Below are 144,179 nucleotides of genomic sequence, written 5' to 3' on the forward strand. Positions count from 1 at the left end.
TGTTGATGGAGGACATGCAGAGCTTTTTAAGTCCTACGCATCGCCACAGCCCTTCGGGGTCCACCATCAGAGAACGACTTGACCGACAGGTAGCAGACTACCTGGCCTTAACCGCAGATATCGACACTCTGAGGAGCGATGAACCCCTTGACAACTGGGTGTGCCGGCTTGATCTGTGGCCTGAGCTATCCCAATTTACGCTCAAACTTCTGGCCTGTCCCGCTTCAAGTGTCCTGTCAGAACGGACCTTCAGTGCAGCAAGAGGTATTGTCACTGAGAAGAGGAGTTGCCTTGGTCAAAAAAGTCTGGATTACCTCACCTTTCTTAAGATGAATGAGGGATAGATCCTGAAGGGACTGACGCTGGGCGATACATTTGACTGAACAAGGCCTGATCAGATGACCTGCCTTGGGCTAAAAATGGTCCACACGCTGCTGTATTTGAACTCTGAATGCCGGATGACTCGCGTGACTTATCCACCACCAACTAGGGTTCAAGCCGCAATGTTTTAGGGCACTTTCTGCCTGGCAAAACAAACAGAAATTTTTCTGGCAGCGGCTGCGACAATACCAAATTTTCCAGCCAGGTGTACATGCCTAATTTTTCTGGACTCTGCTGCTGCACTTGTTATGGTGCTGCAATTTTTATGGCGCTGCTACAGCTGCGACAATACCAAATTTTCCAGCCAGGTGTACATGCCTAATTTTTCTGGCCTCTGCTGCCGCACTTTTTCTGACTGCTGCTACAATACCCAATTTTTCATCCATGTGTACATGCCTAATTTTTCTGGCCTCTGCTGCTGCACTTGTTATGGTGCTGCAATTTTTCTGGCCGCTGCTACAGAAGCGGCTGCAACAATACCACATTTTTCATCCATGTATACATGCCTAATTTTTCTGGCCTCTGCTGCTGCACTTGTTATGGTGCTGCAATTTTTCTGTCCGCTGCTACAGAAGCGGCTGCAACAATACCAAATTTTTCAGGCATGTGTACATGCCTAATTTTTCTGGTACTCTCTGCTGACATCTCTGTCCATTTTAGCAATATTTAGGGGAGGAGTAACTAATTTAGGCTTCTTTAACACTGCAGTTAAGTCCTGGCAGTGCAGTGGCCATTGGAACATGAGGGAATAGCGGGAGAAAAATTAGTGCATGTGCCGTCTTTTTCTCCCAATATAAACATGGGCCCGCGACGGACCCCATCATCGGGACGTAGCACAACGGACGTTTTTGGACGGAGCACGATGGCAATAGCCTTACTGCATTTACAATGTGTTATATGAGCTGACAGAAAATAAACAACAGCATATAGGATCACAGAAAGGAAAATGTGACAAAAGCAACTTCGGTCTCAGCAGTAACCTGTTGAATATGATGATGACAAATTGCCAAACCATAAATGGAAATTGCATTTAGGAAGAAGCTCTGTGAATAGGGCAATGCTAGTATTTACACAAAGGGCAGTAGCCTATAACTTAATGGGTGGTAAGATATACAAGGGTAGTCTTTCCTTTATTTGTTGAACATGCAAGGCTGGACATGCTGGAGAATATGAAAAGGTTCAAGATGCATGCACTCAGTCTTGGGTCTCTGTAGTGCATAAGGAAACATTTTTGTGAAATTTTGTGCCAGGTTGTCACATGGCAAGTAATTATTTTAAATTAATAGCAACTATAGTCAAATACTGAAAATAGTCTTATTACCTATATATTAGAATTCCCTTTAAAATATGTTTTCCACAGTAATACCAGCTATCTGCTTGCCTTGTACACTGCATAGTCTATAGGGGGTATATATATATATATATATATATATATATATATATATATATTTGGGTAGAAGAAAACAGGCATGGTCGCACATCTACAATCTTGTATAATGATCTGATTGCTTCTCAGCATACTATCAAAAACTAACAGGCTGTTAGTATACATTTTTGATCAAAAAGTACAAGCCCACTCGCCACTTCAAGGCCACCTATTTAGAGTGGGTCCCTAACGTCCCTAGCATAAAATGGCGTAGCACTGGGCGGCGACCACCACCGCCGCGACACCAGTGCCCACGGGGGGAACGACCCACTGGTGTCGCGGCGGTGGTGGTCGACGCCCAGTGCTACGCCATTTTATGCTAGGGACGTTAGGGACCCACTCTAAATAGGTGGCCTTGACGTGGCGAGTGGGCTTTGTACTTTTTGATCAAAACGTATATGCTAACAACCTGTTAGTTTTTGAAATTATGCTGAGAAGCAATCGGATCATTGTGCAAGATTGTAGATGTGCACCATGTCTGTTTTCTACTTGAGTACACATTGTGTTTTCTATTCCCTCTTTTTTTTTTTTTGAACATGTTGTCTGCACTCTTCCCCACCCCCTCAGCCCAACCCTATATAAGTAGTAGTTAGCTACACATGGACCTTTTCTTTCCTGGCAGCTTCCCAGTTTGACTGGGAGAGCATGGTAAGTGTGCTATAACATCCTGTTCACACTGGTGTGGTGCTGTGCGGCGTCCGTTGCTGCTGTGGCGCCGTGTCTGCGGGGAGGTGCGACCCATGGACTGGCTTGAGTGGCGTTGGGGCCGCTCTGCCAATGGGTCGTTCCCCCTGTGGGCACTGGTGTCGCGGCGGTGGTGGTCGCCGCCCAGTGCTACGCCATTTTATGCTAGGGACGTTACGGACCCACTCTAATTAGGTGGCCTTGACGTGGCGAGTGGGCTTTGTACTTTTTGATCAAAATGTATATACTAACAACCTGTTAGTTTTTGAAATTATGTTGAGAAGCAATTGGAACATTGTGCAAGATTGTAGATGTGCACCATGTCTGTTTTCTACTTGAGTACACATTGTGTTTTCTATCCCCTCTTTTTTTTTTTTTTTGAACATGTTGTCTGCACTCTTCCCCACCCCCTCAGCCCAACCCTATATAAGTAGTAGTTAGCTACACATGGGCCTTTTCTTTCCTGGCATCCTCCCAGTTTGACTGGGAGAGCATGATAAGTGTGCTATAACTAGAGATGAGCGAACTTACAGTAAATTCGATTTGTCACAAACTTCACTGCTCGGCAGTTGATGACTTTTCCTGCATAAATTAGTTCAGCTTTCCGGTGCTCCGGTGGGCTGGAAAAGGTGGATACAGTCCTAGGAGACTCTTTGCTAGGAATGTATCCACCTTTTCCAGCCCACCGGAGCACCTGAAGGCTGAACTAATTTACGCAGGAAAAGTCATCAACTGCCGAGCCGAAAAGTTTGTGACAAATCGAATTTACTGTAAGTTCGCTCATCTCTAGCTATAACATCCTGTTCACACTGGTGTGGTGCTGTGCGGTGTCCGTTGCTGCCGTGGTGCCGTGTCTGCGGGTAGGTGCGACCCATGGACTGGTTTGAGTGGCGTTGGGGCCGCTCTGCCAGTGAGTCGTTCCCCCTGTGGGCACTGGTGTCACGGCGGACTATTAGTCCTTTGGATAAGCTAATGGTCCGCAGCATCTGTCAATCACTGCCATACTACATAGAGACTGTATTGCTAAGACTGTTGCTGTTAATTGAATGTACCGCAAGTACCTCAGTAAAGTTTATACAACTTCAAGTTCATCCCTATTGTGGACCTTCATTCATTTAAGCACGCACCTATCGTTTCACCTTAGCGTATTAACCCTGACCCTGGCGTCACGAGTGACAGGGGTTAAATTAACCCCTCATATACCAAAGCAACACCTCAATTACACAACACCCCCAAGGCCCTACCACAAAGCCTTTTTGGCGTCACGAACAGGATTCGGGTGTGTGCCTACTACAGTTGCCACTAGTGAAAGTGTACTCCCCCCAAGTAACCAACTTTATTCATGTGCTGTGAACCGTGTGGTTGTGTACGGGAGCGGTGTCCGTGGTGCGCCATACAAGGGGGCCATGAGAAAAGTAAGGGGGGGAGGCAGAAATGTATCTGCAACTAAGATGTGTAAACTGCGCAATGAATTCATGCTGCGATCCTCTGGTCCGGTCAGCCCAGGCGGAGCTAAACTGTTGCCGGAAAAGCGCGCAAAGAAGGCCCACGCTGCGCCACAACCCGCCCCTGGGCGTGGCTGCCAAGTTGCTGTATCACAGCCGAAAGGGAACTTGGAGATACAGGAGTCGTCTCTGGAGGGACCGGAAGTCGGGGCTGCACCTATGACGTCCTTCCTGCCTGCCGCCATTTTGGGGAAGCCCACTATAAAGGATGCCACGCACAGAAACCTCTTCAGTCTGCACAGAGAGCCGGAGAGTACAGACATGGCGGAGAGCAGCATTCCACGTGGTGAAGATGGCAAAATGGCGCCGGAACAGTGGAAAGTTGTGGCAGTCGGGCTGAGATCCCATCAGAGGAGTCTGCGGTGAGTACCCCGCCAGAGGCGGCCTATTCTTCCTCCTCCATCCCTGAAGCTAAAATACCTCTATCTACTTTGCCAAGTGCACGACCGTGCTCACCAGATTTGCCCCAGTGGATCTTTGGGGAAGAGCCGGGACTCATCAAGTATATGCACGCGGTTCTACAACCTAAACCTGGGAAGCCACTCCCACCAATTCCAGCCACACAAAGGGAAAGGGCCCATCAAGAAGCCGAGCTGGTTGAATTGATGGAAAGATTAAAGGCCTGACACAGAGAACTGTATGCCCCTAAGCATGTGCATTTGCCTCCTGAAGAAAGAATTCGCTACCAGAAGAATACAAAAGACATGGAAGCTTTGTTCATCCGCAAATGGGACCATCCCTGAGAAGGGGAGGAGCCTCTAGAACGACGAAGAGCAACTGTGGCCAAGTTAGACAAGTTCAGAGGTTATGGGACACTCCTAGATTGCCACACAGGGCAAACCATCCTCGTAAACCGGCGAGCAGTACAGAGGCCATATCTTCATAAAAAGTTCTACTCCTTGGAGGTGGGTGAAATTGTGGAGTACACCCCCGTCCAGAGCCTGCGTGGAGAAGGGCTGCAGCGATCACAAGACCAAAAGCTTCAACACAGCTTCCCTTCAAATACTTTCCGTCTACAGATTGGGAATCGGATCCCTTCAACCTGAGGCCGAAATGGTCTGCTCCTGATGCCTCCACCAACGTATTCAAGGAGGAGGAGCCTCTACAGCATCAATCATCTTCTGTGTACAGTAAAGTGCCAAGTCCTGCTCAAGTTCAAGAAAGTAAGCCCAAATTGCGGGCACCAAAGACCGTACCTAGACCCTCTCGGAGCAATGAGAGTTTGCTTCCTGCACAAGTACCAACGTATGTACCAAGGCCCTCTTCTGACATGAAGAGTTTGCCTGCTTCCAGGGTACCGACGAAAGTGTTTTGCCCCACTCCTAATTTGGAGATGGTGCTCAAGCCCTATTGCCCCACTTACATTCCGGCTAGTAAGCCTATAGCCTCTTTGAATCCCACCATTAACCGCTCCACCCTCACCAGTGTGGTGTGGCAGAGCTATGTTAATTCCCTACCTGCCCCTGATGTTGAGAGATATAGGGGAACCAAGAGAGGCACAAGAAGAGGGAGGAAGAACATCCTATAAAGAGACTCTAAAGTAATGTTTTGTTGTTTCTCTTGTTAACCACTCTACAGAAAAGTTCAAGACATGTGCCTAGCAGGACTGTGCTAAGATTGTTCCAGTTTTAAGTTCAGCAACGTAACCATCAAGCTTTGTGCCTGACCCTCAGGTCAAGAGACTCCTAGCCAGTAGGAGATTCGTAAGTTTTGTGCCCGGCTGATTGTGGTAAAGCCGTGTTTCTCATAGACTCCTAGTGTAGGTGGACTGCAGATCCTTACACGTCCGTTCTATGTACATAATCCTTTATTTATGTGACTCTCTGCTAAATGTTGCACTTATCAGGTGTATGCGCCTGAACCTTGTTGGAGTGTTGATAAATGTATAATGAAAATGTATATAATTCCCGTACACAAGAAAAATAGCTTCATGTCTGTGTAACTAAAAAAGTAAGTAAAGGTTGTACACAGAAAATTGCCCGCTATATGCACACGTACACCAAACACAAAAATGTAAATACTACTAGTACACATGTACATACAAAGGTAAAAAATGCTCAAAGGTGTTTTAGTAGTTGCTCAATCGGTGACTCTCTTGGCTCCTCCGAGAGTGACATTGTTTCTAGTCGCTAATCGCTAGCACCTGTCTCAAAGGACTACACAGGATAAACTACACTTAAGGTACCAAGATTCACATTCAGTACCTGTACACATAGAACCTTTGATAACCCACTTCAATGCTCTACCTATAACTTTTCAGTACTCTAGACTAATCACTTAATTGTACTACTTCAATCTATTTCAGTACATACACAAAAACAAAATGTATCTCACATTCAAGCAAACACTTAAGAATTGTAGCCTATTTATATCCCAATTCCTTCCACTGTTAGGTACACTCATATTTCTCTTCTCTGTATTGCGTGTGTGAGATGCTCTACCTGGCCAGTAGGTGCTCTTGCAAGTATAGAATTAAACAAGTAATTCTAAAGGTAACCTAGGTAGGTTATTTAGTAGTGCTCTAGGGGTAAGTAACGTGTAGCCGATAGACCCTAACAGCCAAACATACTGTGACCTAGCTTCCGGCTAGCCAGTATAACTTTCGTGTACTAACAGGTAACTCATTGTTGGCAAAAAAGAAAAAATGTGTGAGACAATAAAAAATGTTTAGTCAGCTTGAAGCTAAATGTATAGAGAGCTTTACTAATGTCTAGTTAGCCTCGTAAAATGTGTAGAGAGCTAAAACAAAATGTCTTAGGAGCTAGCAACTAAATGTCAGATAGCTGCCTAATTGTTTAGTAAGCTTAGACTGTATAGTAAGCTTAATTAAAATGTCTAAGAAGCTAGAAACTAAAGGTCTAGATAGCTTCATAATTGTCCAAATAGCTTCATAAATGTCCAGGAAGCCTTTATAATTGTCTAGTAGAATTACTAGTCTACAAATGTTTCAAATGCCTAGAAAAAATATCTAGTAGGTTTAAAAGTACCTAATGTGTATAAAAGTTTTGTCAGGATATAGATTCTGTCTAGTTAGCAATCCTGTTCTACCTGCCCTAGTTCCTCTGCCTTAGGGGACAGGCGTCGGGGTCGACTTGTTTTAAGTAAGGGGGTTTGTGGTGTCCCGGTACCTGATTGCATCTGTTACCTTGTGGTGAGGTCCCCAAAGTCAGAGTCCCTGGGTACCAGTGGGGTCCTCATCAATAGTTAGCCCATTGTCACCCCTGTAATAGTTAAAATTATTCAAATTCAATGTGTAAATATGTAAATAAAGTGTACTTACCTTGTTGTAGTGTCGCAGGACCTGCGGGTCACGTGATGGTTCAAGGACCTTTGGAGGAAGTCAGGTGATCGCCCACCATGCATTGTAACGGTGAGTGACAGCTGACATGGACCAATCCAAAGCGGCCCTGCCCATATAAGGGAGCGGCGGCCATTCATATCTCTCTTTCCTCGTGGGCTGCTGATAGAGGAGGATCTGCGCAGCTGTCGTCAGCAGTGACTAGGCCCAAGCCTTGCGGCAACGACCATCTTACAAAATTGTGAGTTACCTCAATACCTGTTAAGTCTGCAAGATCACCGGACCTAAACAGACCCCTAAATCCGGACGGATCTCTGCATCAATCCTAATTCTATCAGTCCTTTGGATAAGCTAATGGTCTGCAGCATCTGTCTATCATTGCCGTACTACATAGAGACTGCGTTGCTAAGACTATTGCTGTTAATTGGATGTACCGCAAGTACCTCAGTAAAGTTTATACAAGTTCATCCCTATTGTGGACCTTCATTCATTTAAGCACGCACCTATCATTTCTGGGCAGGGTGACGATAGGCCGAAGATTCACCTCAGCGTATTAACCCTCACCCTGGCGTCACCAGTGGCAGGGGTTAAATTAACCCCTCATATACCGAAGCAACACCCCAATTACACTACACCCCCAAGGCCCTACCACATATATATATATATATATATATATATATATATATATAGATAGATAGATAGATAGATAGATAGATAGATATATCACTATTTAGCTAAGCCTTACTAGTTCAAAATAACAATGTCAAACAGCACTGAAGACTAAAATCCCAAGCAAGGTGGTAAAGGCAGTAGATATTAATTTTTATGACATTTTGGATTTGTGAAAGCTGGCCACTGTAAAACATGGCCACTGTAATGGGTGGCATTAACGGTTGTCACCCAGCATCTGTCACCCATTGCCCAAAGGACAAAAAGAAGACAAGAAGTGCTAAATTAATTACATACTGTATCTTACACAAAATGACTACTTGTGTTCTTTTAACATGTTCGCTTTGGGTGTTTGCTGATGATTTAAGAGAACCCCAAGACTTTTAATGGTGCAGGAATTCCATGTAATTTAAATAGCTTGAACAAAAAGCTTTATGCATCACATTAAAGATAAATAAATAAGAGATATTGTTAAATAATGCATGGCTTTATATTACAGTACAATAATTTATGTTGCACTATTGTGCAGCTAATTCTATTTTTTGTTGCTTTCTTACATAAATAGCAACATATGTTATGTTATTCTATTTACAGTAAGATCACAGCCACAAATAGTGAAAATTGATTTATAAAATTGAATCTATTTTTTGTTTTTGACACTGATTGATTCTCTATAGATATCTCCATGAGTACTACAGAATAACTTTTGTAATGCCTAAGTAATTACTTGACACTCATGACAAAAATTGTATTTATTCATACCAAATATCAAGTTTCCCAGTAAGAATAAATGAATGCTACTTCCTTTCCAATCAAAATGATATATAGATTGTTTTAAAAAAAATGACTTTAGAGAGAGAAAATGCCTCACAAAGGAACCATTAGCCATCTGCTGCAATATAGCCATTTGCCAAAGAAATATACCATATGCTATATCCTGGAAATGCTTAGGTTCTCCAGCTTGCTTTCCTTTTAATTTGAGATGATAGTGTAGAGTGAATAAGTCCTGTAAACTTTGTACAGAATTCAATTACTTTTATGAATTGTAGTAAGATATGATTTTAGTGCATTTTACAAATTAACAGTCAATATACCTTATTTTTAACTGAGACCTAACAACTTTCTTAAAGTGTACCTGTCATTTATAAAAATAAAAAAAACAAAAAAATAAAAATTTTACATGTCATAGGGACATATCAAAAGTTTGGATTGGTTGGATCTAAATATTCAGACCCCCACTGATTACTAGAGCAAGCTGGAAAAGAACCACACTCTTTGTCTACGTGACCCACATTCCCTGAACCACATTCCCACATTCAGGATTGGTGTAACTAAAGTTGTCTAACCCATCATGCCACAGAAAAGGCTAGAAATAGCTATGGTGTTTTATCATTATTTGCCTCTAGCCCCTTGAGAAAGCTGGGTTACCAGTGAAACGTCGGGGTGGAGATACCTTGATTTTTAATTCTCTCTTCTGTGTTCAGCATAACATCACTTTCAAACACAACATTAAGATGGATGGTCTATTATAGAGAGGGCAAAGCAAGAGTTAAGTCAGAGGCAGAGTGAGCGGGGCTATTACTCTTAAAAAATATTTAGTTTGCATAGGACCAGTGAGCATCAAATGTTTCTGGTACAACTTGTGTTTATTTCATCAGCAGATGAGTCTGCTCAGCTTGTACACTTAAACTGGAGAAATAGAAAGGATACTTAAATAGGTAATGCTGAATTATGGAATTTATGTGTTGCATTCTGTATAAAGGGATTTTTCCCATCTTGTAAAGTTGTTGCCTATATATAAATGATAGGGGGATAACTATCTGACCCCAGGGGTTCAAGCACTGGGGCCCCCTGCAATCTCAAGAATAGGTACCAGAGTCTTCTGTAAGAATGGACAGCTGGATGAACGTTGCAGCTTCATTCATTCTTCCATAGGGAATGAATGATGCAGTTATGTACTTGTGCATTTGACCACTCCATTCTACTGGGAGAGTCGGGTCTACATTCTCAAGATCCCAGGGGGGGCCACAGCAATCTTATCCCCCACCCGATCAGATAGTTATCCCCTATCTTGCAGATACCACAAGAGAAAGAATTGTCTGGTGACTTTAGAAAAAAATTACGTAATTCCACCAAGAACAAAGGTACCTGAAGATTAACAAACAACTTAATAGTATTCTTTAACTTTTCACCTTTGTTGCATCCTCTCCGGCTGTCAATTAATGGTTTTATTGACTGTTTACATCCATGGACTATAAATATGTCCAGAAAAACTGAGAATTTGTTACAGTATGTCAGTTTTGTCAATGCTCTGTTGGTTAAAACAGACACAACAAAGGCTTACTTGACCTGGAGTGAGAGCTTTTACCTAACTGATACAGTATGTTATCTCTGAAAGAACAATACTAAAGTAACCCAAGGGATGCGACTAGAGAAGAGCAAATTTTTGAAAAATGTTGGTTCAATCCGAATTTATTTGTGGGGAATCACTAATAAAAACGTCTATTTCCGGGCTACAGAGAGCCTCAATAGGGGTGCAGAACACTTTGTCTTGTCGTAACTGGCATAGGGAGTGTGCTGTGTTAGTGAAATAATACTGTTATTCAGTATGACTTGCAGATATCAGGCGTTGTTATTAGAATCATGGCCATACAGTGGCTCAATGACAGAGCCTGGTAATTGGAATGAACAAACTTTAAATCCTCTTTTGAGGACCCATTAGAAGGCAAGTCTGATGCCAGCAGCCGCAGTAATTCCAGCTCCAATAATGTATAATCGCTGCAGTGTAAACTATGGAAAAGATCCTAGTTGTATCTTAAAATCAAGCTGGCGGTATGCCACGAGGCCAGCTACTGCCTGTCCCAGGCCCTGCCTTTACCTCCCCCCCCCCTCAAGCTTATGACTGAGTGTCCCGGGTGCCCGAAGTGTTTACAGCTTCCCGTAGACTTGCATTGAGGGGGCGGGGCGTGATGTCACACAGGGGCGGAGTGGTGATGTCACGATCTTCCGTCCCCGTGGTCAGGAGCCAGACCCTCCAGCACTTCTGGAGCAGTAAAAGGTGGGTGCAGCATGATATATTGGGGGGACTCCCGCGATCAGACATCTTATCCCCTATTCTTTGGATAGGAAATAAGATGTCTAGGGGGTAGAGTGACCCTTTAAAGACACAGCCTGTAGTTGGTGGCAGCACAAGGAGAACATATAGTGCCTGAATGACAACGCGTGGAGGTGGCGGAAGCATGAGGAGACCATCTAGTGGCTGAATGACACAGCGTTGAGGTGACGGAAGCATGAGGAGACCATATAGTGGCTGAATGGCACAGCGTGGAGGTGGCGGCAGCATGAGGAGAACATATAGTGGATCAATGACAAAGGCTGGAGGTGGTGGAAGCATGAGGAGACCATATAGTGGCTGAATGAGACAGCCTGGAGTTGGTGGCAGCATGAGGAGACCATGTAGTGGCTGAATGACACAGCCCAGAGTGGGTGGCAGCATGAGGAGACTTATAGCACCTGAATGACACATTGTGGAGGTGGCAGCAGCATACGTCCATCAGGTTCAACCAGCGAATTGAAGGGTAGGGGTGTGGTGGGATATTGGGGGAAGGGATGGGATTTTATATTTCTGCATAAGCATTAATGTTATTTTGTTCCAGGAATGTATCTAACCCTGTTTTAAATGTATTAACCTTTCCTGCTGTGACTAGTTCCTGAGGTAGACTGTTCCATAAATTCACAGTTCTTATGGTAAAGAAGGTGCGTCGCCCCTTGAGACTAAACCTTTTTTTCTCCAAACGGAGGGAGTGCCCCCTTGACCTTTGAGGGGGCTTAACCTGGAACAGTTTTTCTCCATATTTTTTGTATGGGCCATTTATATACTTATATACATTTATCATATCCCCCCTTAAACGTCTCTTCTCAAGACTAAACAATTGTAACTCCTTTAATCGCTCCTCATAGCTAAGATGTTCCATGCCCAATATTAGTTTAGTCGTGCATCTCTGCACCCTTTCCAGCAACACAGTGGGGGATATTTATCAAAGTTGTCTATGTCCCGTATCAATATAGACCAAACTACAGAGGGTTAGTCTGGTCTATTGTGCACCTAATTTATCAAATGGCGCACAGCTCTTGATAAATTCTGTGCACAGACTGCATGATCTATGCTTTAGTCTATATTTAAACATGCTCCAACATGGTCTGACATTTCGGCGTACTTTCAGCCTATGCGACTTGTCACTGAAAAGTCGCTTTTAATAAATTCAGCACCAATGCATTTTTCAATGCATTTCAGTCTAAAATAGACTAGCATGCATCATGTTCTAAAAATCCTCTAGAGCAAAAGTCGCAGAAAAGTCGGACATATTTAGACTGCGACTTTCTGTGCGACAAATTTAGACAAGAAAAACCAGTCTAAATCCTTTGATAAATCTCCCCCAGTGTCTCTTTTATGGACTGGTGACCAAAATTGAACAGCATATTCCAGGTGAGGCCGTACCAATGCTTTATAAAGGGGGAGTATTATGTCCCTGTCCCTCGAGTCCATGCCTCTTTTGATACATGACAATATCCTGATGGCCTTGGATGCAGCAGCCTGACATTGCATGCTATTCTGTAGTCTATGATCTACAAGTACACCCAGATCCTTCTCTACTAGTGACTCTGCCAGTTTAATCCCCCCTAAGACATACGACACATGCAGGTTATTAGTACCCAGATGCATAACTTTACATTTATCCACATTGAACCTCATTTGCCAAGTGGATGCCCAGACACTTAGTCTATCCAAGTCATCTTGTAACTTATGCACATCCTCTATACACTGTACCGTGCTACAAAGCTTGGTGTCTTCTGCAAAGAGAGAAAAAGAGCTGTTAATGCCATCCTCTATATCATTGATAAATAAATTAAACAACAGCGGTCCCAGTACTGAACCTTGGGGTACACCACTAATAACCGGGGACCAATCAGAGTACGAATCATTGACCACCACTCTCTGGGTGCGATGCATGAGCCAGTGTTCAATCCAGTTACAAACTAAAGTTTCCAAGCCCAAAGACCTTAACTTACCTGTCAGATGACTATGAAGGACAGTATCAAACGCTTTAGCAAAATCCAGAAACACTATGGGGGAGATTTATCAAGAACTGTGCAGAGGAAGAGTGGTGTAGTTGCCCATGGCAACCAATCAGATCGCTTCTTTCATTTTTAAAGAGACCTGTGAAGAATGAAAGCAGCTATCTGATTGGTTGCTATGGGCAACTGCACCACTCTTCCTCTACACAGGTTTTGATAAATTTCCCCCCACTATATCCACAGCCATTCCTCTGTCAAGGCTTCTACTCACCTCATAAAAGCAAATTAGATTGGTTTGACAACTTCTATCCTTAGTAAACCCATGCTGGCTATCACTTATAATACTATTATCCTCTATGTATTCCTGTATGTTGTCCCTTATAAGTCCTTCAAAAATTTACCCACAATGCACGTTAAACTTACCGGTCTATAGTTTCCTGGGGAAGACCTAGAGCCCTTCTTGAAGATTGTTACCACATTCGCCTTGCGCCAGTCCCTTGGCACAATACCAGACACCAGAGAATCTCTAAATATCATGAACAGGGGTACAGATATTACTGAACTTACCTCTCTAAGAACTCTTGGGTGTAATCCATCTGGTCCTGGAGATTTGCTTACATTTTCTTTATTTAACTTACCTTGTACCATCTCTACATTAAGCCAGTTCAGTACATTACATGATGTGTTACCAGCATTGACCTGGGCAATTTCAGCTCCTCCTTCTTCCCTAGTAGATACAGAACTAAAGAAACCATTCAGAAGCTCCGCCTTCTCTTGATCGCCCGTGACAACCTCCCCATTATTATTATTAAGGGGTCCTACATGCTCTGTCCTTGTTTTATTTGCATTTATATATCTAAAAAAAATATTTAGGATTAGTTTTGCTTTCTTTGGCCACCTGTCTCTCATTTAGAATTTTTGCAGTTTTTAGTACATTTTTACAGATTTTATTAAGCTCTTTGTACTGTTTAAATGTTATAGCTGACCCCCTCCGATTTTTTATTTTTTGAAGGCAATTTTTTTTGTTGTTTATTGCTCTTTTAACGTCATTTGCCAGCCAAATAGGATTTAGTTTCAATCGTTTATATTTGTTTCCCTTTGGTATATATTTAGCTGTATAGTTATTTAGAGTTGATTTAAAAATTTCCCATTTACCTTCAGTATCAGTATTTGAGAACACCTCCCCCGAGTCTATGTCCTGTAGTGCAGCTTTCAGCCCAGGGAAATTTGGCTTTTCAAAGTTATATGTTTTTGCCTTCCCCGTCTGTCTTTGTTTTCTACATTTTAAATCAAAACGATCTTAAGTTGTTAACTATTTGTGGGAAAGGATCTTTTTTTAATTTACAATAGGTATGTTTGTCCCCTAACTGTCTAAGGGCTTCTGCATTATACTCAGTAATTTTCCAGAGTACTACACCCCCACCCTTATCGGCTTTAGTAACAACCATATCCTCCCTTTTAATTAAATTATCTAGGGCTATTTTCTCTCTATCTGAGATGTTGCTCCGAGCCTTCGGGTAGATGAGTGCTTTAACTTTTTTTACAACTGATTTGTGGAAAACATCCAGTGGGCTCCATGGTGTGACAGGAGGGTTGAACAGTGACGGATTACCCCCCCCCCCCCCCCCCGAGAATGCCTTACTAGTATAGTATCATCTATTCTATCAGGATCATGTTCAACGGTATCAGCAAGAAACATGACCAACTCACGTTCCTCTTCAGTAAATTAATTGGGCATACAAAACCCAAGTGGCCCAATTTTACAGCTAGTGTCGCCTTCAAGTAATATCTCATTTTTATTATCACTTTTTACTGCAGTAAAGAATTTTTTTAGGTTCACTTTACGAACACCTTTAAATAAGTCCTCTTGGAACTGGACAAAGTCAAACTCTTCTGTGAGACCAAAGTTTAATCCTTTGTTTAATACTGAGATAGTATCTTCATCAAACTCTTCATCTGTGAGATTCACTACTATGTTCTCAGGGGTTACTTGCGCCAGGTCACATTCTTGAGTTTTGGCATGTGTTTTCTCAGAGTTCTTCGATATTCTTCTCCCTCTTCGGGTTCTGGGTCTAAAGGGACTATAGAAGCCTTTTGCTTGATATTCACTGTGTCTCCAGTAGACTCCACAGATCCACTGCTGTCTGTATCAGTTGTCATAAAGTCAGGACTTTTGATTTTATTCTTACTTAAATTTGATTTATTCGAGAAAGTTTTAGAGACTTTTCGGTTGGTAACATTTCTTTTGTTCCATGTGAAGACTTGATGATTTTCAAAGTCTCTTTTGTCTCTAATAAATTTATTCAGCTTCACAATTTAAATTTTTTCTTGTAGCAGACAATTTTTTTTTTCTAAATTCTGCAGGAAAGCTGTAAATTGTTGTTCGAAGAGTCTTGTTCTCAATTCACATTTTGTTTTACATAGGTCTGCTGTCATTATTTCATATTCAGCTTTATTTCTCTCCAATACTAACTTCTGGATTCCCAGAGAATGCAGTTCATCCCATGATTTTATGAATTTGGGATCATCTGTATATTGTGAGGGAACTTTGTATACACGCAGTCCTCTTGGAACACGTAAGTTGGTAACATAAGCTTCCAAAGAGTTAATGGTCCAAAAGAGCCTAGTCTCTTTTTCAGATAGGGACTGAACTTTGAACTCAAGTGACTTTGTGCTTAACAATGAAATTTCATCCAAAACGCAAGAATGTGACCTGGCGCAAGTAGCCCCTGAGAACATAGTAGACGAGGAGTTTGATGAAGATATTATTTCAGTATTAACCCCTTCACGACGAGCGACGTACATGTACGGCACCGCAAAGTGTCACTTGCCGCGCGCCAAAGTACATGTACGTCGCGGGGTTCCGGGAACGTCGCGTCACCGGTAGCGGTGATTGGGTCGGGATGACTGCTGTTTTCTAACAGCAGGCATCCCGGCACAGCGCCGTGGGGGGTCCTGAGAACCCCCCATGACTGTGATGGGCGCAAATCGCAGGTCAATTCAGACCTGCGATCTGCGCGATTCCGGGTCATACGGGTCACTGGTTACCCGGTGACCCGGAAAATAAGAGGGATCGGGGGTCTCCGAGACACCCTCGATCCCCCTGAAGGGATAGGAGTTTGGTGCCACCCCTCCTATCCCTGCTATTGGTCGGCCGGAGTGACCGACCGATAGCAGACCGGGGGAGGGGGGGGGGGTTAAAGTTCGGTTCCCCCGCTTTGCCCACCTATCGGTGTCCGGGCAAAACGGGGGAACTGTCCAGGGACCGGTGCCGAAGGTCCCTTACCTGGATCCCCGGTCCTGGAGCGCGATCCTCCATGCGGGGATCCCCCACGTGCAGCGGCGGCAGCAATTCATCCGGGTTTTGCCAGGTGAGTTGTTGCCTAGCAACATCAGGAGGGCCACAGTTTACAGTGGTCTCTAAACCTTGGCCCTCCAAATGTTGCAAAACTAAAACTCTCAGCATGCCCAGACAGCAGTTTGCTGTCTGGGCATGCTGCAAGTTGTTGTTTTGCAACATCTGGAGGGCCACAGTTTAGAGACCACTGGACAGTGATTTACAACCTGAACCCCTCTAAATCTTGCAAAACTACAACTCCAAGCATTCAGGAACAGCATAAGGCTGTCTTGGCATGCTGGGAGTTGTACTTGCGTGCCTCCAGCCGTTGCATAACTACATCTCCCAGCATGCCCTTCCGCAATCAGTACATGCTGGGAGTTGTAGTTTTGCAACAGCTGGAGGCACACTGGTTGGAAAATACTGAGTTAGGTCATAGAACCTAACTCAAGGTTTTCCAACCAGTGTGCCTCCAGCTGTTGCAAAACTACAACTCCCAGCATGCATGGTCTGTCAGTGCATGCTGGGAGTTGTAGTTTTGACCCCCCTCCCATGTGAATGTACAGGCTACATTCACCCTGGCGGCAGATTACAGTGAGTTCCCCGCTTCAAGTTTGAGCTGCGGCAAAAAAAACACTACATATACACACGTACACTGCCCCCCCTCTACCACCCCCCTTCCCCAATAAAAATGAAAAACTTATTGCATGGCAGTGTTTCTAAGATGGAGCCTCCAGCTGTTGCAAAACAAATACTCCCAGCATTTCTGGACAGCAATTGACTGTCCAAGCATGCTGGGAGTTTTACAACAGCTGGAGGCACCCTGTTTGGGAATCACTGGCATAAAATACCCCTATGTCCACCCCTATGCAAGTCCCTAATTCAGGCCTCAAATGCGCATGGCGCTCTCACTTTGGAGCCCTGTCATATTTCAAGGCAACAGTGTAGGGTCACATTTGGGTATCGCCGTACTCGGGAGAAATTGCCTAACAAATTTTGGGGGGCTTTTTCTCCTTTTACCCCTTATGAAAAGGAACAATTGGGGTCTATACCAGCATGTTAGTGTAAAAAAAAAACATTTTTACACTAACATGCTGGTGTTGCCCTATACTTTTCATTTTCACAAGAGGTAAATGGGAAAAACGCCCCCCAAAATTTGTAACACAATTTCTCCCGAGTACGGAGATACCCCATATGTGGGCACAAAGTGCTCTGGGGGCACACAACAAGGCCCAGAAGGGAGAGTGAGCCATGTACATTTGAGGTGATTTGCACAGGGGTGGCTGATTGTTATAGCGGTTCTGACAAACGCAAAAAAAAACACACCGACATGTGACCCCATTTTGGAAACTACACCCCTCACGGAATGTAATAAGGGGTGCAGTGAGAATTTACACCCCATAGGTGTCTGACGCATCTTTGGAACAAGGGTCCGTGAAAATGAAAAATTTTGCACAGCCCACTGTTCCAAAGATCTGTCAGACACCAGTGGGGGGGTAAATGCTCACTGTACCCCATATTACATTCTGTGAGGGGTCTAGTTTCCAAAACCATATTGTGATCCATAGGTACAGGTCCTCCACTCCAAAGTAGGTGCACAACTGCACTTGGGGTTGAGCACCTTGTATCACCTTAGATCACGTCAATGTAATTGTTTGTTTAAAGTCAGTCATGTTTAACGCATCCACATACACATTTATCTGGTGTCAGGATGCCATTGTGGTACTTGTGACTGTTTGCAGGCATCCTCCATTGTGTGTAATTTTTGCTGGGGATATCGCCCTTAGCAACGGTGTACAAGTGCAGGACCTCCGCCACAGCAAAGGTGCACAACTGCACTTGGGGTTGAGTTCCCTACTATAACCATGTTCATGCAAATATAAGCCGATATGTTGTCTTTGCTTAAGGCTTATACTAATACACCCTTTTATCTTGCTGGGTAGCATTAGGGTTTCACCTGTGAGGCCTGCTATAAATGAACCAACCAGGGGTGGGGCTTGTAGCTTGTCTACCCCCTCCCATTGTATGTGTGCCTAGTCCACACTGGAGGTGACTGAGGAGCAATCTGCAGCTCGGACCTATGGCTGCCGCATTTTGGTTCCTGGTTTTATTTATCTGGCCAGGTAGGTTAGCAGATAGGTCCCGCACCATCTGAGAAACCTTGGCATGGTGTGCGGGCTCAAGTGTGTCCTTCATATAAGGATATACTGGCTAATGTCTCAGTTTTACATCAGTTTTGAGGGTTATCTAATGTCATTGTTTACATTAACCACAGTAGTGAAACCATATTGGTACAGGTCCTCCACTCCAAAGTAGGTGCACAACTGCACTTGGGGTTGAGCACCTTGTATCACCTTAGATCACGTCAATGTAATTGTTATTTTTTTTTTTTTTTTGCTGTCCTGGCACCATAGGGGCTTCCTAAATGTGACATGCCCCCCGAGCAAAATTTGCTCTCAAAAAGCCAAATATGACGCCTTCTCTTCTGAGCATTGTAGTTCGCCCGCAGTGCACTTCAGGTCCACTTATGGGGTACCTCCATACTCAGAAGAGATGGGGTTACAAATTTTGGGGGTCTTTTCTGCTATTAACCCTTTAAAAATGTGAAATTTGGGGAAAAACCAACATTTTAGTGATTTTTTTTTTCTTTTACATATGCAAAAGTCGTGAAACACCTGTGGGGTATTAAGGCTCACTTTTGTTCCTTGTTATGTTCCTCAAGGGGTCTAGTTTCCAAAATGGTATGCCATGTGTTTTTTTTTCTTTTTTTGCTGTTCTGGCACCATAGAGGCTTCCTAAATGCGACATGCCCCCCAAAAACCATTTCAGAAAAACCTACTCTCCAAAATCCCCTTGTCGCTCCTTCGCTTCTGAGCCCTCTACTGCGCCCGCCGAACACTTTAGATAGACATATGAGGTATGTGCTTACTCGAGAGAACTTGGGTTACACATGCAAGTATACATTTTCTCCTTTTACCCCTTGTAAAAATTCAAAAATTGGGTCTACAAGAACATGCGAATGTAAAAAATTAAGATTTAGAATTTTCTCCTTCACTTTGCTGCTTTTCCTGTGAAACACCTAAAGGGTTAAAACACTTACTGAATGTCATTTTGAATACTCTGGGGGAAGCAGTTTTTATAATGGGGTCATTTATGGGGTATTTCTAATATGAAGACCCTTCAAATCCACTTCAAACCTGAACTGGTCCCTGAAAAATTGTGAGCTTGAAAATTTTGTGAAAAATTGGAAAATTGCTGCTGAACTATGAAGCCCTCTGGTGTCTTCCAAAAGTAAAAACTCGTAAATTTTATGATCCAATCATAAAGTAGACATATTGTATATGTGAATTAAAAAAAATGTATTTGGAATATCCATTTTCCTTACAAGCAGAGAGCTTCAAAGTTAGAAAAATGCTAAATTTTACATTTTTTCTGAAAATTTGGGGATTTTTTCACCAAAAAAGGATGCAAGTTACCACAAATATTTACCACTATGTTAAAGTAGAATATGTCACGAAAAAACAGTCACAGAATGATAAGTAAAAGCATTCCAGAGTTATTAATGTTTAAAGTCACAGTGGTCAGATTTGCAAAAAAGGGCTTCGTCCTAGAGGTGAAAATGGGCTCCGTCCTTAAAGGGTTAATCTACTATATCTGTTTTAGCTTGCACTTTGTATTTTCTGGTTTTAGCCATGTTTTGGCATGCTCTTAGTAGATTTTAAGCTATGTTTGTTTAGTCGGATTTAGTATTTGTATATCCTCTCTGTTGTATGTCTGTTCACACTTTGTATTCTCTTGTATCCGTTCATGTGAAGTTCTGTGTTTTATATTTCTGTTTTCCTACTGGGCCAGCATCCTCATCACACTGCCGCTGGTCAGTAGTCTATTTGGATTATTACTAATGGCTATTCCTATAGTGGAATGGAGTGTCCAGTTTGTGTGTCCACTGTGAACATTGTCCTATGTTAGGCATCCCTGTTTCTGCTCCATGGAACAATCCTGTCTACTGGAGGTTTTCTGAGAGATTGCGATTCCTGTCTTGTTCAGTGTGTACTGTGTTCTATAATTATTTCCTGTGTATCTAGATATCCCTGTTACCTGTCCATGGGGAATCCGGGGGAATTGAGATTTAGTACAAGATATCTCCGTGCTCCAAGGTGGACTCTGGGAGATTGCGCTCTAGTATCAAGACATTCCTGTTTCTACTGGAGGTTATCTGGGGGATTGCAATAATTCCTGTTTAGCTATAGATCCCTGTTTCTGGTCCAGTGGGATTTCGCGTCTATTGGAAGTTCTGGGGGATTATGCTATATTCCTGTCTGTTCCTATAGTTTATAGTGTTGCTTCCGAATATTCGCAATTTGAATTTTAATCGTGAATATCGCATATTTGCGATTTCACGAATATTGCAAATATAGCACTATATATTCGCAATTACGAATATTCGCTTTTTTTCCCCAGTACACATCACAGTGATCACTCATCATCCCTCTCTGCTCTTTGCATATGCGCATATTCGCGAATATTGAGCCCACCCTTCTTGAATGGTATAGGGAACTAATGGGCTAGTGTATTAACTCTGTGATTTTTTGCCAATTGGCCGATTGCGGTCTATGGGGATCTCATGGTATGTAAAATTGTAAGATAAGCAGGAGGGACTCAGCAGTACAGTGTATGGGAGACCTGTGCGGTGGTTCGAGTCCCGGGGTGGGACGCAGTGTTGTGGTTTAACATTTTTACTCGTGATTAACAAATGTAGGTCAATTGGTAATTAAGAAAACCTTTGAACCGTGGGAACTTGGTCAATTGGCAATTAACTGAGTGTTTGAACTGTGGGAACTAGGTTAATGGGGTACCAAATATTGGTATTGTGGTTAATTGAAACTGGATGTAATGTGTAAGGCTGGGTATGAATGAATGAATGAATGAATGGAAGCTTAAGGAACATAGGGGGAGATTCATCAAAACCAGTGTAGAGGAAGAGTGGTGCAGTTGCCGATAGCAACCAATCAGATTGCTTCTTTCATTTTTAGCAAGGCCTTTGAAAAAAGAAAGAAGCAATCTGATTGGTTGCTATAGGCAACTTGGCAACCTTTACTCTAAACAGGTATTGATAAATATCCCATTTAGAGGGAGATTTATCAAAACCTGTTGCGAGGAAAAGTTTCTGAGTTGCCCATAGCAACCAATCATATTGCTTCCTTCATTTTTCAGAGGCCTTTTCAAAAATGAATCTGATAAGTTGCTATGGGCAGCTCAGAAACTTTTCCTCTGGGCAGGTTTTGATAAATCTCCCCATAGTGGGATATTTATCAAAACCTGTGCAAAGGAAAAGTTGTCCAGTTGCCCATAGCAACCAATCAGATCGCTTCCTTCATTTTGCAGAGGCCTTGTGAAAAATGAAATAAGCGATCTGATTCGTTGCTATGGGTAACTCAGCAGCTTTTCCAGGAAAGTAAAGTTTAACCACAACACTGTAACACTCCGTCCCACCCCAGGTCTCCCATACAATGTACTGCCGAGACCCTCCTGCTTATCTTACAGTTTTACATACCGTGAGATTCCCATAGACCACAATGGGCCTACTGGTTTCAACAGGCAAAAAATCACAGAGTTAATGCACTAGCCCATTAGTTCCCTATAAAGAAGGGAGGGCTCCATAATCCCGAATATGTGCATATGCCCTGCGATTTTCGCATATGTGCATACATTTTCGCATAAAAAACGAATATGCAAATTTCGCGACTATATGACGAATATTTGTCCACATATTCGCGAAATATTGTAAATTTGAATATGGCCTATGCCGCTCATCACTAATAGTCTGTTGACTTATCTGTTTTCCTGTCTGGTGTTTTGAACTCTATTTGTTGTTTAGTTCTTTATTCAGATCTTTTGAGTCCTCTGTTTATGACCACTGATCTATTGAATCCTCTGTTCATGGCCACTGAGCCCCCTGTTCATGTCCACTGATATATGTTGTCCTCTGTTCACAACCGCTGATTTGTGTCCTCTGTACTACTCTCTGATCTGTGCTGTCTGAACTTATGTACTATAGAGTTGTTTGTTCCTGTTAGTTTTCTGGTTGGTTACTGAATATTTATTAGTTTGTGTTTTTATTAGGCCCCAGCACTTTATTTCAGGGAGGGACCGGCGCCCATTTGTCGATTCACCGTTTAGGGTGGATGGGCAAGTAGGCAGGGAGAGATGATCAGTTTAGGGCTCACTCTCCCTGTCCCCCGGTCGGTCCCTGACAACCGGACTTTAGATTGGACAGGTGGCAAATTAGGGGAGGAACTGAGGAGTGCATCAGCCCATAAATAGTGAGTGAGTTGGCAAATCTGGTTGATGCCTGTTTCCCTTCTGAACACATTGCTGGTGCAACAAAACATGTAGAGGGGGCATTATCAGTGGTTTAACAGTGATCTCCTTAGTGTGTGATCAATCAGTGGTGCTGCAGACCACTGGTTGTCTAGTGTTTCTTACCTGAGAAGTGAGCCACTAAACACACTAACTACTAACACACTAGGAGGTTGTGGTTTTAAATGAGACTTTCTATTATACATTTTATGAATGCTTGATAAAAGCTAAGTTTTAGGGGGTGGGGATTAATAAGGGTATAAGTGACCTTGGGCTTGTCCCTTGGTCAAAGGTGTGTTCATTACATTGAAATTTGAAGCTTAAAATCCTGTGCATAAAATATGCATTGCATACTGCACGTGTGTATATATCCTTAGGCAGTGTTATACACAAATCTTGAGGGTATTCCATTGCGGGTTACAGAACTGTGGCTTTCTTTTGGATCTATTCCTATCTTACTTGGAATCACCCACTTCCAGTTTGTCTTCTCTTTGAACTTTCTTTGCCAGTTTACCACCAAGATCAGTATTTTATTTTATTTTTTCATTATCATAATCTACACCTATAATTTTGGCTATTTCATCACCTATTTTGGTTTTCAATTTCATCTTTACAGAGATAACAGAAGATCCCTGTGTAGCAAAAGTGATTTCTAATAGCCTATACCAGTGGGCAAACCCATTACAATATTTCTTTAAAATGGACCTTTCATCAACAAAAACTTTTTATATAACGTAGATAATACCATTATATGTATATTTGTAATATGCATTGGTTTAAAAAAAATATGTATATTTTTGTCCCTGCAGCTATTGCCTGTGTGTCTCTATGAGGGGTCCAAATACAGGAAGTGAAGGTGGACAAGCAGGGTTCTGTGCAGTGAGGCTCTGTGACATGCTACGGGCTCACACATCAGGATGATTGACAAGCCAGGAGCCTGCACAGAGCCCTCCTGGTCCTGTCCTCACTTCCTGTATTTAGACTCCTCACAGGCAAAAGCTGCAGGGACAGCACTTTTTCATGAATATACACCATTTTTAACCAATGTATATTACAAATATACATATAATATTATCTACATTATATAAAAAGTTTTTGTTGATGACAGGTACACTTTAACAATACATCAGTAATGTGGCCTATCACAATGCATTTCAATACCTTAAACATCCTAATAACTCACAGGCATCTCATACTTAACACCATAAGTACAAGATTTCTCATCTGTCTTCCTTCTTTTCAAACTTTGTTGCTTATTTTATCTGAAGTTCTTCAACCCCAAAAAACCTTCATACGCTAACAGAAAACATCAAGAGTATAACCAGCCCTAAAGAGCACTTCAGTTCAATTAAACCTCCACTTGACATGTTTTCTCCTGTTTACACGTGTACTTTTCAAGGCTTCATCTAAATTTATCCGATAAACTTTTTTATTTGACTGAACCATGTTGTCTTTTGTACTTAATTGCAATGTGTTGACATATTTTTATTCCCCTGAATGAACCATAGGACCTGTCATCTACAAACAAACAGGAAGTCTAGTTCATTATACCCATATTTTTCAAATTCAATTTTAAAAGCATGCATTTGCTAAAATATTAAAGGGGTACTCCACACCCCTAGACATCTTACCCCTATCCAAAGGATAGCTGACAAGATGTCAGATCGCCGGGGTCCCGCTGCTGTGGGCCCCCGGGATCTCGGTTTCTTCACACACCTCAATGGCGGACGAGCGTGACATCACGACTCCACCCCGTGTGACGTCACGCCCCACCCCCTCAATGCAAGTCTATGGGAAGAGGCGTGACGGACCTCCCATAGACTTACATTGAGGGGGCAGGGCGTGACATCACACGGGGCGGAGTAGTGATTTCGCGCTCGTCCACCATTGTGGTCGGGATCCGAAGCCTCCAGCATTTCCGGTGTGAGGTGGAAGCCGTACAGGTGGTGCAGAAGCCGACATCACGGGGGCCCACAGCAGCAGCACCCCGGCGATCTGACATCTTATCCCCTATCCTTTGGATAGGGGATAATATATTTAGGGGTGCGGAGTACCCCTTTAAGTTATAATAAAGAAGCAACAACAGGTGGCTCCTTCTTTTTGGCAACTGTGCTACATCCATTGTCCTCACTTAATCTAGCATGTTTCACCTCTACTGGCAAATTGAATAAACATACATTAAAAGATAAGATGCACAAAAATATACATTTTTAGTTTGTGATATACAATAAAAATGTTGGGAACTTTGTGCAGTGCATGCCAGGCAGTTTTAATTGTACCTGGACTTTTGACTCCAGCTATTTTGTGGTGTTAATGTCTGGTGTTTTTACTGTAACTGGTGTCCTTAGACTTGCATTTAACTCTAAATTATTTGAGTGACTATAGTTTTGCGATTCAGTAAAGGACCCTTCTGTTCCCCACATAAAGCTTGGACTTTTCACCCCAGCTACTTCTTTCTGCAGATGTATTGCCAGTCTTTGCATAGATGTGACCAAGGTAAGAGTAGACCTCAACACACCCTTAACTTGGGAACTCGGATCCCAATCATCCCTATCAGCCACTCCCTTTCAGGTCTGACATATCAAGCCCCCAAAATAAATAATATCTACTGCTAAAAGTATGTCACATGCAAAGATGGGAAGTAAACACTGAAGAGGTTGTGGAACTCACATGAGCACTATGGCCTTTATAAATAGCTGGGGGGGGGGGGGCAGGAGTCAGGCCATCATTGCTAATCTAAAATAGATTACCTACCCCCTTAACATAAACCACTTCAGAATTTTATTGAACGGTCAGGCAGTAGGTCACAATGTTCCTATGCTGTTTTGGTCTTTGTTTTATTTTATTTTTTTCATTTTGTTTCTTATTTTTTTTTTTTTACGACTAACATGGGAAATACCTTTATCTATTTATTTATTTAACACCAACATATTCCTCAATGCTGTATGCAAGATTGTCATCATTTAGATTAGAACCTTCCCATTTAAAGGGGTACTCCGCCCCTAGACATCTTATCCCCTATCCAAAGGAAAGGGGATAAGATGTCAGATCGCCGCGGTCCTGCTGCAGGGAACACCTGGGATCCCCGCTGTGGCACCGCGCTATCATTACAGTACAGAGCGAGTTCGCTCTGCACGTAATGATGGGCAGTACAGGGGCCGGAGCATCGTTATGTCACGGCTCCGCCCCTCGTGATGTCACAGCCCGCCCCTTTCAATGCAAGTCTATGGGAGGGGGCGTGGCGGTCGCCACGCCACCTCCCATAGACTTTCATTAAGGGGATGGGCCGTGATATCACGAGGGGCGGCACCATGATGTCACGCTGCTCCGGTCCCTGTATCGCCTATCATTACGCACAGAGCGAACTCGAACCCAGCAGCGGGACCGCTGCGATCTGACATCTTATCCCCTTTATGACTCATAATAACTCCAAATAAACTTGTGAGCATGTGTTCGGAGTTTAAAAGCAAATTTGAGTACTTGAAGGAGACTCATGCAAACATGGGGAGAACATATCATCTCCATGCAGATTTTGCTTTTGGTGGGATTTAGGCTAGGTTCAGACTACGGAATTTCTGGGCAGAAAATTTCCGCCCGGAGATTCCGATTTCCGCCTGCACCGACTGAATAAGTCGGCGCTAGGACCGCGCGGACACTGCAGTCTCCCATAGACTGCAATGTGTTCCGTGAGTAATTCCACCTGAAGAAAGAGCACCGCCTTTCTTCAGGCGGAAATTTCTAAGCGGATTTACTAAGCGGATTTTCCACTTCACAAATTCTGAAGTGTGAATTTGTGAACGGAAAACCATTCACTACACTAGACATTTTAGCAAGCGGAATTTCTGATGGAAATTTTACGACTGAATTTCTGTCAGAAATTCCGTAGTCTGAACCATTTTAAGAACTGTCCAGAGTAGGATAAAATCCCCATGGCAAACATATGCTGCTCTGGACAGTTCCTAAAATGGACAGAGATGTCAGCAGAGAGCACTGTGCTCATGATGTCAGCAGAGAGCTCTGTGTTCCAAAAAGAAAACCCTTTTCTCTGTAGTATACAGACCCTAAAAAGTACTGGAAAGATATTTTTTTTTTTTTTTTTTTTTTATAGAAGTAATTTACAAAGCTGTTTAACTTTCTGGCAGCAGTTGATTAAAAAAAAAAAAAAAAAAAAGAAAAAAAAGTTTTCCACCGGAGTACCCCTTTAATGTAAGTAATTTAAAAAAAATCTCAGATTTAAATCCATGCATGCAGTACAGAAGTAGATCATCAGCTTACAGTAAATGATCAACTTTGACAAGTTTTGTTTGCCTTGAAGTTAACAAAATAAGATCCCTTATGGCAATATGCTGAATAAAAAATTTGAATATATAATCAGCTTACAAGCCTCATTACTTGAAATAGTGACTATGAATATTACATATTGGGGGATTGTTCTTAAACACATAAAATATAAGATGATAAAAATCATGAAAAATCTAGTAAAAACATCAGGGCAAAATCTGCATGCAGTACAGCTTTTACCTACTAGGGGAGCTGTAAATCAGGACTTAAACTGTTGCAGGAGCTATCTCTTAGGGATAAGGATATATAGTAGTTATACATCTCCCTTAGGCTGCAGTCACATTTTTGTGGTGTTTTTGCAGTGATTTTCCAAAAATTGCTGCAAATTTGCTCTTTATACCATGCAGTAAAAAGTTTAAAAAAAGTTACCAAATATGGCCAACACATGGTAAAAAATGCATAAAAATGGCAGCAAAAACACAGCATGTAAACACATCCTAAAAAAATTCAGATGTTCATAAAACACCTCAACTATGATTATAGGTCAATTCACTTTATCCTCATGACAATATATCTAAAAAAAAAAAAAAAAAAGAAAACACACACAACCAATCAGATCGCTTCTTTCAATTTACAGAGGCCTTTTTAATAATGAAAGAAGCAATCTGATTGGTTGCTATGGGCAACTCAGCAACTTTCCTCTGGACAGGTTTTGATAAATCTCCCCCAAGTGTACATTACAATAAATTTCAAGGGGCACAAACTGTAATATAATTCATTTTGGGGCCCAATGTATATTATGTCATTTTGACAAATAAATTACCTGTTTCTTTTTTTTTTTTGTCATGGTTTTTACAGTGCAGTAAAGCTTCCCCTTTCTGCGGCAGAATCATAGCACTGTATGTCATTCCTAACATACAATATACACATTTTTAAACTGTGTAACTGTAGAAGGTAGGGATTTTTTAACTGCCAACCTGGCTGCCATTCATATATGTAAGACACAACATTCTTAATGGTCAATTGTACATCATCAGGTTCAATATCTTCTGACAAGATGCATGTGTACTGTATAAGTGTATGCTGGCAGATGGAGAAATAACCCTGGTAATATGTGAATTTAAATAAAGTTCCGATAAATAAAGTTCTGATAGATTAATGCAACACAAATATGAATACATATTTCTTTCTGAAAAAAGTTATCACCGAATTACATGTAAGTGGGGTTAAATCAGGCTATATATATATATATATATATATATATATATATATATATAATTGCAGGATAAAATATTAACCCCTAGAGGACACAGGGTTTAAATGTACACCCCGACTGCCTGCTATCTTTATAGACCATAAGTCCCAGCTACTATAAGCAGCCGTGGACCAGCTGCTTATGCAGGCATCAGCGATCATGCTAATACTGACATTAACTCTTAAGATGTCATGCTAATAACTGATAACAGCATCTAAAGTATCTTTGGGACTTTGTGAGACTCATCAGACCATCCGCAGCATGAGGACTGAGGTTCGATGAGTCATGATGATGGCCGTGGGTCCCCTTACCTGCTCTGTGCTGCTCTGCTACAATCCACTGGTATGGTCTGCCTTCTGGCAAGCTCTACAAGTGTATTGTCAATGCAGAGTGCTGGAAATTAATGGTAATTGAAAGATTGCTGAAAAAAAAAACCTGTGGGTCCTGCTCCCATTATATGAAGTGCGCTCAGCTGGGACCCACAAAAATTAAAAGAAAAATAAAACTTTAAAAAGCTTAATAAATGGGAATAAGCTCCTTCCCTAATAAAAGTTTGAATAATACACTTTTTTCAATTTTGTTCATAAAGTAATGTAAACAAAAATAAATCTAAACCTGTGATATCCTCAGGTGCAAAAATGTCCGAACTGTTAAAATATAACAATAATTAAATTGCATTGTCAATGGCTAAAACGTAAAAAAAAATACCAAAAAGTTTAGAATTGTATATTTTTGATCACTTCATATATCATAGAAAATATTAATAAAAAGTTATCAAAAAGTTCCATCAAAACAAAAATGGTGCAAATAATAAATACAGATGATCGCACAAAAATAAAAAGTAAAAAAGTTATAGCGGTAGAAGAGGATACTCATTTTCATACAATTTTCTAATTTTTTAGTAGTAAAATAAAACAAAACCTATATAAATTAGGTATCAATTTAATCATATGTTTTTACAATAATTTTATTAGAATTGTAATCATATGGACCTAGAGAATTTCGAAAATGTGTCATGTTTACCGATCAGTGCACTACGTAAAAAGAGAATCCCTCAAAATTAGCAAAATGGCAGTTTTTTTTTTCAATTTTGCCCCAAAAATATATATATTTTTTGTTTCACTGTAGATTGTCATAAAACAAGTAATATTATTACAAAGTACAATTGATGGCACAAAAAAATAAGCCCTATTATGGGTCTGTAGGTGGAAAATTTTAAGTGTTATGGTGAAAAGGAAAAAAAAAAAAAAAACACAATAATTAAAAAAGCCCCTCCTCCAATAAAGAATTAATTAACCCTATTTTCCCATTTTACAAATTGAAAAAATGTAAAAGGAAAAATAAGTATAGTTTGTCAAGCAAGAAAACAGACCCTAATATGCGCCTGTGGATGGAGAACTAAAAGATAAAAAAAAAAAAAAACAAGAAGGAAAAAATGGGCCATGTCCTGAAGAGGTTCAACAGTGATAGGCTGGGAAAAAGTGTAAGCCAATGAAGAACAGGAGTTTATAATTGATAAGGCTGCATTCACACAACGATTGCAGCCTACGGCTGCAGGATCCAGCTGGGGGACAGAAAAACCGGGGGTGCTCCCATACCCCAGCCGGACCCAGCCCCCTTCTCATTCATTTGAATGAGCCAACCGGAGTAAAACAGTGACTCCAGTCAGCTCGTTTTTTACCCTTATCCGGTTTTGTGACCGGACCTAAAATCGTAGTATAGTACGGTTTTAGGTCCGGTCACAGAACCGGATATGGGGCAAAAATGAGCCAAAAAGAGTCACTGTTTGACTCCGGTTGGCTCATTAAAGTGAATGGGCTTTAGCGCCGGTCAGGCTGGGGTACGGGAGCGCCCGTTTTTTCCGTCCCCCAGCCAGATCTGGCAGCCGTGGGTTGCAATTGTGATCTAGATCTAGAATCAGAGGACTCTTAAATATAAAACCAAAAGATTCATGATTTTTAATTAGAAAGAACAGATGAAGAATTATATCTTACAGTGTGCACAAAAAATGAATAATTTCTCAATGTCCGAAAATGAATCATTATTTATACATGTTATGGCAGTCTATTTTGTGATCCTCTACCAGAAAGCCACATGGATTTAGTTAGACAAAGGCAAGATGGAGGATCATCTTTAAGACGGGTCTCCAAGGTATGATCACAGGGAACCTGTAGGTGTTTTTGTAAACAAAGGTGGGCTGGAAAAGGGGCAGAGACAACATAATAAAAGCCCATTGAAGGGGACCAAACTCTCTTTTTCTTCTGCTGGACACCAACCTCACCAGCTCCCTTTCAATTTCCTATTTATGCCTAATCCTGAGACAAAGGACTGCAACTACTTCCTTGCCTGTTTTTGTTGCTCATACATGCTGTTGTTACGCCGAGCGCTCCGGGTCCCCGCTCCTCCCCGGAGCGCTCGCAACATCCTCGCTACGGCAGCGCCCCGGTCAGACCCACTGACCGGGTGCGCTGCGATACCGCCTCCAGCCGGGATGCGATTCGCGATGCGGGTGGCGCCCGCTCGCGATGCGCACCCCGGCTTCCGTACCTGACTCGCTCTCCCTCGGTCCTGTCCCGGCGCGCGCGGCCCCGCTCCCTAGGGTGCGCGCGCGCCGGGTCTCTGCGATTTAAAGGGCCACTGCGCCACTGATTGGCGCAGTGGTTCCAATTAGTGTCTTCACCTGTGCACTCCCTATGTATACCTCACTTCCCCTGCACTCCCTCGCCGGATCTTGTTGCCCTTGTGCCTAGTGAAAGCGTTCCCTTGTGTGTTCCTAGCCTGTGTTCCAGACCTCCTGCCGTTGCCCCTGACTACGATCCTTGCTGCCTGCCCCGACCTTCTGCTACGTCCGACCTTGCTTCTGTCTACTCCCTTGTACCGCGCCTATCTTCAGCAGTCAGAGAGGTTGAGCCGTTGCTAGTGGATACGACCTGGTCACTACCGCCGCAGCAAGACCATCCCGCTTTGCGGCGGGCTCTGGTGAATACCAGTAGTGACTTAGAACCGGTCCACTAGCACGGTCCACGCCAATCCCTCTCTGGCACAGAGGATCCACCTCCTGCCAGCCGGCATCGTGACAGTAGATCCGGCCATGGATCCCGCTGAAGTACCTCTGCCAGTTGTCGCTGACCTCACCACGGTGGTCGCCCAGCAGTCACAACAGATAGCGCAACAAGGCCACCAGCTGTCTCAACTGACCGTGATGCTACAGCAGCTACTACCACAGCTTCAGCAATCATCTCCTCCGCCAGCTCCTGCACCTCCTCCGCAGCGAGTGGCCGCTTCAGGCCTACGACTATCCTTGCCGGATAAATTTGATGGGGACTCAAAGTTTTGCCGTGGCTTTCTTTCACAATGTTCCCTGCACTTAGAGATGATGTCGGACCAGTTTCCTACTGAAAGGTTTAAGGTGGCTTTCGTAGTCAGCCTTCTGTCTGGAAAAGCTCTGTCATGGGCCACACCGCTCTGGGACCGCAATGACCCCGTCACTGCCTCTGTACACTCCTTCTTCTCGGAAATTCGTAGTGTCTTTGAGGAACCTGCCCGAGCCTCCTCTGCTGAGACTGCCCTGCTGAACCTGGTCCAGGGTAATTCTTCCGTTGGCGAGTACGCCATACAATTCCGTACTCTTGCTTCTGAACTATCCTGGAATAATGAGGCCCTCTGCGCGACCTTTAAAAAAGGCCTATCCAGCAACATTAAAGATGTTCTGGCCGCACGAGAAATTCCTGCTAATCTACATGAACTCATTCATCTTGCCACTCGCATTGACATGCGTTTTTCCGAAAGGCGTCAGGAGCTCCGCCAGGATATGGACTTTGTTCGCACAAGGCGTTTTTTCTCCCCGGCTCCTCTCTCCTCTGGTCCTCTGCAATCCGTTCCTGTGCCTCCCGCCGTGGAGGCTATGCAAGTTGACCGGTCTCGCCTGACACCTCAAGAGGGGACACGACGCCGCATGGAGAATATCTGCCTGTACTGTGCCGGTACCGAACACTTCCTGAAGGATTGTCCTATCTGTCCTCCCCGCCTGGAAAGACGCACGCAGACTCCGCACAAAAGTGAGACAGTCCTTGATGTCTACTCTGCTTCTCCACGTCTTACTGTGCCTGTGCGGATATCTGCATCTACCTTCTCCTTCTCTACTATGGCCTTCTTGGATTCCGGATCTGCAGGAAACTTTATTTTGGCCTCTCTCATCAACAGGTTCAACATCCCGGTAACCAGTCTCGCCAGGCCCCTCTACATCAATTGTGTTAACAATGAAAGATTGGACTGTACCATACGTTACCGCACGGAGCCCCTTCTAATGTGCATCGGACCTCATCAAGAAAAAATTGAGTTCTTGGTCCTCCCCAATTGCACTTCCGAAATTCTCCTTGGACTACCGTGGCTCCAACACCATTCCCCAACCCTGGATTGGTCCACGGGGGAGATCAAGAGCTGGGGTACCTCTTGTTTCAAGGACTGCCTTAAACCGGTTCCCAGTACTCCCTGCCGTGACCCTGTGGTTCCCCCTGTAACCGGTCTCCCTAAGGCCTATATGGACTTTGCTGATGTGTTTTGCAAAAAACAAGCTGAGACTCTACCTCCTCACAGGCCTGATGACTGTCCTATTGACCTCCTCCCGGGCACTACTCCACCCCGGGGCAGAATTTATCCTCTGTCCGCCCCAGAGACTCTTGCTATGTCTGAGTACATCCAGGAAAATTTAAAAAAGGGGTTTATCCGCAAATCCTCCTCTCCTGCCGGAGCTGGATTTTTCTTTGTGTCCAAAAAAGATGGCTCCCTACGTCCATGCATTGACTACCGCGGACTTAATAAAATCACGGTAAAGAACCGTTACCCTCTACCTCTTATCTCTGAACTCTTTGATCGCCTCCAAGGTGCCCACATCTTTACCAAACTGGACTTAAGAAGTGCTTATAATCTCATCCGCATCAGGGAGGGGGACGAATGGAAAACGGCATTTAACACTAGAGATGGACACTTTGAGTATCTGGTCATGCCCTTTGGCCTGTGCAACGCCCCTGCCGTCTTCCAAGACTTTGTTAATGAAACTTTTTGTGATCTCTTATATTCCTGTGTTGTTGTGTATCTGGACGATATTCTGATTTTTTCTGCCAACCTAGAAGAACACCGCCAGCATGTCCGCATGGTTCTTCAGAGACTTCGAGACAACCAACTTTATGCCAAAATGGAGAAATGTCTGTTTGAATGTCAATCTCTTCCTTTCCTAGGATACTTGGTCTCTGGCCAGGGACTACAAATGGACCCAGACAAACTCTCTGCCGTCTTAGATTGGCCACGCCCCTCCGGACTCCGTGCTATCCAACGTTTTTTGGGGTTCGCCAATTATTACAGACAATTTATTCCACATTTTTCCACCATTGTGGCTCCTATCGTGGCTTTAACCAAGAAGAACGCCAATCCTAAATCATGGCCTCCTCAAGCGGAAGACGCCTTTAAACAGCTCAAGTCTGCCTTTTCTTCTGCTCCCGTGCTCTCCAGACCTGACCCATCTAAACCCTTCCTATTGGAGGTTGATGCCTCCTCAGTAGGAGCTGGAGCAGTTCTTCTACAAAAAAATTCTTCTGGGCATGCTGTTACTTGTGGGTTTTTTTCTAGGACCTTCTCTCCGGCGGAGAGGAACTACTCCATCGGGGATCGAGAGCTACTGGCCATTAAATTAGCACTTGAGGAATGGAGGCATCTGCTGGAGGGATCAAAATTTCCAGTTATTATTTACACCGATCACAAGAATCTCTCCTATCTTCAGTCTGCCCAACGGCTGAACCCTCGCCAGGCCAGGTGGTCTCTGTTCTTTGCCCGGTTTAATTTTGAAATTCACTTTCGCCCTGCCGATAAGAACATTAGGGCCGATGCTCTCTCTCGTTCCTCGGATGCCTCGGAAGTAGAGCTCTCTCCGCAACACATCATTCCTCCTGACTGCCTGATCTCCACTTCTCCAGCCTCCATCAGGCAAACTCCACCAGGGAAGACCTTCGTTTCTCCACGCCAACGCCTCGGAATCCTCAAATGGGGTCACTCCTCCCATCTCGCAGGCCATGCGGGCATCAAGAAATCCTTGCAACTCATCTCTCGTTTCTATTGGTGGCCGACTCTGGAAACGGATGTTGTTGATTTTGTGCGGGCCTGTACTGTCTGTGCCCGGGATAAGACTCCTCGCCAGAAGCCTGCTGGTCTTCTTCATCCTCTGCCTGTCCCCGAACAGCCTTGGTCTCTGATTGGTATGGACTTTATTACAGACTTACCCCCATCCCGTGGCAACACTGTTGTTTGGGTGGTCGTTGATCGATTTTCCAAGATGGCACATTTTATTCCTCTTCCTGGTCTTCCTTCAGCGCCTCAGTTGGCAAAACAATTTTTTGTACACATTTTTCGTCTTCACGGGTTGCCCACGCAGATCGTCTCGTGTAGAGGCGTCCAATTCGTGTCAAAATTCTGGAGGGCTCTCTGTAAACAACTCAAGATTAAATTAAACTTTTCTTCTGCTTATCATCCTCAATCCAATGGGCAAGTAGAAAGAATTAACCAGGTCCTGGGTGATTGTTTACGGCATTTTGTTTCCTCCCGCCAGGATGACTGGGCAGATCTTCTTCCATGGGCCGAATTCTCGTACAACTTCAGAGTCTCTGAATCTTCTTCCAAATCCCCATTTTTCGTGGTGTACGGCCGTCACCCTCTTCCCCCCCTCCCTACTCCCTTGCCCTCTGGTTTGCCCGCTGTGGATGAAATAACTCGTGATCTTTCCACCATATGGAAAGAGACCCAAAATTCTCTCTTACAGGCTTCATCACGCATGAAGAAGTTTGCTGATAAGAAAAGAAGAGCTCCCCCCATTTTTTCTCCCGGAGACAAGGTATGGCTCTCCGCTAAATATGTCCGCTTCCGTGTTCCCAGCTACAAATTGGGACCACGCTATCTTGGTCCTTTCAAGATCTTGTGCCAAATTAATCCTGTCTCTTACAAACTTCTTCTTCCTCCTTCTCTTCGTATTCCTAATGCCTTTCATGTCTCTCTTCTTAAACCACTCGTCATCAACCGTTTCTCTCCCAAACTTATTTCTCCTACTCCTGTCTCCGGTTCTTCAGACATCTTCCCCGTAAAGGAGATACTAGCCTCCAAAAAGGTCAGAGGAAAAACTTTTTTTTTAGTGGACTGGGAGGGCTGTGGCCCTGAAGAGAGATCCTGGGAACCTGAGGACAATATCCTAGATAAAAGTCTGGTCCTCAGGTTCTCAGGCTCTAAGAAGAGGGGGAGACCCAAGGGGGGGGGTACTGTTACGCCGAGCGCTCCGGGTCCCCGCTCCTCCCCGGAGCGCTCGCAACATCCTCGCTACGGCAGCGCCCCGGTCAGACCCACTGACCGGGTGCGCTGCGATACCGCCTCCAGCCGTGATGCGATTCGCGATGCGGGTGGCGCCCGCTCGCGATGCGCACCCCGGCTTCCGTACCTGACTCGCTCTCCCTCGGTCCTGTCCCGGCGCGCGCGGCCCCGCTCCCTAGGGCGCGCGCGCGCCGGGTCTCTGCGATTTAAAGGGCCACTGCGCCACTGATTGGCGCAGTGGTTCCAATTAGTGTCTTCACCTGTGCACTCCCTATGTATACCTCACTTCCCCTGCACTCCCTCGCCGGATCTTGTTGCCCTTGTGCCTAGTGAAAGCGTTCCCTTGTGTGTTCCTAGCCTGTGTTCCAGACCTCCTGCCGTTGCCCCTGACTACGATCCTTGCTGCCTGCCCCGACCTTCTGCTACGTCCGACCTTGCTTCTGTCTACTCCCTTGTACCGCGCCTATCTTCAGCAGTCAGAGAGGTTGAGCCGTTGCTAGTGGATACGACCTGGTCACTACCGCCGCAGCAAGACCATCCCGCTTTGCGGCGGGCTCTGGTGAATACCAGTAGTGACTTAGAACCGGTCCACTAGCACGGTCCACGCCAATCCCTCTCTGGCACAGAGGATCCACCTCCTGCCAGCCGGCATCGTGACAGCTGTAAAGGTTCCCCGAAGCTAAGTATTTCAGTATTATATTCTTTGTGTGTTTTATATATAATGTTTGTACAAATTAAGGAAAATCCACCCAAATAGCCAACAGATAGTATCTTCTGCTATAATTGTTGTAGATGTGTTTCCTTACACTGCAGGTTTAAGTCTAGCTATTAGTATTATCTTTTTCTCTTTTCTCTCAGAGTGTGTTTAGTTAGTTGTATATTAAACATCTTTATTTCTGCCAGTATTTGGGTGTGTAGTGTTAATTTGTGCATTGGATATTAGGATATAACTGTTCCAAAATTCCTAACAAATAGGTTGGTCTATGGGATGCATTTGGTCTCCAGTAATACTGCTAACCTTTGGAGCCAAATCCAATTCTACCCCAGAGCCACGAACCACAAAAATACATTCAGTCTTTCTTTTTTTGATAGGTTTTTCTCTGTCATCTCTTACAAGCAGGAGCCAGGTAAAAGACATTTCATAGGACACACAAGATAATCTGTACACAGAAGAGACAGAGATTATGAGTCAAGGGAATTTTTTAATCTTGGCATATAATTGGAGATTTTCCTAGTAATTATGACGGAAAATATGGATTTTATTAAAGACAGGAGGCGAGTAATATATGCAACTCTTTCTCGTTTATTTGCTCCAGCAGCGAGATAGTTAAATGAATTGAAAGAGAAAAAACTTAGGAACAACCAAACATGAATGACCACTAGCCAATCATAATAGGACCTAGTCCATATAATGTGTGCCCAGTCAATAATCTTCCTTCTTTCTCGGAATATGAAGTATAACAGAGTAAATCCTGAAGAATAAATGGCATGAACTTTGAAGTGAAGAACAATGAAGAGTTTGAATATCTTCAGATGAATCTTTGTAAGGGATGAAGATGAAGTCATGGAATTCAGTTGATGAGCTGTGTCTTGTCGTCTGCATCAGTGTGTCAATATGCTGTAAGGGAAGAGATAAGTGATGATAAGGGTATGGGAAGAGGTGGGATATTACTCGCCTCCTGTCTTTAATAAAATCCATATTTTCCGTCATAATCACTAGGAAAATCTCAAATTTTATTAAGACAGGAGGCTCCTAATATATGCAAGTTTAAAGCTATACAATTATACAGATAAATTAAAGAACCAACATAGAAACATGGGATTCAGGTCTAAAATAGAAGGATCTAAATGTGGACTCTGATGACCAGTCAGCTGCTTTAAGGACATCAGAGAGAGAGCCTCCTGACTGAACAGCTTTGGTGGCTATTGCACTTCTTAAAGAATGTGCACCAAAAAGGGCAACATCTATACCAGCTAGAGACATAGTATTCTTAACCCATCTAGCTAGGGTAGTAGAAGATACAGGGAGATGGGGTTTAAAGAAGGAGATAAGAAGCTGAGAAGCATGTGGGGATCTGAGAGAAGAGGTTCTTGCTTCATAGGCTTTGAGGCATCTAACTACACACAACTTAGGGTGTTGTAGAAAAGCTGGGTAGAAGACCGATTGGATATTAGTTTTTGTTCTACGAAAGATAGAAAAAACAACTCCTTGAGGAGTAAACGATCTATGAGATATGTCTAAAGCTCTAACATCAGAAACACGTTTAATAGAGATTAAACATAAAAGGACCGTGAGTTTGTAGGATAATAATTTTAAAGGAAGACTATCATTATCTTCCCAAGAAGAAAAAAGATTAAGGATAATAAATACATCCCAAGTGGATCTATATTTGGGAAGTGGAGGTCTTTTGAATCGAATACCTCTTAAAAGTCTACAAATCAAAGGATGTCTTCCCACGGGAATAGAATCTATGACTTCGTGCTCGGAGGATATGGCAGATCTATAGAGATTAATGGTTCTGTAGGCCTTCCCTGCTTCAAATGCTTCAGATAAATAATTAATTATGTGGGGAATAGGTGCTTGAATGGGATCCAGGTGTCTCTGAGAGCACCAATGAACCCATAATCGCCAGGCCAATCTGTAAGCTTGCCTGGTACCTGGAGCCCAGGCTTCTGCCAAGATATCTCTAGCAGATTGTGAAATCTCGATATCAGAGGGGGATGGCCTGAAATGAGACATGCTATCAGTTGTAGGCCTCCCGATAGGATGAGAGGGTGAGGATTCCCTAAAGGGTCTTGAAGAGTTAGATTGGAAACCGGAATGAATAGAGGAAAATCTATTAGTAGGGATAGCAACTGAGGGAACCAAGCTTGAGCAGGCCACCAAGGAACAATGAGAATCAATGTTGCTTGTTGGTTGATGGTTTGTGAAAGAACTCTCGGGATCATTGCAAAGGGAGGAAAAGCATAAAGAGTCTTTTGTGGCCAGATTTGGAGGAAAGCATCCACTCCTAGGGCTTCTGAATCTGGTCGCCAGCTGAAAAAGAGGGGTAATTGTTTGTTCAGGCGTGAAGCAAAAAGATCCATGTAAATTGGACCCCAAAGAGAGGAAAGAAAAGAAAATATTGATGGATCTAACATCCAGTCGCTGTGGTCTGCTAGGAAACGGGAGTTCCAGTCCGCCACATCGTTGGATAGGCCAGGTAAGTATTCTGCCTTCACGACTATGTTTTTGGATAAACAGAAATTCCAAATCTCTGTAGTGATATCTGATAAAATTTTTGAGGTAGTGCCACCAAATTTGTTTATATACTGGACAGCTGATATATTGTCCATGCGAAGTAAGATACAACAATGCGATCTGAACTTTGCAAAGCTCCTGATGGCGAAGAAACCTGCTAATAGTTCCAGAGCATTGATGTGAAAGGATGTTTCCTTCTCTGACCATTTGCCTCCAGTGGAGAGATGGCCGCATCTGGCACCCCAGCCTGTCAGACTGGCATCGGATTCTATTATGATATCCGGGTTGCAATTGAAAATTGTCTTGCCATTCCAGAGCTGTATCTGGTGAAGCCACCATAACAGTTCTTCCTTGGCGTCTGTGGAAAGGGGAACTTTGTCTGAATATGATAGACCTTCTCTGAGGTGTTGTATTTTCAGACGTTGTAAGGCCCTGTAATGTAATGGGGCAGGAAATATGGCTTGAATTGAGGCCGATAATAGTCCCACAATGCGGGCGATAGATTTTAGAGAGATAGTCTGTTTGCTCAAAGTTGAACGTATTTCCTTCTGAATAAGTTGTATCTTTTTTAAAGGTAGACTTAGAGTAGTAGTTTGAGTATTTATGGTGAAGCCTAAGAATTCTACTTCCCTCGAGGGGGTCAATATTGACTTTTTCATGTTTATTGTAAAACCCAGATTGGTTAAAAGGGATAATGTCCATTGAAGATGGCGTCGGATCAGAATTAATGAATGAGCCATGATGAGGATGTCGTCTAGATATATTATCAGACGGACTCCTCTGCTTCTCAGAAGGGCAACAACGGGTTTCAGGATCTTGGTGAAACACCAAAGGGCTGAAGATAGTCCAAAAGGAAGGCAAGTGAATTGCCATTTTTGATTTTTCCAGATAAATTGTAGGAATGGTTGATGCAAAGGGTGAATGGGGACGGTAAGATATGCATCTTTTAAATCCACCTTCACTAACCAATCGTTTTGGACTAACAGATCTCTTAGGAGGTGAATGCCGTCCATTTTGAAGTGATGGTAAACAATAAAGTTGTTGAGATCGCGGAGATTGATCACAGGTCTGTGACCTCCGTCTTTTTTCTTCACCAAGAAGATGTTGCTGATGAAACCTGGGTTTTGAATAGGGACTGGAATAATAGCCTTTTTGGAGTAGAGATCTTTTATTTCCTGATTTATTAAGTTCTCGTCTTGGTGAGAGAAGAGAATTGGCCGAGGGAGGGAGGTTTGAATAGGAGGGGACATGAATTCTATCATGTAACCTGAAATTGTATTCAGTATCCATGAGTCTGAGGTTATTGATTCCCATGCTAGAGAAAAATGTCGGAGTTTTCCGCCTAGAGGAAGGAGGGAAGAAAACAGAGGGATGGGACTTACCTGAAGATGGTCTGGGTCTCTGGTAACCTCTGGCTCCTCTGGATCTCCATGGTCGAGCTCTTGATGGGAAGAATGGTGTGGTGTGATAAGAGTGGGTATTATATTGGGATCTATCTTGGTTAAATGAGCCTTTAGAAATTCCTCTTGAGGAGGATGCACGGCCGGAAAATCGGCTCCGTCCTTTTCCGGCCCTGCCAAAAACCCTACCAGGGAAGACTTTGCGCAAATTAGTCTGAGCCTTATCTAGGGAAGTAAATATTCCCACAAATTTTCCTATCTCTTTTAGAAAGTTTTCTCCAAATAGGAGACCTTCAATAGCAGAACCAAATTCTGAAGTGGCGAGATTAGCCAGTTGGGGGTCAAGATTAATCAGAATGGTTCTTTGCCTTTCGGCGGTCAAAGCTGCGTTGGCGTTACCTAACATACAAACAGTTCTTTGTAACCATCCTCTCATAACATCAGTATTTAAGGGCTGATTTGTTGAAACAGCCTCTTCAGTGATGTCCAGCATCTTAGTGAGTGGACCTAAAGTATCCAATAGTTTATCTTGGACACTTTTGAGAGATCTGTCTAAACCTTTTTTAGGATTTTTTCCTGTTTTAAGTAGATATTTTACTAGGACAGGGTCCAATTCAGGAGTGACCGCTGCTTTGTCAGGAAGACTAGGTCGAGGGCATTCTGCCCGCAATTTACTACGGGAGGTATTGTCCATGGATTTTTTGGCTTTGGCTGAAATATATTTACAGACTTGGGGATGGGGAGTCCACTCTGAAGATCTGGGGTGGGAAATAGCATCTGGCTCAAAATAGGGATTACCTGCGCTATCTAGTATAGTCTGAGTGGTAACTAGGTCCGAAGACTGATCCATGGGTACCTCAAGTACCTCTCCTTCCTCAAACTCATTATCATTATCAATAGTAATATAATCGCCAGAATCATTGGAATCTGACTCTGATGACTCTGATATATTGTATGAATCTGGTTTTGCCCTTTTTAGGGTATGTCTAGTCCGACTGCTATTTTGCTCCTCTCGGACAGAGGGTCTGGGCTGCATGGGTAATGCAGGTATCTCTGAACCACTGGGTTTAAGTGGTAATTCACACATGTCTTGACCAACCCTGACTTTTGATGACTTATGTTTTTGGGACTTACGGTCGTCTACGCAAAAGCGTTGCTTTTTTATTCTTTTACCAGAAATTTTGTGCCCTTTGGCAAGTTGAGCGGAAGACTCTTCTGCTGACCAAAAATGGTCAGAGGGAGTAGAAAAACCTGAGAGTTTATTTTGGGCCATGGCAATGGCTATGGTATTAGAAATAGAGTCATTAAGATTAAGAATGGCTTTGTTAACAGAAATGTCTATCATGGCTTGTAAATGCTCATTTTGACTAGAGGTATCTTTGGAGATGGAAGGGTTAATATCCTGAGAGGAATTTTTATTCTCCATTTTATGGCTGTAGAAAAGAATAATAATAGTATAGGGTAAGTATAGATATAATTATATATATAAATATATATATATCCTGAAGGGACACTAAAGGGTTAACAATGAAAGTAACTACTACCTTGTTTAGTGAAAGATATTCTAATAGGTGGTGGTACAAGTGGTAAGCACAGGCTAATGAAAACTAATAGTATAGCTCTAATTAGGTGATGGTACAAGCGGTGAACAAGCTCAGGTAATGAATCAATGAGAAGAGACACGTCTGACAGGATTCTCCTGACGAGCGCTGTGAGGAGAATCGCTAGAGCGCGAAACCTAAGATAAGCCGAAGTCTCGCGAGACCCGAGATTACAGGTTTATGGAGTATAGGAAGTGCGGGCGGCCTAATAACTCCACCGAGAGCAGAAGAAAGGTAGTGGTAATGATAATATATGAACGGAGTGAAGAGAGGGGGAAGGGATAAAGAAGGAAAGGACTGATAAGGGATTATAAGCATTGAATGTGTAGTACAAAGCCCGGTTGAAATAGGGGGGAGCTATAACCGGGAGAATTATAGAAATGCAGAAGCAATGGAATAAAATTAATTTGTAATGAATTTAATTAACAGAGCAAATTAATAAACATATACAAGTAATTAGCACAATAATAATGAATATACGTATCTTGTCCTGCGGAGCAGTGAGAAAGAAGGAAGATTATTGACTGGGCACACATTATATGGACTAAGTCCTATTATGATTGGCTAGTGGTCATTCATGTTTGGTTGTTCCTAAGTTTTTTCTCTTTCAATTCATTTAACTATCTCGCTGCTGGAGCAAATAAACGAGAAAGAGTTGCATATATTAGGAGCCTCCTGTCTTAATAAAATCATTGTATCAGTGCATTCCTGGTCTTTTAGTGTGAAAATAATCTCATCAGCAGTGTTTTATATATGAAGGAACATATAGATTTAGGTAGGGAGTGGGGTGAGAGCTACCACGAGGGATTTGATAGGTGGTGATAAAATCATATAATACACAGGACAGACCACTTCCTAGTACACAGTACAATGTGTTTATTGGTGTTCTAAGTAGAGATTATATTTTCCATCCCCAATAATAACATTTATAGGTGCAGCTGAGCTGGAATGAAACATATTACGCTGCAGGTATATTGCTCTTGAGTAAGCATTTTATTTCTAAAATGTTTATTTAATTGCATTTTAGAAATTATCAATATTTTTTTTTAAATCAAGTGGATAAAAAAGAACATAATGTACCCCATTTATCAAAACCATGTAACAGACAAACTGACTTTGTTACAAGTAACCAATCAACCAACCATTGCTCACAATTAAAAGGGTATTCTGGGGTCCAATTTATCCACAACCTCTTTAAAAAGATCCCAAAATGTGCATCGAGGTCAGAGTGGAGTGGTTGTTCCCTATTATGGATAAGAAACATTTATTCACTTGATTTTGGCAAAAGTGGGTTTGGTCCTGACTGTCTAGTGTATGATTGGATACTGATTGTAGCTAAAATGGACCTTACTATGAGGTAGTACTGAGCCATCCTCTGGATATTATTGTTAGATATAGGCAGTGTGGATCAACACTAAGTAGTGTTACAACTATTGTGATTGAATGCAAGAGATATCCATTTATCAGCCACCTGCAATTTTTTTTTGTAATCATGTTTTACATTTACAATAAACTATAATTTGTATATGAAGCTCTGTATGAACTCTATGGTCTCTGGTATAATATAGTTATTTACCTTTCACTGGGTTCTACTAGGCAAGAGTTGGATTTACATAGGAATGTATACTAAACAGCCAGTTTATTGGGGACAGTTGCAGTTGAGCGCTCTGGGGATGGTATCTATGGCCCCCACCCCATGTGGAGGGTTTCCGTGTATTGTGTATTATGTGTAATTAATGAAGTATTGTATTTTTCATTATTTGGTGTGAGCCATTTTGGAGTGTCTTTTCTTTTCTTTCATTTTTTAACCAAACATAATTTGGCATCAAGTGCATAAAGCCTAAAAGTTCTAAAATCCTGAAATACCCATTTAACATTGAATTCTTATGCCTTCTTATTTGTGCTCTTTACTCATGTCTGCTAGCCAGCCAGGACTCTACCCAGTACTGATGAGTGGTAAAAACCCTGAAACCTCTGTCCAGAGATTGGTTCTTCTTCCATTTGGAGAAAGTTCTGTCTAGGCTAGACATTTCTAGTCACATTCCAAAGCTCATGAATGAGTCGGACCAGAGATCCAGCTCTCTTTCTTCTGGAAGAGGGACTTCTGTATCTTTAATCCTTTTTGGTCTGCTCCTGCTTGACATTTTCTATGTAACATATTGGCCCTCATTTACTATTGCACACCCGACATGTTTTGTCGGGTTGTGCGACAGATTCTGTCGCATTGCGCCAGAAAGTCTGCCTGAGCCAGATTTTGCACCAGAATTTGCGCCAGAATTGAAAAAAACCCGACTAACTCTCAATTTAGGGGGTGTCGTCTCTCAAAAGGGGCGTGTTCCCGACATTTTCACAAAAACCCAACATATTTACTAAGGTTTCCACATAAAATGTGGTGGATTTGAGCTAAAGAAAACCTTGTTTTTTCACACAATGCATGTGTTTTTTTTTAGCAAAGTGTAGGGAAAGTGGAAAATGTATTGAAACCTTAGTAAATACTGTGGAAAATTAATTGTAGGGAATTAAAACCCACACAGAAACCTACACTCCACTCTTAGTAAATGAGGGCCATTGTGTTTTATAATCATGGAGTGCTTTGGTGAAACAGTAGAATACTATAAAAAGAAGACTTTCATGAATAATACAACTCTAGATTGTAATTTATTTGTTGTGATTAAATAATATTTCCAATTCCATAAACATTTGAAGGGGGAATCATTTGGATTTACTTGCTTTAGTTACTTTCTTTAAGACTTTTATATACGCATGTATGTATATATATATATATATATATATATATATATATATATATATATATATAAAGGTTGTTCAGATGTTCAGAAATTTCTAAGGTCTAGTCAAAGGATAAAACAGCGAGAAAGGGAATAACATATCATTTGTAGTACCTTCACAACAAGAAGAGAAATTGCAATTTCTTAGTAGTTTAGTGAAAATTGGAAGAAAAGTGACAGACTGCAACTTAAATGATTTCCTCCCCAGATACTGAAACTGCATTAATACCTTATTTTATGTTAGAATCAGCTAAATAAGAGAAGAATTCGGCACTGTCAAAGTTTGCATTGATTTACTGCACCAATTGATCAGTTTCTGAAATATTTATTTTCACTATTTAAACCAAATTTTTCTGCATATGCAATAATTTTATTGTATTTATTGTATTTATTGTATAAAAGTATCTGTATATGCAGGTAAGGAAATAGCGTGTTTAGTTGAAATCCAGATTAGCAGATATAATATTCTTTTTTTTATTTTATCGACTCTGTCATTCGCTGAAAAGTGTCTGCATAATTTTTCTTTCCAAATAAATCCAAATGCATAGATCCCGAAATTTGGATAAGGATGCTTTGGAAAAGGTTGGTAGGGGCAATGGCTTCACAACTTGTTCGCTTTGAGAGCTGAAATTTGCTTACGTCCTGAGTAAAGTAAACTTTGTCCCTATAGAGGGACCACAAAGATGGAATGTGGGGGTCTCCCTGGAGCTTTAGATTTGCTCTAGCTTGTACTAAAACTCTATGATGTGTATAATGTGACTAGTAGAATCCCTGTGAATCCCAAGAAGCTGCAATTCCCATTGTAGAGTGAAGGTCTCTGATGAAAGGCGGCTGGACAGCAGCTTGGTTCCTAGGTTTGCACTGAAGCCTTAGAAGATCCTTAGATAAGTTATGGGACATGTGTCAAGATTTTCCCCACAGCCCCTATACTCATTGCTCTTTCTCCTTTGTTTTCTCCTTTTTCCTCAGGAAAGGATTGGGAATGTTAATTAAAGCAAAGAGATTCTCCCACCAGATCTCCTCAGCCTTATTGTTACTTTTGGACTTCATAGATTTCCAGGGACTTTTAAACATTCAGCAGCCAGACCAATGTGATGGTTAGGGACGTGCACACACAGACTCAAAAGGGAGCTTGAGCCCCTGCTCTTTAAATGCACTTGCCCTAAAATATCCTTACTAATTGGGACCTCCGTGGGGTGATGCAGGTCCCATTCAGCTGACATTACTGCCAGAGGTCCCTTATCTCAGGAATTGTGTTGTGTTAACATATGTATAAGGTTTTTTTTACAAGCATTTTTTAATTAGAAGTACCCTTTCTTTTCTACTTGAGCCCCTGGCCCTCAAAATATATGTGCACATCACTGGTGATGGTAAAGTATGATTTAACTGTCTGGCAGCCATTTGCAGATAATAATTAGTGTAGGGGATGGGAAATGAGGGTTGTAAATGAGGACGGGGTATGAGATCAGTATATAAGGACAGGATATAAGGGCAAGAGCTTTTCCTTTCAAGGTTTAGGTAGGGAAATTAGATGACGCTGGGTACTCAGCTAGTGATGGAATAAAAGTAAGAATATTTTGTCAAGTTTTGAAGTTCAAAAGATTTTTTTTTTTTTTAAAGCGCTAAAACCTAGGGAAACATTAGGAAATCATCTGAGTAAAACTTAGAATGTCTCGTAAAGGTTAAGTATTTGAAAACATTAAATATGCATGGGAACCTAGATGTGTCATTTAAATGCTATAATAAGCATACACAGTAAATAAATCTCCCTTGGGATTATGTAATTTGAGAAATGCCAGCACAGCAGCCAATCTTTTACCCAAGTATTTATTTATCAGTGATTTTCAAGCTTTCCTTTTTATTAGAAAACATTTTATACCATTATTGAAGACCTAATTTGTAGTTCCATGTCACCAGGAACATAACTTGAAGGAGGAACCACTGTTACAGTAGTGAGCTAAATATAAATAAACGTGTAATAAATTACTTTTGGAAGCATTTTGACTGTAAATACACTACGAAGAGACATTTTATAAACAGTATAGGAGATGTGCCATCTTGAGATTTACAGCTCAGCCTGATATGTCCAAATAGGACATGCCCTCAGTTTTCAAGCTTTGAAGATTCTGCAGTCACAGCAATTTAAGCCTTGCATCAAAAGCAGTGAAACAGCTCATATTCTTGTTATTGTTGTGCCTAAGTATCTAATCCTATACCAATTCAAATAGGGCATATTTTATCTGATGCTGTAATTCTGTACTGCTTAGTGACTTTATCTAATCCCATCATGTGTGAAATTGTGCTGCTAGGCCACTATACTAAGGCTCGAATGTTCCAAGAAATCCAAGATGTAGCATGGGAACAGGCCAAGGCCATCTTTAACGCAGGGAAAAAGGGGCGGCTGCCCTGGACCCTGTCATTCCTGGGGGCCCAGCCCTTTAGCCCGATGCTAAAGGAGCTAGCTGCCTCCACCGGTTAAGGCAGGGCCAAGGGAGGACTGACACGTCGGGCACTCAGGCAGTGCCCGAGGGCCCAGGCCTCAGGGGTGCCCGTCGCTGCTGCCAGCGAACCCCCATTCCTGTCCCTGTCACTATTTTTATTTTTAATAAAATGAATGTGGCTGGGGCCACCCTGAAAAGCTCCCCTCTCTGCCAAAAGGCCCCCTTTACTAGTGATGCTGAAGGGCACCTCTTGCTCTGGGCTGGTCCCCCGGTTCCAAGTGAAGCAATCCGTGGGAAGGACACTGCCGCTTTAGACGTCTGTGCATAGGCACTCCCCTTGACATCGCGGATGGTCCCTGTCTGGCTGCTCCGCTGCAGAAGGAGATCACTGCAGCACGGTTAAGGACAGAGGGGAGGAGATGGGGTCGTCTGCAAGGTATGACAAATGAATGTAAAGGATAAGGAGTGTGGATGCTGATGGGGGGCACTGAGGAGTTGTGGAGGATAATCAGGGGAGAAGGGGTGCTGAGAAGTGTGGAGGATGATAGGGGGTACTGAGGAGGGCGGAGGATGATGGGAATTCTGAGGAGTGTGGAGGATGATGGAGGGTTTTGAGGAGTGTGGAGAATGATGGGGTGCTGAGGAGTGTGGAGGATGACAGAAGGGGCGATGAGGAGTGTGGAGGATGATGGGGTGCTGAGGAGTGTGGTGGATGATGGGGGTGCTGAGTAGTGTGGAGGATGATGGGGGTGCTGAGGAGTGTGGAGGATGACAGGGGATGGGGTGTGTGCTGAGGAGTGTGGAGGATGACAAAGGTGGTGAGTGGGGACACAAAAGTAGGGGAGAAGGTGTTTGGGGAGCAGAGGAGTGTGGAGTAGATGGGTTTAAAGGAGGACATGGGGGTCTGGAAAGGCAGAAGGGTCTGGAGGAGGACTAAGGGGTCTGGGGGACATGTGAAATACCACTTGCAGCAGAGCCTCATTGTTTTCAATAGGTTTCTGTTGCTCTGTCCATACTGACAGGTTATGATGATTATTGTTCTTATACAGAGGGTGAGGATCGGCTGACAAAGTGAGGAGCCAATGATGTGTGGACATCAGACTCTACAGAGGAAGATGTAGCTGGAAGATGTCCTGGTGTCTAGACCAGATGAGGAAGAAAATAGAAGGCAAGATGACAGATAAGACATCCCTCAGGTGTGTCAGTATGTCTGTAGTGTGTGTCTGTAAGTGTATATCTGTAGTGTAAGTCTGTAAGTGTATATCTGTAGCCTGTGTCTTTAAATCCATATGAGAGACATGTGCCACATTAGTAAACCTGGTAAAAAATAAATAAATAAACTGTTGGATAAAATCCAAGTAGGGTAAAAACCTACAATATTAAATATGGGCCAATAAATCTGCCTCAAAATGATCATGGTAATAAACAAAACACCCCACTAACTAAATTTGATAGGACCAGGAAAGATTCATTATAAGATGTACCAATTGGTAATAGTGTACAAACGGTGTATGTAAGTTATTAAATGGACCAGCTCAGCATGAAGCCCCTCAACCGGAGGTGACACACTGTATGTTGTGATCCACACACTGTGACTATTGGTTCTCCAGTGACAACATGAATATCTACTTCCAAATATATGTCACCACCAATATTCCTATGAAGAGCAGAAGCTGCACAGTATAGCAATATAGAAACATATAATGTGTTGGCAGATAAGAACCATTTGACCCATCCATATCCTGTATACTGTAAATAGTTCATGGCCCTATCTTATATGAAGGATAGCCTTATGCTTATCCCATGCATGCTTAAACTCCTTCACTCTATTTGCAGCTACCACTTAATCAGGAAGGCTATTCCATGCATCCACTACTCTTTTAACATAGTAATACTTCCTGATATTACTGCATAAACCTTTGTCCCTTTAATTTAAGACCATGTCCTCTTGTAATATTTTTTTTTTTGTGTATGGGAATTGGTTGTCTGTCTGTATCATAAAGGTGGATCTCACTTTCCTGGGGAGACATTCTAGGCAGGGGAATATTTGGATCTTAAATATACCCTGCAGTAAATAGAAGTTTTTGGTATTGGCCCGTTATATATCAAATCACAATCTGCTGTGTAGGCTACAGTTGCTTTTTAATGAAATTGGGTGGCATTCTGTCCTTTTTGACTTTGACCAAGTTTGATTTAAGAATGTTCTAATTGACTTGAAATAACTGTGGGTGATTTATACATGTACAGTATTCCAGTACTCACTCTACTGCTGCTGGATGAAATGGTTGTCACGCAGCAGTAGATCCGTTACCGTGTGTTCAACCTATGTAACCATTTTGGGTACTGTCAGTCAGAACATGTGGTGTAGTAATTGCCATGGTCATACACTGTGAATTAAGTTATTAGCTATGCTTCCTCTACTGACACTTGTGATGGGCTTATGGTATGTGTATGAGAGGTAGTTCTTCATTTAGTCTCCTTTGCAGGTAGGTTTCTTCTAGGGCATTTCTTCATGCACAAAAACACTACACCCGTAGGAGTGTAGCACCAATCAAAACAAAAATTGTGCACAAAACAAATCAAAACATATCAAATAAAGAAAAATAAATCTTTATCAGACATAATTATATAATAAAAAAATGGACATAATTTAAAATTACCAGTATGGAAGCTGAGTCCAAGAAAACTGTTACAACAATATGTATAAAAGTATAAAGTTACCAAAGGGCAGAAGTAAAGTGCATAGTGGCAAAATAATAACAGCAGCCTGCAGCAAGTAAAAATAAACCATACACAGTGCCAGACCATACCAACCCAACCCCAACAATCGTTTCGCTAAAAGTAAGGCTTCCTGAGGAATCAACTTTGATAAAGAGATCTAAAAGGTTAATGGGCAATGGGCTTAATGGGCTTTGATAAAGTTCTATTGTCAAGGGGTTTCCGCCCACTCCCGCTGGATTTCTGACCGTTTCTGCCCACTCCCACAAGGTGCGTTTCACTCCCGTCTGCTCCTGTAAACATTTTTTACAGCTGTTAAAATAGTACCCTCTTTTTTATTTCATTACCCCTTGTGCATTCCTTTACCCCCTTTTGCCACTTCATCACCCCCTTGTGAGATTTCATCAACTCCCGGTGTATGTTCTGAGGTCACCTGCATCCACCCCCAACAACTTCATTACTGCCCACACCCGCAAGTTTTTTATTGGGTCCCACAGACTTGTGGGATTCTAATCACAATGCAGGGCTCTACTGCATTTTACTGTTCCATAGAACTGAAAACTCAGACATAGTCTAATATTAGTATACTCACTACCCCTGGGTTTACTTAAAAAATGTAGGTAGCTGTCACTATATAATTTTATTTTGCTCCCTTCTCCTTGGGCTGTGCACACAAGCCTTGTGCCTGACCGTTAGTTGTACTTAGGTCTTGTCTTGCGCTATGTTGTCCCTTTATATGTATTTATTCTGAGCTGAAACCTGGCATAGTAGTCTCCTGTACACATAATAGTGATAATCCTAAAATTATTGAACTTTGTTCTCATTCTGGCCTTTGCAAATTTCTCTAAGCCATTTGTACTGTATAAGGTTAAAAGCCTGAAGGGACTGGGGTCGGTCCTGGCAATGGTCCAGGAGGGTAGAGAAAGATTTATTGCCTTTGCAATAGAAAGAGAAAGTGCAGATCACCTACTGCTCAATTCTAAGATGCATAAAAGTGCTGAACCGTACTAGTTACAGTAAACCACGGGATTCTAGTATCCATTTAATGAGAAATAAAATTATTTCTTGGTAATATCTTACTATGGAAAAACCCAGCAGTTTTTGTGGAGGTTTTTCATTGAGCTAAAGATAAAAAAAATAAAAATAAAGGATTCAGTAAATGATAAAGTAATGAGAAATATAAAATAAGGACTTATATTTCTTCCTGCTGGACCCACATCTGTCATTTGCTCAAAAACCTCCAACAAAACCTGAATTCTGCAATGGTCACACATAGTATTTTGCACAGTATGTTGCTCGCTATTTAGGTCAGTATTTTGTAACCAAAACCAGGAGTGGAACCAACACAGAGAAAAACTATAATTGAAAGATTTGCAGCTTTTTCTGTTTCGATTCCACTTCTAGTTTTGGTTAAAAATAGTGAGCTAAATACTATGTGAACATAGCCTTAGAGGTCTATAGAAGAAAAATGCTGCTTACTGACTGACTAATGGCGGATATCTGCCATTAACCCCTCAGATGCCGTGATCAATACAGATCACTGCATCTGCGGCAGTGCGGTTCATTGACTGGATGATCTGATCGCAAGGCAGCACTGCTGCGGGGATCCGATCATCCAGCATGGCTGCCGGAGGTCCCCTCACCTGGCTCCGGCCGTCTCCTGGGGTCTTCGGCTCTGGTCTGAGATTGAGCAGACAAGAGCAGATCACAATAATACTGATCAGTGCTATGTCCTATACATAGCACTGAACAGTATTAGCAATCAACTAATTGCTATGAATAGTCCCCTATAAAAAGTGTACAAAAATTTTTTTTTAATTTAAAATAAAAAGTCAAAAATTTTGAAATATCCCCTCCCCAAATGAAAACTTAAAACGTCCGTTTTTCCCATTTTACCCCCATAAAAGCGTAAATAAAATAATTAATACACATATTTGGTATTGCTGGGTGTGTAAAAGTCTGAACTACTAAAATATATTGTAAATTATCCCGTACGGGGAACGGCGTAAACGTAAAAAAAAAAAAAAAAAAAAATTGCTGCTTTTTTTGTCACATTTTACACAAAAAAAATGTATACAAAATTTATAAAAAGTAAAACCTAAGCAAAAGTGGTACTGATAAAAACTACAGATCGTGGCACAAAAAAATGAGCCTTCATATCGCCCCATATACGGAAAAGTGAGAAAGTTATAGGTGGTCAAAATAGGGCAATTTCAAACATACTAATTTTGTTAAAATTGTTTGAGATTTTTTTTAAGCAGTACAATTATAGAAAAGCATATAATCATGGGTATCATTTTAATCGTATTGACCCACAGAATAAAGGGAACATGCCATTTTAACAGGAAAGTGTACAAAATCTTCCAAAATTTGCTAAATTGCGGTTTTCTTTTCAATTTTCCCACATAAATAATATTTGCTTGGTTGCGCCGTACATTTTATGGTAAAATAAGTGATGTAATTACAAAGTAAAATTGGTGACGCAAAAAACAAGCCCTCATATGGGTCTGTGGATGGAAATATAAGAGAGTTATGAAGTCCAAGGAGGAAAAAACGAAAATGCAAAAATAAAATTGGTCTGGTCCATAACCCCTTAACGACGCAGGACGTATATTTACGTCCTGCGTCGGCTCCCGCGATATGAAGCGGGATCGCGCCGCGATCCTGCATCATATCGCGTTGGTCCCGGCGCTCATCAACGGCCGGGACCCGCGGCTAATACCACACATCGCCGATCGCGGCGATGTGCGGTATTAACCCTTTAGAAGCGGCGGTCAAAGCTGACCGCCGCTTCTAAAGTGAAACTGAAAGTGACCCGGCTGCTCAGTCGGGCTGTTCGGGACCGTCGCGGTGAAATCGCAGCGTCCCGAACAGCTGACCGGACACCGGGAGGGCCCTTACCTGCCTCTTCGGTGTCCGATCGACGAATGACTGCTCCGTACCTGAGATCCAGGCAGGAGCAGTCAAGCGCCGATAATGCTGATCACAGGCGTGTTAATACACGCCAGTGATCAGCATAGGAGATCAGTGTGTGCAGTGTTATAGGTCCCTATGGGACCTATAACACTGCAAAAAATGTAAAAAAAAAAGTGTTAATAAAGGTCATTTAACCCCTTCCCTAATAAAAGTTTGAATCACCCCCCTTTTCCCATAAAAAAAATAAAACAGTGTAAAAAAAATAAAATAAACATATGTGGTATCGCCGCGTGCGTAAATGTCTGAACTATAAAAATATATCATTAATTAAACCGCATGGTCAATGTCGTACGCGCAAAAAAATTCCAAAGTCCAAAAAAGCGTATTTTGGTCACTTTTTATACCATTAAAAAAATGGATAAAAAGTGATCAAAAAGTCCGATCAAAACAAAAATCATACCGATAAAAACTTCAGATCACGGCGCAAAAAATGAGTCCTCCTACCGCCCTGTACATGGAAAAATAAAAAAGTTATAGGGGTCAGAAGATGATATTTTTAAACATATAAATTTTCCTGCATGTAGTTATGATTTTTTCCAGAAGTAAGACAAAATCAAACCTATATAAGTAGGGTATCATTTTAACCGTATGGACCTACAGAATAATGATAAGGTGTAATTTTTACCGAAATATGCACTGCATAGAAACGGAAGCCCCCAAAAGTTACAAAATGACGTTTTTTCGATTTTGTCGCACAATGATATTTTTTTTCGTTTCACCGTGCATTTTTGGGTAAAATGACTAATGCAAATTAGAATTGGCAACGCAAAAAATAAGCCATAATATGGATTTTTAGGTGGAAAATTGAAAGGGTTTTGATTTTTAAAAGGTAAGGAGGAAAAAACGAAAGTGCAAAAACGGAAAAACCCTGAGTCCTTAAGGGGTTAAGGGATTAATTGTATAATACACACTATACACCTTAAATAAATTATCATGCACACTGTGCCACATAAACTTTTCAAATTAGTCAAAACATCAAAGACCTGTGCCCCAGATAAAATGATCAGGGCCCCGAATCTCCAATCGCAGAGTTAACCGTCCTGTCATGTAACAAAACAGAAGGGAGAGAAAGAGAAAGTATGGTCATAAGTGATGACTTGCAGCTAGCCCACTTGGTGCTTTCTCCCTATTACTCACATGTAAAGAATGTGCAGGTACATGAGAAGGAGAAAGGTGGGCAGGGGCCTTTCACAGAGCTTCCTCTGTCCCATAGGTCTGGTAGGAGGGGAAAGGGGCACTTACCACGACAGCATGCACAGATCTTACTGCGGGTCATGACCAAGAAGTCATGTGTGCCTGCTACCTGCGTGGTGTGTCCTGCTCCTTCCATGGCCATGCCGGCTTAAAGGAAGCCTAACAGGACTGCCAGCCTGACATATCAAATACAGAGGTGTGTATTAAGTTTTAATAAATGCATGTGTGTTTATGTGCGTATACTGTAAATGTGTACCGTATTTTTCGTCATATAAGACGCTCCAGCATATAAGACGCACCAAATTTTATAGGATAAAAATCTAAAAAATAAAGATTCTGAACCAAATACAATGTAAATTATGGGACAGTGATCTTCAACCTGCGGACCTTCAGATGTTGCAAAACTACAACTCCCAGCATGCCAGGACGGCCGTTGGCTGTCCAGGCATGCTGGGAGTTGTAGTTTTGCAACATCTGGAGGTCTGCAGGTTGAAAACCACTGGTATTGGAGGTTATACTCACGTGTCCCCGCCGCTCCGGACCCGTCACCGCTGCCCTGAATGTCGCCCTCCATCGCTGTCGCCGCATCCCCGGGCTGTCCCCGTCGCTCCAGAATGTCTCTGCCTCCCGGTATACTCGGTCTCCGTCACCGCCATGACGTCGCTACGCACGCCGCTACGCACGCCACTACGCACGCCACTACGCACGCCGCTACTCACGCCGCTCCTATTGGATGACGGGACGACGTGCACGACGACATGATGACGATGAAGGAGAGCGCCGGCCATGCAGGGTGTTATTTTCGCTTCAGACGCGGCGGACAGCTTTGATCGCCGTGTCTGAAGGGTTAATACAGGGCATCACCGCGATCGGTGATGTCCTTTATTAGCCGCGAGTCCCGGCCGTTGATGGCCGCAGGGACTGCCGCGATAGGTGTGTATTCGCCTTGTAAGAGGCACCAACTTTTCCCCGAGTTTTGGGGAAGAAAAAGTGCATCTTATACGGCGAAAAATACGGTATGTGTTATTCATGCGTGTGTGTAAATGGTGTGCCAATAAATTCTCATTTTAGACAATGGGACTGTGATGTAAGGTGGAATCTGTGAGAAATTCTTTGCAGACATTTGTAATTCCCTAGTGTGAATAAGCCCTAAGGCTATGTTCAAATGGTGAATTGTCCATGCTTCCTCTTAGATCCGATTCTGCAGTGGAAATTCAGCAGTGAAAAATCTTTGTTAACTTTATGTAACAGAATTTCCTAGCTGAATTTTTACTCCAGATTCTGCATGGAAATTCTGCTGTGTAAACATAGCCCGAGGGCTAGTACATTTACTATTCTAAACCCGACTTGTTTTGTCAGGTTTTTTTGGCGCATCTTTGTCTGCGACATGTCGCAGACATCGTGCGCCAGTCTGCGACAGGATGCGACATTTTTTCCCGACGGACCCGATGTGGATTCTTCCAAACCCGAAAAAGGGGCGTAACCCGACATTTTTGAGCTTTCCCACGTATTTATAAAGGTTTTCAACCTGAATTTGTTGAATTGTTGTGGATTTTTTCCCGACAACTCAGAGGAGTTGGAAACCAAAACCAACAAAACCCACGTGCGACAAACAGGATGCAACATAATAATAAATACCAGGGGAAAAAAGCAGTCGGGTATGAAATCAAGATAGACTTACAACCCGATTTTCTAAGTAAATGAGGGCCATTGTGGTGGATATATCTGTGGATAAAAGTGTAACAACATTTTGCACAGTGAATAAACCACATAAATTCCAGGAAATTAACATGCACAAAATGTATCAAATGCCCTGCATCCATTTATTAGGTTTGGTGCTCCTACACATTACCAGCACACACAATAAAGGTGAACTAAAGTGCTTCACCTACAATAATGAATTCTCCCCCATATTCTAGACGGTATAGGGACCCCAGTGGTATTTTTATATGTTATGATTTATATGAAAAGTTTTTGATTCTGACATTTAAAGCGATTTTAGGATTCTCTCACAGGATTATTCGACATAGCCTCTAGATGGGTTCTTGCTAGCTTGCAAGCATTTTTGCGTCTGTATTACAGCTAAAAGTCCTGACTAGACTTACCCTGATTAGCAAAGTGCAAACAGATGGCACATGCCCTAGAGTTTTTAGGACCCCAGCAACGTCCCTGCCCCCTACTATAAATTATAATACACATTTTGATCCCTGAAATTCATTTTAATACACATGTGTGCCCCAGAAATTGTTAATAACACAGACACTGTTGCCCCTTAAATACATTTTTATACAAACTTTGCCTCCTGAAAATTATTAACGTAATATGTTATAGATTATTAGCCTATTTGAATTACCTTTTTAGTATACTTCTTAATACAATTATGTAACTTTATGTGTTAAATTTACCCCTGAAAGTTTAGTCCCAGGGGTCCTCCTTCTGGTCCTGCCTGCAGTCAGCTATAGAATTGTCTCCTGCAGCAGCCTAATGGAAACAAAAGTCAGGAAATCCAGGTGGGACCTCAGCTCAGCTCCTTTTCCCTTTTAGCTGAGCTAGACTGTAAAGTCATGATGCCTTCAGTGCATAGTGCTGAATATTGTGCTGAATATCCTCTCTTCCCTTCAGTGCATAGAGCTGAGGACACTGTAGAGTTTAGTAATGAGAGCTGAAGGGGTGTGTGTGGCCTCAGCCGATCACGCTGATCACCCACGGGACTGCTCTTGGCTGTATTTTAGAACAGTATAACAGATTGAGGGAGGACATTCTCCCCAGCAAGGCTTCAGATGATCATGTTTACTGGGGAGCACCACATCCCAGTCTGTGGAGCTTAGTAAGAGTGAGCAGAAGATACAGAACAATATAAAGGCAAAAAATTAAAAAATAATAAAATAAAAAAAGTCAGGGGTGGTTTATGATGATGGTAGGAGTGAACTGGGAGTATTTAAAAATGTATCAAGCATATGAAAGGTAATCTTATACAGACTGTGTAAACAGAACTAGAGGTATCGTTTGGAAAGAGAACAGTGTGCAGAATCAGATGTCTGCAGAAAAAAAAACTCATAAATGCATTACTGTCTATGAAATGGTGCATTTCTGAGCGGTCCTAGCACCCGACGGATTATTCAAATGTTCAGAATGTCCATCAGTGTTTTCTGGGTGGTCATTCCGCACATTTCCGGTTGTGTGAACCCGACTTAAAAATGCAAGGGTTCCTACAAACTTTTCCAGGCTCCTTTGAACCAGCTAATATTGACAATTTGTTTGTGAGAATAGGAAAGATCCAACCAGATCTCACCCCTGGACAGGGCCTGACTTGTGCTACTTTCTAAAATATGTACCTTTGTATATATATATATATATATATATACATATATATATATATATATATATATATATATATATATATATATATATACATTTTTTTTCTTCAAGAACATCGCCAAGCTGCTTGTACAAACTCACACATCATTGTAAATCCTTTCATTAATGAGATGTTTCCGCTTTATCGGTGGACAATAGTGGGAGCTCATTGCATACAAGTGTTTTGTATTTTAACAATGTACGTTCTGTTGAAAACAGTCTTACAACCCCCTCTAGTGTTAGATTTGTGTATATTTAATAATTCAATCTTTTTTGCTTTATGTTTTTTTTTGGACCAGATAACCTGACTGTACTTTATTATTTGCATATGGCCTTGCTTATTCCATTAAGGTATTTTTTTTTACCTTGTCCTAGAGTATATGCATAAGGGCAACCAAGGAAACGACTATAGGATTGCATAGCAGATGTAACAACACTGCCTGGTCACTAGATGGCAGAAATTGACTTCAACTATAATAGTCACCTTTATTGGATTCTAACAATTGCTTCTACTATTTGGATACCCCAAGGACTTACAGCCGAATTAGATTAAAACCAAATAACCATAAGAGCAGCTATTTGAAAGCATGCGTCAATGTAAGCAGGTTACAAATTATAGAAATAGGAACGGTTTTTATGTCTTTAAATTGTCACACCCTTGCCTCTCTCAGGATCTAGTAGTTCTATTTCCTCCTATGTACGCAGCAGGCATCGTTCTTTACACTAATGATGCTCCTGCAGCTGTGACACTCCAAGACCTATCAGAGGGTCCAATAGAGTTCAGTCCTGGCATCCACACCTCTCTAGGCTGACTAATTATACTCCACTTACTGCAGTTTTCCTTGCCTGGAATATTGGATCTTTCCATGTTACTGGTTATGTGATTGTATGTCCTGGTTTATCTGCATTTATTCTTGGCTTGTTCTCTGACTACCCTTTTTGCTTTCTGTTTCTGTGCTACTCCACTATCTCCGTTACCGGTCTGGCTACTTGACATTCCTTATACAGTATGTTTAGTTTGTACTTCTTGTGTTTGTCATGTTCAGATTGTTGTTAATCCATTGTGTCCTGAAGTGATCCCTAACTTTTTTACTGTGTTTGTATTTTATTGTTTCGACATCGCTATGCCCTTCAGTCATTCAGTATAGGGAGTGTCGTCCAGTTTGGGTTCTGTCACTTGGGACAGATCCTCAAGTAAGCAGGGATAGAAGCTGTCGGTGAGCTCAGGGTTGCATATATTCTTGTCCAACATGACATTATTCCAGACCAAAACCACATCTGCTATAGCAGTAAGCTAAGGAGGCTTTGGATGCTTTGGTAGACCAGATGCAGAAACTGACGCAGCTAGTCCAGTACTTAGCTGAACATGTTCAGGCTCAAGAAACATCCCAGGGTCAGAATAGGTTAATATTAGTAAAGAGAGTCCAAATTCTAGGTGGGATTGCAACTGGACAAGTAAAGCATTTATACAAAGTATAGAATACCTTTTGGCAGTGCTGTGCCAAAAATGTTTAGAAGTTGCTTTGTGTGTCGGCAATATGGGTATGGCTTAACCCTTTGGGGACACAGAAATGTTTTTCTTTTGCACTTTTGTTTTTACCTCCTTACTCTCCAGTAATCATTACACTTAAAATTTTTCACCTACAGAAACATATGAGGGCTTGCTTTTTTGTGGTATCAATTGTACTTTGTAAAGACATCACTAATTTTATCAAAAAATATACGATTAATTTAAAAAAATTATTGGTAAGATGAAATTGAAAAAGAACCCCACATAATTTTGCAACTTTTGGGGGTTTCTGTTTCTACACAGTGCACTTTTCAGTAGAAATGACAAATCATCATTATTTTGTCGGTTCATACAATTACAACTATACTGAACTTATACAATATATACGATACCTATAAGTTTTGTTTTATTTTACTACATCAACTTACTGTATATTGGGCTATATGAGGGCTGTTTTTTGTGCCATGGTGCATAATTTTTATTGATACTATTTTTGTTTAGATTGGGCTTTTTGATTGCTTTTTTAAAATGTTTTTAATAGTTCTGGACTATTAATCCTGATCGAAGATGTCCTGCATTAGCCATGGGTCCTGGGTCAACTTGGTATGAAGAGCGATCAGTAACTTGGGCACGCTTCATAGAACGTGAGAAAGCGTAGGGCATGCAATTAGACCCTGCATGCTTAAGGGGTTAACCCAATGAGGACGTAGAAATTTTTGCACTTTTTTTTCCCCTCACTTTCTAATAATCATTACACTCTAAACTTGCCACCTGCGATTTTCCACCTTGGTAAAAATGATACATTGGCCCTGATTTAGTGGATTATAGTTTTCTGTGTTTTTTTTTTTCCCCGACAGATATTTTTCCATGGCATTTAAAATGTAAAAAAAATGTTCAAAATTTTTCACTTTATCCTATGTTTTGCTTTTTTAACAATTGTTCTAAACTGTCGTGTTATCCAGAGCTCAAATCCACCACATTTAATGTGGAACATTAGTAAATATGTTGGGATTTTTCAAAACTGTCAGTGACCCCCCCCCCCCCCCCTTCACTCCTCTTTTCGCAATGGCCATGCCCTTTTTCATATATATATATATATATATATATATATATATATATATATTTTTTTTTTTTTTTAAACAAAGTGATGGTCGCGGATTAAAAGGGGGTTTTTTTGTCGCAGATTTTGACATTTACCAAATTTGTGCCTTAAAACCCAAGAAAAAACATAGGGAAACCAATAAAAAATAACCCCCATTATATTTATTATCTAGGTTCATACCATTACAATAATTCCCAAATTATAAACGTTTTCTTTTACTACTTAAATTATATTTTTTTGTATGAAAATTAGAATGCATAAAATTGTTCTCTTCTGGCCCCTAAAATCTTTTTATTTTTCTGTATATGAGAATGAATGAGAGCTCATTTCTTTGTACCATGATCTGTAGTTTTTATCAGTATCTTGATGTGACTTTTTAAACCCTTTTTATTTATTTTTGTTGTATGGTATGTGAAGTGAGCAATAATACACAGTTCTGTACTTTGCCATTTTTTTTTAAATGATCACGCTATTGACCGGACGGTTTAATTAAGATTATATTTCAATAGTTTGGACATTTACGCACACAGCGATAACACATGTTTTTGTTTATTTTTGTTCAAATAATTTTATTTCAAAAATGGAAAAAGGGGAATGATTCAAACTTTAATTATGAAAGGGGTTAATTAACATTTATTAACTTTTTTTTTTAACCTTTTTCAGCATTCTTTAGGACAATTACATGCACTCTTTAGATTGCTTACACTGGTCAATTCTGTGCCATAACTCAGCATTGATCAGTGTTATCGGTAATTGGTTATCCAGGCTGCCATGGCTCCAGGCAGATGGCAAGAAGGCAGTTAAGGGCCTTTTGACTGTCCTCTCAAATGATCGAGACCCTGCAATTTCATTGTGGGTGTCCCAATCAGCTCCGCTCACCAGCCGAGAATTAATTTCTTAACATTTTAGATGCTGCTTTCAACTTTGATTGTGGCATTTAACAAGTTAATGCCAGACATCACCAGATCGGTGTTGTCCATCATTATCCACAGGTCTTGTCCATCACTATCCACAGGATACTGATGGGACTATCCTCCTATGGCCCAGGAGCTGAGAGTGTGCAATAGAATGAGGGCAGATGCAGGGTGTACATTTATGAGGATAATATAGCTGTGGTTTGTTGGGGGGGGGGTGTTTGTTGGGGTGGCTTGTCAAAGGGTGAGGAATTTTCCATATATATTATACTCACTGTACGAAACTTACAGTGAGGACACTATAGAAGCAGGGGATTGCCGAAAACAGCCATTAAATATATTTTTCACGACTGTATTTTATTCCAGACCAGACCTGAATAATATAGACCCCAGAATAAGACCCCAGCATAACACAGACCCCAGAATCGAACACCTGTATCAACCTCTGCATGGTAAAGACCCCAGTATAATACAGACCCCAGAATCAGACCCCAGTATCACCCCTACCCCCAGCATAATACAGAGTCAATCACAGGGGACATCTTCTTTGATTAGAGGAGTTCACTTCTCTTTCTTTTTTTTTTAATCCGGCCTGGTCCTCCATAAAGACTATTTCGAGCAGGACTCATCTCCGCAGAATCTGACAGATACACATTTTAGGCTCTTTTCTCCAACACATCCCAACCTTTATACACACTCCCCATGAATATTACCCCCATATTCATATAGCCACCATATTCATATAGTCTTAATATACATATAGCCCCATATAAATATAGCCCTTATAATCATATAGCCCCCATATTCATATACATATAGCCCTAATAGTCATATAGCCCCCATATACATATAGCCCTCATACACGTATAGAACATATATATATATATATATATATATATATATATATATATATTAAACAGCCAATCAAATTAAAAAATTTAAGACACAATTGTCCACATATGTTTGCCTTAACCCCTTAAGGACCAAGGACGTACCGGTACGTCCTTGGTCCTGCTCTTCTGATATAACGCGGGGTTACACAGTAACCCCGCGTCATATCATGGCGGGCCCGGCGTCATAGTGAAGCCGGGAACCGCCTCTAATAGCGCGCAGCGCCGATCGCGGCGCCGCGCGCTATTAACCCTTTAGCCGCGCGCTCAAAGCTGAGCCGCGCGGCTAAAAGTGAAAGTGAAAGTTCCCGGCTAGCTCAGTCGGGCTGTTCGGGATAGCCGCGGCTAATCGTGGCATCCCGAACAGCTGACAGGACAGCGGGAGGGCCCCTTCCTGCCTCCTCACTGTCCGATCGCCGAATGACTGCTCAGTGCCTGAGATCCAGGCCTGAGCAGTCATGCGGCAGAATCGTTGATCACTGGTTTCTTATGAGAAACCAGTGATCAACATAGAAGATCAGTGTGTGCAGTGTTATAGGTCCCTATGGGACCTATAACACTGCAAAAAAAAAAGTGAAAAAATAAAGTGAATAAAGATCATTTAACTCCTCCCCTATTAAAAGTTTGAATCACCCCCCTTTTCCAATAAAAAAAAAAACACAGTGTAAATAAAAATAAAAATAAACATATGTGGTATCACCGCGTGCGGAAATGTCCGAATTATAAAAATATATCATTAATTAAACCGCTCGGTCAATGGCGTGCGCGCAAAAAATTCCAAAGTCCAAAATAGTGCAGTTTTGGTCACTTTTTATATCATTTAAAAATGAATAAAAAGCGATCAATAAGTCCTATCAATGCAAAAATGGTACCGTTAAAAACTTCAGATCACGGCGCAAAAAATGAGCGCTCATACCGCCCTATACACGGAAAAATAAAAAAGTTATAGGGGTCAGAAGATGACAATTTTAAACGTATTAATTTTCCTGCATGTAGTTATGATTTTTTCCAGAAGTCCGACAAAATCAAACCTATATAAGTAGGGTATCATTTTAATCGTATGGACCTACAGAATACATATCAGGTGTAATTTTTACCGAAAAATGTACTACGTAGAAACGGAAGCCCCCAAAAGTTACAAAACAGCGTTTTTTTTTCAATTTTGTCGCACAATGATTTTTTTTCCCGCTTCACCATAGATTTTTGGGCAAAATGACTGACGTCATTACAAAGTAGAATTGGTGGCGCAAAAAATAAGCCATCATATGGATTTTTAGGTGTAAATTTTAAAGAGTTATGATTTTTTAAAGGCAAGGAGCAAAAAACGAAAATGCAAAAACGGAAAAACCTCCGGTCCTTAAGGGGTTAAGTTACAGAGGATAAATGAACTTGTAAAAAATCTTCAAAAAGTGGTCCTGTGACACTAGCTGAACAGTGAACACGTTGGGGTATGATTACACTACAGATATGTTCACACAAGCATAGATTCCATCTGGCAGCTGCCACGGAAATCCTGTCGATAGGAGTGACACTATTGACAGCAATGCAGTGCGTGCATAATTCTGCCGAAAAAATGAACATGTTCATTCCGTAGGTGGATTAATTTCAGCGGCGGAATTCTCCGCTGATGAAATTCCACAGTATGAATGGGTCTGGGAAAGACCCATTTACATCAATGCAAAGGTTCACACCACGGAATTCCTAGTGCAATTACGCAAGCGGAGATTCTGTAGGAATTTTGTAATACGAACATACCCTTACTCTATAGGCAAGTTACTTTAAATATGCTGCTTTCAAGAAAGAGCATGATGCTGTGAGTCTACTGAGAATAAAATAAATAGCAGCATGGCCCACAAATGATACATTAAAAGTACTTGCAGAATAATGTATCAAATGAAGGAAAAAAGGTCTATCTTAAACTTAAACCAAAGAATAAACTCTTTGTGTACCGTACTTACCAAAGCAGTAAGACATACATTTCAGAATAATAAGGCACACTGGGAACTTATTGCTATTCTGATAAATATAGTCCTTATTTTATGGTAAATTCTAGAATTCTAGTCTGATTTTCCTTTAAAATAAATAAGATAATAATTGTAATAATAATTGAAATAATAATGTAATTATATGGAAAATACTAAAAAAGCTACCAGCAAATGTTACTGTTACACTAAATTGTAATGAAAACAAACTAATTGCAGGATGACAAAATCAAGATAAAAGGGTTGTGTGGGCTGCAGCATTTTAATGTAATCTAACTCGGGTGATGTTTTGTGGTGTGGGAACTGCCTACTCAGCCCAGTGATAACACGCACATCAGAAAGAATTCCATGCTGTTGTGTGGACAAACCAGGAAAAGCTAAGTTTGTTTATTTTTTTTTTCTTTTCTTTCTTTCTTTCCTTTTTTTCTAATGCCCCTTTAGGACACAGGTTTTTTTTTTCATTTTTCCCCATTAGTTTTTTACACCTGACTTCTAAAAATAATAATGCTTTAAATTTCCCCCTTACAGACCCATATGGGGCTAGTTTTTTGCACCACCAATTTTACTTCCTAATGACATTAATCATTTCACCACAAAATCTACATATGTGTGTGTGTGTGTGTGCGGCAAAATTGAAGAAAACAAAACAAAAAACAAAAAAACACCATTTTGTACATTTTGGGGGCTTTCAACTTTCAATTCTACAAAGTGCACTTTTATTTTATCTTATCTTTATTCTGTAGGTCCATACGATGATAACCAACTTATAGAGGTTTGATTTTGTTTTTGCTTCTTAAAAAAAAAAATTTACTTTTGGAACAAAAATTTGTATGTTTAAAAATGTCCTCTTCTGATCCCTATAACTTTTTTATTTTTCCATAAAAGGGGATGTGTGAGGGCTCATTTTTTATGTTGTAATCTGTAGTTTTTATTGTAACCATTTTTGTTTTGATGGGACTTTTTAATCGCTTTTTATACATTTCTTTAAGGGTATACAAAGTGACAAAAAAATACAGATTTCTGGACTTTGATATATTTTTTTACATATACGCCATTGACCGTACAGTTTAATTCACGTTATATTTTGATAGTTTAGACATACAACATATGTTTATTTTGTAAACTTTTTTTTTTACACTATTTTAAGTCCCCCCTAGGGTACTGTTACATGCAATCCTTGGAGTACATACACTAATCAATGATATGCCATAGCATTGATCAGTGTTATCATTGTTCAATTGTTCCAGCCTGCCATGGCTAACTGGAACATCGGAGAACCGATCGGACAGCATGAAGGCAGGTAAGGGCAGCGCTGAGCTGCCGGGATTGTTTTTTTTTCTTACATTTTAGATGCCATGATCAACTTTGATTGCGGTGTCTAAGAGGTTAATGCCAGGCATCCCCATGATCGGTGATGTCCGGCATTAGCTACGGGTCTCGACTCCTGAGCGCGCGAAGGGCGTACGTATGCACCCTTAGTCCTTAAGAGGTTAAGTATTGGGAGGGGGAGGGAGACCCTTTTCTTACCAACTGGGTGGGGGGAGGGCTTTCCAATGGGTGGATTACTTACCTGAGGCACTACTGGCAGGACTTACATAAATGAGGAAACTACCTAGTAGTGATATCTACCTACGTACTGGGGGCACCACTGGGGGATCTGCCTAATGGGGGTACTATCTACCTAAAGTGTGAAACATCCTACTTAACTGAAAGACTACCTACTTATGGCAGGAATCAACCTGGGGACATTATTACTTCAAGTTTGAAAGAATTACGGGGGGGGGGTGCTGGAAATTTTTTTTGTCTGGAAGAAAAAGTAAATTATTCCAACTGGGAAAGATGCCCTACGGTGGGTCACTGGAGGTACCTTTACTGCATTCACTTATAAGGTTTGTGGTGTTGGTATCTATAGGGTCATTTGATCACTTATACAGAATACAGATTTTCTGTAGAGCTGGTACCCATCACTGTATGATCACTGTATGGTGGTAATATTAGAATTTACATATAAAGATGTTTACAAAACTATCAATAAAACGCAATTATTGCCTATAGCAACCAATCACAAACCAGTTTTAATTTCTTTTAATTCTATTGAGAAATACATCTGCAATGGGATTGGTTGTTTTTTGACTGCAGTATAAATGTGCCCCAGTGTGAGGCCAAAGCATAACAAGGAAATAAAAAAAATCAAACATAAAAGTTTTCAACTGGCTCATCTATCTTAAATTCACCACACACTGTTATTCCCTTTGTGTGAGCCATGTTATCTTTAGCATGTGTAATATGTCATAATCTATTGGCCTACAGCCATAAAAATAGCAGGCAGCAAATAGCTAAGTGATTCTGCTACAGTTACACAGCAATGTGAATATCTTGAAGTCTTACAAATCACAATAAAAATCGCACTCACATAACCCCAACATAAATATTACAGTATAGAAAATTCAACGTGTGTAGAATCTAAAAACGATAACACAAACAATATCCTCTGTTATATGCCCAGATGTTCAGCCAAAATCTATTTCTTCTTTAAATTGTGCGGCTGTGATATATTAGCTTGTCACCCACCACATCTGCGTGCATTAGTCATTTTGCCATATGTTACTTTTTATAATTAGTCTAAGAGTTTACTTACTATCACTACAATACAAAAACCCAAAGACATTGCCTTCTGCCTCATCTTAGTATTGTTACTGGTTTATTTGTTCAGCACTAACTTTCTTCTGTGATTGAAAAGTAGCATTATAACCTTAGCACATCTATAATTAAAACAGGATATATATTCCCCAAGTTACTTTTCTGATGCCGGTACTATTGCGAAGGGTGGCAAGGAATGTTATGACAATGCTTGTACTTTAATAAAACATAATACAGTCACGTAGGTGTGGTTGAAATGTAACCCCTCAAGTTCAACCTTTGCTAAACATCAATTATGTAAGCCAGACTATACATAAAACATAAGGCACAATTATTAATATGTAAGTTTCACAGGCTTGATTTAATGGGAATGGTGCACTTATTTTCCAAGATTAATTAAGAAAAATCATTAAAATTACCTATTAAAACTATCTGTTGCCACTTATAAATTAGGGCATAATAAGCTCTTTAATTAATGTGCACTTAATTCTGTCCAAAATAAATTTTAAATGTGCAACAACCTTTTATTTCATGGAAAGTGAATGAAGAACAAAATTCACAGTGATAGCCAATAGACAGGAATATATACGGTGTTGTCCTTTCTTAGCTTACCTTTAAATGCAATGGGGAAGGGGTTGGGTGAATTGTGCCTGAAATATGTCAAAGTTTCAGCCAAAAAAGTGGCCAGATTTTCAAAATGCTTTAATGTCAATACACCAAAGTGACTGGAATTCTGTGCTGAGCCTCACAGTCTTAGAAGAGTGGGTGTTTCTGTAAGGCAGTCTAATGATAAGTGAGAGTTTAAATGCAGGGCAGACAAATAATGGCACATTTTACACCATCTTGAAAATGATGTGGAAGGTAGAATTCTGTCAAGTTTTTCTGGACAGTTCTTATTTTTAGACTAATTTTGGTGCACATTTTTATTGTGTCCAATGTTTGATGGTCAGTGGGCTACTTTAATTTTTTTTTTTGCTTATTTTGCATGGCACAAGCCTTAGTTAGAAGGGTCTTATCATTAGACAGCCTTTATTTAATCCCACCATTGTAATTAAAGGTTCAAATAACAACCTTATAGTAACATGCATGCATGAAAACACTATGGAGGAAATATATCAATTTTGGTGTTAGTTTAGTGGTTTTCTACATACCTAGAAGCTTGTTTTTAAGGTGTACTTGTGCCACATTTATATAAAAAAGGGGAATGGCGTATGAAAATTATCCACGAGTCCACAGACACCTTACCTGGCTTAAGCAAAAATGTTGTTTAACCCCTTAAGGACCAATGCAAATAAACCTGTACGCCCCTGAAAGACCAGGCCTGTTTTTTCAAATCGGGGATGTCTGTCTTTATTAGAGAATAACTCTGGTAACGTTTTGCCAATCACGATAATTCTGACATTGTTTTTTTGTCACAAGTTGTCCTTCATGTACATAGTAAAAGTAAGCCGATATCTTTTATAGTTTTTTTTTTACAATGCAAAAAATCAAGAAATTTTTACAAAAAATTAAGATTTTTTGCTATTTTAACACTAATAGGTTGCATATATTTATACATACTGACCAAATAGTTTATGAAACTTATACTTTTAGATGTCTACTTTATTTTGACGTCATTTTTTAGTTTTTAATTAACATTTTAAATTAGTTAGAAGCCTAACAATTTAACTTGAAATTTTGAAAATTTTGAAAATTTTAAAAGTACATCTTTTTTCATGTGCTATGAAAGGTTTGCAGAAATTAAAAGGTAGTAGAACATAGGAACACCCCCCCAAATGACCCCATTTTAAAAACTAGACCCCTCAAGGTATTCGTAGGGGGTACAGTGAGTATTTTAACACCATAGTTTTTTGGCAGCAATTATTACAAAGTCAGTGTTAAAAATTCAAAATTTGCAATTTTTCACAAATGCATCATTTGGGGGGCATATTTTTTGTACATCACTTCTGATATTGAAATAAATGCACCCTATATTTTATTTAGCTGCTTGTCCCATGTTCGGAAATACCCCCGCTTTGGCCATATATGGTTCCTTGGCCGCGTGGTAGGACTCAGAAGGAGAGGAGCGCCATTTGGCTTTCAGGGCAGAACAGTACCCCCAGCCCCACAAGTGACCCCATTTATATACCGCACCCCTACAAGTTATTGGCTGGACCAGGGACCTCTCTGATTGGTCCTTGGTCGGCTGGCAGTATAACGCGTCTGTCTGTGACAGTTAAGGCTCCTGATGGATATATCCGCCATGTTGTGGGAATAAGCACCCGCTCATGGCGAATATATTCATCATTGCTGCGGCTGGGTAGCTCAGTGTGTCCGCTCATGACTGCTGGTGGGAAATCCGCCGCTATGAGTGGACACACAAAGCTACTCAGCCGCAGCAGCGAGCTCATTACCGTGACTGCTGCATAATGTGTAGGCACGTGGCGGACATCCGCATCATATTACATCACACAGATCCTACACATTATGCATTTTTTTTTATTAGATTCATTTAATAAATGTATTTTTAATTAAAAAAAATTACACTTTTATTACATTTTTATTTATTTTTTACACTTTTATTTTATTTATTTTTACACTTTTTAATGCTTTGGAATACTTAGTATTCCAAAGCATTGCTGTTATATGCTGCCTGCCAGTTTTCACTAGCAGGCAGCATATTAGGATGTGCCTCTGGCACATCCTTTCAGGCAATACCCAGGGCAGACCTGGGGGTCTTTGTAGGACCCCCGGCTGCCCAGGTATGCAGCAGCACCCCGCGATGCTCCGGGGTGCTGCAGGAGAGACAGAGGGAGCCCCCTCCCTCTGTCAGAACTCCTTACAGCGCGCGGTCACTTCTGACCACGGCTGTAAGGGTTAAACTGTCGGGAGTGAAGTGAACTTCCCTCCCGGCAGTGCGGCCACACACAGCACCCCGCGATCGCGATGCGGGGTGCTGCAGAGGAGACAGAGGGAGCCCCCTCCCTCTGTCAGAACTCCTTACAGCGCGCGGTCACTTCTGACCGCGGCTGTAAGGGTTAAACTGTCGGGAGTGAAGTGAACTTCACTCCCGGCAGTGCGGCAGGTCCCGGCCAGCCGCGGACACACACAGCACCCCGCAATCGCGATGCGGGGTGCTGCAGGAGTGACAGAGGGAGCTCCCTCCCTCTGTCATAACACTTACAGCCCGCGGTCACTTCCGACCGCGGCTGTAAGGGTTAAAACTGCCGGGACCGAAGTTTACTTCGGTCCTGGCAGTGCAGCAGGGTCCCGGCTGTGTGATACAGCCGAGTCCCTGACGCGATCTCGTGGGTGCACTGGGCAGCACCCACGAGAAGAATGGACGAGTATAGATGTCCAGGTGCGGGAACGCCCGCCAACCTGGACGTCTATACTCGTCCATGGTCGTTATCGGGTTAAAGCACTTTTTCTAAGCCAGCAAAATGATCATGTAGATTTATTACAAAATTCACACTTTGCACCAAAGTTTGAACTTGAATGTGAAAAGGTGCAGTTCCTAAATATTTTACCACTGCAAATCACAGCAGAAAATTTGTTCTACTTGTGAGAAGGTGAAAGGTATGGTGGGCGATGGACGCTATGTGTCACCAAGGCTCCTGGCTTTGGTGAAGTAAGAGTCGGTATTATTCAGTGTCTGTACTGTGAGGCAGTCTGACACTAAGATGGTAGTATGGCTTGAAGTCCAATCCGGGATGGCTCTTACTGGGAATGACCAAGTGCAGGGTGGGGGGTCATTCCCCACAATCCAGGCTGGCTTTTGTTGGTCATAAAGCTAGTCTGTTTCACCAGCTGAGGGGGATTTACTATTTTCAGCTCACAGTGCAAGAGAAAGCGTATGGAGTGTATGGAGTTCTGCCCTTGGTTTGCTCCAAGTGTGGAAGCTGCTGAACAGCCTAGCTGGAGGCTATGGAAAGTCTTTGCTTAGTGTCGCACAATACGATCTCCGGTGTGAACAAACGCCAAGAAAATACAGGTAAACTTTGTCATGTTTTCTTTTTGTTCCACGTTAAAGACTGTTTTGCTGTTTGCTTAAGTGTGAATAAAACACTGTACTTTGGTTTAAAAACACTGTCTCCTTACCTCAATTCTGCAACTGCACCTGTTTTCAAGAGCGAGTCATCACATACTACAACACTTTTTCCAAAAGCACTTAACAATATCATGTGAAAAGCTGCAAAAGTGTGGCTCAATTATGTAATTGCACAAAAATTTGTGCCAAAAATGGTAAAGAAAACTGCTCTTCCACTAAAGATAAACTCCCCTGTGTCTTTGAGTCTATGAGGAGAATTTACACGTGAAAAAAAAAAGAAAGGCTTCAAAATATGTGTGACTTTTTATGGCCCTTTACATCAGGCCCATGACTTTTGCATTACCATAATTTATGCTGCTGCTTGGGATGCCACAGATGCGCCAACTTTATTAAGAGGCATATGCCTTTCAATAAATCCAATGCAGTTATTACAGTCTGAATTTTACATAGGGCTGATATGTGAAATTAAGTTATTAAGTAACACCCCACATGTCTTTCCTTAGCCTCTAATGAATAAGAGGAGGGCACAGATGTTTAGCTATTTGTAACCTAAAACTAAGAATTTCTAAAATTCAGAATAAGAAAATTGACTTTACAAATATGCCCTAGATTTATTAAATCTTTTCCTTAATGACTTCAATGAGGAAATGAAAATCTGCAATAAGCCTGTATTGTTAAGAATTTTTATCAAAAACAATGCAAAATCCCAAAACTGAGAATTTCATTTTTTTTTTTAACCCAGATTGTGACAGAATTCTGGTATTAATTGCATAAAAAAACTGGCTAACCTCATTTGCCCCTTATTAACTATGAGTCAAAGATATTTTAAAGGCTGTGACATTGATGAAAGGCATTTTCTAGAAGATGCAGGGCATAGATGCATGCACTTGCTGCCTGGACTTAAGACATTAAAGCCTAAATCTGCAGCAGAAAAGAATTTGTGCACATTTTTCATTGCAGATTTTGGTGGGGAAATGCTGAGTCTGCATGTGCAATACATGAATCTTGCTGTGAATTTTGCTGCAGATACCCCTGCTTAAAAGGAGTCAAATTGGTGGTAAAAATTCATTCATAGGGATTGAAAAAAGGTCAGAAGCATGTGAATTATATTCATATAGTCTTATTCACTTGCTTAACCCCTTAAGGACTAGCCCATTTTCACCTTAAGGACTCAAAACAATTTTCATTCTTGCACTTTAGCTTTTTCCTCCTCACCTTCTAAAAATCAGAAAACATTAAATTTTGCACCAACAGACCGATATAAGGGCTTGTTTTTTGCGTCACCAATTGCACTTTGTAATGACATTACTTATTGTATAATTTTATCTGTTGCAAAATAAAAATAAAATATTTGTGGGGTAAAATAAAAAAAAAGCAATTGTGCAACTTTTGAGGGCTTCCGTTTCTACGCAATGCACTTCTTGGTAAAAATGACACCTTATCTTTATATGCTATGGCATAGCATTGATCAGTGTTATTGGCGCCATGCTGCTCCAGCCTGCGGAACTGTCTTAGAGCAGTAGATTGCCGATCGGATGAGGAGGAGCCAGGTGAGGACCCTCCTGTTGTCCAGTAAGCTGATTGGGACATCATGGTTCTGTTGCAATAGTCGCGATCAGCTTCACTGAGCTAATGGGGTAGTTTTACTTTCACTTTAGATGCCACGATCAACTTTGACCGTGGCATCTATAGAGTTAATGTTGGGCATCGGCTGATAACAGTAGGGACCCACAGGGTTTGAAGCATTCTCCACTCTTGAGAATGCTTTAAACCCTGGAAACGGGACTCAGGTATGAGTCCTTAAGGACTTGGGAACTGGGGCGTACCTGTACGCCCTGTGTCCTTAACTGGTTACGTTTTTAATTTGCTGTGGATTTTATCTGTGTGAATTTGCAGAATGGAAGCACAATTTTAATGCAATAGGCTTTTATGCCATTTTTTAGGTTCTCTTTTTCTGTGTAATTGAGTGGAAGCATTTTTATAAAACATTTTTACCTAGAATTATTTAGTACAATTTTCTACACAGAACATTGTACATATTGAAAAATATGACACAACAAACACCACATAAATGAAAGAAACTTTAAAATGAAATAACAATGAAAATCATGCTGTTTTTTGTTTGTTTTTTTAACAAAACTTTTGTGTGGAAAAAAAAACCTTATGATTATTAGGCTAGGGCTACATCTAGACTACAAAAACATTACTGTCCATAGGGAAGGACTGAGTAGCTTACAAATCTCTGACTCAAGTCAAGCGAAATAGTAGGTGTAGCAGCCCTTAGTTATAGAAAGAATTCCATCTTGCTTTACGTGATTACACTGCTCCTCTGAGATGTTATATCCTTTCATATAAAATGGCTTGTCAGAGCTTTGGTACAGAATTTCTATATCTGGTTGAATTTTAAAGGATGGTCTTACAATCCTTATATACATTACCAAATCATAACAAAGGAATATAAATCTTCTTGGTATGGCATGCGATAGAAACCCTGCAACTTCCTATTGCGAACAGGGCAGCAACTTCTCCGCTGTGTGGCTTTTTCTCTCCAAGGCTTAACAGATGTAATACAGCATTGAAATGCTTGACATTACATCAATGAAAGGAGGGAGGAGGAGCAGGGTAAGCTACGCTCTTTCCTGTGGGGGACTGAAAGATGTCTGTGGAGGACCTGGATGAGGAGAAAGAGCATTTGTGACAGCTGTCAGCAATTGAACCGGATCAGCACAATCATGGAGGTCTCACTTCTATTTTCTGGCCTTGTTGCTGTGAAGCCTTGTTCTGCAAGAGGTTGACCCAGTGGGCCATAAAATACATGAATTGGCCCTGGCAATAGCTACTACTCTAAGTATCTAACGTGGCATATACTGCTCTGCACACCGTCAACTACATGGAGTGGCCAAAACTCACCGCCACATGATTTTGCACAGCAGGGATGGCCTTTTTTGCTAAATTGATGATGCTGAGGTATGTGTCACCTGGGCTCAGCACACCTCATTAGTTTCCCCATTAAAGGCCAAGGAGTCAACAAGATTGAACGGGATTGCCTGCACCACCAACTGCTTGGCGAGGTCAACATTAAGTGCACTACAACAAGGTGATTTGGCAAATACTGTTGTCTGCATGGTGTAGGTTCCCCAATAGATAAATGATTGGATAGTAGAAGAGGACACAACAGTGATGAGAACAAGACAGAGAATGTTCTGCCTGAGCACAAGACCTGGCTAATAGAAGATATCTGGAAGATCAGCAGCAGTAGGGAAGAGGTTTTATCATAGTATGGGGCGTCTTGACTGTACCACAAGGCCTTGGGATAATGCTCAATGTGCCCATTTAGAGAAGTAGTTCCTATACACATACCCTGGCCACAGCTTACTTTCTGTTTGCAGAGATAGCACCGTGCCATATTTTCTGTATCTGGAAAGGTAAAAAAGAATTTCCACATAATAGAATTCCAGACAGGTATACCACATTTCCTGTGCCCCTCCTTAGTAATTTTTTTTTCAGGCCTAAAGATGAAGCATCGTCACTGTCACCTGACCTGTTAAGACCAGTAGTGCCACCATTGATATGTTTGACATTTGTTCTGTCCCTACTTTGGCTACTCTCTTCTTCCCTGACATTACCACTACCCTCCCACCAAAGGCTTAACTTGTAGCTTCTAGGTCCCAATGCAAAATCTGTAACAGAGCCCCATGTGGCAATGATAATACTAGTCTTGTGGCCTTCTTAGGTACCAGGGCTCTGGTGCAACTGCTACTTCTGCACTTCATTTAGTTATGACCCTGGCTCCTACTTTCAACTCCTCCTCAACTGGTTCCTACGTCCTGTCCAACACATCATTATCAAAGTTGTCCTCAAAGTTTCTGCTACTCCTCTCAGCATGAACTTCGGATCTCTGATCATAGTCTCCTCCTTTTTGAAGGATGTGGAGCGGCTCTATACAGCGCTCACATCTCTGCACTATACTCTAGGACGGCCAATGATGTGATTAGAAATTCACATCACTCATTCATATTTTCCACCCAGAGTGGGGATTAGCCAGATGGTGGCAGCCAATCTCTGCTCTCAGTGGGAAATATGAATGGTAAGTGGCTGTCCAGAGTACAGAGCAGAGATGTGAGCACAGGAGAAAGCCGCTCCGCATCTCAGGGATGAAGGATGATCGCAGCGGGTGTCCGGCTAAGTTTCTACTTTTTTTTTCTTGTGGGGGGGGGGGGGGGGGATCGCCAAGAAAATGCCAATTCTGCCACATGGCATTTTTTTGGCCCAAAAATGCTGCGACCAGATGTTAGCTGTAAATCAACGAGAAATTGCTAAAAAAAAATTCCACTTGGCGTTTTTCAGTTTTGCTTTTTTTTTAATCCTTTTGGTGTTTTTTCACTCTTTTTTGGCATTTTTCAGCTCCTTGGCAGTTTTGCAAAATTGCAGCATGTTGAGCCACTGGTGTTTTTTCCCCTAAAATTGTGGCGTTTTTCTCCCATAGAAGTCTATGGGAGTAAAAAAACGCTAAAGAAAAACAAGTGATGGAGAAACTTTTTTTAATAAAATTTTGTAGGGTACCATTAAAAAAATAATAATAAAAAAGACACAGTAGTGATGGAAAAAATGTTATTTAGCAAAATTTATCTTTTTTATAACAAATTTTTTATAAATTTTTAAACAGGGATCAATTTATGTGAGCGGGCAGGGCACTAAAAAAATAGCCGACAATATTAAAAATGTAGTGTGTGTGTGTGTGTTTTTCACTTTTTAGTATTTATTTTTTAGGTGGTACTACTACTCCCAGCATGGAACACACACTGTTTCATGATGGGAGTAGTAGTACCTGTACTAATTGAGAGATCGCCCCAGGTTCCGTTGCGATCCTCATGTATAATGTATAGATGCGGGAGGCCACTCTTCTATGGTCTTCTTCACTGCCGTATATATACACCTGTTCATATTTCCCGCAGAGAGCTGTGATTGGCCAGATGGTTCCAGCCAATCGCAACTCTCTGTGGGAAATATTAATAGGTGTATATATATATACATAAGTGCATTGGACCATAGAAGAGTGGCCGCCCGCATCTATACATTATACAGGATGATCACAGTGGGTGTCAGGAGTTACATCTGCTGTGATCTTTCCTTAACTGCAACTACAGATCTCAACATGGTACAGAGCATGGTCCATAAGTAGTACCTGCAGTTAAGGAAAGATCACAGTGGGTATCCGCTAACATCCGCTGTGATCATCCTATCTATTGCAGAAATGTGGAGTGGCTCTATACAGTGCTCGCATCTCAGCACTATACTCTGGCCAGTGATATGAATAGACCATCACTCATTCATATTTCCCGCTGAGAGCTGTGATTGGCTGTAACCAATCGGCCAATCCCCACTCTGGGCGGAAAATATGAATATGAGTGATATTCTATTCACTTCACTAGCCGGCCGCAATAGAATGCAGAGATGCAAGTGCTGTATAGAGCCGCTCAGCATCTCTGCTATATTATGGACAATCGCATCAGGCGATATGTCTATTAGGTACTACTACTCCCATCACGGAACAGTCTTTTTTTTTGGTACCCAACATAGGCCAAAAATGCAATTTCCGCACAAATGAAAAAATGCCAGAAAAACGCCAGAAAAAACGCCAGACGCAGGAAATTGCACTGGCGTTTTTTCAGGTGTTTTTTTCAAAACAAAAAACAAGTAGAAACTTAGCCTCAGTTGTGACACCCACTGTGATCTGTCATTAACTGCAGGCACTACTGCTCCCAACAGGGAGCACACTCTGGAGTACCTGCATTAATAGACAGATCACAGAGTGTCACTCTCAACCGCTGTGACCCTGCTGTATAATGTATATGTAACACACTGTAACACACTGTTCCATGATGGGAGTAGTAGTACCTGTACTAATTGACAGATCGCCATGTCACTTCTGACACCCGTTGCAATCCTCCTGTATAATGTATACATGCAGCTGGCCGCTCTTCTATGGTCCCCTGCACTGCCGTATATATATACACCTATTCATATTTCCCGCAGAGAGCTGTGATTGGCCAAATGGTTCCAGCCATTCACAGCTGTCTGCGGGAAATATTAATAATAGGTATATATAAGGCATATACTCATACTACAGTGGGACCAGCGAGAGGGGCCGGCCGGTCGCCCGCATCTATACATTATACAAGATGATTGCATCAGGTGTCAGAAGTGATACTCGCTGTGATCTGTATATTAATGCAGGTACTACAGCTCCCAGCATGGAGCAGCGTGTGCTCCATGTTGGTAGCAGAAGTGCCTGCAGTTGAGGACAGATCACAGCAAGTGTCACTCCTGACACCCACTGTGATAGTCCTATCTATTGCATAGATGCAAGCGCAGGAGAAAGCACATTACACAGGACAATCGCAGGGGTGTCCCTAATGAAGAAATTTGTTATTTAGAATTAAGTCGAAGTTCGGATTCAGCCCAAATAAAATTTTTCATGAAATTCAGAATTAATTTTTTGTCAGATTCGATTTGCTCATCTCTAGCAGCCACTGTTTCCACCTCTACCACCAAAGCAATAGACTCCAAAGACTGATTGCTTAACACTAGGGGGGAAGCAAAGACAGAGATAACAGAACAGACCTAATAGGACGGACATTTCCACTGATCAAGGTAACTGGTGAGGAAACTACTGACACCTAGCTCAACATCATTTTTTCAAAATCTACTTTCTTGACTTCCGGTTCAGGTGCGTGCATGTGAGGAGCTGAAAGACAGTGCTCCTGTGCCCTGGACCACATACCTGTGCCATACCGGCCACAGCCAGGCAAGCCTGACCTGATCAGGACCACACACAATGGTCCTGGTCTTCAGCGGGGACCCAGCGCACCTGTACTCTGGCTTCTCCCAGCCACATCAGGACTGTGCTGCATCCCGCGGCTCCCGTCTGCCGCCATATTCAAGCCGGCCTCAGCGTGCTCATCTCTGCAATGAGAAAAGTGTACCCTGCACCTTCCCTTCTGCAGCAGCTAGGCGGACCCAGTCTTCTCTCCCCACATTGTCTCCAGTGGAACAGGGTTGAGCGTAGCGGGTCTCGCCTCCTACAGTGCCATATTCAGCAGACACTGTCTGGCAGCCCCATCTCATAAGGGGCTGCCTCCATTTTCCTACTCCAGTTACGCTACAGTGGGGGTCTGGACGGCACTTGACCTATCACCTGTCACCCAGCTCTCTCCTCCAGGTAGACCAAGCCCAGGAGTCCACAATATACCTGTAGGCTGTTTGTTGATCCCCCATTGCACCTCCACAGCTATTGCACAATTGCTATTAAGGGTACTTCTCCTGGGGCCCCGATATTATGGAGAGTTACTTGCAGAACTTCCTCTACCACTACTCTTACTACCATAACAGCTCCTGTCTCCAGCCCCATACCTTCGTAGGCTGTGTGGTAGCCCTTGAGGGGTATAGTGCAGTTGGGGTGTTGCTTCAGAACATAAGGGGTTAATTTAACCCCTGTCACTCGTGACGCCAGGGTGGGGGTTAATACGCTGAGGTAAATCTCTGGCCTATCGCCACCCTTCCCAGGAACGATAGGTGCGTGCTTAAATGAATGAAGGTCCACAATAGAGATGAACTTGAACTTGCATAAACTTTACTGAAGTACTTGCGGTACATCCAATTAATAGCAACAGTCTTAGCAATACAGTCTCTATATAGCACGGCAGTGATTGACAGATGCTGAGGACCATTGACTTATCCAAAGAGTTATTAGATTTAGGATTTTTGCAGAGATCCGTCCAGATTTAGGGGAATATTTAGGTCCGGTGATATTGCTGAGGTAATAGGGATTGAAGTAACTCACAGTTTTGAGAGTTGGCCGTTGCCGCAAGGCTTAGGCTTGGTTACTGCTGATGACAGCTGTGCAGATCCGTCCTCATCAGCAGCCCACGAGGAAAGAGAGAGATTAATGGCCCCCGTTCCCTTATATGGGTAGGGGCAGGGCCATTTTGGATTGGTACGTGTCAGCTGTTACTCACCGTTACAAGGCATGGTGGGTGAACACGTCACAGGGACCTCCAAAGGTCCTTAAGCAAAACCGTAGAGTTTCTACCTGATCACGTGACCCGCAGGTCCTGCCACACTCTGTACAGGTAAATAACCAAATATATACAGTTGCTATACCTATAGCTATAATAATACCAAATATAATTACTATATATCTACTGACTAAGTGAGAGGTGACAAGGGGAAGACTAGACAAGAGGGACCCCGACGTCCTAGGGACTCTGGCTATGGAGACCTCTTTACAGGTAACGTATAGGAAATAGTACCGGGACACCACAGCTGCACACGGCCAAGTGGTGGCCATGGATATCCCTAACAGCCAGCCTCTCTTTTCCCCTGAAGACAGAGCCACGGCTAAGCTTGTTCTCCCCCTGATTCCTTCCTTGGGGGGTTCCCAGGAGATTACATTATCCATGGATCTGCAGTCATTGGCAGCAGCCTTGGTCAAGTTCATCACACCTCACCTACTATACAGCTTACCCTGGAAAATACCATGCGATACACATTAACGCAACTTCAGACTGATCTGGGGGCTCAAGCTTGCCGTCTAGATGAAGTGGAACAGAGAATTATCACTCTAAAGGATGAGAATAGCAGTCTTGCAACCCAGCTCCGCCAAAGTGAAACAGATCTCTGTTATGTCAGTGGGAAGCTAGAAGATTTGGGAAACTGTTCCCGCCTGAACAATCTCCATCTAGTTAAGGTCAATGAGTCACTCCTTCCATCTGATTGCAGGATTTCTGTGAAAGCGACTTGCCCAGAGCTCTAGGACTTTAACATAAATGCAGAGTGGAGAGGGACCATCACTTAGGTCAACCCCCTGCTGCTGCCTCTCAGTCCTCACGGGCAGATGTCTCCTGCCCGAGACAAGTCATCCTAAAATTGTTGGACTACAATGACTAAGTGGAGATCCTGAAGGCTTACCGCAAGCGAATGTAACCGCTTACTTTCCGTAGCAAGAAACTACTGATCTTCGAGGACTTCTTTGCTGATGTTGCCAAAACGCAGGAGAGCTTATGGTAAAGTCTGCACCGAGCTGTTTAAGGCCAATAATCTTTCCAGTTACAGTATCCAGCCACTTTGAAGGTGTTTCATCCTGACGACTCTTTTTCCTCCTTCCAGACCCTGGCTGCTGTAGAAGCTGCTCTATGAAATATCCTGAGGATCCCTCTCCTTGCTCCTAAAGATGCAGGGGAAGCCTTACAAGATCTCCAGGAAATGCCGCAAATCGGCTAAGAGGCGTAGCAGGAGTAGAAGTAGCAGATCATCATCTTCAAAGTATCTTACTACTTGACTCTTGTTCTCTATTCTGGGAGGGGCTGGGGGCTTCTGGGTTGATTTTTGTTACCATTGGCCAGTAGGATCCTGGATATGTTTAATCTTTGGGGTTAGATGCCTGAGTACCCCACAGGGTCACCGCCTTCTAGTCCTGTGCACTTGTTGACCTTTATTATTATTGTTCTTGTTATTATGTTGTGTGCTACAGTTTTCTTTATCCTTCCCTGTATGTCTCTCTTTCTGGTGTTGCGGCTGGGGACTGCGGGGGCTTGTCATGTTTCTGTTTTTTCGCAAACAAATATAGTGGGCTCAACCAATAATCCCCCTTTCTTGACACAAACGGTATTGTTAGATTCTCGCCGACACCTGCACCCGGATGGTCGTGAGTACACACACTTCTCACATGTTCACAGCTCTTGGTCTCGCATTGATTATTTCCTTGTTAGCCCCCTGCTGTGTGGGTGCGGTGGACATCCGGGATATTATCATTTTGGATCATGCACCAGTGGCTCTAGAGCTCCTGCCATCGTGCCCCAAGGGTTCAGATTACTTGTGGTGATTCCTGTCTTATCTGGCGAAGGATGAATCTTTTTTGAGTCTTCTCAGGGGTTAGTGGCTGGTGTTCCAGACTGATAATGTATCACATATTGACAATCCTGCCCTTTACTGGGAAACCGTGAAAGTTGTGCTCCGGGGTAAGGTCATGTCTTATAATACCACGATTAAGGGTAAGACTCTGAATCGTCATGCAGTGGCAAGTGCAGCCTTAGCAGAAGCATATTCCCGCTTTCTAGATTCCCCTACCATAAAGTTAAATGGCAGGAAGCAAAGTCCTCATATGAACTTTGGTAGGACAGGAACTGCTAAAATCACTGCCGCGATCTACACTCCTGGCTCCCACTTGCAATCGAAGGGAGAGGTGAGAGGTGCATAGCACCACCGTTTTGTTATTCACTCAGGAAAAAAAAAACAGTTAGTTATCTCTTTGCCAGACATAGGTGCATAGCACCGCTGTAACACTTTTGCAGTTACATTGTTGCAAGACATCTAAAAACATTGTTGAACAGTGACAGTAATATTTCTGCAGTTACATTTTTGCATTACTGCTAAAAAAAAACTTTTTTTTTGCCGGATTATAAACATCTGCAGGTCATTTTGCCGGATTAATGGACATTTGAATTTTTTTTGCTCTAATTATAGATTATTGCATTAATACTATATAGTGTTACAAGAATTCCATTTTAATTCAGCAGCAGTCCTCAGTATATTTTATTTAACTATTTTTTATGTTTCATTGTATTTTATTATTTGCTTATACGTATAGCTTGAAGTAAGCCACAAGGGCCCTGTGGTTTTTCCAGACAGATATATATATATATATATATATATATATATATATATATATATATATATATAACATCAATATATTTTTACCAGTTATGTTTACACTGTATTGTGATTTTTTTATAAATACAATTTTTATACATTTATTTACAATTATTGAGACCCAGTATCCATTTAACTTTGAGCACCGTCACTTTCTATTTTGTAATCTTCTAAACTCTTCCTGCCTGCCTGTCTGCAGTGATGCAGGCTTGAGGTCAATGGATTTCCCCTGTGCTGATCTGTATTGTCAGTAACGCTGATTAGTGACCACATATTGTCTGCTCTCTCTCTCTAGCCAGAACGAATGCGAGATTGAGGTGAATGGAATCGCCGCTGTACAGATCTGTATTGTCAGTGATGGTGATTTGTGCGCACACACAGTCTCTGCTCTCTCAGCAAAATGTCTGAGAAATGCCTGTCTTTGGCAATGGCTACCGAATATATAGGGCTGTGACATCACAGGGCAGGCTGGCTGCTGAAAGGCGGCAAGCCACCATGTGATTCAGAGTGATCCCAACTACCCACCTTCCCGCCTTCTCAGACTTCCTTGACCCATGTCCTCACATGTGTAGCCACCCTTTTAGCCCCCCGGCCAACACAAAATGTAACGAATGAAGCGATTCGTTATCACGAAGCGCAAGGAAATTCAAATTCTTTCAGAATCACATTTTTCATGAAATTCTGAACGAATTCAACTACGTCAGCTTTGATTTGCCCATCTCAATGCGTATACTGTTAGACTTTTATGGGGTCAAGATGGCATCTGCATGTGTTTCACCATAGGTGCTAATCTGCATGGGTTTTACCTCGGGCACACAAAAAAGAAGAAACAGACAGAGGAGGAGGGCTGGAAGTAACAGAGAATTCCTGTCTGCATTCACATTTATCCATCCAGACAAATCCAATCTAAACTGAAAAATCAGGGCTGGGTCATTTCACTTAGAAGCCCCACACCGATTCCATATTTTTTTTTGTTTCTATAAGAGCCTACAGCCCTGTTTTAAGATCCTTAAATGCCACTTAGAAAGTGTCCCACTGTCAGACTCAGCATGTAACAGCCCCAGCCCCAAAATACCCAGTTTTGGGGACCCCCTTGCAATAGGGACATAATAATTTCATCATTTTGGGCCTTAGTACACAAAGAGTCAGGTCTCAAATTAAAATAAAGCCTGCATCTTTCCTAAAAGGTCTAAAAAGATCCAGGAGATTGGTTTCAGATTCCAAGGGGACACATATGGGGCAGTGAGCTTTTGGACATGGGATGACTCTAACTTCTGAATCCTAGGAAGCAACCCTTTATTGAACTTCTGGTTAAGGAGTTTCTCAATCAAATGCTGGATTAACTTAGTTTGAGTATGGCATGTCTCTTGCTGGTTTCCTGCTAAATCCTGGACCAGCTTGGAAAGTTCTTGCGTCCATCCAGTCAACTAGGGCAGAAAGGGAACCCATAGTGACACCAGTGTAAGTCGAGTCATTACAGAAAACAGCAAAATCGGTAGATGATACAAAGCTCTGTAAGTTATATTATAATATTACAAAGGGATCTAGGGAAGCTGGAGGCTTGGGCAAAGAAATGGCAAATGAAGTAATAATTTGGATAAATGTAAGGATATACACTTGGACCCACACAACAAGTGAAACTAAATGTGGCTATGTGTTAAATAGTAAAACACTAGGTAAAACTGCCAATGAGAAGGACTTGGTGAGTAGAGCATGTAAACATGGGTATTATTTTACTCTTATTGACACGAACAATAAAGAAAACATGTCATTTTTTACTGTAAAAATATATATATATAATTTTTCTTTTCATACATTTTATGGTAAAATAAGATATGTCGTTACAAAGTAGAATTGGTCCCTCAAAAAATAGAAATATAAAAGAGGTATGGCTCTAAGAATGCAAGGAGGAAAAACTAAAAACGCAAAAATAAAGATGGCTCTTTCCTCAAGGGGTAAAGTGCATGACAGGACAAACTTTGGAACATGGTCCAGTTAGACAAATTTGCTAAATGACATGCACCTACACAATAAATTATACAAGTACATTTTTGTGCAGCTGAAACACCACCAACAGTTAATCTGGCAGTATTGGTAAATTCCCCAAATATCCTGAAAGGAATTAAGATCATGTAAAAAGCCATTAATACATAACAATTGTTGGGTGTCCATGACCACACTAAATGTATATACTTGATGGAGAATAGGGAATTTTAAAACACCACCATGTATTTCTGGGTATGGTGTTTTTTTTCCTGCTTTTGTCACCAAAAATTCCAAGTGACAACATTTATACAGCCATCTTTATCGATGGCTCGATACTGTATACCCCCTAAGCAGTTTAATAGGGCTGCTCAGGATGGCATAAAGTGCTCAGCTCAGCAAGGAGTTACAGCAAAACACTGATCTACTGTACATTCCTTGTTTTTTTATTTTTTATTATTCTTTTTCATTATGCAGTTTACAAAAAGAAAAGGGAAGAACAGTCCTCCCGTCCAAAATTAATCATTATACATAGACTAAAACCCCTCCCCCCTAACAACAAACCCATCCCCAGTCCTACATACAAAACTCATCATGAGAGCAGGGAGTCAGGAGGACTGGTGATGACCAGATAACATTCAATTCCCCCATCCCATGTAAATCCCATATCAACTTTTCTTCCAATAACTCCCATTCAACTCTCTTGCTCCTATTCCACCTTTCCCCCTAACTCCGTGCCCCCTCACAAAAAAACCCTCTCTATCTCTTCTCCTCCCCTACAATATAACCTTCTATCCTTCTCATGTTATTATACCAATCAACACAACTAGTACTCTTTGAGGAAATTCAATTCTTAACAATTAATAAACGAGCATAGAATAACATTCATAAACATTTTTGTTTTTCCTTTTGTCTGGCTTTTATGCCTCAATCATCACCCAGAACGGCCAACAAGGGGGAGAGCTCCATACATATCCTAGTTATCTCCTCGATTCTACAATATATTTCTCGCCAATATTTCTCAGGACAGCTCCATAATATATGTAATTGGCCTGCCTTCTCTATGTTGCACCTACTACAACTGCTTCCTATTCTTATACCCATCCTTTCCAAAAAGCAGGGTGTGTAATAAAGTCTATACACAATATTAAATTGTGTTAAACTATAATTCAAATTTGGAGATACCAGATTAATATTTTTCCTTACACTATCCCAATTTAAAGTTTTAATAAAACCAGTCTCCTCCTGCCATTGTTGGGAGCTCTTATGATATACCGTATTTATCGGGGTTTACAACGCACCGGCCTATAACACGCACCCTCATTTTACCAAGGACATTTGGGTAAAAAAGGTTTTTTACCCAAATATCCATGGTAAAATGAGGGTGCGTGTGTGTGCATGCATATACCCCGATACACCCCCAGGAAAGGCAGGGGGAGAGAGGCCGTCGCTGCCCGCTTCTCTCCCCCTGCCTTTCCTGGGGTCTAGAGCCCTGCTGCCGCCGCTTCTCTCCCGCTGGCTATCGGCACCGCTGCCCGTTCTCTCCCCCTGACTATCGGTGCCGGCACCCCATTGCCGGCGCCAATAGCCAGGGGGAGAGAAGTGGCGCCGGCAATGGGGCAGCGGCGCCGATAGCCAGGGGGAGAGAAGGGGCAGCGGCACCTATTGCCGGCGCCGCTGCCCCGTTGCCTCCCCCATCCCCGGTTGCATAATTACCTGTTGCCGGGGTCGGGTCCGCGTTGCTTCAGGCCTCCGGTGTGCGTCCCATGTATCATTGCTATGCACTGCAGGGCGCGGCGCAATGACGAGTGACGTCATTGCGCCGTGCAGTGCAGCGCATAGCAACGACGCAGGGGATGCACACCGGAGGCCTGAAGCAGCGCGGACCCAACCCCGGCAACAGGTAATTATGCAACCGGGGATGGGGGAGGCAACGGGGCAATGGGTGCCGCTGCCCCTTCTCTCCCCCTGTCTGTCAGCGCCGCTGCCCAATTGCCGGAGCCGCTTCTCTCCCCCTGGCTATCGGCGCCGGCAATGGGGCGCCGGCACCGATAGTCAGGGGGAGAGAAAGGGCAGCGGCACCGATAGCCAGGGGGAGAGAAGGGCCGGCAGCAGGGCTCTAGACCCCAGGGCAGGCAGGGGCAGAGAAGCCGGCAGTGCTGGCAGTCTCTGCACCTGCAAAGCCGCTGCAGTTCATTGATTTAAAGCGCCCGCTTTAAATCATTGAACTGCAGCGGCTTATCTGCGTATAACACGCAGGTAGACTTTAGGCTAAAATTTTAGCCTAAAAAGTGCGTGTTATACGCCGATAAATACGGTAATATATTTTTAGACATGTCTACCAAAGCTCTATACACACAAGAAATGTGTTTTTCCCTAATTTTACTACCCATTATTTTTCCCAAAATATCAGGGTTAGTTGAATGTATCCAACCTCCTTTATCAATAAACACTTTTTTTCAAGTTAAATTCTTCTTTCATTTCTATCCAATTCTTGAATTTGCCTCTCCCCCATACATCTTTTATCCTAGCACACCTCTTGTTTCTAAGTAGGCTTATCTCTCCCAACTCAGGTATATTTCAGTTATCCAGCAGTGGTGCCTCATCCAATATTCATATTATATCCAACTCTCTCCTAAAAATCCTCCATGTTTTCACCAAACTTTTAACCATCAACACCTTCCTCCATTCACCTTCTTCTAACTTCCCCGCTTTCAACAACTGGAAAATATCTATAAAATTCACAATAAAAATTAAAAAAAAGGCAAATCTTTCCAATTAGCCAAAAAATACATTTGTCCTGCCAAGAAGTACTTATGTACAGTCAGGTCCATAAATATATGGAAATTGACACAATTCTATCATTTTTGGCTTTATATACCACTACAATGGATTTGAAATGAAGCAAACAAGATGTGCTTTAACTCCAGACTGTCAGCTTTAATTTGTGGGTATTTACATCCAAATCAGGTGAACGGTGTAGGAATTACAACAGTTTGCATATGGGCATCCAACTTGTTAAGGGACCAAAAGTAATGGGACAAAATAATAATCATAAATCAAACTTTCACTAAACTTTAATACTATGTTGCAAATCCTTTGCAGTCAATTACAGCATGAAGTCTGGAATGCAAAGAAATCACCAGATATTGCTGGGTTTCATCCCTGGTGATGCTCTGCCAGGCCTCTACTGCAGCGGTCTTCAGTTCCTGCTTGTTCTTGGGGCATTTTTCCTTCAGCTTTGTCTTCAGAAAGTGAAATGCATGCTCAATTGGATTCAGGTCAGGTGATTGACTTGGCATTACATAGCATTCCACTTATTTCCCTTAAAAAACTCTATGGTTGCTTTTGCAGTATGCTTTGGGTCTTTGTCCATCTGTACTTTGAAGCACTGTCCAATGAGTTCTGAAGCATTTTGCTGAATAAGAGCAGATAATATTGCCCAAAACACTTCAGAATTCATCCAGCTGCTTTTGTCAGCAGCCACATCATCAATAAATACAAGAGAAGCTGTTCCATTTGCAGCCATACATGCCCACGCCATGACACTACCACCACCACCACCATGCTTCACTGATGAGGTGGTATGCATAGAATCATGAGCAGTTCCTTTACTTCTCCATACTCTTCTCTTTCCATCACTCTTGTACAAGTTGATATTGGTCTCGTCTGTCCATAGGATGTTGTTCTAGAACTGTGAAGGCTTTTTTAGATGTTGTTTGGCAAACTCTAATCTGGCCTTCCAATTTTTGAGACTCACCAATGGTTTCCTTCTTGTGGGGAACCCTCTGTATTCACTCTGGTGAAGTCTTCTCTTGCTTGTTGACTTAGACACACATACACCTACCTCCTGAAGAGTGTTCTTGATCTGGCCAACTGTTGTGAAGGGGTTTTCTTCACCAGGGAAAGAATTCTTCGGTCATCCTCCACAGTTGTTTTCCTTGGTCTTCCGTTTTTTTTTTTTTTTTGTGTTGCTGATCTCACTGGTGCGTTCCTTCTTTTTAAGAATGTTCATAGTTACATAGTTACATGGTTAGTATGGTTGAAAAAAGACATACGTCCATCAAGTCCAACCAGGGAATTGAAGGGAAAGGTGTAAGGGGATAAGGGAAAGGGATGTAGTTTTATAATTCTGCATAAGCATTAATGTTATTTTGTTACAGGAATGTATCTAACCCAGTTTTAAAGCTGTTAATTGTTCCTGCTGTGACCAGTTCCTGAGGTAGACCGTTCCATAAAATTCACAGTCCTCACGGTAAAGAAGGCGTGTCGCCCCTTTAGACTAAACCTTTTCTTCTCCAGACGGAGGGAGTGCCCCCTCGTCCTTTGCGGGGGTTTAACCTGGAACAGTTTTTCTCCATATTTTTTGTATGGGCCATTTATATACTTATATACGTTTATCATATCCCCCTTAAATGTCTCTTCTCAAGACTAAACAATTGTAACTCCTTTAATCGCTCCTCATAGCTAAGATGTTCCATGCCCAATATTAGTTTAGTCGCGCATCTCTGCACCCTTTCCAACTCCGCCGTGTCCCTTTTATGAACAGGCGACCAAAACTGAACAGCATATTCCAGGTGAGGCCGTACCAATGCTTTATAAAGGGGGAGTATTATGTCCCTGTCCCTTGAGTCCATGCCTCTTTTTATACATGACAATATCCTGCCGGCTTTGGAAGCAGCAGCCTGACATTGCATGCTATTCTGTAGTCTGTGATCTACAAGTACACCCAGATCCTTCTCTACCAGTGACTCTGCCAGTTTAATCCCCCCTAAGACATACGACGCATGCAGGTTATTAGTACCCAGATGCATAACTTTACATTTATCCACATTGAACCTCATTTGCCAAGTGGATGCCCAGACACTTAGTCTATCCAAGTCATCTTGCAACTTATGCACATTGTCACGATTCGGCTGGCTGGAGGTGGATCCTCTGTGCCAGAGAGGGATTGGCGTGGACCGTGTTGGTGGACCGGTTCTAAGTTGCTACGGGTATTCACCAGAGCCCGCCGCAAAGCGGGATGGTCTTGCAGCGGCGGTAGCAACCAGGTCGTATCCACCGGCAACGGCTCAACCTCTCTGACTGCTGAGATAAGCGCGGTACAAGGGAGTAGACAAGAGCAAGGTTGGACGTAGCAGAAGGTCAGGGCAGGCAGCAAGAATCGTAGTCAGGGGCAACGGCAGGAGGTCTGGAACACAGGCTAGGAACACACAAGGAAACGCTTTCACTGGCACAATGGCAACAAGATCCGGCGAGGGTGTGCAGGGGAAGTGAGGTATAAGTAGGGAGTGCACAGGTGAGGATACTGATTAGGCCTGCTGCGCCAATCAGTGGCGCAGTGGCCCTTTAAATCGCAGAGACCCGGGCCGCTCGCGCCGGGACAACACAGACGGGGAACGGGTCAGGTACGGGAGCCGAGATGCGCATCGTGAGCGGGCGCGTCCCGCATCGCAATCGCATCCCGGCTGGGAGCAATATCGCAGCGCACCCGGTCAGCAGGTCTGACCGGGGCGCTGTGAATAAGAGAACGCTGCTAGCGCTCCGGGGAGGAGCGGGGACCCGGAGCGCTCGGCGTAACAGTACCCCCCCCCTTGGGTCTCCCCCTCTTCTTGGAGCCTGAGAACCTGAGGATAAGACTTTTGTCCAGGATGTTGTCCTCAGGTTCCCAAGATCTCTCCTCTGGGTCGCATTTCTCCCAGTCAACCAAAAAGAATCTTTTACCTCTGACCGTCTTGGATGCTAGAATCTCCTTCACCGAAAAGACGTCAGATGACCCGGAAACTGGAGTGGGAGAAACAACTTTGGGAGAGAAGCGGTTAAGGATGAGTTGTTTAAGGAGAGAGACATGGAAGGCATTGGGAATACGGAGAGAAGGAGGAAGAAGGAGTTTGTAAGAGACAGGGTTGATCTGGCACTTGATTTTGAAAGGACCAAGATAACGTGGTCCCAGTTTATAACTGGGGACACGAAAGCGGACATACTTAGCGGAGAGCCATACCTTGTCTCCGGGAGCAAAAATGGGGGGAATTCTTCTTTTCTTATCAGCAAATTTTTTCATCTGGGAAAAGAGAATTTTGGGTTTCTTTCCATATGGTGGAAAGGTCTCGAGTCACTTCATCAACAACGGGCAAACCAGAGGGCATGGGAGTGGGGAGGGGAGGAAGAGGGTGACGGCCGTAAACCACGAAGAATGGGGATTTAGCAGAGGATTCGGAGACTCTGAAATTGTACGAGAATTCGGCCCATGGTAGAAGATCTGCCCAGTCATCCTGGCGGGAGAAAACAAAATGTCGCAAATAGTCACCCAGGACCTGATTAATTCTTTCTACTTGCCCATTGGATTGGGGATGATAAGAAGAAGAGAAGTTTAATTTGATCTTGAGCTGCTTACAGAGGGGCCTCCAGAATTTAGACACAAATTGAACGCCTGTATCCGAGACGATATGCGTGGGCAACCCGTGAAAGCGAAAAATGTGTATAAAAAATTGCTTCGCCAACTGAGGCGCCGATGGAAAGGCCTGGAAGAGGGATAAAATGTGCCATCTTGGAGAATCGATCAACGACCACCCAAACAACTGTGTTGCCATGGGATAAAGGCAAGTCAGTAATAAAGTCCATACCAATCTGTGACCAAGGTTGTTCAGGAACAGGCAGAGGATGAAGGAGACCAGCAGGCTTCTGGTGAGGGGTCTTATCCCGGGCACAGACAGTACAAGCCTGCACGAAATCAACAACATCAGTCTCCAGAGTAGGCCACCAATAAAATCGAGAGATGAGTTGGATGGATTTTTTGATGCCAGCATGGCCTGCGAGGTGGGAGGAGTGTCCCCACTTGAGAATCCCGAGGTGCTGGCGTGGAGAAACGAAGGTCTTCCCTGGAGGAGTTTGTCTGATGGAAGCTGGAGAAGTGGAGATCAGACAGTCCGGAGGAATGATGTGTTGCGGGGAGGCTTCCACTTCAGAGGCATCTGAAGAACGAGAGAGGGCATCGGCCCTAATGTTCTTGTCAGCAGGGCGAAAATGAATTTCAAAGTTAAAATGGGCAAAGAACAACGACCACCTAGCATGGCGAGGGTTCAGCCGTTGGGCAGACTGGAGATAAGAGAGATTCTTGTTGTCAGTGTATATAATAACTGGATATTTGGATCCCTCCAGCAGATGCCTCCATTCCTCAAGCGACAATTTTATGGCCAGTAATTCTCGATCACCAATGGAGTAGTTTTTCTCCGCCGGAGAGAAGGTCCTAGAAAAAAAACCACAAGTAACAGCATGCCCGGAAGAATTTTTTTGTAGAAGAATTGTTCCAGCTCCCACCGAGGAGGCGTCTACCTCCAATAAGAAGGGTTTAGATGGGTCAGGTCTGGAGAGTACGGGAGCAGAAGAAAAGGCAGACTTGAGATGTTTAAATGCGTCTTCCGCTTGAGGAGACCAGGACTTAGGATTGGCGTTTTTCTTGGTTAGAGCCACGATAGGAGCCACAATAGTGGAAAAGTGTGGAATAAATTGTCTGTAATAATTGTCGAACCCCAAAAAACGTTGGATAGCACGGAGTCCGGAGGGGCATGGCCAATCCAATATGGCAGATAGTTTATCTGGGTCCATTTGTAGTCCCTGGCCAGAGACTAAGTATCCTAGGAAAGGAAGAGACTGACATTCAAAGAGACATTTTTCCATTTTGGCATATAATTGATTGTCCCGAAGTCTCTGAAGAACCATGCGGACATGCTGGCGGTGTTCTTCTAGGTTAGCAGAAAAAATCAGAATATCGTCCAGGTAAACCACAACACAGGTATATAGAAGATCACGAAAAATTTCATTTACAAAGTCTTGGAAGACGGCAGGGGCGTTGCAAAGGCCAAAGGGCATAACCAGATATTCAAAGTGTCCATCTCTGGTGTTAAATGCAGTCTTCCATTCGTCCCCCTCCCTGATGCGGATGAGATTATAAGCACCTCTTAAGTCCAGCTTGGTAAAGATGTGGGCGCCTCGTAGGCAGTCAACTTGCATAGCCTCCACGGCGGAAGGCACAGGAACGGATTGCAGAGGACCAGAGGAGAGAGGAGCCGGGGAGGGAAACCGCCTCGTGCGAACAAAGTCCATATCCTGGCGGAGCTCCTGACGCCTTTCGGAAAAACGCATGTCAATGCGGGTGGCAAGATGAATAAGTTCATGCAGGTTAGCAGGAATTTCTTTAATGTTACTGGATAGGCCTTTTTTAAAGGTCGCGCAGAGGGCCTCGTTATTCCAGGACAATTCGGAGGCGAGAGTACGAAATTGGATGGCGTACTCGCCAACAGAAGAATTACCCTGGACCAGGTTCGGCAGGGCAGTCTCGGCAGAAGAGGCTCGGGCAGGTTCCTCAAAGACACTTTGAATCTCCGTGAAGAAGGAGTGTACAGAGGCAGTGACAGGATCATTGCGGTCCCAGAGCGGTGTGGCCCATGACAGGGCTTTCCCAGACAGAAGGCTGACTACGAAAGCCACCTTTGACCTTTCAGTTGGAAACTGGTCCGACATAATCTCCAAATGCAGAGAACATTGCGAAAGAAAACCACGGCAAAACTTAGAGTCCGCCTCAAATTTATCCGGCAAAGATAATCGGAGGCTGGATGCGGCCACTCGCTGCGGAGGAGGTGCAGGAGCTGGCAGAGGAGTTGATTGCTGAAGCTGTGGTAGTAGCTGCTGTAGCATCACGGTCAGTTGAGACAGCTGGTGGCCTTGTTGCGCTATCTGTTGTGACTGCTGGGCGACAACTGTGGTGAGGTCGGCGACAACTGGCAGCGGGACCTCAGCGGGATCCATGGCCGGATCTACTGTCACGATTCGGCTGGCTGGAGGTGGATCCTCTGTGCCAGAGAGGGATTGGTGTGGACCGTGTCGGTGGACCGGTTCTAAGTTGCTACTGACATTCACCAGAGCCCGCCGCAAAGTCTTGCAGCGGCGGTAGCAACCAGGTCGTATCCACCGGCAACGGCTCAACCTCTCTGACTGCTGAGATAAGCGCGGCACAAGGGAGTAGACAAGAGCAAGGTCGGACGTAGCAGAAGGTCAGGGCAGGCAGCAAGGATCGTAGTCAGGCGCAACCGCAGGAGGTCTGGAACACAGGCTAGGAACACACAAGGAAACGTTTTCACTGGCACAATGGCAACAAGATCCGGCGAGGGAGTGCAGGGGAAGTGAGGTATAAGTAGGGAGCGCACGGGTGAGGATACTGATTAGGCCTGCTGCGCCAATCAGTGGCGCAGTGGCCCTTTAAATCGCAGAGACCCGGCGCGTGCGTGCCGTAAGGAGCGGGGCCGCGCGCGCCGGGACAACACAGACGGGGAACGGGTCAGGTACGGGAGTCGAGATGCGCATCGCGAGCGGGCGCGTCCCGCATCGCGAATCGCATCCCGGCTGGGAGCAATATCGCAGCGCACCCGGTCAGCAGGTCTGACCGGGGCGCTGTGAATAAGAGAACGCTGCGAGCGCTCCGGGGAGGAGCGGGGACCCGGAGCGCTCGGCGTAACACACATCCTCTATAGACTGTACCGTGCTACAGAGCTTGGTGTCATCTGCAAAGATAGAAACAGAGCTGTTAATACCATCCTCTATATCATTGATAAATAAATTAAACAGCAGCGGGCCCAGTACTGAACCTTGGGGTACACCACTAATAACCGGGGACCAATCAGAGTACGAATCATTGACCACCACTCTCTGGGTACGATCCATGAGCCAGTGTTCAATCCAGTTACAAACTAAAGTTTCCAAGCCCAAGGACCTTAACTTACCTGTCAGACGTCTGTGAGGGACAGTATCAAACGCTTTGGCAAAATCCAGAAACACTATATCCACAGCCATTCTTCTGTCAAGGCTTCTACTCACCTCTTCATAAAAGCAAATTAGATTGGTTTGACAACTTCTATCCTTAGTAAACCCATGCTGGCTATCACTTATAATACTATTATCCCCTATGTATTCCTGTATGTAATCCCTTATAAGTCCTTCAAACAATTTACCCACAATGCACGTTAGACTTACTGGTCTATAATTGCCTGGCGAAGACCTAGAGCCCTTCTTGAAGATTGGTACCACATTTGCCTTGCGCCAGTCTCTTGGCACAATACCAGACACCAGAGAATCTCTAAATATCATGAACAAGGGTACATATATTACTGAACTTACCTCTCTAAGAACTCTTGGGTGTAGTCCATCCGGCCCTGGAGATTTGTTCCAAACAGTTGTTTCAGCCACACCTAATGTTTTGGCTATCTCTCTGTTTGGTTTGTTTTGTTTTTTCAGTGTAATGATGGGTTGCTTCATTGATAGTGACAGCTCTTTGGATCTCATCTTGAGAGTTGACAGCAACATATTCCAAATGCAAATAGCACACTTGAAATGAACTCTGGACCTTTTATCTGTTCATTGTAATTGGGATACTGAGGGAATAACACACACCTGGACATGGAACAGCTGAAAAGCCAATTGTCCCATTACTTTTGGTCCCTTAGCAAGTGGGAGGCACATATGCAAACTGTTGTAATTCCTACACCGTTCACCTGATCTGGATGTATATGCCCTCAAATTAAAGCTGACAGTCTGGAATTAAAGCATATGTTGTCTGTTTCATTTCAAATCCATGTATAGAGCCAAAAATGTTAGAATCAAGTCCATGTCCCAATATTTAAGGACCTTACTGTATGTCCGGAAAATCTATCCTCCCATTCTCCTTAGTTTGACAAAAATATTCTAATATTATATTCCTTGTTAGAAAGAAGGTTGCAATGTATACCTACTGCCCAGCCTGAGCTTCATCCAGAGCTGCGTTGGGTTATAAACCCATGTATATTGTACAACCAGCGGAGGTTGTTATACATCACGATTGACCTCTTTACACCTTACACCCATGAATTGGTACCCATAAGTCAGTGCCAAAAAACTGTCAAAGGGTAAAATTTGATGCAAAAGAATGCATCCAGATATCCAAATAACATTAGAGAATGAAGAGGTAGCACTCACCAGTTTTCATTGTCTTCAAGCTTTAATCGTAACTCAACAACAGAGGACAGGACAAACAGCTGTGTTAAACAGAGCAGAACTTTAATGTTTCATGTGCAAGTGCTCCTTACAGCTCTCTTTGTCAGCCAAAAGAAGCACTTGAGTGTAAAAAAAGTAATTGTTTTATTCTGTTTAAGACACCTGTTTGCCCTGTCCTCTGTTGTTCAGTAGCAGTTAAAGCTTGAATATTCTGCAAGTTGGTGAGTGCCTTCTTTTCATTCTTTATTAATATTTCAGTATTAAACTGCCGTGGGTTGGAACTAACCACAATATTCCTCCAAAATGAACCACTGGATTAAACAGGCGCTAGAATCTTGTTGGGAGCAATCAGTTTATTATGCCCACAATGCAACGCGTTTCACGGTGAAGACCACTTCATCAGGCATATGCCTGATGAAGCGGTCTTCACCGCGAAATGCGTTGCATTGTGGGTAAAATAAATTGATTGCTCCCAACAAGATTCTAGTGCCTGTTTAATCCTGTGGTTCATTTTGGAGGAATATTGTGGTTGTTTGCATCTATCCCAGGAGTGGCTGCCAGATCAGAGAATCCCTTTTCTCTATATGCCTTTAGCATTGTTGTGCTTGGCTGAATACAACCACTGTGGGTGAGCATAATTCATAACCATTCACCGATTTCATATATATGGCTTCACACTATGGCGTGCTTTCCTTTGTGGGTTGGAACTGACTGCAAGTTAATTTCCATACAGATTTTGTCTGAAATTTGTCTGCAACAGCTACACAACATTTTTTTTATCTAAATGCTTCAGATTTTCAGGAATTATACATACTATCTCACCTTTAATTTTCAACAAATTATCGTAAAATTCTAGTGAGCGACCTTTTCAAAACCTTTTACCCCTTTTACACACAGCAGAAAACATCTGCACTCATTTGAGACAGTTTTCCAACCAGCATGGCAGTCATGCTATGGATATTTGCACTGCCTTCCACAGTCCTGTATTAAAATCCATGCAACACATCTGGAGATTGCCAGAGGATCCCTATTCCCTGTATACATATAACTTTTTGAGTCAATAACATTTAGAGAACGATCACCAAAAATTACGACTCTGGCAAAACACAGTCTAGTGATTTAGCTGTGTAGATTTCTGAATAACATTTTGTTATAAAACATGTTTCCATTTGCCAACAACATTTAAAACACTACAATTTCTAGGGGATTTTAAACAGTTGTTGAAATGGTAAAAAATAAACTTTGATTTTGCTCACAGCAAAATGAGCAGTTACCAACTGCAAATAAATTACTATTTTTTGTCTGAAGGAATAGGCATGTAGTACACTTTAGCTATAAAAAAGTTCTGGCTTCACAGCTGTCTAAATTTGCAGCAGGATATCAAGTATTTAGGATTCAGAGCAGGTGCAGTACAGTAACAGGAGCATAAAAAAACAGGAAACCATAAAATGTTGGCCTTTGAATGCAACTATGTGAATACAGTATCTATCAACCTCAATTAAAACTTTGCCTATGGGTTAAACCGATAAGGATGCTCGTCCTTAAACACATCATAGTGTTATACACACAGTGGATTGTGCCAATATCATCATGGTGCTGTACAGTGGATTGTAAACACATCATAGTGTCATACACACAGTGGATTGTGCCAATATCATCATGGTGTTGTACACACAGTGGATTGTGCCAATATCATTATGGTGCTGTACAGTGGATTGTAAACACATCATAGAGTTGTACACACAGTGGATTGTGCCAATATCATTATGGTGCTGTACAGTGGATTGTAAACACATCATAGTGTTATACACACAGTGGATTGTGCCAATATCATCATGGTGTTGTACACACAGTGGATTGTGCCAATATCATTATGGTGCTGTACAGTGGATTGTAAACACATCATAGTGTTGTACACACAGTGGATTGTGCCAATATCATCATGGTGTTGTACACACAGTGGATTGTGTCAATATCATTATGGTGCTGTACAGTGGATTGTAAACACATCATAGTGTTGTACACACAGTGGATTGTGCCAATATCATCATGCTGCTGTACAGTGGATTGTAAACACATCATAGTGTTATACACAAAGTGGATTGTGCCAATATCATCATGGTGTTGTACACACAGTGGATTGTGCCAATATCATTATGGTGCTGTACAGTGGATTGTAAACACATCATAGTGTTGTACACACAGTGGATTGTGCCAATATCATCATGGTGTTGTACACACAGTGGATTGTGCCAATATCATTATGGTGCTATACAGTGGATTGTAAACACATCACAGTGTTGTACACACAGTGGATTGTGCCAATATCATCATGGTGCTGTACAGTGGATTGTAAACACATCATAGTGTTATACACACAGTGGATTGTGCCAATATCATCATGGTGTTGTACACACAGTGGATTGTGCCAATATCATTATGGTGCTGTACAGTGGATTGTAAACACATCATAGTGTTATACACACAGTGGATTGTGCCAATATCATCATGGTGTTGTACACACAGTGGATTGTGCCAATATCATTATGGTGCTGTACAGTGGATTGTAAACACATCATAGTGTTGTACACACAGTGGATTGTGTAAGCCTCGTCATAGTGTTGTACACATGGTGGATTGCATTTACCTGCAACATATAGTAACATATTAACATAGTTCATGAGGTTGAAAAAAGACCAGAGTCCATCAAGTTCAACCTCTATCCCTACTGAGTCCCTACTGAGTTGATCCAGAGGAAGGCAAAAAACAGCATGATGTTATAGGTTGCCAAGGGATTAATATTATCTGTCACCAATTTTTGACATGCAGTGGTCCTGATCAGCCCAACTGGGCAGCCAGGATTCGTTTTTTTTTACATTTGGGACACCAGAATCAACTTTGATAGCAGCGCCTTAAGAGTTATTGTCGGATATCCCCCCGTTTAGTAATGTCTGACAATAGCCACATTCCCAGCGGCTGATATCAGCTGCTAGGACCATCCCGCATGATGCACACTCAGCTTCTGAAAGCGGGTCATAGAAGAAGAGCAGGGCACACATTTACAGCCTGTGTTCTTAAAGGAGTACTCCATTGGAATTTTTTTTTTAATCACCTTGTGCCAGAAAGTTAAACAGATTTGTAAATTGCTTCCATTTAAAAATCTTAATCATTCCAGTACTTATCAGCTGCTGTATGCTCTAAAGGAAAATATATTTATTTCTAGAGTTCTTTTCAGTCTGACCACAGTGCTCTTTGCTGACACCTCTGTCCGTACCAGGAACTGACATGGACAGCTGTGTCAGCAGCGAGCACTGTGGTCAGACAGAAAAGAATTCCAGAAAGAAATGCAACTTCCTGTGGAGCATACAGCAGCTGATAAGTACTGGAAGGATAAAGATTTTTAAATAGAAGTAATTTACTATATATATATATATATATATATATATATATATATATATATATATACATACACATATATACTTAGATAGTGATGCAAGAAACAAAAATGTGCAAAACTTTGGTTAAATTGTGCCATATAAAGGAGGATTTTAACATGGAGACATTATCTCAATATATAGACTCTTCAGTATATTATAGCAAGTCCAAAATATCAAGTTTATTGGGCTAATAAACTTATCAGATCATGACCCAGTTTTCACTTTATTGCTAGATCATAACAGTGAAGGTAATATAACCTGGCATTGGCAGGCCCAGACTGGTAATTGAATTTATGCTTTTTGCATGATATGCTGATGTTCCTTGGAATACTAGTGTATGAACTCAAAGACCTATTAAAAAATGCCTGCTTAGCCTAAGTCAGTCTACTTGATCTATATTGCAGCATTTTGTTATGGTAATAGCTTCATTGCAGTGTCAATATGCAAAACAATATGAAATGACATGATTTCTTTGCAGGAAATGGTTTAAGTCCCAGTACAGATCTGGGCACTGGAATAATTTTGTATTATATTGCAAAACAACAAAAACAAAGTCATTAATTTCTACAGGTAGGAACAATTTTCAGCTCAATGATAGTGAGGACGATAGTGATACCTCTTTTACTTTAAGGGCCAATAAAATGTCCTTCTTAAATCTAAAAGTGCATGTTGTAATTGCACCATTTTTCAAAGATTTTGATAGTATAATGTAAGCATACTTATTAAAATACAGTATAATATATCATTAATAGAGATGAGCAAGCTGAGCCCAGTGACTCAGATTCATCCTGAACTTCGGGGTGGCAGCAACTTACAGAACTTTCTTACATTTCCCATTTTGGCTTATGCGACCCCCGTAATCCAGAGGAAAGGAGGAAGTACCGGGGCAGGAAGATGAAGTCAGGGTAGCTCAGCATACCTTGCAACTATCACATGATGAACCCAGGTTATATAATTAATTGCTGGTTTATGTGTCAGTCGGCTCCCAGGCCAATAGGAGGCAGCAAAGGGGACAGGGTGTTATATACAGTTAAAACACCATGTACTGCTGCGCCGCCAGCATTCTGGAGACAGAGGCAGTTAGGGACAAAATCTTAAAAAGCTTTCTCATATTCTAACCTCCACAGCAGCCTTAGCACAAACCCTAATCTATACAATTCCACAGCAAAATGAGCACAGCACAGTGAGAACACATGTAGGCTTATCTCAGGGACCTTCTGTCCCTACCTACAGAAGTCTGGTACTATAAATCCGAGGCACAATATTGTTCGAGCCTAAACATTGTTTTACATACAAATATCTATACAATTGAGCAAAGCTGTGGGCTGACCTGTCATTTAGCAATGCACATTTAAAGAGCTATAAACACAGCATAGCCATCTAAAGCGCATGTACTTATATTTTTGGGGTTTTGGGGTAAAGCACATAGTTGCTTGCTTCTCTTGGATATATTAAAAGATGAGTGGAGACCCCCAACCAATCAAAACCTTTAGCATTAGCATGTCTCTGTGGCATCTCAAAACTTTTCCTAAAGAAGCACTTTTGGCTTTTTTTAATCTGCTTATATAGTGCAGCTGGAGATAGGCGAATCAAAGATGACTAAGTTGAATTTGTTCTGAATTTCATGAAAAATTTGATTCTGAACAAATCCGAATTTCCTTGCGCTTTGTGTTGACAAATCAATTCATTCACTACTTTTTGTGTGAGATGGGAGGCTAAAATGATGGCTACACATGTGAGAACATGGGGCAAGGAAGTCTGGGAAAGTGGGAAGGTGGGTAGGCGGGATGACTCTGAATCACATGGTGGCTTGTAGCCTATCAGCAGGCAGCCAGCCCTACGATGTCACAGCCCTATATATTCAGCAGCCATTGCCGAAGACGGCATTTCCCGGACATTTTGCTGAAAGTGCAGAGACTGTGTGTGCACACTAATCTCTGTTACTGACAATACAGATCTTTACAGCGGCGAATCCATTCACCTCAAGCCCCCATCACTGCAGGCAGGCAGGGAGAGTTTAGAAGTCGTTTCATAGTCTGCCAATTGAAATCATCACAGGAAGCAATCCCCATTAAAAGACTGCAAGCAACCATAGTGCAGGCAGGGAAAGTTCAGAGAGAGAGAGAGCATGCTTTTTCCTGTTGCAACCATACTGGGGTGTATCACTGTAAAAAAAGTGAAAAATATATGCACAGTTCTACATTTTTTTCTGGTTAAAGCTAATAGGGGCAGTAAGTATAAAAGCACTAAAAGACTTACGCACTAGATTGTTACGCTTATTTCTGGTGCAACCGTATTGGGGCGTATTACTCAAAAAAAGGTGAAATATATACACCCTCCATAGTTCTACGTTTCTTTCTTGTTAAAGCATATAGTGGTCTGTTAGTGTAAAAGCAGGGATATATATATATACTCACAAGTTGATGTGTTACGCAAGTTTCTGTTGCAGCCGTATAGGGGAGTATTGCTCTATAAAAAGTAAAATATATACGCACACCACTCTTCTATAAGTATGTCAGGCAGAGAAGTGCCAGGCCGTACACAGAGGAGTGGCAGAGGCCTACTTTTATCAGGCACAGGCAGAGGTCGCAGCAGAGTAGGGGTGCGTGGCAGCAGGAGTCGCAGCTAGAGCTCTGAGCTCCCGGTGTCATCTAGCAGTCGTGTCTCGACCAGCAACCCAGCAGCCATCATTGATTGGTTAACTCGGTCATCCACTTCATCCCAAGTGACATCTGACACCCCCTGTCAACAGTCGGTGGGTGCCCAAGACTCAACCCTCAGTTGGCATGGCCTGGGAACAGTTCCTGTCCTCCAACTGCCTCTGTCCTAAGCTGGTCCCTCACGCAGAGAAGTATTGTATGCTGTGGGCTCAGCTCCACTATACAGTGAGGACGACCAACTAGAGGACAGCCAGCAGCTACTGCCCAGCCAAGATGTGGAGGAGACATCCATCTCTTCCTCCTTTAGGTGGGCAAGTAGTGATGAGCACACTAAACAAACTACCCTAGGGTAGTAGGGGACCAATATGACCAAAATTACAAAACCCCTGGGCCTAAGCCCGGGGGGAAAAAAAACGTATTAAACTACCCCTAAAACGTAACCTTTACTATATTGTTAAAAGGTATAATCCCCAAAAGAATTAATTAAAACTGATAACCAAATGATCTGGTGTAAGTGCAATAAATTACAGGAGACTGTCTCCAATTGTTGGTTATATAGCCCTGCAGTGGCTATTACAGCAAGATATCATATTGGTATTGCTTAAAATATACACTCTATTTCCGCCTCTACATGTTTCGCCGCACCTGTGGCTTTCTCAAGAGGCAATAGTGGCAATGGCTGCTGCAAAATGGCGGTGGGGTATTTATAACCCATCCCCCTAATGTCATAATGGTGAGCCCATTCGATCTCACCAATAGATATTGCCTTTACAGACACTCTGACTCACCAATCCCGTATATTTAGTTATCAAAGCCACCTGAGTAAGGTGCTGCACTCACCAATCATGGATACGCTGTGTCCTATTTCGGGATGTGACGTATGTACGCCGCACTCCGTCATCCTACGATGCCGATATTCAGTGCCTGTATCATCACTGTATGCCACACATGTCCGCCGCGCACTGTGAGAGACTTCTATACTTGCGTTTGTCTTTTGATCTAATACACATGTGCAGAAACTTAGAAGTGGCACTCGCATCAAGGAGCAATCCCTATCTTCCTAATTACTACAATCTGGATGTCCACATAGAAAAAAGGAGTAGCTTAATATTGTTATGTGTATCTAGAGTATGTAAAAGGAAAATGTGTATGTAAAAAACAAACATAAGGAGCTATGTACTATTAATACAATTAGTATATTATTAGTACAATGAGTGAATCCCAGATAAGTTAAATTAATACTACCTAATAAAATATAACATAAACTGTGTATAAAAGCTTGTGACCAAACAGATGTGTGTTCTTAGTGTATGAAAATATTGATAATATTAATCTAAAGTGTCACTAATAGAAAAGTGTGACCATACTGGGGAAAAAATAAATAAAATATAGATATAAAATACCTACTATGCAAAACAAAGCAAAATATTAATACAAGACCCATAGAGGGTAAAAATAATACATATATATATTAATTTATGAGAAGTGAAAAAATAAATTTATAAACTTACTATATTGTCACACCAAACACTTGATCAACTGACCATATTCTCACCCCTACTAAGATGACTTAGGTAATAAGGAACTAATTAGATACTTTTGAAGAACATACTCAAATTATCCACAGTGAACACAGGAAAGGTGATCTAATATGACTAATATGTTATCATGTGATAGTTGCAAAGTATGCTGGGCTATCCTCATCTCATCTCACTGCTCTAGTATTCCTGCTTTTCTGCTTGGCACCAAAACACCATGTATTCCTCATCCCTTCTGTTATCATTGCGCACACTGCCCGGTTCTCGCAAAATTAGTCAAACTAGGCAATGTACGAAAGTTCTGTAAGCTTTGGTCATCCCCAAATTCAGGTCAAATTGGGGCTTGCAGGGCTCAGCTCACTCATCTCTAGTACTAACCATTCTTTCAGGTACATTGACCATTGCAGAGTTGCTCAGATTTTGTCCATCTTTCCTATCTTCAACACATTAACTTGAAGAACTGAGTATTCTTTGACATCTATTATATTCTAAACCTTTGAAAAGTGCCATTTTTATGAGATAATAAAGGTTATTCTATTGACATGTCAGTGAATATAATGTTAAAGTGGATTGTGTTTGTGCATGTTTTATATTTACGATTACGAACTCCAAGCCAACTTTTCAAATTGTTTTTGAATATATAAATATATATATATATATATATATATATATATATATATATATATATATATATATACACACATACACACACACAATCATGGCTGTAAATGTTGGCACCCCTGAAATTTTTCACGAAAATTAACCTCTTCAGGACGCAGGGCGTTTGCATAAGTCCTGCATCCCGAGTCCTTAAGGACGTAGGGCATATGGATACGCCCGTGGGAATTCCCGTACCCGCGCTAGCCGGTGGGGGACCGGATCGGGATGACTGCTGATATCTCTCAGCAGGTATCCTGTGCATATGCCCAAGGGGGTCCTGAGACTGACGATTTTCGGCGGATCCGGGTCATACCGGTGTTGGGTGACCCGGAAAATCAGGGGGATAGGGGGTGTCCAAGACATCCCCAATCCCCCTGAAGGGATAGGAGTTAGGTGGCAGGGGTGCCACCCCTCCTATTCCTGCTATTGGTCGTCAAGGCACGACGACCGATAGCAGATCGGGGGCAGGGGGGTTAAAGTTTGGTTCCCCCGTCCGGCCCACCAACGGTACTCTAGGCAGGACAGGGGAACTGTAGCGTGACTAGCGGCGGTGGAGGTCCCATACCTGATCGGCTGCAGCAGGCGGCGATGACGTGCGGCTCCCTCGTGGCTCCCTGATAAAGACTACGGAAGACGGTGAGTAATTGCCTAGCAACATCGGGGGGGGGGGGGGGGGCTAAACTTTGGAGACCACTATACAGTGCTCTCTAAACTGTAGCCCCCCCACAGATGTTGCAAAACTACAACTCCCAGCATGCCCACACAGTCGTTTGGGCATGCTGGGATTTGCAGTTTTGCAAGATTTAGAGGGCTGCAGTTTGGAGAAGACTTTGCAGTGATCTATAAACTGTAGTACTCCAGATCTTGCAAAACTACAACTCCCAGCATGCCCGCACAGCAGTTTGCTGTCTGGGAATGCTGTGATTTGTAGTTTAGCAAAATCTGGAGGGCCACAGATTGGAATACCTGGAGTAGAATACCCCTATGTCCATCCCTATGCAATCCCTATTTTAGTTCTCAAATGAACATGGCGCTCTCTCACTTCGGAGCCCTGTTGTATTTCAAGGAAACAGTTTAGGGCCACATATTGGGTATTTCCGTACTCGGGAGGAATGGCACTACAAATTTTGGGGGTCTTTTTCTCCTTTTACCCCTCATGAAAAGGAAAAGCTGGGGTCTACATCAGCCAGTTAGTGTAAAACATATATATTTTTTATACTAACATGCTGGTGTTGCCCCATACCCCAAAATTTGTAACTCAATTTCTCCTGAGTATGGAAATACCCCATATGTGGGCGTAAAATTATCTGCGGGCACACAACAAGGCTCAGAAGTGAGAGCGCACTATGTACATTTTAGGCCTAAATTGGTGATTTGCACATGGGTGGCTGATTTTACAGCGGTTCTGATATAAACGCAAAAAAAGAAATACCCATATATGACCCCATTTTGGAAACTGCACCCCTCACGGAAAGTAACAAGGGGAATAGTGAGCTCTAACACCCCACAGGTGTTTGACGAATTTTCGTTAAATTTGGATGGGAAAATGGAAAAAAAAAATTTTTTTTTTTACTATAATGCTGGTGTTACCCTAATTTTTTCATTTTCACAAGGGAAAATAGGAAAAAGACCCCCAAAATTTGTAACCTCATTTCTTCTGAGTATGGAATTACCCCATATGTGGATGTAAGTGCTCTGCAGGCGAACTACAATGCTCAGAATAGAAGGAGCACCATTGGGATTTTGGAGAGAAAATTTGTCCGGAATTGAAGGCCCCCTGTGTTTACAAAGCCCCTATAGTGCCAGAAAAAAATGCCCCCCCCCCACATGTGACCCTATTTTGGAAACTACACCCCTCACGGAATGTAATAAGGGGTGCAGTGAGCACTTACCCCCCACAGATGTCTGACAGATTTTTGGAACAGTGGTCCGTTAAAATGAAAAATTCAATTTTTTATTTGCACAGCCCACTGTTCCAAAGATCTGTCACACCCCAGTGGAGTGTAAATACTCAAGTAAATACTCAAATACTTAAGTTTTTACTTAAAAGTTTGAATCACCCCTCTTTTCCCATAAAAAAAATAAAAATAAAAGTGTAAATAAAAATAAAAATAAACATATGTGGTTTCGCCACGTGCGTAAATGTCCGAACTATAAAAATATATTGTTAATTAACCCCTTAAGGACTCAGCCCATTTTGGCCTTAAGGACTCAGACAATTTTTACGTTTTCATTTTTTCCTCCTCGCCTTCTAAAAATCATAACTCTTTTATATTTCCATCCACAGACTAGTATGAGGGCTTGTTTTTTGCGCGACCAGTTGTCCTTTGTAATGACATCACTCATTATATCATAAAATGTATGGCGCAACCAAAAAACACTATTTTTGTGGGGAAATTAAAACGAAAAACGCAATTTTGCTAATTTTGGAAGGTTTTGTTTTCACGCCGTACAATTTCTGGTAACAATGACATGTGTTCTTTATTCTGAGGGTCAATACGATTAAAATGATACCCATTATTATATACTTTTATATTATTGTTGCGCTTAAAAAAAATCACAAACTTTTTAACCAAATTAGTACGTTTATAATCCCTTTATTTTGATGACCTATAACTTTTTTATTTTTCCGTATAAGCGGCGGTATGGGGGCTCATTTTTTGCGCCATGATCTGTACTTTTTTTTGATACCACATTTGCATATAAAAAACTTTTAATACATTTTTTATAATTTTTTTTTTAATAAAATGTATTTAAAAAGTAGGAATTTTGGACTTTTAAAATTTTTTTTCGTTCACGCCGTTCACCGTACGGGATCATTAACATTTTATTTTAATAGTTCGGACATTTACGCACGCGGCGATACCAAATATGTCTATAAAAAATGTTTTTTACGCTTTTTGGGGGTAAAATAGGAAAAAACGGACGTTTTACTTTTTTATTGGGGGAGGGGATTTTTCCCTTTTTTTTTACTTTTACTTTTACATTTTTTTACATTTTTTTTTACACTTGAATAGTCCCCATAGGGGACTATTCATAGCAATACCATGATTGCTAATACTGATCTGTTCTATGTATAGGACATAGAACAGATCAGTACTATCGGTCATCTCCTGCTCTGGTCTGCTCGATCACAGACCAGAGCAGGAGACGCCGGGAGACGCACGGAGGAAGGTGAGGGGACCTCCGTGCGGCGTTATGAATGATCGGATCCCCGCAGCAGCGCTGCGGGAGATCCGATCGTTCATTTTAATCGCGAACTGCCGCAGATGCCGGGATCTGTATTGATCCCGGCACCTGAGGGGTTAATGGCGGACGCCCGCGAGATCGCGGGTGTCGGCCATTGCCGGCGGGTCCCTGGCTGCGATCAGCAGCCGGGATCAGACGCGCATGACACGGGCATCGCTCCGATGCCCGCGGTTATGCTTAGGACGTAAATGTACGTCCTGGTGCGTTAAGTACCACCTCACCAGGACGTACATTTACGTCCTGCGTCCTTAAGGGGTTAAACCGCATGGTCAATGGCGTACACGTAAAAAAATTCCAAAGTCCAAAAAAGCGTATTTTTGGTCACTTTTTATACCATTGAAAAATGAATAAAAAGTGATAAAAAAAGTCAGATCAAAACAAAAATGGTACCGATCACGGTGCAAAAAAAATTAGCCCTCATACCACCCTGTACGGGGAAAATTAAAAAAGTTATAGGGGTCAGAAGAGGACATTTTTAAACGTATATATTTTCCTGCATGTAGTTATGATTTTTTCCAGAAGTACGACAAAATTAAACCTGTATAAGTAGGGTACAATTTTAACCGTTTGGACCTACAGAATAATGATAAGGTATCATTTTTACCAAAATATGCACTGGAAGCCCCCAAAAGTTACAAAATGGCTTTTTTTCTTCAATTTTATCGCACAATGAATTTTTTTCCGTTTTGCTGTAGATTTTTGGGTAAAATGACTAATGTCACTGCAAAGTAGAATTGGTGACGCAAAAAATAAGCCATAATATGGATTTTCAGGTGGAAAATTGAAAGGGTTATGATTTTTAAAAGGTAAGGAGGAAAAAATGAAAATGCAAAAACTGAAAAACCCTGCGTCCTTAACCCCTTAAGGACCCAGCCATTTTACACCTTAGAACCCGGCCATTTTTTGCACATCTGACCACTGTCACTTTAAACATTAATAACTCTGGAATGCTTTTAGTTATCATTCTGATTCCGAGATTGTTTTTTCGTGACATTTTCTACTTTAACTTAGTGGTAAATTTTTTTTGTTAACTTGCATCCTTTCTTGGTGAAAAATCCCCAAATGTGATGAAAAATTTGAAAATGTTGCATTTTTCTAACTTTGAAGCTCTGTGCTTGTAAGGAAAATGGATATTCCAAATACATTTTTTTATTCACATATACAATATGTCTACTTTATGTTTGCATCATAAAATTGACGAGTTTTTACTTTTGGAAGACACCAGAGGGCTTCAAAGTTCAGCAGCAATTTTCAAATTTTTCACAAAATTTCCAAACTCACTATTTTTCAGGGACCAGTTCAGGTTTGAAGTGGATTTGAAGGGTCTTCATCTTAGAAATACCCCACAAATGACCCCATTATAAAAACTGCACCCCCCCAAAGTATTCAAAATGACATTCTGTCAGCGTTTTAACCCTTTAGGTGTTTCACTGGAATAGCAGCAAAGTGAAGGAGAAAATTCACAATCTTCTTTTTTTACACTCGCATGTTCTTGTAGACCCAATTTTTTTATTTTTACAAGGGGTAAAAGGAGAAAATGTATACTTGTATGTGTAGCCCAATTTCTCTCGAGTAAGCACATACCTCATATGTCTATGTAAAGTGTTCGGCGGGCGCAGTAGAGGGCTCAGAAGCGAAGGAGCGACAAGGGGATTTTGGAGAGTACGTTTTTCTGAAATGGTTTTTGGGGTGCATATTGCATTTAGAAAGCCTTTATGGTGCCAGAACAGCAAAAAAAACAAACACATGGCATACCATTTTGGAAACTAGACCCCTTGAGGAACGTAACAAGGAATTAAGTGAGCCTTAATACCCCACAGGGGTTTCACGACTTTTCCATATGTAATTTTTTTAAATTTATTTTTTCACTAAAATGTGTGTTTCCCCCCCAAATTTCACATTTTTGCAAGGGTTAATAGCAGAAAATACCCCCCCAAAATTTGTAACCCCATCTCTTCTGAGTATGGAGGTACCCCATAAGTTCCCCTGAAGTGCACTACGGGCGAACTACAATGCTCAGAAGAGAAGGAGTAATATTTGGCTTTTTGAGAGCAAATTTTGCTAGGGGGGCATGTCGCATTTAGGAAGCCCCTATGGTGCCAGAACAGCAAAATAACCCCACATGGCATACCATTTTGGAAACTAGAACCCTTGAGGAACGTAACAAGGAATTAAGTGAGCCTTTATACCCCACAAGGGTTTCACGACTTTTCCATATGTAAAATTGTATTTATTTTTTTCACTAAAATGTGTGTTTCCCCCCCAAATTTCACATTTTTGCAAGGGTTAATAGCAGAAAATACCCCCCAAAATTTGTAACCCCATCTCTTCTGAGTATGGAGGTACCCCATAAGTGGACGTCAAGTACACTGCAGGAGCACCACAATGCTCAGGAGAAGGAGTCACATTTGCAAACTTTGCTGAAATGGGGGGGACATGTCGCATTTGGGAAGCCCCTATGGTGCCAGGACAGCAAAAAAAAAAACACATGGCATCACATTTTGGAAACTAGACCCCTTGAGGAACGTAACAAGGGGTAAAGTAAGCCTTAATACCCCACAGGGGTTTCACAACTTTGGCATATGTAAAATGAAAAAAAAAAAATTCAATAAAATGTGGGTTTTCCCCAAAATTTTACATTTTTACAAGGGTTAATAGCAGAAAAGACACCCAAAATTTGTAAATACATTTCTTTGGAATAAGGACATACCTTAATTTTTTATGATTTTCGCACACCAGTTCTTGGAGTGGGAAGTCAGTCAGGGGCCTTTAGCTTATTATAGCAGCCAGGATGTGGGATCCCCCCTCAAGGAGCATTAATGGGGGAGCACTGAGCCCTAAAATAGGGGAACACTATGGGGGACACGGGCAGTAACTGGGGTAGACAGGTGGGGTACAGAGGCCCATAATATGGGGTACAGTGGGCCAGAAAACTATAAATCATAAAATAATAAAACAGGATATGTTCCCAGAATGATGACCCAGAGCATAGCTAAAACTAAAAAAAATATGCCCGCCCCAAACCCTCTGAGTCATCATTCTGGGAATGTGATGTGTGTGGCCGTCCCTATCCTGTTGCCTCAAATGCGCACCCGCTCAGGTGGCGAGAGAGCGCTGCGCATTTGAGGCAACATAAAAAGCCCCCGATGATAGTGACTCAGTGACCTATGACCCATTTTTGAAAAAACACCCCCAGAGGTATTATCAGTTTTTTTTTTTCAGCTTTTTTGGGGCAATTTAGTGATTTATGGGGGTTATATTTTGGAATGTACTCTGGACTTGGTACATTGGTCAAATTATGGAAAATTCAAATGAAAAGGGGAAATTTAGGGCTCCATGGAAGTGTCATACTCCCTGAAGCAGCCTATGTAGAGGCCCGGATTATCTGGGCAAGTGTCACATTGGTACCTGGTGTCCCTCCGAATCCCCCTCCTGTAACACACTCTGCATTTTTTCTGCGCCTATAACTCCAGACCCTTTGGAAGTCCGGCCTGCTCTTTCCCGGTCAGCAAAGATCAGGAACCTTAGGACTTCTTCTTGGCACTGGAGGAATGTCCCTGTGTTGCCAGCGTACTGGGATAGTACAAAAGCGTTGTACATGGCAACCTGTACCAAGTAGACCACAACTTTTTTGTACCATGCCCGTGTTTTCCGCATGGCGTTATATGGCTTGAGGACTTGATCAGAGAGATCAACTCCACCCATATACCGATTGTAGTCCAGAATACAATCGGGCTTGAGGACCGGTCCCACGGTACCTCGCACAGGGACAGGGGTGCTGCCATTCCCATGAATAGTGGTGAGTATAAGGACATCCCTCTTATCCTTATACCTGACCAACAACAGGTTATCATGGGTCAGGGCAAGGGACTCACCCTTGGGGATAGGCGTCTTAACAAAATTTAGAGGGAGGCCTCTCTGATTCTTCTGCACGGTCCCACAAGCGGACGTGGATCTGGCGGAAAGGGATTTGAACAGAGGGATGCTGGTATAAAAGTTATCCACGTATACGTGGAAAACCTTATCCAGCAATGGGTACATAAGGTCCCAAACGATTTTCCCGCTAACACCCAGAGTGGGGGAACAATCTGGGGGTTCAATACGGGAATCTCGTCCCTCATATACTCTAAACCTGCAAGTGTACCCGGAGCTACTCTGCAGAGTTTATAGAGCTGCACGCCATACCGCGCCCGCTTTGAGGGAATATACTGGCGGAAGATGAGTCTCCCCTTAAAACTGATGAGAGTCTTATCTACCGAGAGGTCCCTGAGTGGTACGTAGGCCTCCAAAAATTTGGCCCCTAAGTGATCGATGACCGGCCTCACTTTGTAAAGCCAGTCATAGGCGTGATCACCTCGGGGCGGACATGCCGCATTATCTGCATAATGCAGGCATTTCCGAATCGCCTCATACCGCTTCCGTGTCATCGCCATACTGTAAAGCGGGGTCTGATAGAGGACGTCCCCGCTCCAGTAATGACGGACACTTGTTTTTTTTGTCCAGGCCCATATGCAACGTGAGGCCCCAAAATGTCCTCATTTCCGCTGCATCAATGACGCGCCATTCATTGGACCTGGCCAAAAAGGAATCTTAAACGTAACTTAAAAAAGTCCAGATCAGTGAACCCAGCCGTGTCAATCCGGATTCCAGAGGCGCCAACATACTCAGGAATCCGTGGCTGATAACCCTCTGGGGGGCTCCAGACAGGGTCAGCGGAAGGGGGCTCCGATGCACTTGTCTGGGGGCCGGACTCCTATTACGAGCGGCATTGCCACTCGTACTAGTGTGGGCCACTGGGTCACTCTCATGGGGGGTGCGTGGCCTCGCCTGGCGGCGTCTCCGCCGCCGTACAGGGGACTCATCATCCCTACTAGATGATGAGGAGGGCGATGAAGAACACAAAAAAGTTGGATCTTCATCGTCCTCACTGGCAGATTCGGAGTCGGAGGCTAAAAAAAAGTAAGCCTCCACTACCGAAAATTCCCAGCGGGCCATTGCCTTTTTCTACATTGGCGGGAGGGGGGGTCAGTGGTGGGGGGAAGTATGTACTGTATGGGGGGAAGTATGTACTGTGTGGTGCTTGGTGTAAAAAGTAATATAAAAAAAAAAAAGCTGCGGCCAAAAAAAAAAAATGGGGTGGCGCACGCAGCTCCCTGAACCCCTAATAGGACCCGGGGTAAGGGATCAGACCCTAATAGGACCCTGGGGGACCTATTAGGGGGTTGGGGGGGATTTTTTGAAATAAAAATAAATAAATAAAGCTGTGGCCCAAAAAAAAAAAGAAGGGGGTGGCGCACGCAGCTCCCTGAACCCCTAATAGGACCCGGGGTCAGGGATCATACCCTAATAGGACCCTTGGGGATCTATTAGGGGGTCAGGGGAGGGGGGGTACTTTTTTAAAACTTTTTTTTAAACTTTTATTTCACTCTGTTACTTATTTGCTCCTACCTGTCCCTGCAATCAGTTCTCCATATTCTACAGCTCCTGAGGGGCACCGGAGCTCTGAGGGGGGGATCTACGGTCCTCTTGCTGCTGCTGCACCCGCTGACTGAACAAAAACAGCGGGTCCAGCAGCGGGAAGGGACCGTTAACCCCTCCTCTGCCGCTCTGCTATTGGCTGGACGATCGCCAGCCAATAGCAGCGTTGCTGGGGCGGTGACAGTATTGTCACCACTCCTCAGCAACTGCAGGTGATTGGCGGTGTAATTGTACACCGCCGATCACCATTTATTTCCAGGTCATCGGATCACAAGTGACCCGAATGACCCGAATCGCCGAAGATCGTTTGCGTGATTTCGCAAGCGATCTCCGGCGATCGGCGAAATGTGGGGGTCCCGGGACCCCCCTCGGCATTTGCACGGCATGCCTGCTGAAGGATATCAGCAGACATGCCATTCCGATCTCTGCCCGGCGCACGGCAGGGACCGGAAAACGCCAGGACGTACGGGGACGTCCTGGGTCCTTAAAGCCCAGGGTGCGGGGACATTCCCGTACGTCCTGGGTCCTTAAGAGGTTAAAGAGTACCTCTCATCAAAAAAACTTTTGATATATTATAGATTAATGTATGCAGAATAACTTTACAATTGCATGTTATTAAAAAATATGCTTCTTTATATTTAATTTTCCACTTTGAAGAAATGACCACTAGGGGTCTCCCTACCAGTCCTGGCAGCAAGCATTTCAGACTCATGCTGGAGTCCTAAACACTACGAGCTGCCAGTCTGCTTTGTTCACAAAGGAGAACACTCAGAGCTGCCAGCCTGCTTTGTTCACAGCCTGTTTGGCTGGGAACAAAGCAGGCTGGCAGCTCTGAGTGTTTAGGACTCCAGCATGAGTCAGAAATGCTTGCTGACAGGACTGATCGGGAAAATACAATAGAAAGAAGCATATTTTTCATTAACATGCTATTGGAAAGTTATTCAACATTCATTAATCTAAAATATATCAAAAGTTTATTTGATGAGAGGTACCCTTTAAGGGGTTAATTTTTTTTTATAAATAAATAAAAATAAACACATGTGGTATCGCCGCATGCGGAAATGTCCGAATTATGAAAATATATCCTTAATTAAGCCGCATGGTCAATGGCGTAAAAAAATTCCAAAGTCCAAAATAGTGTATTTTTGGTCACTTTTTATCTCTTGAAAAAATGAATAAAAAGCCATCAAGAAGTCCAATCAATACAAAAATGGTACCGATAAAAACTTCAGATCACGGTGCAAAAAAATGAGCTATACTTAAAAAAGTTATAGGGGTCAGAAGAGAACATTTTTAAATGTATATATTTACCTGCATGTAGTTATGATTTTTTCCAGAAGTACAACAAAATTAAACCTGTATAAGTAGGGTACAATTTTAACCGTATGGACCTACAGAATAATGATAGGGTGTCATTTTTACCAAAATATGCATTGGAAGCCCCCAAAAGTTACAAAATGACTTTTTTCTTCGATTTTGTGGCACAATGATTTTTTTCCGTTTTGCTGTAGATTTTAGGGTAAAATTACTAATGTCACTGCAAAGTAAAATTGGTGATGCAAAAAATAAGCCATAATATGGATTTTCAGGTGGAAAATTGAGAGGGTTATGATTTTTAAAAGGTAAGGAGGAAAAAATGAAAATGCAAAAACTGAAAAACCCTGCGTCCTTAAGGGGTTAATTTTTTTTAATAAATAAATAAAAATAAACACATGTGGTATCGCCGCATGCGGAAATGTCCGAATTATGAAAATATATCCTTAATTAAGCCGCATGGTCAATGGTGTACGTGCAAAAAAATTCCAAAGTCCAAAATAGTGTATTTTTGGTCACTTTTTATATCTTGAAAAAAATGAATAAAAAGCGATCAAAAAGTCCAATCAATACAAAAATGTTACTGTCAAAACTTTAGATCACGGTGCAAAAAATGAGCCCTCATACCTCCTCATAAGTGGAAAAATAAAAAAGTTCTAGGGGTCAGAATATGACAACTTTAACGTATACATTTTTCTGCATGTAGTTATGATTTTTTTTTCACAGAAGTATGACAAAATCAAACCTATATAAGTAGGGTATCATTTTAATCGTATTGAGCTACAAAATAAAGAGAAGGTGTTATTTTTACCTAAATATTTACTGCGTAGAAACGGAAGCCCCCAAACTTACAAAATGGCGTTTTTTCTTCAATTTTGTCGCACAATGATTTTTTTTTCTGTTTTGTCGTAGATTTTTAGGTAAAATGACTAATGTCATTACAAAGTAGAATTGGTGGCACAAAATGTTTTGGTGCAAAATTGAAAGAGTTATGATTTTTTTTAAAGGTAAGGAGGAAAAAATGAAAGTGCAATAACGGAAAAAACCCTAGTCCTTAAGGGGTTAATGAATGGATTTGCGCAATCCAATCGTGACGATATTCACATTCATTGCAAATTGAATTTTTCCTGAAATTCGTAACGAATTCGGATTCGTCAGATTCGATTCGCTCATCCCTAATTTTGACACCACTGGGTGAGATCTCACATGGAGACCCAGATTGAGGTAGATTATCAGTGGTCTCGTATGTCTTCCATTTTCTAATAATTGCTCCCACTTGATTTCTTCACACCAAGCTGCTTGACTATTGCAGATTCAGTCTTCCTAGCCTGGTGCAGGTCTACAATTTTGTTTCTGGTGTCCTTCGACAGCTCTTGGCCATATTACCCAACAGGTACCATTAATACAGGTAATGAGTGGAGGACAGAGGAGACTTTTAGGGTAAATTTATACTTGTTTTTTTGTCCTGCGTTTTTTGGGTTGAAAAAAATGCCTGAAAAAACGCCAGTGCAATGTCCTGCGTCTGGTGTTTTTTCTGGTGTTTTTTTCTGGCATTTTCTCATTTGTGTGTACCCAAAATTCTGGTACCCAAAATTTTAATTAATTTTTAATAAAGTGTGTGTGTTTCACTTTTTTTTCTCTATTTTTAAATTTTTTTTAGGCAGTACTACTACTCCCAGCATCGAACAGACTGTTCCATGATGGGGCTAGTAGTACCTGTACTAATTGACATATCATCCCCAGTGTCAGTCGTGACACCCGATGTGATCGTCCATAATATAGCAGAGATGCAGAGCAGCTCTATACAGTGCTCACATCTCTGCTCTGTACTCCGGCCAGTGAAGTGAATAGAACATTTTCATATTTTCCGCCCAGAGTGGTGATTGGCCGGATGGTTGCAGCCAATCACCTCTCTCTGACGGAAATGTGAATGAGTGGGTGGCCGGCCGGAGTTTAGCGCAGAGATGAGAGCACAGGAGAAAGCCGCTCCATCTCTGCTATAGACAGGATGATCACAGCGGATGTCAGTAGTGATACCCTCTGTGATCTGTTCTTACCTGCAGGTACTACTACTCCCAAAGTGGTTCACATTCTGCTCCATGCTGGGAGCTGTAGTACCTGCATTAATAGACAAATCACAGCGAGTGTAATTTCTGACACCTGCTGCGATCTGTCTATTAATGCAGGTACTACAGCTCCCAGCATGGTGCAGAGTGTGCTCCATGTTGGGAGTAGTAGTACCTGCAGTTAAGGAAAGATCACAGTGGATGTCACTCCTGACACCCGCTGTGATCCTCCTGTATAATGTATAGATGCGGCCAGCCGCTCTTCTATGGTCCCCTGCACTGACGTATATATACACATGTTCCTATTTCCCACAGAGAGCTGTGATTGGCTGGAACCATTTGGCCAATCAAAGCTCTCTGCGAGAAATATGAATAGGTGTATATACACGGCAGTGCAGGGGACCATAGAAGAGCGGCCGGCTGGCCGCATCTATACATTATACAGGAGGATCGCAATGGGCGATCTGTCAATTAGTACAGGTGCTACTGCTCCAATCATGGAACAGTGTGTTCCCTGCTGGGAGTAGAAGTACTACCTAAAAAATGTAAAACATAACGAAAAAAAAGTGAAAAACATATACACACTACATATATATTATTGTAGGCTACATTTTTAGTGCCCTGCCTGCCCACATAAATTGATCCCTGTTTAAAAATTTATAAAAATGTTGTAATAAGAAAGATACATTTCGTTAGATACAATTTTTTTCTTCACTACTTTATGTTTTTTTATTTATTTATTTATTTTTTTAATCGTACCCTACATGGTGCCCTAAATGTATCTCCATCCCTTTTTTGGATTGCTAAAGTCCAAAAAAGAATAAAAACCACCTGAAAAAACGCCAAAGTTAAAACCCACATATCGTTTTTCTTGGCGTTTTTCACTCCCATAGACTTCTAAGGGAGAAGATTTTGACAAAAAAAATCGCCAGTGGCTCAACATACTGCAATTTTGGAAAACCTCCAAGGAGCTGAAAAAGGCCAAAAAAAGAGTGAAAAAACACCAAAAGGATTAAAAAAATGCCAAAGTGAAAAACTCCAAGTGGAATAAGAATTTTGTGATTTCTCATTGATTTACAGCTAACATCTGGCCGCAGCGTTTTGTGGCCGAAAAAACGGCAGAATTGGTGTTTTTCTTGGTCTTTAAAAAAAAAAGAAAAAAAGAAAAGAAACAAGTAGAAACTTAGCCTTAAGAAGAAGTTACAGGTATGTGAGAGCCAGAAATCTTGCTTGTTTGTAGGTGACTAAATACTTATTTTCCACCATAATTTGCAAATAAATTATTTAAAAACCAGACAATGTGATTTTATGGAATTTTTTTCTCATTCTGTCTCTCATAGTTGAGGTATACCTATGATGAAAATGACATGCCTCTCTCATCTTTTTAAGTGGGAGAACTTGCACAGTTGGTGGCTGACTAAATACTTTTTTGCCCCACTGTATAAAAGGTTTTTGAATCTGACAGTATCCATTTAAGTCTTTCTTGTTTTTTGCGTTAGACCTTCCATGAGTTTTCTCCTATCAGGTGTGTGAAACCTGTGTCTTAGCTACAAAACAGGATAATGGCCCTCATTTACTATTGCAAACCTGACATATTTTGACGGGTTGTGCGCCAGTTTCTAGCACATTGCGACAAAAATTCTGTCTGCGCCAGAATTTGCACCAGAATTGAAAGAAAAACCTGACTATCATAAGGGGTGTGGCCATTGGGAAAAGGGGGCATGGTCACCAAAAAGGGGCGTGTTCCCGACATTTTCACAAAAAAACAACATATTTACTAAGGTTTCTCCAGAAAATGTGGTGGATTTAAGTAGAGGAAAACCAGACAAATGAGAGCATGTGTAAAAAAAAACAAAAAAAAAGCAAAATGTAGGGAAAGTGGAAAATGTAGGGAAACCTTAGTAAATCTCGTAGAAAAATGTTTTAGGGAATTAAAACCACAAAGAAAACTACACTCCACTCTTAGTAAAATGAGGGCAATGTCTATGTTTAAATGTAATACATTCCAGTATAAAGAAATTTCAACCTTATCAAGATGGCTTTTATATTCTAAGAATAATCCTATTCATTGAAGCCTTTGGTATATCTGATTACTGTGTGGAAAAAGTATTTTTGTTTTTAATTTTATTTTCTAACTTCTAAACTGCTTAAAGATGGCAAAGAATCCAAACCCTACATTGTTTTTAGGCCATTTGCAAAATCTTTTAACTAAAAGAAGAATGCTTCATGATAAATTACACAGTGACTTTTTCTTCCCTTGGCCAAAAAGTAGTATTTCCTAATAGGTTTTGTCTCAAAATATAGAAAACTGCTATAAATTCTCACAAACTTATGACCAGGGCAGTGATATTTTATAATGTACCCATTCTCATACAGAAAAGAAAAGCAAATTAGCATTTTTTCATTTACATAATATAAAGAAGAAATTATATATGAATCCAAGCTGATGAACATGGCTGAAAAGTCATGAGGATTTTAACCCCTTAACGATGCAGGATGGAAATGTATGTCCTGGTGGGGTGGTACTTAACACACGTACATTTATGTCCTATACATGACCACGAGCATCGGAGCGATCGCACGGATGTCCACCATTAACCCATCAGATGCCTTGATCAATACAGATCACGGCATCTGCAGCACTGGGGTCACTAAAATGGATGATCGTATCGCTCACAGCGCTGTCACGTAGATCCAGAATGGCAGACAGAGGTCCCCTCACCTACCTCTGCTGCCTTCCACTCTGAGATCGAGCAGACCAGAGCAGAAGATGACTGATAACACTGATCAGTGATATGCCCTATGCATAGCACTGAACAGTATTAGCAATCAAATAATTGCTATAAATAGTCCCCTATGGGGACTATTAAAGTGTAAAAATAAAAGTAAAATAGTAAAAAATAAAAGTAAAGAAAATGGGAAAAATACCCTTCCCCAATAAAAATTTCCCAATTTTACCCCCAAAAAGTTTGTGAATGCGTAAATATCCGAACTATTAAAATATGATGTTAATTTTCCCAAACGTTGAACGGAAGAGGCCAAAATTGCTGCTTTTTTATAACATTTTGTTCCAAATAAAATTGATAAAAAATGTATTTAAAGTTTTATACACGCAAATGTGGTATAAAAAAATTTAAGATCATGGCGCAAAAAATGAGCCCTCATACCGTCGCTTACACGGAAAAATGAAAAAGTTATAGGTCAGCAAAATAGAGGGATTTTAAACGCACTCATTTGTACCATTTTAATTGCATTGACCCACAGAATAAGGAAAACAGGTCTATTTTACAGTAAAATGCACAGCATGAAAACAAAACCTTTCATAATTTGCATAATTGCGGTTTTCTTATCAATTTCCCCACACAAATAGTATTTATTTGCTGTGCCATACAATTTATGGTAAAATGAGTGATGTCATTACAAAGGACAACTGGTCGTGCATAAATCAAGTCCTCATACTAGTTTGTGGAGGAAAATATAAAAGAATTATGGTTTTTAGAAGGCAAGGAGGAAAAAACGAAAACGTAAAAATAAGGCCCAAATGGGCTGAGTCCTTAAAGCGCAACTGTCATGAGTTTTAACCCCCATAAACCAGCCCCATAAACCAGCCCGATAAACTGCACCCGTTCATTAATGCACTCCGGTGCTGGCAGGCAGCCAGCACCTACAGAAAGCACTAGCTCTCTTTCTGCTAGTACTTGCTCCCTATAGCCCATTGTGGGGCGTAATGCTGTAGCGGAATGATCTGGTCTCATCTACTGCTGTGATGCAATGCGGGCGATCAGATCATTCTGCTACAGCATTTTGCTGCGCATTGAGCTATAGAGAGCAAGTACTAGCAGAAAGAGAGCTAGTGCTTTCTGTAACTGCTTGCTGCCCGCATCACCGGAATGCATAGATGAACGGGCGCCGTTTATTCTTCTACAGTACAGTAGAGTAATAAGGCCTCTCAGTGCTGGGACCTGTGGACCAATCATACAGCGCCCCCAGCACTGACATATAGGGGATAGGCGTGGCGGCTGCTGGCATAGCCATGCCTATCCGACTGTTGCTGACTATCGTTAAAAGCATTTATTTGCATCAGTAAAGCTGCTAGAAAGCAGCAAAAGGTATGATGTAACTGTTATTTTTAACAACTTTGTCAAGCTGGGGATGGTTTATGGGGGTTCAAACTCATGACTAGAGATGAGAGAACTTTTCAAAAATTCCATTCGGCAGATTCGACAAATTTTCTGAAAAAGTTAGTTTCGATCCCAATTTGTTCGCGGCGAATCAATATTAAATAAGGCTATTTCTAGCCTACATACAGCCTCTATAGGGGTTTAGAACACTTTGCTGTGTCCTAAAACGCATATGGAGTGTGCTGGGGTAGTGAAATAATATTGTTATTCAGAATAGCATGCAGATTACCGGCATCGCTCTTAGAATCACTGCCGCACAGCAGCACAATGACAGAGCCTGGTGGCATCAGTGTCAGGAGACCATATAGTGACTGAATGACATAGCGTGGAGGTGTTGGCAGCATGAGGACACCATATAGTGGCAGAATGGCACAGCGTGGAGGTGTTGGCAGCATGAGGACACCATATAGTGGGTGAATGGCACAGCGTGGAGGTGTTGGCAGCATGAGGACACCATATAGTGGCAGAATGACACAGCGTGGAGGTGTTGGCAGCATGAGGACACCATATAGTGGCTGAATGGCACAGCGTGGAGGTGTTGGCAGCATGAGGACACCATATAGTGGCTGAATGACACAGCGTGGACATGTTGGCAGCAAGAGGATACCATTTAGTGGCTGAATGGCACAGCGTGGAGTTGGCTGATGCACTAGTACACTACACACCAGGGCTTCACAATCCCCCACCAAAAAACAACACAATATGAGACGTTTTTGACAAAGATTTCTCATAGGTAGCACCCGCTAACCAAAATTTTAAATTCCCAGACCCAGGCCCCACCTCTGCGGCATCAGTAAACCATATCTTGCCTGAAGGACACAGCCTGGAGTTGGCTGATGCACCAGTACACACCAGGGCTTCACAAATCCTCCCCAAAAAACAAGACATTGAGACATTTTTCGCAAAGATTTCTCATAGGTAGCACCCGCTATCCAAAATTTTGATATTCACAGAACCAGGCCCCACCTCTGCGGCATCAGTAAACCATATATTGCCTGCAGGACACAGCCTGGAGTTGGCTGATGCACCAGTACACACCAGGGCTTCACAATCCCCCCTCCAAAAAGAACACAATGAGAAATTGTTGTCCAAGATTTCTCATTGATAGCACCCGCTATCCAAAAATTTGAAATTTCCAGAACCAGGTCCCACCCCTGCAGCATCAGTTACCCATATATTGCCTGAATGACACAGCCTGGAGTTGGCCGATGCAAGAGTACACACCAGGGATTCACAATCCCCACCAAAAAACAACACAATTAGACATTTATGACCAAGATTTCTCATAGGTAGCACCCACTATCCAAAAAAATTGAAATTCACAGACTCAGGCCCCACCACAGCGGCATCAGTAACCCATATATTGGCTCAAGGACACAGCCTGGAGTTGGCTGATGCACTAGCACACACCAGGGCTTCACAATCCCCCCCAAAAAACAAGACCTTGAGAAATGTTTCACAAAGATTTCTCATAGGTTGCACCCGCTATCCCAAATTTTGAAATTCACAGACCCAGTCCCCACCTCTGCAGCATCAGTAACCCATATATTGCATGAAGGACACAGCCTGGAGTTGGCTGATTCAAGAGTACACACCAAGGCTTCACAACTCCCCCCCCCCCCCAAGAACAACATAATGATAATTTTTTGACAAAGATTTTTAATTTTTTTTGATAAAAACAATCTCAAATGAACGAGTTGATGAGGCCCAGAAATTAAGGACGGTGGACCACAAAAAATTATAATTTTCACCAAAAAGGATGAAGAAGCAGAATTAATCCTTCTTTGTATTTTTTTAGTAAAATTTTACGTAATAAATCACACGCGTTCCGTTGTGTAATGGTTATCCTTCTGGAAATTTCAAATGTATTACCTAGTTTCCCCAAATGTAGGACATCCTCGGAAGATAAAACTTACTATACCATACCAGGACAAGCTGGCTTGCAATGGCATCTTGCACGTTACCCTTTATTCTGAAACGTGCATCCCTGCAAAAAAGTTTCCAGAGAACATTTGATGCCCGTCAGAAGATTGGCATGAAGGATGCCCGCGAGAAAATGGTCGCCAAAGATGCACGTTTCAGAATAAAGGGTAAAGTGCAAGATGCCCGAGAGATGTTGAATTCTAAAAAGCAGCAGGTGGGTTTTGCAGTAAAACCGCCAAAATTGATGGACGCCTGGGAAAATATCAGCCTGAAGATGAGCGCACCGGCCATCACTATGAACTCCGCCATGGCTCAATGGTCCCCATCCATAAACATTACCAAGACCATCCAGATTTCACAGCAGAAAACCATTACCCCAGGTCTTAGTAACAGCGTTAAGGGAATGCAAATAAATGTTGTCAACCATCAACTGAATGGCACAGCGTGGAGGTGTTGGCAGCATGAGGACACCATATAGTGGCTGAATGGCACAGCGTGAAGTTGGCTGATGCACGAGTACACTACACACCAGGGCTTCACAATCCCCCCCAAAAAACATCACAAAATGAAAAATGTTTGCAAAGATTTCTCATAGGTAGCACCCGCTATCCAAAAATTTTAAATTCCCAGACCCAGGCCCCACCTCTGTGGTATCAGGAACCCATATATTGCCTGAAGGACACAGCCTGGAGTTGGCTGATGCACCAGTACACACAGGGCTTCACAATCAGCCCCAAAATCAAAATTGTATACATTTAAAAAAAAAATGTATACCTTTGTGTAAGAACAAGCGCATATCCAACATTTCAGAAGACTCTATAATGCAGATCGGTGAACCACCCAAAGACTTTCTTCTAAAAAATAATAAACCACACAATGTTTGAAATTATTTAAAAAAAATTATTACATATGTGTGTAAGCGCATCTGTCTATTACCCCATACATTGCACCAGGAACAGTCAGGAGTAGGCCTCAGCAGTACCCAAGAGGCTTTAATAACCCCTTACCTTGCCAGATCAATTGCGAGATCGAGCAATGACAGGTGTGCTTTAGCCTCAGATGTCCTGGGCCGCACTAGCGCTCCACTGAACAGATTAGCGTGTCTCTATCTTTCAGGGACAGGTGCGCGTTACACGCTGAAACCAGTTCGTGATAGGGATCTGGGATTGCAATTATTTACCCTTAAAACGAGGAATTACCAGTAAGTGAGCGTCATAAGCTTGCGTTGATTAAGTCCCTGCCCTTTGTACACAACGCCCATCGCTACAACCGATTGGATTGGTTAGTGAGGTCCTCGGATCGGCCCAGGCGGGGTAGGAGAAGGCTCTGGCAGAGCGCCGAGAATTTAATGATCATTGTTGAAATTTGCATTAAGCATGTATTTAGCTACTGCTGAACATCCAAAAATGTAAGGCCCAAGGCCAGAGGCACCAGGGAGGCAAGTAGTTTGTGAAAGACACAGAATGAGTCTGTAGCAGTCATTCGCAGTACCCAAGAGTGTTTCATAACCCTTTACATTTAAAGATCAATGTTTACATTTGCATTAAGCATGTATTTAGCTACTGCTAAACATCCAAAAATGTAAGGCCTAAGGCCAGAGGCACCAGGGAGGCAAGATGTTTGTGAAAGACACAGAATGAGTCTGTAGCAGTCATTCGCAGTACCCAAGAGGGTTTCATAATCCCTTACATTTAAAGATCAATGTTTACTTTTGCATTAAGCATGTATTTAGCTACTGCTAAACTTCAAAAAATTACAGGCCCAAGGCCAGAAGCATCAGTTTCCCCCATATTAGGAGCATAGTTGTCCCCCAGATTAGGAGCATAGATGTCCCCCAGATTAGGCAGCATAGATGTCCCCCAGATTAGGAGCATAATTGTCCCCCAGATTAGGGAGCATAGATGTCCCCCAGATTAGGAGCATAAATGTCCCCCAGATTAGGCAGCATAGATGTCCCCCAGATTAGGCAGCATAGATGTCCCCCAGATTAGGCAGCATAGATGTCCCCCAGATTAGGAGCATAGTTGTCCCCCATATTAGGAGCATAGTTGTCCCCCAGATTAGGAGTATAGTTGTCCCCAGATTAGGCAGCATAGATGTCCCCCAGTCAGCGCGGGCCGGTCAGAGCCAATCAAAGGGGCCTATGTGGAAAGGGGGGCGTACAATGCTCATGTCGGCCTCAGAGGGTTTCATAACCAACCATAATAGAGAAAATTTTGTTGTAGGAGCATGGTCAATCTACTCAGACCCATCTGTCATTGGTGGCTTGGAAATCTGGCTGATCCATCCCTGATTCATCTTGACAAACGTCAGTCTCTCCACATTTTTAGTGGACAGACAAGTTCGCCTTGGGGTGACTATGGCCCCGGCCGCACCAAACACCCGCTCTGATGGCACACTACTGGCCGGGCAAGACAGCTTTTCCAGGGAAAACTCTGCTAGTTGTGGCCATAAATCAAGTCTGGCTGCCCAGAAATCCAGCGGATCTTCAATGGTTGTTGGCATAGCGATGTCAAGCTATGCCAGCACCTGCTGGTTCAGGTCCTGCTCCATGTCTACCTGCTGCTGATGAGTTGCTTCACTATGCGGGTGAAGAAAGCTACTCATCAGCGACTGTAGACTCAGGCTGCTGCTGATTGAGCTGGTACTGCTCCTGCCACTCCCTCCCCTATCCAGCAGCCATTGCAGTGGAAGGTGAGCGCAGAGGGCCCCCCGAGTCAGACCTGCGAGTGGATGGACCATGTGGCCGATAGGTATCAGCCAACTGACTACGTAGAATCTCTCTGTAGTAGGTCAGTTTGTCCTCCCTCTCAGTGGGTGTAAAAAAGGCCCCCATTTTGGGACGGTAGTAAGGGTCTAATAAGGTGGAGATCCAGAAGTCATCCCGCTGATGAATTTTGACAATTCGGGGGTCACTACGCAAGCAACTGAGCATGCATCATGTCATTTTCGCCAGTGACTCGGAGAGACTACCTGCCTCCATCTCCACTGCATACTGCCACGGTGTGCCTGGGTCCTCTGTCTCAACTTCCTCATAACCCTCCAGCTCCTCTGGCTGCTCCTGCTCCTCCTCTCCTGTCCGAAGACTAGAAACACCGGCCATCTCATCCAACCTAATCTGTGCTCCGCTCTGCCCCTCATCATCCTCCTCCTCCAGTTCAGCCCCCACAGGGCTCATGTAGCCTTCAGATGTAGGCGCAAAGTCCCCATTGCCGTGACCAGCCATGGTTTCAATCATTTGTTGTAGGAAATGTAGGAGTGGAATTACGTAGTTCATGGCGTAAACCAGGAGACTCACAAATAATGTGGCTTCCTCAAAGGGCCTCACCAAACGGCAGGTGTCACGTATGAGCTACCACTGGTTCACATTGAAGTTACACAGGGGAGTACTCCTATCTGCTTGGATCATCAAGAAATTGGTGATGGCTTTTCTTTGTTCATATAGTCTGTCCAACATATGGAGGGTGGAATTCCAACGTTTGGCAACGTCACAAATAAGACTATGTTGTGGGATACCGTTCTGACGCTGCAGCTCAAGGAAGGTGTGCTTGGCGGTGTACGAGTGGCTGAAGTGCATGCACAGTTTCCTTGCCATTTTCAGGATGCTTTGCAAATGGGGTGAAGACTTGAGGAAGTGCTTGACAACCACATTCAACACGTGGGCCATGAAGGGCGCATGTTTCACACTTCCTTGTCGCAGCACAGACACAATGTTCTTCCCATTGTCTGTTACCATGGTTCCCATTTCCAGATTTCGTGGAGTAAGCCATACTCGGATTTCTTTACAACTTAACTTTAGCAGTTCCTACCCTGTGTGACTCTGTTCGCCAAGGCAAACCATGTGAAGAACAGCTTGACACCGCCGTGCCCTACACACATGGTACGATGAATGGCCACTGAGATTTGGACGTGCAGTGGAGGCCGAGGACACGGTGGAGCATGAGGAGGCGGCGTCGCACACTGTAACAGGACCAACTGCCTGGGAGCGAGAGCGTGGAGGAGGAAGTGGTGTGACCTGTCCAAGTTGCTGTTGTGCCTGTGCAGGAACCACATTTACCCAGTGAGCCGTAAAAACAAGTATTGTCCCTGCCCGTAGTTACAGCTCCACACGTCGGCGCTGCCGTGCACTTTTGAACACACCGACAGGCTCAAGGACTGGCCCACCTTCTCTTGCACAAACTTATGCAGGGCTGGTACTGCCTTCTTCACAAAGAAATGATGGCTTGGGACTCTCCACCTCGGCCCGGCACAAGACATCAATTCTCTGAAAGGTGCAGAGTCCACCACTTGAAAAGGGAGGGACTGCAACACCAGCAACTTGGACAGGAGCACATTCAACGTCTGGATGAGTGGGCGCATACGGTTGTCTCTTGGACATGGCTTCGCCGATGGATTGTTGGCGGAATGGCTGACTAACAGCGGGAGAAGCAGGAGCGACAGAAGGGGGGTTTGACACACAGCTCCCTTCAGCTGAGGTGGTGGAGCCTTGGCTGGATGAAGGAGGGAGCGGATGGCCACTGGGTGATGCAGCAGGCTGGACCACTACATTAGAGCCACGGTTCTCCCAGGCCGCTTTATGGTGGAGAAGCATGTGTTGACGCAGGGCCGTGATGCCGACATTGGGACCCTGGCCACGCTTCACCTTCTGCCGACAGATCTTGCATGTGGCTACGTGAACCTCCTCCAGATGCCTTATGAAAAATTTCCACACCGCCGAGTAGCTGATTTTCCCACCCGCAGTCCGCACTAATTGACTGCTACTGGCGCCGTCTCCAGGAACCCCTGTTCCACTACTTCCCGGAAAGGTAGGCTGTCGCGAAGCAGGTGGCATGTTTGGCTCCTTAATTTCCACTACTGCCACCACGCTGACTGCCAACCGTGCTACCGCCTTGCTGTCTCAAGGGCAACCTGCAACTCTCTTCTCCTGATGATGATGAAGCCCCTTCTACACTCGGCTCCCAATTGCGATCGGCTTCATCATCATCAACAGTTGTGTGCAAGTCACTGATGTCCTCCTCAGGTTCCCCAACAGTGTCTGCTTCAGGACCCTGATCACTTGCAACAGCGCCTCCCACGTCACTCTCCGCATCACTACTTGGCCGCCTAGCGAAGCAAGCTCTATTGGATTGTCCTCAGTAAATAGTGGAGCTGAACCCACAGCATAAGATACTTCTTTAGGAGAGGGAACAGCATAGGACAAAGGCAATGGGAGGACACAGACTGCTCCCGGGCCATGCTAACTGAGGGTTGTGTCTGAGGAACCCACCGACTGTTGACTGGGGGTGTCAGATGTCACTTGTGATGATGTGGATGAGCGTGTTAACCAATCAACGACGGCAGATGGGTTGCTGGTGGAGACAGACCGCTGGCTGATAAAGGGAGCTCAGGCCTCTCGCTGCGACTCCTACTGCCACTCGCCCCAAGTCTGCTGCCAACTCTGCCTGAAGTATTTAGGACTCTGCCACTCCTCTGTGCACGTCCTTGCACTTCTCTGCCTGACATACTTTGTGCATTTATGAGGGTATTACAATACGCTACACTACTCTGTAAACAGTATTTGTCTAGAACAGCAGCAGGTGATTACTTACGGCTGTCCTTGAACAGTATGTAGGCCCTTAACAGATTAACAGGTACTAGATGGTACAATACTTGGATGTACCTATGCGGTATGCACTGATGAGGGCTTTAATATGCCTAACTATTAGCAGAAAAAAACTCTGTATTTTTGTAATACACCAGCCGGTGGATACTATTGTTTGGACTTTGACGGTATGGAGCACCTTGACAGCTTAACAGGTACAAAATGGTACAATACTTGGATGTACCTATGCAGTATGCACAGATGAGGGCAGTAATATGCCTAACTATTAGCATAAAAAACTCTGTATTTTTGTAAAACACCAGCCGGTGTGTACTATTGTTTGGACTTTGACGGTTTGGAGCACCTTGACAGCTACTAAATGGTACAATACTTGGATGTACCTATGCGGTATGCACTGATGAGGGCAGTAATATGCCTAACTATTAGCAGAAAAAACTCTGTATTTTTGTAAAACACCAGCCGGTGGATACTATTGTTTGGACTTTGACGGTATGGAGCACCTTAACAGCTTAACAGGTACTAAATGGTACAATACTTGGATGTATGTATGTGGTATGCACTGATGAGGGCAGTAATATGCCTAATTATTAGCAGAAAAAACTCAGTCTTTTTGTAAAACACCAGCCGTTGGATACTATTGTTTGGACTTTGACAGTTTGGAGCACCTTGACACCTACTAAATGGTACAATACTTGGATGTATGTATGCGGTATGCACTGATGAGGGAAGTAAAATGCCTAACTATTAGCAGAAAAAAGCTCAGTATTTTTGGAAAACACCAGCCGGTGGATACTTTTGTTTGGACTTTGACGGTTTGGAGCACCTTGACAGCTACTAAATGGTACAATATTTGGATGTACCTATGTGGTATGCACTGATGAGGGCAGTAATATGCCTAACTATTAGCATAAAAACTCTGTATTTTTTTAATACACCAGCCGGTGGATACTATTGTTTGGACTTTGACGGTATGGAGCACCTTGACAGCTTAACAGGTACTAAATGGTACAATACTTGGATGTACATATGCGGTATACACTGATGAGGACAGTAATATGCCTATTAGCAGAAAAAACTCTGTATTTTTGTAAAACACCAGCCGGTGGATACTATTGTTTGGACTTTGACGGTTTGGAGCACCTTGACAGCTACTAAATGGTACAATACTTGGATGTACCTATGCGGTATGCACTGATGTGGGCAGTAATATGCCTAACTATTAGCAGAAAAAACTCTGTATTTTTGTAAAACACCAGCCGGTGGATACTATTGTTTGGACTTTGACGGAATGGAGCACCTTGACAGCTTAACAGGTACTAAATGGTACAATACTTGGATGTATATATGCGGTATACACTGATGAGGGCAGTTATATGCCTATTAGCAGAAAAAACTCTGTATTTTTGTAAAACACCAGCCAGTGGATACTATTGTTTGGACTTTGACGGTTTGCAGCACCTTGACAGCTACTAAATGTTACAATACTTGGATGTACGTATGCGGTATGCACTGATGAGGGAAGTAATATGCCTAACTATTAGAAGAAAAAACTCTGTATTTTTGTAATACACCAGCCGGTGGATACTATTGTTTGGACTTCGACGGTATGGAGCACCTTGACAGCTTAACAGGTACTAAATGGTACAATACTTGGATGTACGTATGCGGTATACACTGATGAGGGCAGTAATATGCCTATTAGCAGAAAAAACTCTGTATTTTTGTAAAACACCAGCCGGTGGATACTATTGTTTGGACTTTGACGGTATGAAGCACTTTGACAGCTTCACAGGTACTAAATGGTACAATACTTGGATGTACCTATGCAGTATGCACTGATGAGGGCAGTAATATGCCTAATTATTAGCAAAAAAAACTCTGTATTTTTGTAATACACTAGCTGGTGGATACTATTGTTTGGACTTTGACGGTATGAAGCACCTTGACAGCTTCACAGGTACTAAATGGTACAATACTTGCATGTACCTATGCGGTATGCACTGATGAGGGCAGTTATATGTGTGTAACTATACGCAGAAAAAACTGTTTAAAAAAAGACCAGCCGGTGAATAGTATTGTTTGGACTTGCACAGTATGTAGCCAGACCCTTGACAGATTAACAGGTACAAAATGGTGCAAATGCACTACAGTCCACTGAACAATCACATATTTCTGAACAGCAGCAGGACCCAACAGGGCAGCACCACAAAAAAAAAAAATCCAGGGATTAAACCCTAAATTGCACTCTGTCACACAATTCTGAGCATCAGAAGTTTTGTGGAGCAAATAAAAATAAACTCAATTGGGCTGAACAATGAGGAGATAAGATGCTTTAGAAAGTTCAGGCAGCTTGGAGATCTGTATGAGGCAGCTGACAGCTATCTGCCCCTCTCTGCTGCAATGCTCAAAAACGTGAATAGGCGGTTTACCAATCAATGATCCTTCTCAGTGTAAGGCTGGGTCCACACTACGTTTTGTCCCATACGGGAGCGCATACGGCAGGAGGGAGCTAAAACCTCGCGCTCCCGTATGTGACCGTATGCGCTCCCGTATGTCATTCATTTCAATGAGCCGACCGGAGTGAAACGTTCGGTCTGGTCGGCTCATTTTTGCGCCGCATGCACTTTTACAACCGGACCTAAAACCGTGGTTGACCACGGTTTTAGGTCCGGTTGTAAAAGCGCATACGGCGCAAAAATTAGCCGACCGGACCGAACGTTTCACTCCGGTCGGCTCATTGAAGTGAATGGCATACGGGAGCGCATACGGTTACATACGGGAGCGCGAGCTTTTAGCTCCCTCCTGCCGTATGCGCTCCCGTATGGGACAAAACGTAGTGTGAACCCACCCTAACAGCAAAGCACTCTGCACTCCTGCCTTTCCCTAATGCTGATGTGACTAGCATTTGCAGTGTAACGCTGTGGTATGAGCTATTCACACACACACGCAGTCCCGTCCTCTTCATCTGAGTGCATATATTAAATGAAGAGAGGCGAGATGGCCGCCGATTATATAGGGGCTGTGACATCACAGGGGTCAGTGAACACTGATAGGCTGCATCTCACATGTGATTCAGGGTCAGCCAGCATACCTTCATTCCCGCCGCTGTTTCCCGCCCTCCCATAATCCCCTGCCCCATGTACTCACATGTGAATCCGCCATCTTAGGTCCCCAATAGCCTGGAACGCTGTAAAATGGAGTTTGCGAGATATTCGTATTCATTGCGAATCAAATTTTTCAGGAAATTCAAAACGAATTTTGGTTTGTCAACTGTGATTCGCTCATCTCTACTCATGACAGTTGCGCTTTAAGGGGTTAAAATTGTGTCATTTCTGATGGATATCAAAAGTGATTTCTTTACTATCATTGCCTTTGAGACAATACCAAGAATCACGACCACAGATAAGACTGGCCATAGTGGATCAAGCTCTCTGTACAGAGGAATACCGTCAAGGAGAAAACACAGGTAGTGCTTGTTGTATGTTCCCATTGAGAAACAGATGTCTGCATAAATGTCATAGGCACAAACTAGTGATAAATTAAAATACAGTTTTACCATCATTGTGCATTCTTAATGCTTTGGAGCAGAGATGTATTACCTATGTGATAATTCTGGCAATGACAGATGAGCCAGTGTTGATAATCAGAGTGGTACTGTTGTCCGTTTTTCTCTATGTCTTCCCTTGGCACTATCATCCCTCATCTTTCTGCCTGATCTTGATATGTTTCTCTTCTTCTTTACTTTTGTACCACATCTTCACTCCTCTGTCTCTGAAATGAAGCACAGCTGCTTCAACCTCAACTGGCTATAACCCACAAGCACGTAAGATATTTTACATTAGTTACACAGCAAATCGGTCTTTGGAGCAATGAAACAATTGCAACACTTTTTAAACCCTTTACAAGCAAGTTGAATGCTACCATAGGCTACCATTTATAATGGTGTATAATATGTGGTGAGGTCCTCTCTCCTTTTTTTAAAATGGCAGAAAAATGTGCCCTTTGGCTAATAAGAGGGATCAGAGAATGTCAATATGATTGTCAATGTTTGAATATATAAATTACTTTTAGTATATACTAAAAACTGCATAGAGATCATGTTTATTATTTGTTTTGTGTCTCATCAATATTTTATTAGACACATGTTTGTTATGCTGTAAGACTAAAGAAGAGAGGGAAGCACAGCTACATTACCTGGATTGACTATAAGGGTAAGTGGAGGGAAGATCTAATGTTGATTATGGTTAAAGGGGTACTCCGCGCCTAGACATATTATCCCCTCCAAGGATAGCAGATAAAATGTCTGATCATAAGTGTCCCGCTGCTGGGGACCCCCACGATCTCTCCTGCAGCACCCCGAGTCATCAGCTCTCCAGAGCTAAGTTTGCTCTGTGGCTGATGACAGGGGCCAGCGGTTCGTGACATCATGGCTCCGCCCCCTCGTGATGTTATGCCACACCCCCTTAATGCAAGTCTATGGGAAGGGGTGTGGGAATAGTTATGCCCCCTCCTATAGACTTGCATTAAGGGGGCAGGGCATGATGTCATGTGGAGGCAGATCCATGATGTCACGAACCGCCAGTCCCTGTATCGTGAGTCATCACCCATGGAGCAAACCTAGCTCCGGAGAGATGATGACTCGGGGTGCTGCAGGAGAGATCATGGGGGTCCCCAGCAACAGGACACCTGCGATCAGACATCTTATCCCCTATCCTTGGATAGTGGATAAGATGTCTAGGGGCGGAGTACCCCATTAAGATAAGATCTCTAATGTGCTAGACTGCACTTGGGTTAAATTCCTGCAAGATTTTAGAGCAATAATAAAATTTGCATCATGCTTCAACTTTAGGCTGGATCATGTTCTCTGTATTAAAGATTTGCTACACACATCACTAACTTTAGGATCCATGCCCCAATTCACAGCCAACAAGGTGGTGAGCTAAATCTGATTTAATCAGAGAATACTGTACATGCCGCACATATTTTGAGCATTCACCATTTCCCTGGGGCAGGACGAGGGGGTAAAGGTGTGGTAAAGTGTTCTCCTCATGAATATACTGAACTATAAGTTGCTGTTTTTCCTAATCACTCCTATTAGTCGATCAGCACATTTGATGTTTGATTCACAAGCTAGCAGCAGGTTTATTATTCAACATATTATTGTTACATTCAGGCTTTAAAATCGAGCATTTTGTTCTTCTGGAATTATTGTTTATCCATGTATATGTTAGGTAACCTATACTTTCAATCAAATGAAGGCTAATGTTACTACTAAGCTTTAAAGAGCACAACCTTGAGCTTTAAATGTTGTTATGTAACTATTATTCAGCTAAAAACATTTCAAGGCTTATCTCCATTTATTTTAGGTTTTGATATAATAAGTACAATATTACAATATACACATACAAAGCAACATAAGAACTGCAAATACAGCTTAAAGTGAGGTAATTTGAAAAAGTAAACTCTCCTTTGTGGCAGTTTCCTTGTTTCAAAAGTTAGATTTCTATAGAATACTATTTTGAAAAAAAAGAAGCATTTATATGTATTATCAGTTGCCTAAATGTAATTTGCGATGAATGTACAAATATGTTTTATAATGCTCTCTGTATTAAATTTTTTGCCTGTTATTACCAATTTCAGTGCCATTAGATACGTAGTAGCACAAAGAAAATGATGAATTCAAAATGGTCACTGTGAGTTTCAAGTGAAAGCAATTTCAAACTCATTTTGTAACACATCTATACCCTCGCCAGCTTCACAATTTAAGAAAGGATGTCTTGCATGTATTTTTCTAGTTAGATTTATTCAGAACGTGTCATAGGTTCATAAAGTTAATATACGAGCAATGCATTCATAAAGTCTTCAGACCCATCACATTTTGTTATGTTTTGGCCTGTTTCTAATATAATGAAAAAGTGAAAAGAAAGAAATCTTTTCTTATTTATTGAAAGTGAAAAAGTTAAATATTGGGTTCAAGTCAGGGCTCTGGTGTTGCCACAGAGTTGGCTTGGCTGTGTTATTAGGGTCATTGGGGGAGATTTTATCAAAACCTGTGCAAACATGCAACATAGAATATGACACTCTCTCTGAATTTGGTGCACAACTAGGGTCACACTCCTTACCTGTATATTACAAAAACAACTTGGCACTCAGACCTGAGATTAAGGCATTTCTATTTTCGCAATCCTATATAATGTGATATAACGTTTCGCAATCCTATATAATGTGATATATGTTAGTTTGATGTCACGGCCGGCTGCCAGGGTGTGTCAGATGAGTGGGACCTATAGTCGCTATCCTTATGATAGTATCTGAAAAACACCCTATAGCATGATGATGCCACTACTATGTTTCATTGTAGGGAGGGTATAAGGCAGGGGATGATCAGAGCATAGTTTCCTCCAGCCAAAAGGTTCAATCCTGGTTCCATCAGACCAGAGAATCTAGCTTCTACCTGTCAGATTGCTTAAAGTGCTTTTTTTTTGTTTTGTTTGCAAACTCCAGGTAAACTTTCATGTGCCTTTTACTGAGGAGAAGCTTCTTTCTAGCCAAACAAATGAAGCACAGTACTGCAGTGATAGTTTGCCTTCTGGACGTTTCTCCCATCTGTACACTGGATATTTTAAGCAATTGGGAACTATAAAACCTTGTGAAGACAATAAAGAAATACAAATCACACCATTATTTAAATAATAAAAAAAATACAAAGTGACAAACAATTTTGAAATCCAGAGACTTAGTCAAACACAAACAGCTGAAGTCAGGTTATAAGAAGCAGCTTAGTCAGAAGTCAGGACCAGGATCAGGAACTGGAGTGGATGTCAGCCCGGCCAGGGCCATATACAGAATCACAGTCAAGAACACTCTTGAATATCAGAGACCACATAAGGGCCGAGGCACACTGAACTGTTGCAGTTTAACCTCTTAAGGACATAGGGAGTACAGGTACGCCCTGACATCCTGGTACTTGCGGGGACCGGACCGGGATGACAGCTGATATCTATCAGCAGGCATCCTGTGGCAATGCCCAGGGGGTCCTGAGACACCCCCCTCCCCTCCATGTCGCCAATCGCAGCAAATTTCTGGTGAATTCACACCGAACATACGGGTCTCCGAGGACCCGGTGACCAGGAAAATGAGGGGGAACCGGGTTGTCCAAGACACCCACGATCCTCCTGAAGGGATAGGAGTGAGGTGGCAGGGGTGCCACCCCCTCCTATCCCTGCTATTGGTTGGTCAGAAGCGACCGACCAATACCAGATCAGGGGCGGGGTTTAAAGTTTGATTCCCCCGTTCTGCCCACTCACAGTTTGGGCAGAAAAAGTGAAAAGAAAGAAATCTTTTCTAATTTATTGAAAGTGAAAAAGTTAAATATTGGGTTCAAGTCAGGGCTCTGGTGTTGCCACAGAGTTGGCTTGGCTATGTTATTAGGGTCATTGGGGGAGATTTTATCAAAACCTGTGCAAACATGCAACATAGAATATGACACTCTCTCTGAATTTGGTGCACAACTAGGGTCACACTCCTTACCTGTATATTACAAAAACAACTTGGCACTCAGACCTGAGATTAAGGCATTTCTATTTTCGCAATCCTATATAATGTGATATAACGTTTCGATCCGACTATCAGATATCAGGATTGCTGTGGAGGATATGTTAGTTTGATGTCACGGCCGGCTGCCAGGGTATGTGTGTCAGATGAGTGGGACCTATAGTCGCTATCCTTATGATAGTCTCTGAAAAACACCCTATAGCATGATGATGCCACTACTATGTTTCATTGTAGGGAGGGTATAAGGCAGGGGATGATCAGAGCATAGTTTCCTCCAGCCAAAAGGTTCAATTCTGGTTTCATCAGACCAGAGAATCTAGCTTCTACCTGTGAGATTCCTTTAAGTGCTTTTTTTGTTTTGTTTGCAAACTCCAGGTAAACTTTCATGTGCCTTTTACTGAGGAGAAGCTTCTTTCTAGCCAAACAAATGAAGCCCAGTACTGCAGTGATAGTTTGCCTTCTGGATGCTTCTCCCATCTGTATACTGGATATTTTAAGCAATTGGGAACTATAAAACCTTGTGAAGACAATAAAGAAATACAAATCACACCATTATTTAAATAATAAAAAAATACAAAGTGACAAACTATTTTGAAATCCAGAGACTTAGTCAAACACAAACAAGCTGAAGTAAAGTTATAAGAAGCAGCTTAGTCAGAAGTCAGGACCAGAATCAGGAACTGGAGTGGATGTCAGCCCGGCCAGGGCCATATACAGAATCACAGTCAAGAACACTCTTGAATATCAGAGACCACATAAGGGCCGAGGCACACTGAACTGTTGCAGTTTAACCCCTAAAGGACATAGGGAGTACAGGTACGCCCTGACATCCTGGTACTTGTGGGGACCGGACCGGGATGACAGCTGGTATCTATCAGCAGGCATCCTGTGGCAATGCCCAGTTGGTCCTGAGACACCCCCCCCCCCTCCATGTCGCCAATCGCAGCTAATTTCTGGCGAATTCACACAGAACATACGGGTCTCTGGGGACCTGGTGACCAGGAAAATGAACGACCGACCAACAGCAGATCAGGGGCGGGGTTTAAAGTTTGATTCCCCCGTTCTGCCCACTCACAGTCTGGGCAGAACGGGGTAAGCTACGGTGACCGGCGACGGAGGTCCACTTACCATAGGCAATTGGTGGCGGGTGGCAGAGGACGGCGATTCGGCTCCCTTGTGCGGCAATCCTACAGAAGCTGGTGAACCGGTGACTGGGAAAATAAGGGGGCTCGGGGTTGTCCAAGACACCCACGATCCCCCTGAAGGGATAGGAGTGAGGTGGCAGGGCGGGGGGTTAAAGTTCGTTTCCCCCCGCTCTGCCCACCCACGGTAGTCCGGGCAGGATGGAGGAACTGTACAACAGAAGCCGGTGAGTAGTTGCCTAGCAACATCTGGAGGGCTACAGTTTTGAGACCACTATACAGTGGTCTCTAAACTGTAGCCCACCAGATGTTGAAAAGCTACAACTCCCAGCATGCCCAGACAGTTGTTTGCTGTTTGGGCATGCTGGGATTTGCAGTTTTGCTACAGCTGGAGGGCTACAGTTTGGAGATCACTGTGCTGTGGTCTCTAAACTGTGGCCCTTCAGATCTTGCAAAACTACAACTCCCAGCATGTCCAAACAGCAAACAGCTATTTCGGCAAGCTGGAAGTTGTAGTTGCGTACCTCCAGCTGTTGCATAACTACATATCTCAGCATGCCCTTTAGCGATCAGGACATGCTGGGAGTTGTAGTTTTGCAACAGCTGGAGGCACACTGGTTGGAAAATACTGAGTTAGGTAACAGAACCTGACTGAAGGTTTTCCAACCAGTGTGCCTCCAGTGGTGCAGGTGGTGTTTGGCTCTGCATTGGTTAGCTTCTACCCTTTATGTTTTTCTGCCTCTCAAATATCCTGATTGATTCTCTTTAAGCTTGTATACTTTACTCATGTACGTGCTCCATCCGGTTTGTTTGATGCATTCTTCTGTATCTTTGTACCAATGTTTTGTCTATACTTCCTGCATTCTTTCCAGTGATGTCTACTGGGCCCACATTTTTTGCATGTTTTACACTATGTACATTTAATAAATATTTCTATGTTTTTTGTACTTCTGTTGCTGTTGTTTGTTTTTCTTGTTGGTGGTTGTATCTATGGGTTTCCAGCAACACATTTTTACAATATTGATGTATTTGGTGACAGCTAGAATGCTTTGCAAGATGAAGCTTGGCCTATAATTTGTATAATGATATCTTGAAAGCCAAATGGTGCTTCTCTCCTATTGGGTCCCACTATGGGGCCATGCAAGCAAATATAGCCTCAGAGGGGGTACTCCCTAACATGGGAAAAGCAACGTAATAAAATTTGGGTTGCATTTCATTCATTTCAGAAGCTATTTTAAATAATGTATCCCACAAATGATGCATATGTGAAAAAACTATGATTTTAAATATTTTACACTGACTTATGCTAATACCATCAACACAAAAAGGCCTCAAAGAATGCACTACTTTCCTAAGTGAATACTTTATGGGGTTTCGTTTTTTAACCTGTTGGGGACCATGGGCGTATGGATACGCCTTGCATCCTGGTACTTAAGGACCAAGGGCGTACCTGTACGCCCGTGGGAATTTTGATCCCCGCTGCTAGCCGGACGGGGATCGGAACGTGATGCCTGCTGAAATCATTCAGCAGGTATCCCATGCAAATGCCTGGGGGGTCCTGAGACGATCAATTCAGATCGGCGATTTGCGGCGATTCCGGGCTGATAGGGTCTCTGATGACCAGATAGCCTGGAAAATAGGGATGATCGGAGCTGTCATAGACAGCCCCAATCATCCTAAAGGGGTGCCCCCTCCTCCTATCCCCTGTGATTGGCCGATCAGGACTGATCGGCGAATCGCAGGGCAGAATGTTCATGTCCCCCGCTCTGCCTGCCTCTGGATGTCGGGGCAGAGCGGGGGAAAGATGGCGGCAATGTGCGGGGGCCATGGATGCGGCGGGACCCGCGCCGCTGGTTACCTGTGTTCACACAGGGACCAGGGATCAGGGACTGGTGGCTGACAGAAGGCGGCAGGCAAGTGGAGGCAGCTGTGGCAGTGTCCCAGATGCAGCACTGCTACTTCTAGGAATTTCAAACCTACAGCTCCCAGGATGCCCAGACTGTCCAGGCATGCTGGGAGTTGTAGTTTTGCAACATCTGGAGGGCCACAGTTTGGAGACCACTGTCTTTCCAGATGTTGCAAACTACAACTCTCAGCATGCCCATACTGTCCAGGCATGCTGGGAATTGTAGTTCTGTAAGATCTGGCCCTTCAGATGTTGCAGAACTACAACTCCCAGCATGCCTGGACAGTCTAAACATGCTGGGAGTTGTAGTTTTGCAACATCTGGAAGGGCACTGTTTGGAGACAACTATACAGTGGTGTCCAAACTGTAGCGCTCCAGATGTCAATTCAAAGCATGCGAAGACTGTCCAGGTATGCTGGGAGTTGTAGTTCGGCAACATCTGGCCCTTCAGATGTTGCCGAACTACAACTCCCAGCATGCTTAGGCAGTCTGGGCATGCTTGGAGTTGACGTCTTGCAAAATCTGTAGGGCTACAGTTTGAAGACCACTACACAGTGGTCTCCAAATTGTTCTGCTCCAGTTGTTGCATAACTACAACTCCCAACATGCCCTTCGGCTGTCTGGGCATGCTGGCTGCTGTAGTATTGCAACAACTGGATGCACACTGGTTGGGAAACATTGTCTGTTTCCTAACTCAGCGTTTCCCAACCCGTGTGCCTCCTGCTGTTGCAAAACTATAACTCCCAGCATGCACTGAAAGACCATGCATGCTGGGAGTTGTAGTTTTGCAACAGCTTGAGGCACATGGGTTGGGAAACAGACAGTGGTGCAGAAACACTGCGGTAGTCTGTGACCTAACTCAGTGTTTCCCAATCCCAGCAAGTGTGCCTCTAGCAATTGCATAACTACAACTCCCAGCATGCACGGTCTGTCGGTGCATGCTGGGAGTTGTAGTTTTGCCCTCCCCCCACGTGAATGTACAGGGAATATTCACATGGGCGGGGGTTTACAGCAAGTTTCAAGTTTGAGATGCAGCAAATTTTCCTCTGCAGTGGGAAACTCACTGTAAACCACCGCCCGTGTGAATGTACCCTAAAAACACTACACTACCCCTACATAAAGAGTACTAATACTTCAGCGGCAACAGTAAAATAAATATGGGGCTCCAGTTATCTGATTTTCATCGCAGTCTTTTGTTGGAGTGGATTTAGATGGAGAATAGATACATACTGCCAGATTGCAGTACTGTCCTTCGCTAGCCAGCATGCAAAACACTCTCGGGACATAGAGCCATGCATAGCGTTTGGGCAGTGTGCTTATACTTATCCTTTTTGGTGGCACCGAAGGGGTTACAGCACTAAACTCAAGTTTGGCTCAATGTGTGTCGGTTACAATATAGCATATCAAATATTTGGTTCAGGTAACTGTAAAATCTTTTGATGAATTTATATTGAGATAGATGCAAGAGACACATTAGTGGCTTCTTTAGGTTTTAGTAATATTACATTTATATTATCTATAAAGTATCAGCCAGGTCTAGATGGGTGGCATTCCTTCCTCGTATTATAGGTATTATATCCAATTAGAGAGTGTTTATTCCTAGGTGGAAGGAACTGAAGATCTTAATATATTCCACCGACTTGATGTATTAACAGGCTTAGAAGGCTTAAGAAGGAGGTGGTATGGTCTGTTATTGTTTTACAACACAGACATCTTTTGCCATTACATTTGAAAGTACCCTTTTTCTGTGTAGTTTCCGAATGTTTCATTGCTTGTTTCTTCTGTTTTTTAAACGACTAGGGGCTAGCATATTTCTCAAAGAGGGAGCCCTCCTGAAAGTCATTAGTGGTTGCACGGGTAAGATATCTTTTAGGTATGGGTCATGTCTCAAAATATTCCAATGTTTTTTGTGAATGTTACTAATTTCAGAGTGACCGGTGGAATAGGTGGTGATGAAATTATTGGTAAATTTAGACACATCTGTTTTGTTAGATTTTGTAGTTCCAGATTCCTTTCTCTTTTTTTCTTATTTTTTTCTTTATTTTTCCCTTATATGATCTTTGTCCATTTTGTCCGTAGGTTCTGCAGTGAAGGCCGTATCGACAGGGGATGTGGTGGTCACAGAGGTGGAGGGCAGGCAATCATCCTGTTTCCATCTGTTATAGTGGCCGCTTAGAAATGGAACATAACTGTTCGAGTCTACCGACTTGAAAAAGGTAGAAGTGACAAAATTCCTACTTGTATGAGAAATTTGTAGATCCAAAAATTTGATGCTGGCGTCTGAAAAATTTGGGGTCAGGGTAATGCCACAATCGTTCTCGTTAATTTCTTGGATAAATGTCTCAAGTTTTTCAGAGGAGCCTTTCCACAGAAGGAACAAGTCGTCGATGTACCTTTTAGAAATGATTGTATTTTCCGAAAAGAGGGGGTTTTGTCTAAGGAATAATCCTCAAATTGCCCCATGAATAGATTAGCATACGACAGGGCGACCCTGGTTCCCATCATTGTTCCTTTCGTTTGATGGAAGGTCGCCCCGTCATATGTAAAGAAATTGTTTTTTAGAATGATCTCCAGACATTTCAAAAGAAATGAGGCTTGTTCAGATGGTATGTTGGGATCTCTATCCAAGAAGAAGGCAGTACTTTTCAGTCCCAAGTCGTGTCTTATATTGGAGTATAATGCTGATACATCCATTGTTACTAATAGCATCCCTTCTTCCCATGTGATGTCTCTCAGGGTAGTTATCAGTTCATCTGAGTTTTTTAGATAACTCAGCAGGTTTTGCACACATGGCTGAAGTATTAGATCCAGATATTGTGAAATGTTGCTGGTGATACTATTAATCCCAGATATAATGGGTCTCCAGGGTGGGTGTATCAGGTCCTTGTGAATTTTTGGAAGATGATAGTAGAATGCTGTTTTTGGGTTTGGTATCCATAGGAAATTATTTTCCTTTTTTCTTCTGTTGATAGCCTTCCTCTAAGAGAGTTGAGATTCTGTTTTTTAACTCTGGTAGTGGGTCTGTTTTGATCTGCAGGCTTCAGTGTTGTAGTCCGTGTAATTTTGAATCACCACCCATCCGCCTTTATCGGCTGGGTGGATTACAATTTCCGTGTTGTCCTGCAGTACTTTCAATGATGACTGTTCTTTTTTGGATAGAAACCCCTCCTTGGATTGGCAGGGAAATTTTTCGGGGAGGGTTTTGAAATCCTCCGCTACAGATTCGTGGAAGGTTTTTAATAAGTGCCCTTGGCTCTCTATTGGATAGAACCTTGATTTATTCTTAATAGTAGGGTGAACCCCTAATATTCCTGTATTTTCAGGTTCTACAAATTTTGAGAGTGTATTGGGTAGTAGAAAATGTCGTTGTTAGGTAAGTTTTCTCGTGAAACTGTGTAGATCTAGAAAAAGATCAAATTTGTTTGATTGGAATTTGGGACAGAATGAAAAGCCCTTTTGTAATAGCGATAGTTCGCCCTGATTGAGTGTGTGTTTCGACAGGTTAAAAATTTTGATGGTTTGGTCCTTTTCCATATTTACTTTTTCTGTTAGTGATTTCTTTTGAAATGTCTGGAGATCATTCTAAAAAACAATTTCTTTACATACGATGGGGCGACCTTCCATCAAACGAAAGGAACAGCGATGGGGACCAAGGTCGCCCCGACTTATGCTAATCTATTCATGGGGCAATTTGAGAATAAATTCCTTAGACAGAACCCCCTCTTTTCGGAAAATACAATCATTTATAAAAGCTATATCGACAACTTGTTCCTTCTGTGGAAAGGCTCCTCTGAAAAACTTGAGACATTTATCCAAGAAATTAACGAGAACGATTGGGGCATTACCCTGACCCCAAATTGTTCAGACGCCAGCATCAAATTTTTGGATCTACAAATTTCTCATACAAGAAGGAATTTTGTCACTTCTACCTTTTTCAAGTCAGTAGACTCGAACAGTTATGTTCCATTTCTAAGCGGCCACTATAACAGATGGAAACAGAGTATTCCATATGGCCAGTTCCGCCGGATTAGAAAAAATTGCACAAACACCAGAACTTTTGTCACACAATCCAAAACCCTTAAGAAATGTTTTAGAGCCAAGGGTTATCCCAAAACTTTGATTGAAAATGCATATCAAAAAGCCTTATCCAGGATGATTGCCTGCCCTCCACCTCTGTGACCGCCACATCCCCTGTCGATACGGCCTTCACTGCAGAACCTACGGACAAAACGAACAAAGATCATATCAGGGAAAAAGAAAAAAAACTAAGAAAAAAGAGAAAGGAATCTGGAACTACAAAATCTATCAAAACAGATGTGTCTAAATTTACCAATAATTTCATCACCACCTATTCCACCGGTCACTCTGAAATTAGGAACATTCTCAAAAAACATTGGAATATTTTGAGACGTGACCCATACCTAAAAGATATCTTACCCGTGCAACCACTAATGACTTTCAGGAGGGCTCCCACTTTGCGAAATATGCTAGCCCCTAGTCGTTTAAAAAATCAGAACAAACAAGGAATGAAAACTTTGGAAACTACACAGAAAAAGGGTGCTTTCAAATGTAATGGAAAAAGATGTCTGTGTTGTAAAACAATAACAGACCATACCACCTCCTTCTTAAGCCACCATACAGGAGAAACATTTTACATTCAATTTCATCTCACCTGTCAATACCGGTTTGTTATCTACTTGATCATCTGTTGCTGTGCAATGCAATATGTCGGCCGCACCTCACAGAAGCTACACCTAAGGACAAATCAACACAGATGCAACATCAAAAAAGGCTATATGAAGCATAGCCTATCACGACACATTACTTTGAAACACAAAGATGTAAAGAATTCTTTCTCCGTCACCCCAATTGATTTCATTCCCAGCCATATCACCAACAGACTGGAAGCTCTGGCGAAGAGAGAGATGTTCTGGATGTACATACTCGAATCTCTACAGGCCCAAGGCCTTAATGAGGCAGTAGAATTAATTCACTAAGCCTGTTAATACATCAAGTCGGTGGAATATATTTAGATCTTCAGTTCCTTCCACCTATGAATAAACACTCTCTAGTTGGATATAATACCTATAATACGAGGAAGGAATGCCACCCATCTAGACCTGGCTGATACTTTATAGATACTATAAAGTACTATTCCTAAAACCTAAAGAAGCCACTAATGTGCCTCTTGCATCTATCTCAATATAAATTCATCAAAAGATTTTACAGTTACCTGAAACAAAAATTTGATATGCTATATTGTAACCGACACACATTGAGCCAAACTTGAGTTTAGTGTTGTAACCCCTTCGGTGCCACTAAAAAGGATAAGTATAAGCACACTGCCCAAACACTATGCATGAATCTATGTCCCGAGAGTGTTTTGCATGCTGGCTAGCGAAGGACAGTACTGCAATCTGGCAGTATGGATCTATTCTCCATCTAAATCCACTCCAACAAAAGACTGTGATGAAAATCAGATAACTGGAGCCCCGTATTTTTTTTTATTGCGGCCGCTGAAGTATTAGTACTGCCATACTATCCGCATTTCAACCAGCAGCAGCACCTGAGTCTAACATTTTGACTTGATCTCCATCTATATTATTCCAGCAGATTCAGTACCACCAATAATGGAATTTCAGTTAAAGCATCGGATGTTCAGGTCGGGCTGGTCTCCCATCCTCCGCACTGCCTGCCGGTGTTTGTTGTGCTTCCTCTCCTGTCCCGGAGATTGGAGCACTCCACTATTAAATCCCTTTTGTGTCATAGCGGCATACTGCTGTGAATTACCCACCAAGATACCTGGAAATCAATATATGGCTCTTTCCATAAAATATAAAACGATCCTTCTTTTATTATGTTTTTCCTTATTTGTACTAACAAACCCTTGTGTGCATATGAATTCAAAACGATTCTTTCTGTATATATGTAAATTACTGTTCATGCTACCCGCTGAAGCAGTTTTGCGAGCTTTTTATGTATAAAAAATGAGGGAGCCAATCCCAGCTTACCATTGGATCTGACGAAGAGGGGTCTCCGCCCCTCGAAACGCATTATCATTGTATCACCTTGCATGATTAAAATAATTCCTTGCTTTACTGAATTCTGGAACCACGGCTTTTTATTACATCCTCTACCCTGGAAAGGAGCACTTTTGGAGCACCGCACTTCTTGTGAATCACAGATTCCAAAACCCATTTCAATCAACCAGACGTCCAGGACCTGTTCCCGCGACGGCAAGGTGCCAACAGCCCTTCCTCAACCATACGTCCCCCAGAGATCGGGGATTAAAGCAGCTAACGGTGTTGTGCCTGGGACACAACACGCTCAGGTGAGCGCAACACCTCTTATACATCTATATACATTTTGTTCAACAGAATCATGGCACATTAGTGAGCTTTTCTTTTCTGTTTCTCTTTTTACATATTTGAGTCTCTACATAAAGAGTAAAACACTACTAAACATTACACCCTTACACTGCCCCCCCCCACCCCCATTAATAATTAAAAAGGTCTTGTACGTCAGTTTTTCCAAAACGGAGCCTCCAGCTGTTGCAAAATAACATCTCTTAGTATTGCCGGACAGCCATTGGGGAAAACTGACATACAGTATTTTTGGTGAAGGAGGCAAGTGAAATGCTTGCATCCGGGTACACCCCTATGAAAATCCCTAATTTAGGCCTCCAATGCGCATGGCGCTCTCTCATTTCATAGCCCTGTCGCATTTCAAGGCAACAGTTGAGGGTCACATATGGGGTATCTCCGTACTCAGGAGAAATTGAGCTACAAATTTTGTGGGGCTTTTTCTCCTTTTACCCCTTATGAAAAGGTAAAGTTGGGGTCTACACCAGCATGTTAGTGTAATTTTTTTTTCATTTTTTACACTAACATGCTGCTGTTGCCACATACTTTTAATTTTCACAAGCGGTTAAAGGAAAAAAAGACCCCCTAATTTAGTAATACAATTTTACCTGAGCACGGAAGTACCCCACATGTGGACGCATAGTGCTCTGCGTGCACACAGCAAGGCTAAGGAGAGAGACAAATGCACTATGTACATTTGAGGCCTAAATTGGTGATTTGCACAGGGGCGGCTGATTTTACAGTGGTTCTGACATAAATGTTAAATAATAAATATCCACATGTGACCCCATTTTGGAAACTACACCCCTCATGGAACATAAAAGGCAGTATAGGGAGACTTACCACCCCACAGGTGACTGACAGATTTTTTAAACTGTGGTCCGTGCAAATGAAAAATTAAATTTTTCATTTGCACAGCCCACTGTTACAAAGATCTGTCAAACGCCAGTGGGGTGTAAATGTTCACTGCACCCCTTGTTACTTTCTT

Source organism: Hyla sarda, chromosome 2 (assembly GCF_029499605.1).
Source record: "Hyla sarda isolate aHylSar1 chromosome 2, aHylSar1.hap1, whole genome shotgun sequence".
Classification (NCBI taxonomy): domain Eukaryota; kingdom Metazoa; phylum Chordata; class Amphibia; order Anura; family Hylidae; genus Hyla; species Hyla sarda.